This window comes from Urocitellus parryii, chromosome 2 (assembly GCF_045843805.1).
Source record: "Urocitellus parryii isolate mUroPar1 chromosome 2, mUroPar1.hap1, whole genome shotgun sequence".
Classification (NCBI taxonomy): domain Eukaryota; kingdom Metazoa; phylum Chordata; class Mammalia; order Rodentia; family Sciuridae; genus Urocitellus; species Urocitellus parryii.
This window is the reverse complement of record NC_135532.1, coordinates 363,207-488,287: the sequence shown is the minus strand read 5'-3', so window position 1 is coordinate 488,287 and position 125,081 is coordinate 363,207. Positions and strand designations below refer to the sequence as shown.

The window sequence follows — 125,081 nt, the reverse complement described above, 5'->3', positions numbered from 1 at the left end:
GCTCTGACACTTTGGCCAAGCCAGTTACCTGAGGCCAGGGCCAGCTGGGATGGGCCGCAAGGAGGGGACAGAGGGTCCTGTTTCTGTGGGGAGTCCCTCCCAATAAACGTGAATTCTTAAACGCCCCCCAGGCCCTCAGGTGGATTTTCTCAGGACACCGCTCCCTTGGGTCCCTCCCAAGCCTGACCTTGGTGGGGGTCTGTTCTTGCACACACACACACACACACACACACACACACACACACACACACACCTGCTTACCAGATGGTATCATCTGCATCCCTCCTTGGGTCTGGCCCCTGGTCTTCAGACTCTGAGAAGCAAGGACAGTGTTGGTCAGTGCCATTGGCACATGGGCCCTGGCTCCTGAGACCAGCCTGCCCCAGCCCAGGGCTTGCCACCTGCAGGCACGGTCCTGCTCCGAAGCTCCTCCTGGAGTGTGCTCAGGACCACCTGGCAGCAGGGGGCGTGGCCATCATGAGCTGCAGCACAGGCCTCTCCCAGCTCTGCCCTCTCTGTGGGACTCAGGCCCTCACAGTGAACGTCTGAGGCCCGAGGATGAGAAACCCCCGGTCCCAGCACAGTGACAGGACCAGGATGGGGGCCTCTGCTCCTGCTGGTCACCCCAGGCTCCCTTGGCAGGAAGACAGAGGAGGTGGGATGCCACCCGTTCTCTGGCCCCCGCCAGGGGCTCTTAGCACCCCTCTCCTAGGCAGGGCCCAGGAGCACCCTGAATCTGCCTGAGGTGAGGGACCCTGCGAGCTTCCTGGTGACTCTGGAGCGGATGGGCCTCCTCAGCCGGCCAGCTTCCTGACTCAGGCCCCTGGCACCTGCACATGGGTGTGCAAGCCCTTTAAGGAGAGGCAGGTTAGGGTCAGGGTTAGGTGCCTGGGCTCTCGGGTGCCGCCCCAGGCCTGGGTGCCGGGGGCCTCTCCTGTCCTGTGTGGCCCGGACTTGAGCCAGGTCCGAGTGCTGTGACTGTGCTCCCTGCTGCAGCCCCTTCTCCTGCAAACCACCAGGAGCCGATGTAGCCCAGGGAACTCATCATTTATGTATTTATTGTCTGGTCCCGGGGTTGAACGTAGTGATGCTCCACCAGTGAGCTCTGCCCCCAGCCCCTTTTAGTTTTTAATTTAGTCTGTTTCCCAAGCTGGCCTTGGACATGGGATGCTCCTGCCTGAGCCTTCTGGGTGACTGGGATAACGTGTCCGGGGAGTCCCAAAGCTTTCAACGATGGTTCTGATGGAAGAACAGCCAGGACACTGGGGACTGGGGATTGCCCTGTCCTGGAGGGCTTCCTGCAGGGACTGGCCAGCGGCCAGCCCTGAGCCCAGCCCAGTGGGCCAGGGAAGACCTGCAGATGGAGGAGCCTTCTGGCCAGCCGTCCCTTGCTGGATGCCACGTCCACTCTGCCCGTCCTCCAGGGTCATGCTCCATGGAGACCAGGCATCCTGCCACCTGCTCCTGCTGGGGGGCTCACCCCTCCTACCCACGGCATCAGCCTGAGGCTGGGTCCTTTGTCATCTGTCCCAGGGCTGCTGCTTGAGGTCACTGAGGACAAGACCTGGAGGCCATTCCTGCTGCTTCCTGACCAGCCTGTGAGTGGCCTGTCACAGTAGGTGAGGAAGGCCTGCCTGGGCGGAGGGAGTGCCACTGCTCTTGAGCTTACTGTGGGACTTTGAAGTTCCCGGGAGCATCTGGCAAGGAGTGGGGGGGGGGGTTCACAGCTCCAGGCAGTCTGGAACAGGAAGCACCCTGTTCTTGGGGACGCACCCGGTGGGTGTCCTCAGGATCCATCCCTTCCTGAGCTGCTGGCCCAGGGGGCCCTGGGCCCTCCAGCAGGAGACCCTCCTACCCTCCTACCTGGCTCCCTGCGCAGCTTCCTGATGCGGCTTGGGGGGTCTCCCTTCTGGTGCAAGCCACCCATGCTCCGGCTCCTCTGGAGCTCGGCCCCCTCACTGGCTGCCTTGAGATGTCCAGGGGCCACTCCTGAGGGCAGGGCCCCAGGGCCTGGCCGGTGCCTCCTGTGTGTGGCCGGATCCTTCTCCATTCTGCCCGCGGGAGGAGGGAGCTGTGGCCTGCACAGCCTCACACTGAGGGCATTGCTGCCCCTCTCTCCCTATCGTCCCTGCTCCAGGGAGTCGCCAGAATGGGGGTGGTTGTCGTGGAGCTGCTGTGACATCACTGCAGGTCAGGGTCAAGGGTCAGCAGGCCCAGCCCAGAGCAGCCTTCCCCGCCAGCTAGGGCTTGGAGCAGGGCTCGGCTGCCTGGGTTTCTCCTGCAGATGAGGGTAGGTGGTGGCCTGGGCCAGGAACGTGGGGCTGAGTCAGACTCAGGAAGATGAAGGGGAGGGCAAGGCCGAGGCTTCCTGCCCCAGAGAGTGAGGTGGAGGTGCTCTGCTGAGAGGAGGGCTTGGAGAGCCCTCTCTGTGGCAGACTGGAGCTGTGCTGGTGTGAAAACCACCTGTACAGGACAACAGCCAGTGGCTCATCCCGGAACGCACCTTCAGCTCTGCAGACTGTCCCTGGCAGGGTCGGGGCGGCGCCTCTGACCGAGGCCGCTCCTGTCAACTCACAGCTGCTGTGGTCTGTGTCTGCACGTGGCCATCCCTGTAGGTCTCTGTCCTGACTTCTTTTTTATTATTTTGTTTTAATTATTTACTTTTTGGTACTGGGGATTGAGCCCAGGGGCACTTAACTCTGAGCCACTCCCCCATCTCTTTTTCAAAAATATATATTTTATTTAGAGATGGGGTCTGGCTGAGTTGCTTAGGGGCTCACTAAGTTGCTGGGGCTGTTTTTGAACTTGTGATCCTCCTGCCTCAGCCTCTGGAGCTCTGGGATTACAGACATGCACCACCATTCTGGGCCTGACTCTTCTTATAGGAACCCAGCAGCAGGATGAGGCTCATTCCAACACTCATATTACCTCTGACCTCCGCCAAGGCCTGTTTCCACATAGAGCCTCACTCTGAGGTGCTGGGTGTGGGGTCTTCAACATGTGACTTGGGGCACATTCAGCCCAGTGCAGCCCCACAGGAGATCCCTGCTCCTCTGCTCCAGCTGGCCACACAGAGTGGGGGTAGGGAGGGAAACCACCCTGCACCTGGAGGGCTGGGTGGGTGAGGCTGTGGATCCCACCCAGGCAGGTCCTGGGGAGGAGTAGGCATTCAGCACACCTTGCCTGACACCAGGGGGCCCAGAGTTGGGGCTGTTCCCCGGGGTAAAGAGAGAGAGCTTGGTGTGTGTGTGGGGGGGGGCAGTGGGAAGACCAGGATCAGCTGGACCAGGTCTGTGTGGGAGCTGCTGTCCTCCAGAAACTGCTGCTGGGGCCTCATCTTCTCCTGGGAGCGGGAGGTCAGAGTACCTTCCTTGCTCTGCAGGTTTTTAAAGTGCCTTGGGCTCAAAATAACTCTTCTGCCCAAGGAGCTTACTTTGAGGGGCTTGTTCTGCACCCTCAGGGGACCCACTGATGCACATACCTCCTAACCACCAGCTTACCCAGGATGAGGCTCATGGGCACCTGGAGGAAGCAAGGGAGCCTCCACACACGGGTCCTCCTGGGGCAGCCTAGAGCCTCTTGTGTCCCAGAGGCCACAGGTCACTGGCCCAAGGCTAGTGAGCAAGAGGAATGAGCAGAATGACGGGTCTCCCAGGAGCCTCTGTACCCCTCCTGGGGAACACGGGGCCTTCAGGGCATCTCCTTCCTCCGGGGCCAGCCTCCTAGTTCCGTGTTCCTTCTCATCCTGACTCTGATTTCATACACCCCAGTGTGACCTGGGTCCTCTGGTCCTGGTGCTGCCCAGAGCCCAGCCCGGGATGCTCACCAGGGCTGAAAAGAGGGCCACCCCTGACCTCCTGTGGATGGCGGAGGCTAACCAGGGACAATCCAGCCTCCGCCTTTTGGGCACAGTCCTGAGCCACTTGATGACTCCCAAGAAATGTCTGACTTGAGTCCCAGAGGCAGACCCAAGACCTTCTTCCTGATGGAGCCGGCCGATGGGATTAGAAAGAGAGAGAGGGAAACCCAATGGAGAGAAGGAAGAAATAAAGAAATCAGAAGCAACTCGGCAAACTCTGTCTCTAAATAAAATACAAAATAGGGCTGGGGATGTGGCTCAGTGGTTGAGTGTCCCCGAATTCAATCCCCAGTAGCCCCCCAGCAAAAAAAAAAAAAAAAAAAGAAAGAAAAAGAAAAACAAAATGGAGAAAAGAATAAAGAAATTAGAAACCCATCAGCCATCCCTGGCCCCAGCGACGGGGTCTTCGCCTGTACTGCCCTTTGACCCTCTCCTGGCCTCAGGAGGGGCAGCAGAAGAGCAGACGGCAGCTCCCCCGTCCTGGGGTGCCCACCCCTCCACCCCCAGGGCCACGGCTCAGCTCCACGCATCTTCAGACTGCACAGCTGAGCTCCTGGTGCAGTCTGCCCTCCGCTCTCCTGGGGCAACACCTCTCCTGAAGTCACCGCGGGCCAAGTTCCCACCTAAAGCCCCACATGTCACCTGAATGTCACCTGCCAGAGGGATGCCACTTGTCATCAGACCCTCTCTTGTCACCTGCCACTCCCCACCTGGTGCCCCGACCCAACGAGCGCCGTGACCCATGGGCTCCTGTGGAAAACAGGCCAGTCCTCAGAAAGAATAAAACCTCTGTTTTAATCGGCCAGTAAAATACATTGCAAATTATTAGTATTTTATAAACAGAAACATTGTTACAAATCCCTGTTAAAAATCGCAGCCTGAGAGCATGTGTCCAGAGGTTCTTTACACTTTCCTCCCCTACTTCTGTGACAAGAAATAATGTGACTATCTGTCCCTAGATGAAAAGCCTGGACCAGGAAGTCCACATGTGCCTCAGTGCTTCCCCAGGACCCCTGCCACAGGCCAGGGGTGCTGGAGAGCAAGGTCTGCAACAGCAGTGTGCCTCAAGCTGGAGAGGCCTGCCCTCCTGCCCCGACCCTCCTGTCCCCAGACAGCAGCTCTGGCCATGGCCATGCCCTTCACCTCCTGGGGCTCCGGGGACGGGCTCGCAGCAGTCCCTGGGAGACCTTCGGGCAGCTGGAGACACAGTTCCTGGCTACCTGCCTCTCAGAGCCCTCTTGAGCAGGTAAAGGTTCCAATGTTCTAAGTTACCTTACATCAAAGAGCTAATTAAAAACACTCCTTTAAAAACATCAAGAAAGACGGCTTGAAAAATGCACTTTTCAAAAATCTTCCCCCAGCCTCCCCATGGGGTGGCAGGCAAGTGGACTACGGTTCCCCACACCCACCCGTAGTAGGACAGGCTGTGCTGGGGCTGGGGACTGACCCACAGTAGGACAGCTGTGCTGGGGCTGGGGCTGGCCAGTCAGCCAGAGGAGACTGAATCTTGCCTCTCCCTGCCTGGACTCTGCAGAAGGGACCAGGCCCCCAAAGCCCAGGACCCTCAGGGATTCCAGCCACAAAACGGGCCCTTCAGCCAGGAGCAGACAGGGAGGCCTCTGGGACAGCCATGGGGGCAGGAGGCTTGTGGGATGGAGTGACACTGTTCACACCTGGAGGGGTGCAGCAGAAGAGCCAGGGACAGGCCAGAGGAGGGACTGGATGACTCCTGGGCTTCCAGAGGAGGGACTGGATGCTTCCTGACCCTTCGTCTGAGCCCTGCACCTCCACAGAACACAGGGAATGAGAAGACCATGACCCCACACTCCAGAGGCCAGTCAGTCGGCACTGGCAGGTGAGGAAAGCAGGAGTTAGAGTTCTGGGTGGAGACGTGCGGTGCCCTGGCAGCCAGGACTGGTCCTGTGGGAGCTGCTGGGCTGTGGAGGCTCTGCTTCCCTCGCTGCTCAGGGTGGTGGGTGGCCTTGTGTAGCAGGTTGGTGCCACCCCAGAACACTGCACATACTTCAAATGGAATGGGTGGAGATCTCGGACTGTTGTCGGATGTAGTTCTGGAAACTCTTGTCTCCAATGGGGTGCTCCCTGGAAGACGGGGAGAGGATAAAGTTACAGGCAGAGCAGAGGCTCCCTCCCTCCTCGGGGTGCTCCCCGGAAGATGAGGGTGAAGAGGCTCTGCACTCTGTGTGTCCCTGGAAGAAGTGGGGATAGAATGCTTCATGAACAGGAGGTCCCCACTCTGGGTGCTCCCTGGAAGGGGAGAGGTGCTGTGTGTATGCCATATGCAGTGTGCACACACGTGCGCAGAATCCACACGCCAGGTGGTACACGCAGCATGCACACATGTTGGCGTGCCGTGTACCCCTGCTGCAGATCACATGTTGTGATGCGTGAGGTTCACGTGTGTAGGCTGGACTTGTGTGCACACGGAGTGTGGTACACTCTGGAGTGTGTGTGGTGAGCGTGGGAAGGCGGGCTCTGTCCACCTGTGGCTGAAGAATGCCCGGTGCTGGGTAGTGGGTGTCTGGGGTGGGTGGCTGCCTGCTCTGGGTGCAACACCTCCCCTAGAACAGGCTTCTGCTTCCTGGGCTGTGGTCAGCCCCCTGGCTTTGGGCTCCCTGCCAGGTGTGTCCAAGACCTGCCTCAAGGCCGGAGGCCCCAGAGGTGCTCGGGCTCCATCCAGCAGGACGTGGGGCGTGGTCACTCTCCCTGAGCCTCACTTGATCCTTCCCAGAACCCCGGCCTCTTCCCTGCAGGCTCACCCACCCGTTCTAGGCTGTGTGGTGGCTCTGTCATGGCGTCCCTTGGCACCTGCTGGATGGGCACAGTCAAGACGCCCACTCCCCCTGGCTCTGGGCTCTTCTAGCCCTCACCTCATCTCACTCCATCTCCCATGACCTCTGCTCCTGTGCAGAAGTGGGGGTGGAGGCCAGGCTACCTGCCAGCTATCGCTGGTGAAGGGTCGGTGCGGTCCACCCGACTCAGTCCTGAGCCTCCGCCTGCCCTACCCCCCTCCCTCCTGGGACAAGAATGTGGCCACTCCAGAGCCAGCCTGTGCCAGTGACCTGGGAGATGGCAGAGGGCGTGTGATGCAGAGGCAGATGGGGCCAGACCCTGGCCGAGACAGGCTGGGGAGGCCCGGCCTCCTCCCCAGGTGGGCCCCATCAGAGGCCTGAGGTGGACTGGCCCACCCTGCCCCCAGCCTCATCCCCGAGGCACTCACTGACTCCCGTATCTGGTCTTCTTGAACTTGTCCCTCCTGTACTGCGCGTGCTCCTGCTCCAGGGCCCCCACGCCTGCGATGACCTGCTTCAGTGTCTTGTAGGTCTCCTGGGGGTCGTCAATGAGGAACGTGGCGTACTCCTCCTGCTCGGGGCCGTCGTACACAGACTTGCTCCCACAGGCCTCTGTGGGGGCAGGGATGTCACTGTGGGTGTCCCTGTGGCCACCACCCCTTCGTGGGGTGTCTGCCAGGGCATGCATTTCCCACGGCAGTGCCCTCTGGGAGCGGCTGGCCCTGGGCCCGTGAGTGAGAGCATGGGTGTCCACCCTGCAGCCCCTGGGCCAGCCTGTCTCGGCCCAGCCACCCTCTCCTCACAGGTCCAGCTGGCTGACTGCACAGTCGAGTGAGAGGACGGCTGTGGAGGAAGGTGGCGGGCGCCAGAGCATGTCCCTGCCCTCCTGGGAGGGCTGGTGAGGGTGCAGCAGCCCAGGCTGTTCCGCAAGGCCTGACTAGGCGGGAGGACCGAGCAGGAGGCAGAGATGGCGGCGTCCCTGAGCCAATCTGTCTCACTAGGACACAAAATAACCACTAAAACCACCTTCTGCCTGGACCCTGGGCCTGGTGCCCTGTGAACAGTGTCCTTGAACTGATCAAGGTGAAATGGAGTCCTGGGACCAGGCCCTGCAGGAGACACTGGCTCCGTTTCACATGAGCAGCCTCCCCAAAGCCCTAACAGGCAGGTACCTGTGTCACTGCACGGATGGACACATGGCCTGTCCCCAGCACACCCGGCAAGCCTGCCATCCCCCACAGAGATGTCTCTACTCTCGCCACCATGGTGACAAGCCGTTCTGCACTGGCCAACCTTCCCAGCCCAGCACTAGCCCTCAGGACACAATGCCATGACCCTGCACTGAGTCTGCAGATGTGGGCCACAGAGACCTAGCCACAGGAGCGCCAGGAGGGGCCAGGGTCTGACCACGGCCTGTGGCCAAGGCCATGGCAACACAGCCCTCCAGCACCAAAGGCTAGGACTTGGGCAGAAGGGACTTGTGACACCAACGGGCACAGGCCCCATGGTCATGGGTCTGGGGAGAGTGTCTCGCAGCCATCGGAGCTGCCCAACTAGAAGGCTGTCAGGAAGCACCGCGATCTCGGGCAGAGGCTTGGAGGACGCAGGGACTCCATGCCCTGTAAGGTGCATGTGGGCAGAGTGAGCTGAGAGTCTGGCTGCGCTGACAGCCATGAGCCCTTGCTATCAAGACCGTTTGTTGGTTATTGGGAGGAAGGATGAGAGCATAATTGCTTCCATTTGTCTATCTGTCCATTTTTTATTCATCCATCCACTTACCTGTCTATCCATGCATCATGCATTCATCCACCCACCTATCCATCCATCCATCCATCTATATACCTGTCTGTTCCTCCCTCCTTCCTCCTTCTTTCCTTGCTCCCTCCCTCCCTCCTCTCTGGCAATCCATCCATCCATCCATCCATCTATACACCTTTCCTTCCTTCCTCTCTTCCTCCCTCCCTCCATCCCTTCCTTCCTCCCTCCATCCCTTCCTCCCTCCCTCCATCTCTTCCTCCCTCCCTCCATCCCTTCCTCCCTCCCTCCATCCCTCCCTCCCTCCCTCCTGTCTGGCCTTCCATCCATTCATCCATTCATTTATACACCTGTCCCTCCCTCCCTCCCTCCCTTCCTTCCTTCCTTCCTTCCTTCCTTCCTTCCTTCCTTCCCCGCCTCCCCCTCCCTCCCTCTCTCCCATCTGGCCAACCATCCATCCATCCATCTGTTTATACACCTGTCTCTTCCTTATTTCCTCCCTTCCCCCTCCCTCCCCCTCCCATCTGGCCATCCATCCATCCATCCATCTATCTATATACCCCTTCCTTCCTTCCTTCCTTCCTTCCTTCCTTCCTCTCTCCCTCCCTCCCGTCTGGCCATCATTCCTTCCTTCCATCCATCCATCCATCCATCCATCCATCCATCCATCCATCCAACAGGACAAGTACCCCCTTTGTGCCAAGTCCTGGGGTAAAAAGGATGTTTCCTTTGCTCTCAAAAGGCCCCAGATAACAACTAAAAGTGAACAGACCAGAGAGGGCTGCACTTGAGTGATGGGGTGAACCCAGGCTATGGGGCTGGAGAAAGCTCCCAGGAGGAACAGACTCACAGGAAGGGCAGGCACTGGCTGGACTGAAGTAGGAGGGCACTCCAGGTCGAGGGTAGAGGCCATGCACAGTGTGCAGCACTGTGGTGCAGGCAGGGCCAGGCCCTGCGCATGCTGTGCTTGCTGGGCACCATGCTACCGCTGGGTGTGCACAGGCATGTGAGCCTGTGTGAGCCTGGAGCCTGTTCTCACACACGGGCGGGACGTGATGCCCAGGACCCCGTGCATGGCCAGCCAAGGTGCAGCTGGCCTTCTGGGCTGGTCAGGAAAGCAGGGAGGAAGCAAGGCTAACGGGCTCGATTCCAGACTTTCTCCTGAGCGTATCTGAGTTCTCCCAGACCCCGCATGGAGAAGACACCCCTGCCTCCCTCCTTGGATCTGCCTGCCCCTGAGGAACAGACCAGGTCCCGTGCCACCTAACCTGTCCTGCCCAGACTGTTGAGCTTCTAGCTCTGTTAAGCTGTGAAATGTTACACACATCTCCCTCTAGAGTGCTGGCTAGCCAGCCAACAGCTTCCTATCACCAGGGCTGTAGCCTGCCCACGGACGCCCCACGGACCCTGCAGATGGCCCTGGGCCTGGGCCAGCTCCCTGGCCTGACACGGGCAGGGGCTGTGGTCACCTTGCATCTTCTCCAGCTTGCCCATGTACAGGTTGAACAAGGAGTAGATGCGCTCCGTCTCGCGGTCCCCGTCAATGTCCAGCTGGATGTTTGCTGGGAGGCCACTGCCCAGACAGGGAAAGGATAAAAAGGAAAAAACATGACTTAGACAATGCTTTTACTCATATTACTTTTAAGAAAATCAAGTAAGAAAGAAATTGGAGAGAAGATATTTAAAACCTGATCCTGACCTTGTGACAGGGTGGCCCCAGGCTGGCTTAGGACAGGTATAGAATGTGAGGGAAGAGTCCAGCCTCCACAGCTGGGGCCTCTGGGACCCACGGATCCAGACCAACCATGGTGGACAGGGCAGAAATGGCCTGGTGTAAGGCTCGGGCACATCCCCAGAGGGTCACCTGCCCAGAGGACAGGTCAGCTTTCCTTTCCCCCCAGGAGGCTGTGGGTCCTGTCCTGTCCTGGGTGAGGACAGGAGAGAGGTCTTGGGGACTGACAGGTGTGGCCCTGGCCTCTGCATCTATCACCCTCCACGGCTTTGGGGAGGAAATGGCCGGATGTGAAGGTTGTGTGACAAGTACACTTTGGGGGCTTGTCACATGAGGCTGTCATACTCCTCAGATGACAAGGCAGAGAGAGCTAATCAGGGGCCCTGCCGAGGGAGGCCGGGCACCCTGGCCACAGGAGGCCCAGCTGCCATGCTGGCCTCAGTGTCCACGCAGAGGTGCTGGTGGAGAGTCTGGGTGGGGCTCTGAGCGGAGATGGAGCACTTCCAGGCTCCCGGGAGAAATGGGCGCCTCGGCTTCAAGCCCTCCTTTGCCTGCCGACCACTTCCCCAAGGTCGGCTCTGCCACAGTAGGGGCTGGGGAGGAACCTCCACGGCCTGGAGCTCCCTGCAGGTACACGGCCTCCCAGAGGCCCACGCCCTGGTGCCCCCTCAGTGGGGACTCTGCAGAGGACATGAGATGTGCCTGGCTGGGCCCCCTGGCTGGGCCCCCTGGACAGCACACCAGCCAGGTGACTGTGCTTGGCTGAGTGGGGTGGTGGGTGCCGGGTGCTGCAGGGGCCCAGACCTACCCAGTGCAGGGGGTGCAGCCGGCGGCCGTGTCGGAGGAGGCCCTGCAGCACAGCCAGTGGCCGTTCAGGTAGGCGGACGGGTGGAAGACGGTGAGGCGTGCCTGGTTGCACTGGCTCACCTTGGTGAGGATGTCGATCCAGTCCTTGGCCTCCACACAGTTGCTGGCCTGGATGTACAGTGCACGCTCCGGCTGGATGACCTGGAACATCTGAGGACACAGTGTGGGCTCAGGAGGGCTACTAGAGGAGCTCTAAGAAAGCTCGGGAGCCACAGGCATTCAGACGCCATCCATGGCTTGAAAAGGGACTCTTGGCTGGATGGGCCCCAAGGGGCCAGGGCTAAGGCAAACCTGGATGGGCCCAGGGCCTTCCTGCAGCTCTGCCACAGGATGGGGCTGGGAACAGAAGAGGCAGAGCTGGGAGGCCGCTGCAACTTGGCCACCAGGGTGAGCCTACCAGGCACACTCTGCCCTGCGCCTCAGAAGCCTCAGCTGAAATCCCCCCCGCCACCTGCTTTCTCTCCTGGGACAGCAGGGCTGGCCACAGGTGTCATGAAGCTCCTCCTGTCCACCTGGCTGGCACATGGAGCCCTGCCTCAGGGCCTGGCAAGCTGTTCTTGCCCTCTGGTGCCCTGGTGCCCGCCTGACCACATGGACGGCTCCACTCAGGGGCTTCTTCCTCATGAGGCTGCCCAGGGCTGCCTTGGCCTCTCTCCACAACATTACTAAGTGCCAGCAACTGCCCTGGGTCCCAGGGACCTGCTACTTGCAGCCAGGGGGAAGGGTGAAAGCAAACAGCAAGTCAGGGCCAGAGCCTAACGGGTCAGGAGAGACTGAGCAGGCCTCGGCTGAGCTCTGGAGCAGGCTAGGTTAGCTAGGCAGAGCAGGGAGAGGGTCAAAGAGGTGGGGCGCAGAAAGGGGACAGATGGCTTCCCAGGCAGCAGACAGTGGGAACAAAGGTCCTGGAGCCAGAGGGGTCAGGTGACCCCAGGAGCACCGGCCAAGCTGCACCCAGATGGTGCTTGGAGAGGTGGGCAGACCAGAGCTTGGCAGGACTCCGGTGGCTATCCAAGGTGATAGCCCTTCTGGGCTGGGGGAGTTCCGGCTGCATATTCCTGGGTGAATAGCTGGGGCCTCACTAGGAGATGGGAACACCTGTGCCCCCGCCCCGTGTGTGTAAACCCCACCTCTGCAGGAGTGTGCTCATGGCTACGGTCCCCATGGACAGCAACCTGACCATCATTTTGGGCTGGGCACTCACAGGGGCCAGAAAGCCAAGCTGATGGACAACTAGAAAACAAGCTGCCTCTAGGCATGGAGAACACCAGGCCTGAGTCGCCCAGCAGGGCCGGGAAGGTCTGAGAGCAGGTGACAGCAGAAGCCCTCCGTGACCCGCCTGGGAAGGAGCAGGGTGGCCACTGTGAATCCGAGGGGGACGTGCTGGCCTGGCCAGAGTGAGATTTCTGATGTGGGCCACTGCAATGTGGTTCTGAAGAGAACTGTTTTTAGGAAGCATACACTGAAGTACTCGTGCAGTTCAGGAAAGATGCAGCCGTCACACACAGAGGAGCGAGGACACCAAGGATGACCCAGCACACAGGGTAAAGTGAAGCCAGATCAAGGGTGCCTGGGAGCCCTCGTTCTGTCCTTGTGCATCCTTCTCCAAGTTCAAAATTACACAGAGCAAAACCAGGTTTGAGAGGAAGTCCCAGCAGGCTCAGGACCTATTCCTGGCACCCTTGAAGGGGTCTTTCTTCCACGTAAAATCAACTTTCCTCCTCCAAGTTGTTGTCGTGGTATTTTGGTCACAACAGTGAAAAGGTTAGTAGCACTGAAGTTGGCACTGAGAGGTGAAGTGTGATGGCACCTCACCACGGGGTTCAGGAGCCTGGGAACTGATTTGCAGCAGGAGTTTGGAAAGTTTGGAGACGCAGGCTGGAGAAGCAGAGTTTGTTTAATGGGAGATTCTGGTGGAGTTTAGAAGACCAGGATGCCAATAGGAATGCGGACAGCAAAGACTGCTCCTGAGGTTTCAAGGGGGAATGAGGGCCGAGCCCTTCAATTTGTATTCTGACAAAGAACCGCCTACATTTTGCTCAAGTCCTGAGGCTTTCTGTCAGACCGAGTACAGAGGTAGGGAACTGATCAATCTGGCAACGGAAATTTCAAGGCAGCAGAGCATTCAGGTTCTGGCATGGGCATTGCTGGCTGCTTTTAACCAGATTTGCAGTGAGAAATAGAAAGAAAGAGCAGAACCGAAAGATCTGAAAAACTTGAAATTTGGGCAGAAAAATATGTGCACAACTGGGGCCCAGGAAGGAGTGATCCCTTAAGAAGTCAGTGACACTAAAGGTGTTGTAACTTGGCACGTGGATCATACGAGAGACGATGTGAGGGCATCTCACAAGCCCCACCCCTCACAGGCTCAGACTTTCATCTGAGGGGAGTGCCTCAGTACCAGCTCATCTGGGTCGGCCTGGGAACTGCCTCCCAGGTACTCAGAAGCCCCTGCAGCCATGCTCTAAGGGCCTCTGCCCCTGCTCCAGCCCCGGGAGGTCTCGGCATCACCGAGGGGTCTGGCTCTGCAGGCACACAGAATGCAAGGTCCTGGAGCAGCAGAGGCTTCCACTGATCCAAGGCAGGTCTGGGAGGCAGGCAGCAGGTGGCAGGGCAGCAGTCCCTGCAGGCAGCCCCGGAGGGCCACGTGTGGCACATGGGAGTAAAGCTGCAGCTTCAGCTGAGACCTGGGGATGAAGAGATTCCAGGAGCACGGAACATGGCCGTGGAAAGCTCAGACAGGGAGCAGAGCCAGCCAGGTGTGGCCACGGGGACCCTGGCTAGCAGGGCCACCAGGCAGGGCTGCCCAAGCCGAGTCCCAGATACCAGACATGGAGCCTCAGGATTTAATCTGTGCCCTGCTGGGTGTGGGTCTTGCTGCAGCCTGATCCTTCCTTGCTATGTCCCTAATTTCTCTTTTGGAATGGGAATGATTGCCCTGCACCATTATGTAAGTTTTTGGTTTTTTAAAGTTTTTCAGGGCTCAGAGCTGTTGGCCTGGTGTCTAAGAGAAGACTTTGGACTTGGCTTTGGAGCCATGCTGGAACTGGTGGGACGATGTGGACTCTTGGACAGGGACTGAACCCATGTAAGATGGACGTGGCCTGTGGGGACCAGGGGTGGAATGTCAGGGTTTGGATCTTAAGTGTAGAAGGCTCGGACTCTAGCTGATGGTGAAGGCTCAGACTCCAGCTGATGGTGAAGGCTCGGACTCCAGCTGATGGTGAAGGCTCAGACTCTAGCTGATGGTGAAGGCTCAGACTCCAGCTGATGGTAGGGCCTCAGGGGGGAAGTGAGGTCACTGCGGACACGCCCTCGAGGGAGCTGTTGGGATCCGACCCTTCCTGGTCAGCGCTGCCTCCAGCTGCCACGAGGCAGCTGCCTGCTGCACCACAGACTCCTGCTGTGTCACTCTGCCTCACCACAGGCCAAAGCCACAAGGCCAGGTGACCAGGGAAATTGTGAGGCCAAACAGGGCTTTCCTGCCTCCAGGTCGATCATCTCAGGTGCTGGCCACAGTTAGGGAAAGCTGACCGACACAGGCCAGGCCCGAGAAGCACCTGGCCCAGCTCAGCCCCCGGCTCCCCTCGGGTTCTTCCCTGGGCCTGGTGAGCCCAGGAGAAGGGAGATCCAGGCCTGGACCAGGTGGAGGGACGCCCCTGGGGGAGAGGTCTGCACTCACATTTTTCATCCGGAAGGACTCTTCCTCCAGCCTCTCCACGGCCAGGATGTTCTCGATAGGGATGCTGCAGAGGGGCTGGTCTCCTGTGGCAGAGAGGGCATGAGTGCTGGGCCTGGCCTGGAGGTGGTGTGCCCTCCTGGCTAGCCAGACAGTGGAGGACCCAGAGGCCACAGGCCTGCAGGGAGGAGCCAGGTGCTTCTCAGGACCTTGGTCAGCTCTCAGGCCTGCCTCCAGCCCAGGGCCACATCTTAGGAGAGGAAGTCATTTGCTAGAGTTTCCTCAGGTGAGCAGCTCAGACCCAGGAGAGACCAGCCCCGCGGCCAGGGGGAGGCGGCGAGGGACATCACGTACAGCCAGGAGGCCTCCCCAACCCGTGGGCCCTGCGCTCTGGTGGGGGGAGTGGGATTCCTGCCGAGGAGTCTTCCCCACCTTTGCCAGGGGCTACAGGACAAGGACCTGTGCTTGGGGACAAACCTGCCTGCCAGGCCCAGCAGGACCTGGAGAAGGCTCGGAGCCCTCCAGCAGAGTGGGAAGCCTGTAGAGGGGGCCGCTCTTGTTACCTTTGCTCTTCTGGTAGGTGAACTCGTGGTTGGTCAGGCGAAACCACCTCTTCTTGAAGTTCTTCATCCCAAAGCGTTTTCTCCCCTGTGCCCTCTTGATCATGAACCTGTCACAAAGGCACTTAGTGGTCACTGGGTGTCAGGCCCCCTTGTCGTGCCACGGTGCGCAGGCAGACGGGTGCACGGTGCTGCTCCCCTCTACTTCCCTCAACAGGTTAGAAGGGGGGGACGTGCCTCTGCCTTGAGCACCCCAACCTGCCAGGCCACACAGGGCTTCCGCAGACCCCAGCACCAGCCCCCACCCATCCAGCACCGACTGACCGGCTTCCTATCGCCTGGCCTTCTGCAGGAAGTGCAGCCGGGGTCACAGGGCCACACAGGCATGCTCTGGAGCCAGAGCTGCGGGAGGGGGAGCGGCCAGCCTGGGGGTGGGTGGGGAGCACACTACTTGCTGGGGTGCCTGCTGGGTGGGGAAGCCCATGGCCTTCCTGTGTCCAGGCCACCTCGTTCGGGCTGCTTCTGTCGGACCTCGGCCTCCCCCACCCAACACCCTCCTGGCGGCCCCTGGAGCCTCACGGGAGTGAGGGATTCCTGACCACAGCCAGCAGCCAACAGGAAGAGAAGGAAATACCCCTCGGTGGATGGAGGGCAGAGGCAGAAAAGAGCAGAGCGAGCTGCAGATGGCCAGGCCACTGGACCAGGAGATAGGTGTTCTGTTGGAGGAATGTGGAGCTGTGACTACCCTGAGGAGCGGAGCTGGGGATGCTGGGCAGCACAAGGCCTCACAGTGTGGGCCAGAGAACTGGGCACAGGTGCACGTGTGAGAGCCGGGGCGCTCCTGCCAACAGTCTGGAGGGAGCTAAGGGCAGGACTTTCTGCCATGGTCTGGGCAGAAACTGAGGCCAACTGGGTCCACAGCCAGCCACACAGCGTGCTGCTGTCCTCCCAAGACCGGGGAGGCCAGGAGGGCAGCTGAGACCCCAAGGGCCCCATGCAGCCTCCACACACACTGATCAGCTGGGCACCACTGTCCTTCAGGGTCAGAAAGTGCTTCTAAGAGATCCTCAGTCACAGGACAGATGAGCTGTGGGTAGCAGGTCTTACAAACAGGCTGCTACGGGATTTTGTGGGAACACTATTTTCTGAGGGCCCTGCATACATGGGGTTTATGCAAATTCTGTGCACATACACTCCTAGAAACCTCTAGCTGATTGGGCACAGAGGAGCAGGTGCATGCAGCCGGAGGCTGTCGGCAGTTTTCTGGAGAAAGGGTCTGTGAGGGTCACTCACTCCAGCTTTGGTCCAGACACCTCATTCACGAGTGACCATTTCTCACCACAACCAGGCACCCGTGGAACAGGGGAGGTAGGAGCCACTGGGAGCCAGGCTGCAAACAGGGTGTGCCACCCCACATGCGCACAGTGGGTTCAACACTAAGCCCCTGGAGCTGGCTCATGGCTCTGCATCTCGGCAGGTGACAACACGAGGAGGGTCACGCAGAGCAGGCGTATCAGCATACCTCGGCAGGGAGCGAACCTCAGTGAGCAGGGTTATCACCCTGAGTCTACAGTGTGCACAAGCACAGGACAAAATGACCACCCAGAGCAAGAAGACACTGCAGGTGACAATCAGTTGGGGAGCAGAAGGTGGCAGCTTAATTGGGGGTAGAAGCCTAAGGGTCTTAGTGGACCAAAACCTCAGTGAGTCTGTGCTGCAGCCACTGAAGAGCTGGAGGAACCTGGCTGCGCTGCAGAGGCCCCGGGAAGGTTCACAGCCCCTGCACCAGGAGGTCACTCTAGGATGGCCACACTCCACATGCAGTGTGCAAGCCAGGAAGGGTCACAGAGGCTGTGCCGCCTGGGTTGCAGGCTTGCTCAGTGTGCACTGTGTGAAACCACCTGTGCTACCATCGACACGTGGCTGCTTTAAAAGAAAAACAGCGACAGGGCCAGGGTCCAGGGGCAGCTCCTGGGCCTGGGGGCACGGTGAAGCTGAGAGCCTCAGAGCTGCAGCTTTGCAGGAACTGGGTGGATCTGCCCAAGTCCACGTGGATGAGGGGCAGATGTGTGGTGCCGCCCCTGAGCCCCAGAGCCCGGGTGAGGTCAAGGGAGGAAATGCCCTGCTGAGGCAGAGCCTCGAGAGGTCACAGCACTTCCACCTACAGGGCCTCCAAGATGCCGCAGGGAACCCCGCGGAAGGCCCTTGGGGCCAAGTGCCCATCTCATTTCCTGTGACCCTGGTTTCCTGACAGAAGACCCCCTCAGAAGCAAGAGTGGACACTCTGCCAAGCCCACAGAGAAGAGGCCCTGAGCAACCACAGTGGCTGTGCCTCCCCGGAGAGCCTGGTAGGAAAGGAAGAGGAGGCGGGACCCGCCCCACCCCAGGCCAGGGGCTAGGAGAGGTCCAGGTTGACCCTAACTCGCAAGCCATTGTCCACCTGGGCCAGACCCGAGCTCTGGGGCCTCGAGTCAAGGACAGGCAGCTGGGCAGCCTGGCTGGAGGCCCACCCACCTCCTCCCAGGTCCCACGGAGGCCTTACCCTTCCTTGAGCAGGATGGGCTGCTCCACACTCTTGGGGTCCCTTCTCCCAGAGGACGAAATCAGATCCAGAAACTAAAGCAGGGGGGAAATCAGGCCATGAGAAGGGGAGCCCTCTGCAGCCGACTCCCGACAGTGCCGGCTCCCTCCTGCAGCCCTCTCTCACACCCCGTCAAGGCTGGGGAAGAGAGCAGGAGCGTCCTGGGGCCTGTGGGAGTCTCCAGGCAGCGCCCTGCCCCCACCCTGCAGGCCTGTCCACGGGGCACTAGGCACGGGAAAGCTCTGCACCCTACAGGCGCCCAAGACACACGGCAGAGGCAGGCCCAGCTGGCCCCGCCGTTCTTCCTGGCCATGAGTGGTCCCACCTGGGGACCGGGTTTGGCATTGACTTCCCTCCCCATCCGAGGGCCTCTCAGGTCCCTCCCACCAACAGGCTGCTCTGAGCTCCAACCCCTTCTGCCCTCTGGTTTGAGAGGGTGGGGACGGCCAAGCTACAGGCTGCAGGACACTCTCCACAGTGTCCTCGACAGAGCTGGGACAGAGGCACCAGGGACTGTGGCCATGATGGGACAGGACTGTGCTGCAGGTCTGGACGTCAGCCAACAATCGGCTCAAGGGTGGCTGCAGGGAACCCAGGTGGCCCTGGACCTGCCCCACAGTGGACAGCCAGCAGGGCAGGCTCCGCCTGCATGCCTGCAGGCCACCATGTGGGAGGTCCCCGAGGGCGGGTTTCTGCACACAGGTGTACCTACGTTCTTCACCGCATCTGCGTACTTCTGCTCATTGAAGAACTCATAGAAGGTCGCCATGTACGACTCCTTGAAACTGGCCTGAAATGAAGCCGGGTGCAAGGTGACGCCTGGGGGTTGGGTGGGTGGCCCAGATCTGACTCAGGTGCCTGTGGTCAGCCCAGGTGGTGCCCGAGAGGACCAGTGTCTGCTCTGGCTGAAGTCCTGGCTCAGGCTCCGGGAGCTGTGAACAGCCCCCAGGTGCTCCAGTGCTAGGGCTGCCCTGCCCAGGGGCTGGGTCACAGCCTGGGGACCCAGGGAAACCTCTCTGGCCACCACTCGGGGGTTGGTGCAGATCAGTGCCCTTTCTGTGGGTCCCCTGGGGTAGGGATGCACACAGGAGGTGGGATCTGTGAGACCTGGGGTTCCCACACCCTGGGTGTGGATGAAGAGGCACGGCCTCTGGGCCTCCACAGAAGCCTCCTCGTCTGCAGGGACCCCACCTGAGGCCCGGAGGTCAGGGAGGGAGCTCCTGCAGACCCCTCACCTGGCCCTGGACAGTTCCTATACCCAGTCAGGACTTGGCAGCCAGCTCTGGCCCTAGAGCCTGCTTTTCAAGCTGTGGGTCAGGAGGCCTGCTGGCCTGGAAATAGGATGGGAGTCAAGGGGTAGAAGACCCTGAGGGACAGGGACCCTCTACACAGCACCTGCCTGAGGGAGTGATAATGACAGAGAGTGCAGGCTGTCACCAAGGCTGTGGCTGGACTCTGCTCCTCCTGCCAAGGAAGTCCCCCACCCACAGGTGCACCCACGTAGCATCCTGGGGCTCACGGTTGAGGTGACCTTCCCAGCTCTGCAACTAGGGACCAGGAGCAAAGTTGAGGTGGGACAATGGGTTAGGAGGCCTGGCTACCTTCCCAGGTGACTGAGAGAAGTCAGAGGAACTAGGCCCCTAGCACTGTGGGCACCCCCGAGGGCAGAGACACGGGAGGCCCTGGAAGGCTGGGGTGCCCCACTCCGTGTCCCTGGGGTTCCGCTCCTGAGTGTGAACCGCTTCGTCTACGCTGTCTAAAGAGAGAAACAAAGCAGAGCTCCTGGAAGCGTGGAAACAGACTCACAGACTTGGACTTGGACAAGCTGCCGAGAGTCTGGATGGTCTTGGAGATAAGTGTCAGGGTTCTTGACGTCTGTGGGTCCTGTCGGAGGCAGGAGAAGAGAAACCTGGCCTTGTTCCAGTTTTAGGACGCGCGGCGATCGATCCCAGAGTTACACAGAGGACAAAATGGGTGGCATTGTCCAGAAGCTGCCAGGGCCTCAGCAGGCACTGGGGTGACCTGGATCATTCCTGGTCTCGGGCTCCAGAAGGTCCCAGTCACCTGGGTCGGGGTCTCACCCCAGAGGGCCTGCATTTCAGCTGGGTGCTGGACCCTCCCTCCTCCAGCCCTCCCACCTGGATGCAGATGAGCCAGGGCCACTCTGCACAGGCAGAGGGATGCTGGCTTCGACCAAAGGGAAGCAGAAAGGGCCACCACGCAAAGTCTCTCCAGCCTCTCCCCCTGGGCACCCTCAACTGCCACTCAGCACCAGAGAGGGCCTGCCACATGTCTGACACAAAGAGAGGCATGAATGTGCGCAGAATTGGAAGCACACCAAGGTGTTCACAGGGCCCATGGTGACAGCCAAGGCCTCCGACAACACCCAACTGTGGATCCCTCCAGCAACACAGAGAAGTTGGGGCAGAAAGTCTGCTGAACGTCTCTGTGGACAGAGAAGAGGCAGCCCACCCACTTTCACACCTTCTCCCCTGCTGACGTGTGGGCAGGCTCAGGGGACTGGCCAGACTAGGGGAGGACAGTTAGCTCACGGGCTGACCTCTTACCGTGTGATGAGGTGTCAGCTGGAAGAGGTTGGGGGAGAGGATGGCAGGAGCAAAGAACCTCAGGAAAATGAAGCTGCTCACGGCTGTGTACCTCACATCCAGGTCATCTGGGGACAGAGGACGCCGCTTCAGTGGGGTGCCGCAGCACAGCCACCCCAAGATTCCTATCGTCCTGCCCTCCTAGGGCCTTGTGCCTGGCCCCAGTCTGGTCTGTCTGACGGTCACCATGGGCACCATCTGGAGTCACAACCCTGACCCACCAGCCTCGGGGGTCTCCCTGGTGGCTGGCTCTCACCTGGGGGGGAGGACAGTTCTGTTCATTGTTTTTACTTCCTATTTGTTCTTGGGAAATGCTCCTTGACCCTCCGAGAGTGGGGATGGCACCCTCTGGGGCTGGGAGGACACACTCCCCAGGATCAGATGCCCCAGGAAGAAAGACCTGGAAGCAGCTCGGATATGAGCTGTGACCTCAGTGGGACATCCTGCCATGACATGGGGGTCGGGAGGTGGTGACACGGCGGTGCAGGGAGGTGTGTGCAGGGCGGGGTTGGGGGACTGAGGGGTCCATGCAGGAGGGGACAAGGGGTACAGGGAGGTGTGTGCAGGGAGGGAGGTGGGGGACTGAGGGGTCCATGCAGGAGGGGACAAGGGGTACAGGGAGGTGTGTGCAGGGAGGGAGGGGGGGACTGAGGGGTCCATGCAGGAGGGGACAAGGGGTACAGGGAGGTGTGTGCAGGGAGGGAGGTGGGGGATTGAGGGGTCCATGCAGGAGGGGACAAGGGGTACAGGGAGGTGTGTGCAGGGAGGGAGGTGGGGGATGGAGGGGTCCGTGCAGGAGGGGACAAGGGGTACAGGAAGGTGTGTGCAGGGAGGGAGGTGGGGGATTGAGGGGTCCATGCAGGAGGGGACAAGGGGTACAGGGAGGTGTGTGCAGGGAGGGAGGTGGGGGATGGAGGGGTCCATGCAGGAGGGGACAAGGGGTACAGGGAGGTGTGTGCAGGGAGGGAGGTGGGGGATTGAGGGGTCCATGCTGGAGGGGACAAGGGGTACAGGGAGGTGTGTGCAGGGAGGGAGGTGGGGGACTGAGGGGTCCATGCTGGAGGGGACAAGGGATACAGGGAGATGTGTGCAGGGAGGGAGGTGGGGGACTGAGGAGTCCATGCAGGAGGGGACAAGGGGTGCAGGGAGGTGTGTGCAGGGAGGGAGGTGGGGGACTGAGGGGTCCATGCAGGAGGGGACAAGGGGTACAGGGAGGTGTGTGCAGGGAGGGAGGTGGGGGATGGAGGGGTCCATGCAGGAGGGGACAAGGGGTACAGGAAGGTGTGTGCAGGGAGGGAGGTGGGGGATGGAGGGGTCCATGCTGGAGGGGACAAGGGGTACAGGGAGGTGTGTGCAGGGAGGGAGGTGGGGGACTGAGGGGTCCATGCAGGAGGGGACAAGGGGTACAGGGAGGTGTGTGCAGGGAGGGAGGTGGGGGACTGAGGGGTCCATGCAGGAGGGGACAAGGGGTACAGGGAGGTGTGTGCAGGGGGGAGGTGGGGGACTGAGGGGTCCATGCAGGAGGGGACAAGGGGTACAGGGAGGTGTGTGCAGGGAGGGAGGGGGGGACTGAGGGGTCCATGCAGGAGGGGACAAGGGGTACAGGGAGGTGTGTGCAGGGAGGGAGGTGGGGGATGGAGGGGTCCATGCAGGAGGGGACAAGGGGTACAGGAAGGTGTGTGCAGGGAGGGAGGTGGGGGATTGAGGGGTCCATGCTGGAGGGGACAAGGGGTACAGGGAGGTGTGTGCAGGGAGGGAGGTGGGGGACTGAGGGGTCCATGCAGGAGGGGACAAGGGGTACAGGGAGGTGTGTGCAGGGAGGGAGGTGGGGGACTGAGGGGTCCATGCAGGAGGGGACAAGGGGTGCAGGGAGGTGTGTGCAGGGAGGGAGGTGGGGGACTGAGGGGTCCATGCAGGAGGGGACAAGGGGTACAGGGAGGTGTGTGCAGGGGGGAGGTGGGGGACTGAGGGGTCCATGCTGGAGGGGACAAGGGGTACAGGGAGGTGTGTGCAGGGAGGGAGGGGGGGACTGAGGGGTCCGTGCAGGAGGGGACAAGGGGTGCAGGGAGCTGTGAGGAGGGCTGGGAGGTGGGGATGTGAGGGGTCCATGCAGGAGGGACCAGTGGTGCAGGGAGGTGTGTGCAGGGAGGTGGGGACGTGAGGGTCTGTGCAGCAGGGACAAGGGGTGCAGGGAGGCGTGAGGAGGGCCGGGGTGGGGACGTGAGGGGTCCATGCAGCAGGGACAAGGGGTGCAGGGAGGCGTGAGGAGGGCCGGGGTGGGGACGTGAGGGGTCCATGCAGGAGGGGACAAGGGGTGCAGGGAGCTGTGAGGAGGGCAGGGAGATGGGGACTGAGGGGTCGGTGCAGGAGGGACCAGTGGTGCACGGAGGTGTGTGCAGGGAGGTGGGGACGTGAGGGTCTGTGCAGCAGGGACAAGGGGTGCAGGGAGGCGTGTGCAGGTTCGTGGTGAGGGCTCATGGGGCCTGGGGCGTAGGAGGGAATTATCCTCCTTCTCCAGGAGCCAGCGTGAGAAGACGCGTTTTATCTGATGATTGTTTTCTGTTCCTGGATTGGTCCCAGGTGAGCCTAACCTCTGAGCCGAGTCCCCAGAACTTTTTAGAACTTTTTATTTTGAGAGAGGTCTTACTAAGTTGCTTAGGGCCTCCCTAAGGTGCTGAGGTTCTGACCCTGTCATTCTCCCACCTTCGCCAAAGCCACTGGGATCACAGGTAGGTGCCAGCAGGCCTGGTGAGGAAGTGGTTTGAAAGGGGCCGGAATCTCGGGCAAACCCCCCTTGTCCAGTCCCCAAAGTGCTGCAGGTGCTTGGTGAGGGAAAGGGCCCACGAGGGGCATGAGTTAAAAGGCAGCACTGTGGGAAGGCAGGACGGCCAGGGGATGGAGGCCCCTCACACCCACTGGGGACACTGGCAGCTGGAGGGGCCCAGGGCAGCCGGCCGTTGGCCACCACCTGGGGCCTACAGGGCTCACCTTGGAAGCGCTTGGCGGCAGCCTCTCTCAGGGAGAAGAAGATGTCACACATGACGGTGGGGCAGCTGACCCCTGACTTGGTGATGACAGTGAAAACTCGGTCCACGTAGTGCCGCAGGCTCTCCTGCAGGGGACACAGTGTCAGGCATCGTTCCCCGAGGCCATGGGAGTGCCCGAGCCAGGCCGGGAGGGACGGGCTCAGAGTGGCCATACAGCAGACAAACTTCTGTTTAAAAAGTCTGCCCTTTAAAATACGCTGTGAACAGCTGCCGTAACTCGTGGTCAGTGGAGAGGTCACACCCGGCAGCCACACGGAATCCCTCTCCTCCCCTGTGGGTGAGGCACCCAGCACCAGGACGTGCCTCTAAAAGCGAGCAGCTGCACTCTTACTTAAAGGTTGACCCAGGTGGCACCTCACTGCCCTGAAGTCAGGGGAGGGGATTAACGTGCTGTGAAGGGCTGCCCTCCATTTCTGCTGTTCTGGAAAATGGGGCAGAGCCCTGGGAGCAGCTGGAGGTGTCCAGTTTGGGCACCTGTGTTTGTCACAAAGGGGGACAGGCAGGGCTGGCTGAGGGGGCCATGGCCCTCCAGGCAGCTGAGGGGAGAGGAGTTGGGGGTGACAACTTTCCACAGGCTGGTGCTTTCCCACAGGCTCATGGCCACGGTCAGGACCTAGGGCCGGGGAAGAGCTTCTATGCCCAGCTGGCGTCCCTTCCCTGCCCGGAACAGTGTCCCCGAGGCCCCAGGCAGAAGCCCCCGCCAGGAGGCGTTGGAAGAGTCCTGGGAACAGAGCGGCCCTCACCATGTTGCTCTCGAGGTTCTCGCCGTCCCTCAGCTTCACGGGGTCTATTTCACAGCACCTGTGGCTCTGGCATATCTGCAAGGACATTAAGAAGAGGGCACTGCCCGAGGCCAGGCCGAGCACTTGGGCCTGGAGAGAGGCCTCACCAGCCCTGGGAGCCAGCCGACTGCGGACCCTGCACCGGGCTGCGGGCCCGGCCTGGACTGCAGGGCCACCAGGAGCACACCCAGCCCCTGGCCAGGAGGCAGGGGCAGCCCTCAGTGGAGGCCAAGCCAGGAGTCTTCCAGACAGATTCCCATCTGTTCAGAGATGTTTGAGAAGGTTGTTACTCAAAGCACGGCCACGATTCTGCCCACGGACCCAGCCAGAGCACTGCTGAGGTCCCTAGATTTGAAAACTATTCTGAGGTCAGAATGTCTCAGCAGGACGTGCAGCAGGGGCCAGAGCAGGGACACAGAGGGACACAGAGGTGCTGGGGCAGCCGCTAGGGGTCAGGCAAGGGAATGGCCAGTGCCTGACAGGGGCTGCCACAGCTGCAGTGCTCAGGGGATGCAGGGACCCACAGCATGTGGGAAAGGTGGGTCCCAGGAAAAGTCGGGTTTTCTTACCAGTCCTGCTCTCTTTAACAGAATAAGGGGTTCTTAAAGTATTTTTTTCTTTGAGAAAGCCATGAAGACTTTGGAACATGCCGAGTACCCTCTTCCCGAAGCCAAGGACCTGCACCACCTGGGCTGCTGGGGCTGGCTCTGGTGGCACCTGGCCTCACCTCCTCTATGGTGGGCTTCAGGGTGACGTGCAGGTAGTGCATGCCCGCCAGCTTCATGGTCTCGTCTATGCACTTGGACGCCAGCGAGTTCCCCCGGAAGATGGTGTTGGGATCCCTGGAAAACGGGGGTGGGGTGGGGGTGGTGATTGTCATTTCCTGGAGGCAGAAGGAGCGGGACCCATCCCTCGGCATGAGTCATCGAGAGTGGACAGGAGTGCTCCAGGGTCTGCGTGAAGTCACAGGGTCTCCCATGCTGGCCTCTGCTGCCCTTGGTCAGCTTGGAGCTGGCCTCCGCCCTGTGAAGTGTTCTCAGAGAATCCAGGCGTCTCTGCATCAAAGCCTCAGGTGCTTCATGAGGCCAGGGGAGACAGAACTCAGTGGCCTGGACACTGTCACCTGCAGTGTCACTCCCTAGTTCTCCATCGACACGGTCCTGGGGAAGCAGCACCATCCTCCGGCCCTAGACTCCAGAGGGAGCTCTCCCAGGGACTGCAGCTCCCAGAGCAGGAAGACGGTCCCCAGGAGAGCATCCTGTCCCTCCTTCTGGACGCCCTCCTCAGTCCTCCCAGAGAAGTCAACACAGTGTGTGGCCCTGAACTCGCCTGGCTCCTGGGGAACCCCCACCTCACTGCCCTCAAACCCTGTGCTTGAGCCGGTTCTGGATGTGGGGTGGACAGAGGGCACTGGAGGGCACTGGGGCAGGGGCTGAGGCTGTAGGGTGGAGCCCTGGGACCGAGTCAGGGTGCAGCGACGGGATGGGGCGGGGCGGGGGGGCACCTGGCACTTACTGGGTCCTCTTCACCTCTGCGCTGGCGATGGCACTGATGAAGGGCACCACCCTGCCGTAGTGCAGCAGGAGCCGCACCAGCGGGATGGCTGCCTCCTGCTTTTCTCTGCACACCTCGCCCAGGATGTGGGCCGCCGACGCAGACACAGGCTGTGCAGAGACCTGGTGAGTGGCGAGCTCCCCAGCACAGCCCCCCCCATGGGGCACCCCACTCCCAGGAGCAGTGCCCGAGGGCCCCAGACCCACCACTCAGGGGAGGGTGGGTCAGGCATGAACAGCTCTTGGCCCACATCAAGACCCCCAGTGTGCACAGGCCGAGCTGTAGGAGCGGGGTGGGGGCCCGGCCAGCCAGCAGACTGGGGTCTGGGCCGACCAGACTCGGGTCACAGTCCTAGGCAGAAAGTCTGCCCAGCCAGGCTCTGTGGCCACAGCGGCAGAGGGGCTGGGTGAGAGGCCTGGGCTGGGCCTGGCGGGGTGGGAGGCAGGCTGGGGTGCTGGGGGAGACCCCACACCAGAGTTCTGCCCTGAGGCTGGAGAGCGGGCTGCCACACACCTCCACGTCCGCAGACTTCAGCAGTAAGTCCCGCAGGGGCCTGTAGTAGTCAGAAGAAAAGACGTGGTCCTCCGTGTAGACCACGTTCAGCCTCAGTGACCCCAGGTCGTCTGGCTTCAGGCTCTTGCTGCCATTGTCTCGAGGCTGGAGGAAGTACCTGGGAGGGAGGCAGGTGCAGGTGAGGTGGGGTCTCCTACGGAGCTCCCGGCCCTTCTGCAGGACACCTGAGGGCGTGGTCTCTTGGGGCACCCACAGGGCCACAGACAGAAGGTAGAGTCCCTAGGAGCAGGAGGGGAGAGAGGAGGGCGAGAAGGGGAGGGCGAGAAGGGGAGGCAGAGCACGTTCTGGAAGGAAGAGTGGGTGAGGGCGGGGAGCTTTGTGGTCGGGCATCGCCCTGAAGATCAACACTGCCACACGAGGCACGCTGGAGCCCTTCCACGAGGTGGTGTGGCTTCTGTGTCAGAGGGAGGCTTGGCCTGGGCGGTGGCCACGTTGCTCTGGTGGTTTCTGAGTGGAACCCTTCCCTCCATTCTATCCAGTCTGGTCACCTCTCTCCACCTAGACTTCCCTGGTCAGGCTGCTGGAGATCCGTCGGCTGCAGGTCCTATATGAAGTCCCTTGACCTTGGGTGGGTTTCGGTGGCTACCTTGGATGGGGCTGGGACCTGCTCTGCAGAAGCAGGGGCCTAGCTCTAGCTGGCCATGTTGTGCTGGCACTGCTCCTGAGGGAGCAGCAGGCGGCCCCCTGGGCAGAGGGCTGCCTCAAGCACCGCTAGCCTGGTTTGCGCTGACGGTGCAGCCACCTACCATGCCTCGTGGGGGCTGGACTGACGCAGCACTTTGAGTGGGATCCTCAGTTCCCCCAGAAACTCGTCTCCAAACTTGAGGTTGCTGGCGTTCCAGAGGTCGACGCTGAGAGAGAGGAGTGGCACTCAGCCCTCACCCGAGCCGGGCAGCCCTGGGCAGAGCCTGGTGGCTACCTCCCAGGGGGGCTGCGTCAAGGCCTCCAGTCCTGAAGTCATTCAGCAAAGACCGACACTGACCACAGCAAACCAGGGGTGGCTGAGGGCAGAGGCCTGCGGCTCCAGGGCAGCTGGAATCAAAGGCAGGCACTTCCCGAGCTGGGGCCTGGGGGCAGCAGACCCCAGGACTCAGCTTCTCCTGGCTGGCAGCAGAGGGCACCTTCGGGCATTGCTGCGTGCAGTGGAGCGGAGCCACTGCTCAGTGTCTGTGCCCAACCCAGGAAGGAGCAGCCCACAGCCCATGCTTTCACAGGCCCCCGCAGGGCCTCAGATCCACCCCAGGCCTGGCCTGGGGTTAACCTGTGGGACCTGCCTGGCAGGTGTGGAAGTGGCGCCACAGGACCCTGAACTCAGATTCCACCTCTGCAAGCTGCTTACACCTGCTAGGGGAGTCACAGAGAGGCTGGCCCCCCGCCCCAGGGAGGGGCTGTGGCCAGGTCTGCATGGAGCTGGCACTCAGACAAGCCCACACTGTGTTCCGAGGAGTCCAGCCTAGCACAGCAGAGGGCTCTCGGCCAGTCTCACAGGTGCCTGCTGGAGAGACTCTAGGAGACCCAGTGTGGTTCCCTTGCCCTTACCACTGCCAGTGAGTAGGTTCACCAAGAGGGTCAAGGTATTCCGCCAGACACAGGTGAGCTTGTGGGGAGTGGAAGGCCCTGCTGGAGTCCTTGTACCCCACTGTGCTGGGCCCAGTGGGAGTCCTGACCAAACAACTTAGATGGCAGCAGGAGCATCCCAGGCAGCCACAGCCCCCTACCTCCCCTCCCCCTCCCCCTGCAGCTGCCTCTTCACAGTGGGTGGGAGGCTCCAGACGGGAGCAGAGCAGTCCCCATACCACTGTCCTGAAGCCTCCAGGAGTATCCGTGCCCTGGAGGAAGGCTGCCCAGGAGAGCACTCACAGAAGGCCAGCTGCCATGATGTGTGCACGGGCAGAGCAGGGAGACCCACACAGGCCCCACAGGGGTGTCCAGCCCACGGACGCAGAGCCCCGAGGAGGTGTGAGGGACCGGCTCAGAGAGGAGCTGCATAGCACAGATCTGCACCCAGCAGGATTCCCAAGGCCAGTGCTACTGGGGGGACGGCCCTGGTGCTTTCTAAAACTGACCTGGTCTCTGACAAGCACAGGTTGTGCCCTAAGGGCTTGAGAACAAGATCCCAAACAGAAGTGGCCACTTCGTTCCCACACATGGCCTTGGGTGGTCTTGGTGAACGAATCCGACCTTCACCCAGACACTGCCTAGGAGCCAGGAAGCGCAGCCGGCTGGCTGCAGAGCAGGTGTTGCTCACCCTCCCCCAAATGTCTACAAGGTTGGATGCAGGGTCTTTGGTCAGCACTCCTATAACCCTGGTGCTAAATTACCACCAAGTGGCATTCATTTCTATCCTTGCCCCTTCTTTGAGACACTAAATAAACAACCAAGGAGCCGAGTTCAGACTGAACTGCCCAGTGGGAAGCGCGACCTGACTTTCCACTCACCGAATTTCAAGTTTGTCCACGTCTTCCTCCTCAAAATCAAAGTGAGATTTTTTGCTGTAGCTGCAGGGTCTGGTGACCTGGTGTCAGGTGGAGAAGCAGGACTTGAGACCCACAGCCCAGCCACCAGGAGTCTGTGGCACTGTACCCTGCAGCCCAGAAAGGACAGCCCCCTGTTCTGGGACCAGCCAGACCAGGAAGGGCTGGGGCCTGATTCAGGCTTCAAGTGCCATCTCCTGACCTGGGAATTGTCCCCACAGCCCTGAGGCCACTGAGCGCCACAGCAGAGGCTGCACTCTGCCAGGAGGGGCAAAAAGTGTGCAGTGGGCAGCTTTAGGCCCTCTCTGGTCAGCTCCCCTGCTCCTGCAGTTTCCTGTCCAGCCCTGGCTGGTTACGAGGACACCTACTCCAGGAGCTGCACTCAACCCTGTGACCAGGGGCAGCCTGCTCTATGGTCGGTCCTGTAACCTCATGAGCAGCTCCACAAGTCTGCACCCAGTGAGCGTCAGAAAACTGAAAGGTCAAGCATTTGGCCTCCCAATGTGGTAGGGGTTGGCAGTTCTCAAAACACAGGAGGGAGCAGAGGAACTGGAGGCCAGGTGCCGTGGTGGAGGCCCAGTGGAGGCCCAGCACACACCAGCAGCCCCACAGAGCTGGCAGTACCTGCTGCAGCCCATCATGGTCCTTCACAGGGGCACTGCCCCTCCAGGCTGGCTGTGCCTCCACTTCGTATCAGCAGGCTGATGCAAATCTAGAAGCTTTGGGAGCTGAATGGCAATCCAGAACTTGACCAGGTCATGTTGTTTAAATCCCCGAGCCTCCAAGTTTAATTGGCACCTGTAAAGCTAGCAGTGCCCTGAGAGTGCTCCATGTCTCCTCCTGTCTGCATGCTGCCACCTGCTCCAGAGGTCACGTGACCTCCCGCCGGGGTCTCTGGAATGCCACTTCCCCAGGAAGCCCCTGCCCTGTCAGAGGCTCCCCTGCTAAGCAGGCTTCTGGTGCTGCTGTCAGTGTATCTGCTCGCTCTGCCCACACTGGCCTGACCTCCGCCTGCTGCCCACGGAGTGCCACTGCCACTGCACCGGAGCTTGCTGCTCTCAGGTGAAGGCGGCTCTGTGCAGTTCAAACTGGCTTTAGATGTGTCCTCGGGTTGATATGGAAAAACATGGACTGGGGGCTGTGGCCACTGCACCCCGTTCTGCCCTGGGGGAGCTGCACAGCCCTGGTCATGGGCCCCTTTCCTGGAGGCTTCTGCACTGGCCCAACCAGGAGGCAGGGGGCAATGAGGAGGCCCTGGTACCTGAGGCTCCAAGCCAGATAGAGTCACTGAGGTGAGGGCAGAAGGGCTGGTCCAGCAGCATGCTGCCCTCGGGCCTGGGGCTCAGGGGAGCAGGGACCCTGCCTGAACAGCAACCCACCAGGTTGGCTCTCAGGGAGGTGCAGGTGGCTAGGTCACCACAGGAGTTAACCCAGTGGGTGGAGACCATGTTTTTAGCAGATGGAACCTGCTTTCTGCACATTGGAGACAGGCAGACCCAGCTGGGAAGGTGATTTGTACTGGGAAAGCTTTCCCACGTCTTCTGACCACGGTGCACCTGCCTCGGGACCCTGAGGCTGCAGTCAACCTGCCTTCCTGCCCACCCTCCCCTGTGAATGCCCCTCTCTGCCAGAGCCTGGTGTGTGTGTGAAACACGCTGGGAAGGACACCGCCACATGCCGCTCACGCCCAGGGCGGTGGCCACCCGTGCCCGCCTGCGCAACCTCAGCCTCACCCTCCTCTAATTCTGCCACATGCTCTAAGAAGCTGCCAGCAGACCTCTGGGTCTGAATCATTTCCCCTTTTGCTTCAAACCCTCATGTTTCCGGTGAAACAAGCCTCACCCTGAGGAGGGAAACTGCGGTGGAACAGCCAGAAAAATAAAAAGCCCCAAAACCAAACGGCCGTCAAAGCCCCCGTCCCGAGGACTGGGCAGGGGTGGCTGTCACTGCCCCGGCTCTGGGCCAGGCCGGAGAGAACAAGCAGCTTTCTTCCCAGGGAGGGAGGGGAGGCCTGGGCCGGGGGGGCAGCCCTCCAGGTGATGGGAGCATCCCACCGGAATGCTGGGTGGGCTTCTGGCTCACCCTGCCCCAGTACCAACCTCAAAGTAAAACACTTCGTCAAACTGGGGGTTGTTGGTCTTCTTTCTCACTTTCGTCTTCTTGGCTTCTGATCTGCAGTCAAGAGAGGAAGGTTAGGACCAGAAACGACATTGTTGGCTGCAGATCTGCCTTGAAACGGAGCTATCCTGCAGTAGCTTCTGCCTTGGTTTATCTCATAAACATCCCTGTTTGTCCCACCTCCAGGTGGCATGCAAATCAGGAGCTTTCGCTGAGCCAGAAACACCAGTGAAGGTCATCCTTCACAGACTCATGTTAGAGCAACAAACAGAACAAAAAGGAGTCAAATTGACAGATCCCACCCAAACTGCAACCGCCTCGCTCTCTAGAGGAGGTGCTGGCTTTCTGGTTCCAGAGCTGGACCTGCAGCCCCTCCGCAGCCCCCCAGGACCAGAAGGAAACAGGGGCAGGACAGGAAAGCCACTTGCCTGAAGGGTCCGGCCAGTGTCACGGTGGCATAGGGGTCGCACTGCCCGTTCACTATGGGCAGGCCTTGGCACTCGAGGATGCTGAGAGAGACAGGACAGTGGTCAGGGGAGGGGACCTGCAGCTGCAGGCAGACCTGGTCAGCCTCCTTCCAGGTCTGGAGGGCTCAGAGGCTGTCTCCTCACCGTCCAGTGGTGGAGGTTAATAGCCAGGACGGGTCTGCACGTCACGTCTCTGGAAACTGCTTGGCTGAGGCCACAGGCTCGCAGCAGGGCCCAGCCCTGCTCCCCACTGCCCATCAGCCTGCAGTCCATGCCACAGCCACACAGAGCCTCCGTGGAAGAGCAGAGCACCAGCTCTTCACCTGGGCCCTCAGGCCGATGGGGACCAAGAGCATCTGACCTGGCGTCTTCACCTTCATTCTGCACCTGTCTCCTTTATCACCTTAAACGGGGGTCAGATTCCTGCCCAGGTATTTAGGGAGTGTCCATCCAATGCCAGTTACCCCCTCGTCAAGGCCAAAGACAGAACATTTGAGATGAGCAGGGTGGCCCACTGTTAGAGCATCCTGTTCGGACTCCTGGGTAGTGGCCATCGCCCGACTCCTTCCAGGAGGACTGAACCTTTTGGGCAGTCACCCACGGGAACGGAACGCCCTTCCCGGCCCAGGCCTCCTGGGCCAGCATCTTGCAGAGCAGGTGGGGCCTGCCCCCGCGCAGCCAGGGCTCCTCCCGAGCAGCACCGAGTCCTGGCAAGTGTCCGCCAGCCCGAGCCCACCAAGGCTCCTGCTGTGAGGACTCAACCCAGAGTCCTGTGGCCCTGGGCGTGCCGGCCGTTCCCAGCCTGGCGGTGTCACACCGTCCCTTTCCTCTGGTCACCACACTTGTCCATTTGTTTTCCTGCGAGGGGCCAGACTGGACTCGTTGGGCCCCCAGAGTAGGCTTCTGGCCTAGGACTTGGGTGGCGGCCACACCACAGGCCTCTCTGCAGCACCTGGGATGGGTCCTGGATCACCACATTTGCTGCCGGAGCAGTGCCCTCTGGCTTACAGCCCCTCTGTCTCCTGGCCTCCTCTGCTGGCCCCCCAGCTCTGCGGCTCCTTTCCAGGCTGGCCTCACATTTTTCACCTCGTGGGGTTTTTGAGCAGATGCTGGACCTTGTGATTCTTAGTGTGCAGAATTTTCCAACCCCACCCTGTGAGGAGCAGGGCTGCAGCTCAGCTCTGGGCAGGAGCCATGTCCACTCTCTGGGCTGTCATGGAATTTGCTTCTAGGGAGGCTCTACCCTAAAGTCCCTGCCATCCTCTGGGGCCCTGGGCTGGGAGGTTGGAGAGCGCCAACCCAACTCTGCTGGCCTCTCACACCCACCTGGGCCCCAGGACCCCTCCCCGACTTGCCTGCCCTGCAGGGACTAGCGCTGGGCCCCAGCCCTCCTGTTCATGCTGGAGGTGGGTCTGTCCACTGTCCACGCACACGACGTGCGGGCCGTGTGGGTGACGGGGACCCAGTCCGGTGGCCCATCAGGTCAGGAGCCGGCATCCTACCCTGGTCCTGAGTTGACTGGCTTTCTGACCTTGGTGTCCCTGTACCTCCCCTCCATCAGGAGAGAAGACACTGCTCCACCAGCTGCCGCCAGAGTGCCTGCTGCCCTCCAGGGCTTCCTGTTTGACCTGCATATCCCCTTTCCTCTTCCTGGCACCGTGGGCCTGGAGGGCTGCCCCAGGGCTTCCTGGCCCTCCGCACCTGTGGGCTGACTGCGTCCCTCTTATCCTGCCCTGCTCTCCTGCTCTGCTGCTTTCTGGACAGTCTGCTTCCCTGGTTTGCTCAGATGGTCCTTGGTTACCTTCCTCTGACCATCAACTCATCCACTAAGTAAATACTTGCTGGTCCACTGATTCACCCACCAAAGACCCCTACCACCTCTTGGGCACTGTTCCAGGAAGAGGAGCAGGTCGCCAGCTGGGCAGAGGTGTCCAAGAGACTCACTGCTGTTTGGCTGGCAGGGCAGCCAAGGGGGAGATGGGAAGTAAGAATCTAAGGGCTGTCTACCTGTCTCCTGCCTGCCTAACTACCTCCTCCGCACCCACCTGCTGATCTCCCTGTTTGTCTGTCTACCTCTCCACCTACTACCTACCTGTCTACCTGTCTACCTACCTCTCTATCTAGAACTCTGTGTGGTAGGCACGGGCTCTGTTCAACAGCAGAGCTGAGTTGACGAGGCAGATCCCGTAGGCAGCAGGGGCCCCTAGGGGTGAGCATGGGGCAGCCGGTGGGAGAGCAGCTCACCCAGCATCAGAGGAGTCTCAGGCCCTCCCCATCAGTGGGTCTGCATCCTCTGCAAACATGACTTCTGTGGGGTCGGGCTTGGAGTGAGGCCCAGAGGTTGAGGGAGGGCATGGAAAGTGCACAGCAGCCCCTCTCACTTCTTCAGAGACCAGCATGAGGAACGCCTGCTCTGGGGCTCAAGGCAAAGATGGCCCCAGCAGTGTGCAGACATTTCAGAGCGAAAGCAGAAACAGGCTCCTACCAGGCACACGCCGAAAGCACCCACATTAGCACCCTCAGCCCTGGCCCAACTGCGCAACACAGGCTCTGTGCTGGGCTGCCTAAGACAGCAGAAAAGCAGATCTGTTTTATTTGAGAGCAGGGATGTTCCCGTACTATACATCATCTAGGATCGACTACACAGAATCATCTCTGTGAACCTGGAAGCATCTTGGGCACAAATGAGGACAGGAGGACAATATCACTGAGTGTCCCACCCTGGTGCTCTGGGGCGCCTTGTGCTGGACCCGCCGGCCTTTCTGGGTCTGAAGAACAAGGACACCATTTTGCAGCTGACATCACAGGTTTTGATATGCAGCCTATCTCAAAACATGCACCAGCGGCCGTGTGGAGCTGATGTGGGCCTCCGCCTTCCGGCACCTGGGAAGCTGGTGGCTTCCAGCTCTGCCTGCCCTGCACTCAGGGATGCAGGGCTGCCCTCAGCCAGGGCCACCCCCTGCACCACCTGCACTCAGCCCCATGCTCTGACCCAGGGCTAGGTTCTGGGGGTTTCCTGAGCCTCCAAAGAGCTGCAAACCTATAGCCTGCAGCGCTTTCCTTTTTGTAATCTCCAATCATGGAAAACGAGGTCTTCACTGGGCTTAAGGTTCTACTGGAAGCTTGAAAAGGAGTGTTCCCCGGCAGATGCCCCTCCGAAACTACTTCACCTGACAGTCGGTGGCCTGGCCAGGAGGGTGGCTTAGTGAGTCCACCAGACTCTGGTCTGTGAGCTTGGAAGTGGAAATGCACATGGGACCCTTGCCCAGGGCCCTGGGCAGGACAGCAGAGAAGGGGAACAGAAAGGGTAGAGAAAGCAGGGAAGAGGGTAAATGGAGGAGGGAGCAGGGAGGAGGGTGAATGGAGCAAGGAGGAGGTGAGTGGAGGAGGGAACAGGGAGGAGGGTGAATGGAGGAGGGAGGAGGGGGGATGGAGGAGGGAGGGGGTGAATGGAGGAGGGAGGAGGATTAATAGAGGAGGGAGGGGGTGAATGGAGGAGGGATTGGGGAGGAGGGTGAATGGGGCAGGGAGGAGGGTGGATGGAGCAGGGAGGAGGATGAATGGAGGAGGGAGGAGGGCGAATGGAGGAGGGAGGGGGTTGAATGGAGGAGGGATTGGGGAGGAGGGTGAATGGGGCAGGGAGGAGGATGAATGGAGGAGGGAGGAGGGTGAATGGAGGAGGGAGGGGGGTGAATGGAGGAGGGATTGGGGAGGAGGGTGAATGGGGCAGGGAGGAGGGTGAATGGAGCAGGGAGGGGGTGAATGGAGGAGGGAACAGAGAGGAGGGTGAATGGAGGAGGGAGCAGGGAGGAGGGTGATGGAGCAGGGAGAAGGGTGAATGGAGGAGGGGTTGGGGAAGAGGGTGAATGGAGCAAGGAGGAGGTGAGTGGAGGAGGGAACAGAGAGGAGGGTGAATGGAGGAGGGATTGGGGAGGAGGGTGAATGGGGCAGGGAGGAGGGTGAATGGAGGAGGGAGGAGGATGAATGAAGGAGGGATTGGGGAGGAGGGTGAATGGGGCAGGGAGGAGGGTGAATGGAGCAGGGAGGAGGGTGAATGGAGCAGGGAGCAGGGAGGAGGGTGAATGGAGCAGGGAGGAGGGTGAATGAAGGAGGGAGCAGGGAGGAGGGTGAATGGGGCAGGGAGGAGGGTGAATGGAGCAGGGAGGAGGGTGAATGGGGCAGGGAGGAGGGTGAATGGAGCAGGGAGGAGGGTGAATGGAGCAGGGAGCAGGGAGGAGGGTGAATGGAGCAGGGAGGAGGGTGAATGGAGCAGGGAGCAGGGAGGAGGGTGAATGGAGCAGGGAGGAGGGTGAATGGAGCAGGGAGCAGGGAGCAGGAGAATAGCATGATTTTCACCAGGAGGCTATGCTGGGGTGGGAGAGGAGGGTGGAGAGAGTGCCGTCCTTGCTGGTGAGGACATGGCAGGAGGGACAGAGTGGACATAGAGTCCCTGGGGTCCTCACTCTCTCCTGAGAGATGTCATGAGTGTGTCCCCGAGGCTCCTGGGTTGGACCTTGATCCCCAAAGTCACCTATGGGGGGGCCCAGGGGAGGAAGAGGCCACAGCAGCACACTGGCTGTCTGGCCACAGGATGTCCACTTGTGAGGACGCAGCACGGGGCCTCACTAGAACTGCAGCCATGTGAACTTCTGCTCAGGGGTTCGTTAGAGCTCCCGGAAACTGAGACAGGCCCTGTTGTCAGCACACCTGGGCCCCTTCCGTGAGGGACAGGCTCCCCAGCAGCCCTCGCCCACCCTAGGCTCTCCGAGATCTGGGAGGGCGGGGACAGGAGACACGCTGGCCACTCTTGGGCAGCAAGAGGAGGGACATGAGGGCCTGGCCAGCTAGAGGCCAGGCTTGCCCAGAGGACAGCTCTCAGCCGGTGTGTGCACCCATGGCTGGGGTGGGCTGCACAGCACCTATGCAGAATGGAGTCGGCACCTTGAAGCCCCCTCTGGGCCCTTGGCTTCCCACAGTCACTGCAGGCCACCACCCTGAAGGGCCCAGAGCCCAACTTTAGACGGGTGTCTGCCCCCAAGCGTCCCCGCACAAACCAAGCACACGGTCAGGCGGCTCCAGACCTGGAAGGAGGCTGATTCCAACTGCGGATCCCTTCCTCCCTTCCGATGCCGGGGGCAACGCCACAACTTTGCCCAAGGCCTGCGCCCACCCTGCAGAGGTCTCGGCTGGCCGAGGACGGAAGGACTGGCACCAGGTCCCCAGGGAGCTGGTCGGGACCTGCCCCGCCCGTGGTGCGTCTTACCGTGCGGCGAGCTTGTGGCAGACAACGCCCGTGTCGGTGATGACCTCGCTCAGCCTCAGCTCCAGGTGGACCTTCCCCTGCCAGGCACAAGGCAGGAGGTCACAGAGGAGAAGCGACTGCGGGAAAGCCACCTGCCCCCAGGAGGACACCCAGTGGCCAGGCTCCAGACCCAGGACTCGGACCCTGGGACAAGGCCTCTCTGGGACAGCCAGAGTCCCCGTTGTGTCCACGCGCTGTTTCTGAAGAGAAGGTCCAGAGGCGTTAGGACAGACTCTCAGCAAAGCAGTTCCAGATTGCTGCTGTCCACCCCCCGGGGCTGGGCGAGCCACAACCTGTGGGCCACATGGCAAAGCCGGGAGGTTCCCCTGGCGTCCCCTGAGCCCTGCCCCCACATGCTCCTGGAGAAGCCAGGGAACCCAGCCAGCACCCTTGGAGGGTGCTGGAGAAGACCGCAGAGTGGCTGGAAGCTGAGAGCGTCCCGCTGTGCGTCCCTGTGATGACCCACACCCTCTCCTCAGGCAGGGTCGGGGCCTGCCTCTCTTGGCTTTTCCCCCAGTTGTACGAGGATCTGAGCGATGGGCAGGCAGCGTGTCCAGTGTTCAGAAGTGGACGAGAGCACCGGACAGCAGCTGCACACCCGGAGAAGGAGGACGCCCAGGCCCCAGTGGAAAGCCAGTACCTGGAGAGCTCCTGGGTGTCCCTGCTTTGGGGCATGATGATGACCATGTTGCCCTGAGCCTGTGGACCTTGCTGGGTCCCCCCCGTGGCACCTGACCACTTATGGCTCACCTCCTGAGGAATGAATGGCCAGTTTTGCACAGGTACCTTCAGCACCTCTGACCATCACCTGCCAGGACCTGGGTGCCCTGTGATGTCCCCACCACTTCGTCAGGTCTGAATTCTGGGCACCAAGCAACAGGGCCTCTGCTGCCCACCTGCCCTGGGCTCGCAGCCTCTCTGCGGGTTCACTGCTCTGAGGCTCACGTGACTGGGTCTGGCCTGAGAGCAAAGCCTGAGGGTGGTGCCAGCGGGAGCCAGGAAGGTGGGCATCATGACCACCAGGACTGTTTCTGCAGAGCCCTTTGATGGAGCGCTGGCCCGGCCTGGAGCTATGAGCTGACACCTAGTTCCCTCCATCTGTAAAGTGGGCACTGTGTCCTCGTCCTAGGGCTTAAGAGGGTACAGGGCCAGCACTTAGGACCAAAGGCGGGTCTTCCACCGGGAGGCCGTCTCTTCAAGTCTGGCCCCTCCACTCAAAGACCAACTCTTCTAAGACCTGATTTTGGGGGTGTCCAAGGCTGCTTGGAAGGACCAAGCTTGAATTTGTTCCAGTGGCCTCTGGAAGGTTCAGGAACGTGCTGGGTGAGATTAGCCATCCTGTGGCCAACAGCGCCAGGCAGCTTCCTTCCTGCTTCCTGTTTTCCCCAGCAGCCCCCAGTGCTGCTTGCAAGGGTGGCCGCTGGACAGCTGCTTGGCCTTCCTTTCAGGAGGCTTGGGAGAGGCGGGGCAGGGCAAAGGCAGTAAAGCTGCACACCCTGGCCCTCCTGCCTGGGAGCCACCAGATCCAGCTCTCCACTCGTCAGCACATGTGGCCTCCTTCCTGTGCGGGCAGTGCCTTCCAGGGGGCTGTGAGATCCTGGCACAAATAACCCCGACCCTCCAGGGTCACGCCCGACTGGTTGATGGCAGCTTCCTGGAGCACATCTGTGCACGGCGGCTTTCATGGCCAGGGCAGGGGACTCAGGACTGCAGCTTCCTTGACCTGTCAGCCCTGGCTGGGCCTGATGGGTGGGCAGGTGTCCTGTGGGCAGCTGTTCTCTCCAAGAGAACAGTGGCCTTGGGGCTGCCTGGCCACTTGCCCTTCCTTCTTATTAAGTTGAACACTGATGTGGAGAAGCTAGGAAAGTGCTGGAAGTGACCAGTGTCCTCAGCCAAGCCAGGTGGGCAGCTCTGCTGTGGCTGCTTCCCAGTGCTGCTCCCTCCAAACCACAGGGAGGAGACGACCAGAGTCCCCTGGACACACCTGCAAGTCCCATCAGTCACGTGGGAGTTCAACTAGAAATCAGTGACAAAGACAGCTGGACCCCACTCACCCAGAGATCACACCACACACCTCAACAAGTCATGCATGTCAGAGAGGAAACGCAAGAGAAATCTCAAAATATTTTGAAATGAATAAAAAAAAAGAAACTAAAACTTACAAGAATTTGTGGATGCTGCAAAAGCACTATTGGGAGGAAAACTCAGAGCCCTGGCCGCGCTTCCTGGAAGCGGGGTGGACCCTGAATCAGTGACCTCATGTAGACGAGGAGAGCAGATTAGATCAGAAGGCAGACAAAGGAGGTGATAGGAATTAGACCAGAAAGGGGTGAAACTGAAAAGAGGAAATCAACAGGGGAACAAAAGCCAACGTCCGCTGGATGAAAAAGACAATAGACCTTAGCCAGGCTGACCACGAACAAAAGAGAGACAGCACAACTCCCGAGACCAAAAACAGCACCACCAAGGGCGACCTCAGGGTGACCACAGGGTGACCACAGGCGCACAGGTAGCAGGTGCATATGGGTAGCAGGTGTGCACAGAGACGGCCTTAGCCCTGGCACAAGCCTGACCCCAGGGTGAACCCAGGTGTCCAGTAGCAATAAGACCCCAGCACTGGGTCAGGCAGGGCACATGGGACTCTGTTCTGCTCAATTTCCCTATAGTTTACAACTGCACCAAAATACACAATGCTTATTAATTTTTTAAAAGCCCCCAGGGCTCCCTGTACACTTCCTCAGCAAGGCCTGCCCTGCAGAGCTGGTCCCAGGCTGTCCTGCACCTGGCCCAGTGAGACTGTGAGGAGAGAAGACATCACAGAGGTCCCAAGGAAACAGAGGGACAGAAGAGAAGCAGAGGAAGGAAGGCCTGGCCCACCTCACCATCCTGCCCCCTCGGGCCCGCTGTGAGAGCCAAGCTGGTCCTTGGCCATCCTCCGATTGTCTGACACACACCAGGCAAAATTCCCCGACGTCCGTGGAGCCACGGAGTCCCCCCCTCTCTCTGGGGCCTGGATGACTCTAGGTCGGTTCTCCGCCCTGTGCAGGGTGTACTGGAGCCGGGGTGGAGGGCTGGCAGCTGCCCCCTCTCCTTCGGTGCCCTAGGACCCTGAGCACTGCAGGGCACTGGGCCCTGCTCTTGCCCTCTCCGCGTGGGGGTGAGGACAGAGGTGACGAGGCCTGTGTCGTGACGTGTTTGTCCAAGACCTCTAAAGCCGGCCATTCCAGAGGGAGGCGAGAGGCTGCTGGCCTGCCTTTCCCCCTCTGCCTTGTGCGCCAGGTACTGCCCACACCATGGCCCTCTTTCACCAGCCGGCTTCCTGTGAGTTACAGGGAAGTGGACCCAGGAAGCCATAGGCTGCCCTCTGCCCTTCTAAAACTGTGGCTGACATTTTGAAATGAGAGCAAAGATGGGTCCTGCAACTTAAAGGTCAGGTTGAGGCAGAGAAGCCGCCTCCCCATCTCAGCCACTTTGTGGGTGAGAAACGTCCAGAGCCAGGCCTAGCAGAGAAGCGTGAGCACAGCGTCCACTGCACCTGTCGGGGTTGTCCGCACGTCCTCCTCTGGCCCTTCAAGGAGCTTTGCTTGCCTTTTGCTGTCCAAGTTCCCAGGAGACTAACAGGGAGGGGGCGGAATCTGCATTCAGAGGCAGCAGCCTCCTCAGGGTGGAGGGACCTGCCCCACCCAGCTGCCTCCTGCAGCAGCTAGGAGCTGTCCTGCCCACCACAGGCTGGCATGTGTACCGTATTTATAGCTTTGTTGTGACAAAGCTGTTCTGAATCTTGACTGTGGCGGTGACACAAGTCTACACGCCAGATAGTTTCCCAGAATACCCACCAGTCAACGGAGGGAGCCAACCCACGGGCCGCCCCCGTGAGCAAGCGCGTCCCTCCGCGCCCGGGAGTGCTGCCAGCCTGGGGAGGAAGGGAGTCCCAGCCCGCAGGCGGGAAAGCCCAGGACACCAGGCCCAGGGGAGGGAGAGAGAGCAGCAGGTGCTGGAGGCTGGCAGCTGGTGACATGGGGAAGATGAGAGTTCTGGAGACGGACGGGGTGGGGGCTCGGGGGGACCTGCACAGTGGTCTGCCCTTGCCCACACCAAACCCCCTGGGGTGGGGCTGCGCAGGACAGAGCCACAGGTGTAAATGGTGTGATCTGAACGCAGCCGGCAGGCGGCACAGCCGTGGCAGCTCTTGTCCTAGCCACGCGAGGCAGGGCCATGCTCTGCTGTGCCACCTCCAGGCACAAGGAGAAGGCACCAGCCTGATGATCCTCACTCCTGGGTGCTCTTTTCAGCAACTTTCCATAAATCTCTAACCTTTTCAAACTTATGTCAATAAAAAGAATAGAAAAAGGCAAGAAATGGGAAAGCCTCACCTGCCAGTAAAACCCAGCAGTCTGGAGAGGCTGCCGGGTCTCTGCAGGCTGCCCATCGGCAGCCAGACCTGCCGCTCTGAGTCAGCCTGAGGAGCAGGTCGCAGCTCCCGCTCACAGCTGCCTTCTGAGCCCCTGCCGGGCAGGCTTTGAAGCCAGAGCTGGCGCGGGGGCAGGTGCCGCTCTGCGGTAACTACCAGTTCTGCAGTGATGAGTGTCTTTGGTTCCTGCACACTTGGGCTCTGGCCAAGGCTTTCCCAGGAGGCAGAGTTAATTAAGTAGGAAGTATGTCCCCCAGGGTGGGAAGTTCACACCCCCTCTCCCCCTAGGCCTGGCTCACCATCAACTTGGTGGACCCACCTCCATTGGCCACAGGGTCTGAGTGGCCTGTGACCTCAGCAGACTGCCACCTTGAATCTCTGCACTTGGCCCAGACGGCCCAGCTGAGGAAGAGGTTCCCTGAGGTGAGGCAGGCAGGCCAGCACGGTGGCACTCAGCTTCACCAGCTGACCACAGTAGCTTCCAGTGAAGTCTCAGGATGAGTTCTCATGGGACACGGACGTGAGGGACTTTGTTCATGATGCCACTCCCCAGGTATGAAAACAGCAGAAATGGCCACAGCCCACGTCACCCCAGCAACCGGCACTGCTGAGCCACAGGCCTGCACCCAGCCTGCGTGACCCGCCTCCAGACCAGGAGGCCTTGCAGAGACACCAGGCAGGGCACATCACTCCTGGGTGTGGGAGCTGGGCTCCGAGCAAGACTGGCTGGCCTGCACCAGGCTTGGCCATACATGGTGGCCACAGCAATGCAGGCTGACCAAACACCCCTGCAACTCAGGATCAGGCTGCTGGTGGTGGTGGGCCTTTGTGCTACTCCTGGTCCAGAGCTCAGGATGGCCCTCAGGGATCTGACCCCAGTGGCATGGCCCTCGTACATACCACCTGCCACCTTCCTTGTGTGAGAGCAGCTGTGCTGCCCAGGGAAGGGCCGGGCAGCTGGTGCCCAGCTACTTTATGATTTTTAGAGCATTTCAATCTGCCCGACAAGTGTGATGATAACCAAAGGAACTGGCAGAGTCAGCCTCTGCTCAGAACCTGCATGTGAACAGGGGACACGGTGTCTGCTGCTCACTCCTCCCTGGGAAGGCCTGGAGCTGCGTCTCTTCTCACCACCTGGCACCTGGCCGGGTTCTTGGCCACTTCCCCACCTCACCTGCACTTCCGAGTCAGCATCCACATGCTGCAGCTGGAACCAGGTGTCCCTGTTGTGGTACTTCTGCAGGTCCTCTTTCTGGATGGCCACCTTCCCTGGAATACACAGCAGAAGAGGCACTTGGCCACCCAGCCCTCGGCAGGGCTTGGGTGTGGCACCTGCCTGTCAGAGCACACAGCCCTGGAAATACCTAAAATGCCTGGTCCAGAAGGTGCCAACCAGTGTGGGAAGCTTTCCAGGTGCCAGAGGAAGGGCACTGGGGCACCCACCTGCCTGGTGCCTACTGCTGACTCCACTCACAAGCTCAGAGGAGGCCGCTGCCTCGCACCCCACTCCAGGCACAGCCTCGGGACACCTTGGAGCAGCTGCCACCTGTCACTCACGCAGCCAGTACTCTGTCCTCCTGGAAGTCCACTTGCGGGCAGGGCTGTACGACTGGCCGTGGTGTTGATCCACCAGGGAAGCACTCTCCTGCCTCTACAGTGGCCACAGGGCCCTTGCAAGAATTGTCTCTGTCCTCCGTGGGATATGATGTGGTCTCACAGGAATAAGGAAAAATTCAGGCTCTGGGGTCCATTGGCTGCTCAGGAGTGTGCCCCTGGAATCTGACATCCCGGGGTGTTTGTTCCTTTTTAGGAGCTGAGACAGGCTGGGGACATGGTCACGTGTTTAACACGCCTGTGTGTTCTGTAACTTACACAGCAGTGCCCACCTTCGCTATGAAAGAGCCCGAGAGCCTCTCTCCCTGTGGCCTGGCCTCCAGGACGGCCCCTCCTGCAGGAATGGCCGTTCTTCCCAGGACCCTCCACATGCTGGGTCTCCTGTGCTCAGCGTCTCCTTTCCAGCGTTGTGATGTCACAGGGGCCACAGGGCCTCTGGCCTCAGAATTGTGAGCAGGACTTGCCTCTTGGTCCACAAAGTTCCAGGCTGGAGCACACTGGGACACGGGCCACCAGTGCCTCTGGGCTGGCCTGCAGGGGCAACTCAGCCCCACCCTGCACTGCAGCGGCCCAGCAGACTGGGCGCCAGCGGGGAACCACCCACGCGCAGGCCATTTGGCACGCCTTTTCTTGCTTGCACCCTGAACACCAAGTCAGGCTCAAAGCACACAGTGCAGACAGTGCCTGCAGGTCGGTGTGTTGGCCCAGGCACCAGGGGTCCAGGATCTGTGCTGACGCAGGTGGGAACTGCACACTGAGTGCTTACACTCGGCACCCAGTGTGGAAGGGTGTGCTGCTGGGGGTGACGAGGTCCTGTTCTGCAGGCTGCCTTTTGGGCCCCTCCAACCTCATCTCTCAGCCCTGGAGTCTACACCGCAGGGCCATGGCATGACCAGGCCCTGGCCCTTCCCACCAGGCCCCACAAGGGCACCCCAGAGCCCTCAGAGAGCACCCTGTAGCCCAAGTCCCTATCCTCAGGACAGACATCCGGCCCAGAGACACACTTGAGAACACCTGCACCAGGGGCATCTCACCATCTCTGGGAGCTTCCCAGTCCCTGGGGAGAGCAGCCCCTTGTGGTGGGGGGTGAGGGCTGGGCCCTGGCCGTCTGGTCTGCCCATGCCACTGGCTGTTAGAAGGTGCTGGGGCGCTGGGTGACAAGGCCTACACCCCAGAGGTGGGCTCCCCTGCTGCCCACTGGCCTGGGATCTGAGCCAGAGGTGGGGTGGAAGCCCTGTCAGGGAAGGGCAGACCTGCAGACGCACAGCCCACTCGGCTCACCCAGGACCTGGGTACAGGGAGGCCAAACCAGGCCCGAGAGCCACAGGCCATTCCCCTCCCTCCGGCCACCCAGCTCCACCAGGAAGGCTCCAGACCAGACCTGCCCACCTCCACCAGATGAGACCCTCAGCAGCAGGGCAGAGAAAGTGAAGGGACACCGCCCAGGCACCTACCTATGATGGAATCCCTCCGGAAAACATCTCTATCAAAAATGTAGAATGACAGATGACGGAAACTTCGAGGAATTTCACAGTAAAAGTCTTCTCCATAAAAGGGGCTGGACAAACAGAGGAAATACACAGGGTCAGGGTCATGCTGTGGCGTCCATGCTGGTGCGGGACAGGCCAACTGGCTGTCAGTAGGAGCCTGACTGCCATCTGCTGTGACAGCCACAGGAACAACTGCACTGGGTGTCCCACGAGACATGAAGCAGCCTCACAGGGGACCCGCTGGGGGCACTTTGCCCAGCATCTTGGAGGAATGGCCAGCCACTCTGCAGGGCCACCCGGAGCCAAGCATGGACTTCCACAGTTGGCGAGTGAGAGTTCAGGAAAAGGGAGAGCTGGTGTGGGCTATGCCTCATGCTGCTCCACAGAGCCAGGAGGCGGCGCCTGCTGCTAAGGTGCGGCTCTCACTCCCCACGAAGGGGACGAAGGGGACGCGGTGCTTGTCTCAGAGTTCAGTGCACAGTCCTGGGTGCGCTGAGCGGAGGTTCTCACTTCTCACAGGAGAGGTCCTGCTGTGCCGCCACCCTGCAGCTCCGTGACTCTGCAGCCCCAACCGAGTCACCCACAGCTGTAGCAGCCCTCAGACGAGCAGGGCCTCTAATGGAGGGACAGAGGGCCAGGGCCTTCTCACTGGACAGACCTCCTGCCGTTCTGGGCTGGGGGGTGCTGGCTGATGGCAGCACGTATGACCAGGAACCTGGGGGCGGTGTGGGGCAGGTGGCTGCTGCAGCCAGACACAAGGCCTCACCTGAGATGAGGAGTGACCCCAGAGTCAGGCACGTCTAGGACTCAGGCCCCGACCAGAGGACCCAGCTCTGCGGGCCTTGGCCAGCCGCCCGAGGAGCTCGCAGGGGACCAGTGCCCAAGTGGTTACGAGGACTGAGCACCAGCCTCAGCACCCTCTCGGTCTTTCTGTCCCTGCTGGCTAGCTCTCGGCAGGCCCTCAGAGCCTCTGAGAAGGACCCCCAGCCAGAGTGACAGATGTGAGGCCCCCTCTCCGCCAAGTGACTCAGGCCATGTCCCAGGCCCCTGCCATAACGGCCCAGGGCAGCTGTGTGTCAGCTTTGCTTAACAGACACCTGAGACAGTCCCCTGAGAGGAGAAAGGGGCCGTCTAAAGTTCCCACGCCTCCCAGATCCCCACCCTGGGGACCGAGCCCTTAGCATACGGCCTCTGGGAGATGCCCAGATCCACACTTTAGCAGCTGGAATCTGGACAGCTGTGGCCACCCTGGCTGACCTGGCGGGCAACTCAAGCAGGCAGCCCTAACAGTGCCCACAGGGCTGCTGCGGGCCTTGCTGAGACACCCGGGCCTGGGCCCAACTTGGCTGTCCCTGTAGGAACGCTCCTTCCTATCCACAGCCCAAGGAGACGCTGAGGGCCCACAGGAGCATTGACGTGCCCTGCACACCTCTGCTCCTGCCAGGCTCTGCCCAGGACTGAGCCCACTTCTGTCCCTCCATGGGGCTTCCTGTGAGGTGGCCATGGGCCACTTGCAGCTCTGGTTTGGATGATGTCCCAGTGTCACCAGGGCTCCAAGTGATGGAGCTCAATCCCCACTGAAGGGTTCAGAGATGGAAATGGAACCCACCTGTGATGTCCGAGGGGCCTGGGAAGGAAGGTAGGATCTGGAATGTGAGCCGTGAGCATGATGGCTCGTACCGTCATACCACCCCCTCAGGAGGCTGAGGCAGAAGGACTGAAAATCAGAGGGCAGCGTGGGTGACTTAGCCAGATCCTGTCTCAAATAAACACTGGAGGAGGTTCAGGGTGGACCCCCAGGAGTGAGTGCTGCTACAGGGAAAGCCCTGAAGACGCACACACACACCCTGGCTCTGGTGTCCTGCCAGGCACATGCTCTGCCTCTGTTGGCCTCCAGACACAGCCCTGGGCCTCGGACCTCCAAAACCCTGAGCTCAAAGAAACCTCCCTCCTTTATGAATACGTCCAACTCCAGAATTTCACACCGTGACAAGGCAGCCCACTGGAGACCACCCCAGCACCATGCTAAGGGCCACCCCAGCACCATGCTAAGGGCCACCCAGCACCACACTGTGGGCCACACCAGCACCACGCTGGAGGCCACACCAGCACCATGCTGTGGGCCACCTAGTACCACACTATCGGCCACACATCACCACACTGGAGACCACCATAGCACCACATTGAGGGCCACCCAGCACCACATTGAGGGCCACCCAGCACCTCGCTGTCAGCCACACAGCACTACGCTCAGTGCCACACAGCACTACACTTGAGACCACCCCAGCACCATGCTGTGGGCCACCCCAGCACCACGCTGAGGGCCACCCAGAACCACGCTGAGGGCCACCCAGCACCACACTGAGGGCCACCCAGCACCACACTGGAAGCCACCCAGAACCACGCTGAGGGCCACCCAGAACCATGCTGGAAGCCACCCAGAACCACGCTGAGGGCCACCCAGCACCATACTGAGGGCCACTCAGCACCACACTGAGGGCCACCCAGAACCACGCTGAGGGCCACCCAGCACCATACTGAGGGCCACTCAGCACCACACTGAGGGCCACCCAGCACCACGCTGAGGGCCACCCAGCACCATGCTGAGGGCCACCCAGCACCACGCTGTGGGCCACCCAGCACCATGCTGGAGGCCACCCAGCACCACACTGAGGGCCACCCAGCACCACACTGAGGGCCACCTAACACCACACTGAGGGCCACCTAACACCATACTGAGGGCCACTCAGCACCACACTGAGGGCCACCTAACACCACACTGAGGGCCACCTAACACCATACTGAGGGCCACCCAGCACCACACTGAGGGCCACCCAGCACCACACTGTGGGCCACCCAGCACCACACTGTGGGCCACCCAGAACCACGCTGAGGGCCACCCAGCACCACGCTGTGGGCCACCCAGCACCACGCTGAGGGCCACCCAGCACCCCACTGAGGGCCACCCAGCACCACACTGAGGGCCACCCAGCACCACACTGTGGGCCACCCAGCACCACGCTGAGGGCCACCCAGCACCATGCTGGAGGCCACACCAGCACCACACTGAGGGCCACCTAACACCATACTGAGGGCCACCCAGCACCACACTGTGGGCCACCCAGCACCACACTGAGGGCCACCCAGCACCACACTGTGGGCCACCTAACACCATACTGAGGGCCACCCAGCACCACGCTGAGGGCCACCCAGCACCACACTGAGGGCCACCCAGCACCACACTGAGGGCCACCCAGCACCACACTGTGGGCCACCTAACACCACACTGAGGGCCACCCAGCACCACGCTGAGGGCCACCCAGCACCACACTGAGGGCCACCCAGCACCACACTGTGGGCCACCCAGAACCACGCTGAGGGCCACCCAGCACCACACTGTGGGCCACCCAGCACCACACTGAGGGCCACCCAGCACCACGCTGAGGGCCACCCAGCACCACACTGAGGGCCACCCAGCACCACACTGAGGGCCACCCAGCACCCCACTGAGGGCCACCCAGCACCACACTGAGGGCCACCCAGCACCACACTGAGGGCCACACAGCACCACACTGTGGGCCACCCAGCACCACACTGAGGGCCACCCAGCACCACACTGAGGGCCACCCGGCACCACGCTGAGGGCCACCCGGCACCACGCTGAGGGCCACCCGGCACCACGCTGAGGGCCACCCGGCACCACGCTGAGGGCCACCCGGCACCACGCTGAGGGCCACCCGGCACCACACTGAGGGCCACCCAGCACCACACTGTGGGCCACCCAGCACCACACTGAGGGCCACCCAGCACCACATTGAGGGCCACCCAGCACCACACTGTGGGCCACCCAGCACCACGCTGTGGGCCACCCAGCACCACACTGAGGGCCACCCAGCACCCCACTGAGGGCCACCCAGCACCACACTGAGGGCCACCCAGCACCCCACTGAGGGCCACCCAGAACCACGCTGAGGGCCACCCAGCACCACGCTGAGGGCCACCCAGCACCACGCTGAGGGCCACCCAGCACCCCGCTGAGGGCCACCCAGCACCACACTGAGGGCCACCCAGCACCCCACTGAGGGCCACCCAGAACCACGCTGAGGGCCACCCAGCACCACACTGAGGGCCACCCAGCACCACACTGAGAGCCACCCAGCACCACACTGAGGGCCACCCAGCACCACACTGAGGGCCACCCAGAACCACGCTGAGGGCCACCCAGCACCACGCTGTGGGCCACCCAGCACCACACTGAGGGCCACCCAGAACCACGCTGAGGGCCACCCAGCACCACACTGTGGGCCACCCAGCACCACACTGAGGGCCACCCAGCACCCCACTGAGGGCCACCCAGCACCACACTGAGGGCCACCCAGCACCACGCTGAGGGCCACCCAGCACCATGCTGGAGGCCACACCAGCACCACACTGTGGGCCACCTAACACCATACTGAGGGCCACCCAGCACCACACTGAGGGCCACCCAGCACCATGGTGGAGGCTACAGGAATCAGAGCCCATAGCACTTGGAACTGACTTCCTCTGTGGCCACCAGGCTGGACGGAACAGATGGAGACCATGTCTGGGCTTGCGGGAAGTCCCATCCACACGCAGGCCCTGAGCCAGGGGCTGTCCCTCTGTGGCCTGTGCCCCACTCTGCCCACAGTGGGCCAGTGGCTCCTTTGCCTTCAGAATGATGTCCAGCCAAGCTTTGTGGAAATTGGCAGGAGGGACAGGCAGACCAAGACCCTTCCAGTGATTTCTTTAAGCCCTGCTGAGCCAGAGTCCCAGCTCCTGTGTACCAGGAGGTTCCTCCTGCCCCGTCCAGCCCCCAGGTTACTGGAATGCAAGCAGTGGGGCCACCCGTCCCGGAACTGCCCAGGCAGAATGCAGTTGTCCACCCAGGCCTTCCTGTGAGTGCAGTGAGATTCCGGGTGGAAACTCGGAGAACGAGCCTCCGTTCCTCGCCATCCAGTGGTGGTGGTGGGCAGGTGTGCTGGTCTCTCCAGCGGGGGCCGCAGGAACACCACCCTCCCCGGGGAGGTGGGAGCTCTTGGGGGCGGAGCAGCTGCCCTATCTGGTCACCCATGCTGGGCCCTCCACTATGGCAGCAGCACCAGAAGCCCCTGCCAAAGACCAAGTGGGGACAGATCTCCTGAAAGCGTTCTCGCTGCCAGGTCCTGCCCTGCCCTGGAGCTCTGAGCGGGGAGACGCACAGGCCACACAGAAAGGTCAAGGCACGGCCTCCCAGGGCTGGTCACAGCCAGGAGCAGAGCAGCAGGCAGAGAGGGTCCTTGAACATCAGCGGCAGCTGCTCGGCCCACTGGGGGGCCTAGTCCCGGGGCCTGGGGACTCAACATCACTTACAGCCCCACATGGAGTCTTGGGGACCTGCTTCGACCTTGCCAAGCTGGTGCAGGACAGAAGGAAAGCCATTATCTTGAAATGCTTTAGCCCAGGTGAAGCTGAGGGCCCGGGCACTCTGTAAGATCTCCTTTCCTCTTTCCATGCCCTTCCCACTGGGCCTGCTCATGCTCAGGAGATTAACCCACTGGGACTTTCAGCTGGTGTTGAAGACAAAACCACTAATTCACAGCAGGAGGAGTCTCTTTTTTTGACTAAAACACCACAGACTTGTTAACAACAATGTTGTCATAGGTGGGCGAGGACACATGTGCCGCGGCCTGCCCTGAGAGCAGCCTCCTCCCGCTCCATCTCCTGCTCCGTGGTGGGGAGGTCTGAGCAGCCACAGCACCACCTCTGCAGGCTGGGCGGACACTAGGTGTGCGACTGTGTCCCCTGCTCAGGGAGGACAAGCCACAGGGGAGGGACCTGGCCACCGTGCTCCCAGCTGCACAGCCCAGGACCCGGACAGGGCGGAGGTGACAGGCTCCACCATTCTCTCCTCCATGGGAAACCCTGCCCATCTCTTCCCACTGCAGAATTTAAAGCCTGCCTTCAAAAAGAGAAAGGAAATGGCTGAGCACCAGGGCATCCCCACCCGGTCCTCCCCAGGCTGCCCTGCAGACAAGGGATCCTTTCTGACAGCCTCCAAGGGTCCCAGCCAGCCTGGGGGCGTCTCCTGCACAGGCCTGGCTTTGTCCCTCCAGATCAACCCAGTCAAATGCATGATTCAGGAGCCACAGGCTGGGCCTGTGGCCTGAGGGCTCCAGAGCCTTCTTTTCAAATAAAGGAAGCGTCCACTGGAACCCGGGCCTGTCTTAGGTGCCTGTGTGAGGTGATCACCGAGGGCAGCAGCGTTCCCCTGGCTGCCAGGGTGTGAGCCGTCCTTTCCGTAGGTCAGAGGGAGAAGCGGAAGGAGCTGGCACAGTTAGTGAACAAACTTCCACAGAGAAAGAGACTTGCAGGGAGCAGTGGGCCTCCCAGCTGGGTCTTGCCGGGAGCCGACTCCCTCCTCCCTTATCCCCAGCCCAGCAGGGCTTGGCCGGGGGGTCACACAGGGCCTCACAGAGAAACCACCAACTTCTCCTTGAGTCATTTCCCGACATCTGTGCGAGGCCACCGCTGCCCCACCCCACCATGGCTGCCTGAGCCTCGTGACAAGTGACACTTGGTCATGAGAAAAGAACAAGTCTGAGTCCCCAGGGTCTTGTTCTGCCGCAAGCTCCTGCATTCATTTCCCAACATCTGGGCCTGAGGGCTTGGGCCAAGGGGAGGGCTGGGTCTCCCCTGAGTGTCTCTGTGCCCCCCGGGACCCTGCTTGACCCCCGCCCAGGGCAGTGGGCATGAGGGTCCCTCTGGCTCCGGGCAGCTGGCTAGGGCGAGTCAGAGGACGCCAGCCTATTTCTCAAGGGCTCGGCGTCCAGCTAATGAAACCTGCATGTGGCCAAGCCAGGAACTGAAAGCTGAACTTAAATTTCATTCAAGCAAATGCTGTATCCAAACGTCCCCCGAGATGGGCTGGGGGGAAGGAAGTGCTGGGCACAGCGGAGTCCTGAGAGGCTGTGCACCAGGGAGCCTGGCACCTACCCGAGGGACCCTGCAAGTCGGCTTCCCAGTCCCTCAGTGAGGTCCCAGCGCTCCTGGAGCTCCCAGGCTGCAAGGCACCTGTACCTGTGAGCTTGCCCTTCAGCCTGTCCAGGATGCCCATCCTCAGCCCTGGCCCAGCCTGAGCCCCACTCACTGCCTGTCGGTCCCCAGCCAGGGAAGTTTCTCAGTCTTCCAAAAGGAAGGTGGCGAGCTGCAGGGGTCGCTGTCCCACCTAGCAAACCTGAGCAAGAGGGGGAGGGAGTCGCCCTCTCTGGGCCTGGGGTGGGGGCAAGAGGCCAGTTGGCTGAGTGGCGGGCGGGCGGCGCGGGGCGTCTCCCACCTGGGCCAGAGCTCACCAGAAGCCGCAGGGCCCCTGGGTGGAGTCCCAGACAGGGGTGGGGTGGTTGATCCTGAAGTGCACAAGGCTGTGAACTTCAGACTAGAGAAGAGCAGGCTGGTGGTGCAGAGTGTGGCCACAGGCACAGCAGCCCCAGCAGCTGCTGGTGGGGTGGTCCTGCCCGACCTCTAGGTCCTAGAGGCACCTGCCACTGACCCAGGAGGCCGAGGTGTCAGGACTGGTAGCAGCAGGGCCCAGAAGTCCTGGCTCAGGACAAAACTAAAACTGATCTGGATCCTTTAAGCATGACACTCAAAGTGGCTGAAGCCAGGGTTCCTGGGGGAGCCAGAGTCTGACACTGGCCCCACAGGCTACGGCCATGCCCTGAACTGCAGAACCCCGCAAGGCCCTGGGGAAGACATGGCTCGGGAGCAGCCCAGAGCTGGAGGGACTAGCGAGGCTCCCGCAAGGGAAGGGAACCTGCAGCATCCCAGCCACATCCAGGAGGGGCCCGCAGGCCACACAGCATGGTGACCCCTGGGCAGCAGGCACTCCCTGCTGGTGGAATTCCAGCAGGCTCATGTGGGGAGCTAGAGAAAAGTCAACCTCAGGAGGGAGAACGGACCTGGAGCGGCCGGCAGTGTCAGAGTTGGCCGTTTTAAGTCAACAGTCTGTCTCCCAAACCACCGACTCCTGTCCCTTTAACTTCTGACCCAGATGACTCTGCCCTGCCTAAAACTCGGAGCTGCAGAGATCTTCCCACCACACCAAAGCGTCTTTCCCAAGTGAGGGCATGTTCTGGTCTGGGGACCCCACAAGAGGTGCACCCCAGGGCTGAGGGACACTCGGGCCACTTCCCGGCAGACTCCGCAGGCTCGGGTTCCCAGCACCCACACACCCGGCACCAACCAGCCCAACCTCGTGGGCACTACAGGGCCGTCTAGTGTGTTTCCTAACTGCCAATGTGATGTAGAACATACAGAGGAGAGAAAGAATGAGGACTTCCCGGTCTCCACTGCTGAGCCCAGCTGCCGGCTGACGTCTGTGTCTAGATCTCCAGATGGATTCTGGAGAAGTCCCAGCCTGGGAGGAGGCTCTGGGGCCTGCCACTCCAGACAGGACCACGAAGGGCGCAGGTGCAGAGCTCAGGGAGCCAGGGTCTCCGCACAGCCCCGGACGGCTCTGCGGGGCCACAGAACACCGTGGAGAGGCAGCAGTGTCGGCGCCACACGGGACAACAAGCCCCGAGTACAGACCGCCTCCCCATCCCGACCCGGACACTCGTGGAACGTTCCTGCAAGGACTGAGGGACCCACAGTAGAGGCTCACTTGCTTGTGTGACTTGCTCTGCCCTGCAGCTGTCCCTCTAGGCCCTGGGGGCAGCACCCTGGGGTGGAAGCCAGGTGTCCCCCGGGGCCCTATGAGCTTTCAGCAGACTCCCGTTCATGTCACAGAGTCCCTGGTGTATCAGGGGATGGTGACAGGCTGCCAGAGGAGGGCTGGGCACCCAGCTTTGCCATGTGACCAAGTTCACATTCTAAACTTCCCAAAGTCACTTTCCTGGAGACAGGACAAGGTGGGAAGAGGGGCTGGTTCTCCTGGGGGAGCCAGCTCCAGCAGTTCTTAGCTCAGACTTTGAGGGGCAGCTGGCAGCCTCTGGCCCGCACTGGAAAAGGAGAAGGGACGCTTCCTAGGACCGCCTGGTGGCCACTGACAGGGCCATGCACCCAGGCGGCACCAGGCAGCCCATCCCCGGGGGAAGGCCTGGCGCACGTGGACCCGGAAGCAGCTTCTGTGAGTGAGGAAGGGCGGGGGCTGCCCTTCTCCCTTGCCTGTGGAGAGTCTGTGGCACATCTTTGTAGAAGAATCTACTCTCGCCAGAGCAGGCGCGCAGTATGGGCTCCTGGGCTTCCTACAGTGACTTTGCCAACGGAGTATCGGGAGCATCGGCTCTTCAAGGAAAGGCTGACCTGGGAGAGCTTGTGGCTCACAGGAGGGGCAGCCCTGGCTTCCTGAGCGTTGTGCTGGAGGAGTGGGGTGTCCAGTGCCCTTCAAGGGCCAGGCCCCCAGCCCTGCTCCTCAGCCACCCACAGGTCTGGCCTCCTCCTCTCACCTAAACCCCAGCAGGCACCTCCACAGAGACCCACTCCCTGGGGCCCCATCCCCAAGCGAGGCCACAGGGACCCTGAGCTGGCCCTAGTGTGCTCTTCCTGGGATGCCCAGGCCAGGGGGCTGCCACCGCCCTGTCCTCCACCTTCCACGTCCCTGGGCCTCCTGCTGCTTCTGAGCAAGGTTCCAAATGACCTCCCATCTCCCTTGACCTCCTGAGGTCAGCTGGACACCAAAGGAGCTAGACGCTGTCCTTCACGTCGAGGAACTCTACTCTTCAGATGGGCCTTGACCTGACCTGTGTGATGGAAAGAGGGGCTGGAGGTGCTCAACCACAGGAGACACTAACTGGCTTCTGGCCAGGGCCCAGGTGGAGTGGGGCTGCAGAACCACAGCCCTCCCAGGCTGCAAACTCGTGAGGAGCAAATGCCCGGCCGGTGGGGCAGGGGCCCTTCTGCCGACTCCTCTCTGTGCCTGGGGCCTGGGCCCCTGTGCCTGTCTGTCTGAGCTCCGTGAAGCACTTGCCCAGCCAAAAGCGAAGAAGTGGGAACGTGGATCCCTGTGAGGAGCTCTGCCCGCGGACTGCTTGCTCCTGGCCGCGGGCACGCCTCCTTTCCTGTGCCAAAGGCAGCTGCTGGGGCCCCCAAGCCAGAAACCTTGATTTCTGCGAAATGTTGGAAGACAGTGGGCCCTGCCTCTCCACCTCACCTGAGAGTAGACCCCGATGGAGAGGATGGAGGCGAGTCCCCCGACCCCAGTCAGCAGTCTGGAGAGGAGCCGGCCTTGCCAGGACCCAGGCAGGTCCCAGGTGCACCCTCCTCGGGCCTCTGGCACACCAGGTGCAGGCAGCAGGAGTCTCCTGCATGAACCTGCTGCAGCTCCGGGCGGGGCTCATCGCCCTCCTGCCTCTCCAGCTAGAGACTCGGCCACTGCACCGCCAGTCCCAGGCTCCCCCTGGACTGACTCCAGACCCCACCAGCCCAAGGGTCCCAGTCAAAACAATGGAAGGGGTGGGCCTACACAGATGGAGGGGCCAGGCCTCGGCCGCTGCCCAGCACTGGACAGCCTGCAGCCCACGAGAAGGTGCTGCCACTCGGAAGGCAACAGCAAGAAAACCTTCAGCGGCTGAAAGTGTTCTCAGAAGGAAAAGAGCTGTTTTGAGACCCCGAGCCTTGAACTCGGGCTGAGGGGGAGTCTCTGGTTCCAGACGGCTCCTCTGGTCCAGCGGCTCCCTCCATCAGAGTGCCCACTCCGTGACACCGAGGACAGACAGGCCGCCCAGGTCTCCTGCTGGGGCTCTGAGCCCCCGCACAGCCCCGCTGGCCTCCCTGTTGCCACTTTCTGTCCCCACCTGCTCCCGCCACAGGCACAGGCCTCTTCAGAAGAAGGCTGGCTCCCCTGGCCCAGGACCTGCCATCCTGACCAGTCCCCAGACCCCATCGCCAGGGAGGCTCAGAGCCAGGCAGGCCAGTTCTCCTCACCCACGCCTTCCTCTAACCGATGGACAGATGGTTTCTAGGACTCTTAGCATCAAGTCACCTCGGTGCCCACATCACACACTCTCCTGAGGAAAATGCAAAAGGAGATGCTGAAAAGAAAACTTCTAGAATGTTCTCCCCTCTCAGAACCCCTTGACCCTTTCCTGGCAGTGGTGTCTACTGAACGGGGCCACTGGTGTTGGTGGGAAGGGGTGGTGGCCAGCTAGGAGCATGCCGCGGACATCAGGGCCCAGGTCAGAAGCTCAGAAGTGACCGCCGCCCGCAGAGCGCCCCACCTGGGCCTAGGGCCAAGAACACGGGACACGGCAGGTGCTCAGGCTGCGGGCACTGCCCAGAGGGGACCCGGTGGCTGACGAGCACAGGGACAGTGGACTCACCAGAGCGACTTCTCCACGATCTTGGTCCTGAAGACCTCCTCCTGGTCCAGGTTCACCGTGCAGTAGCAGTCCCGCATCTTGTTGGGCCCAGGGTAGGAGGGCAGGTTCTTGGCTTCACCTAGAGAGAGGAGACGACAGGTGTCATCACTTGGCACACCGACGCTCAGCACCTCCCAGTCACAGGCACATTCCCAATAACAGATTCACTTCAAGCAAGGCGTGTGATTCGACCTCTGTGCCTCCACTCACTCTCCTTATTCATCGTTGTTTTCAGATCTACACGACAGCAGCGGGCATTTTGATGTATTATACATGCACAGGGACCCCATTCTGTGGTTGTACATGGTATGGAGTTACACTGGCCGTGTATTCATATGAGCATAGGAAAGTTATTTCTGATCCATTCTACTGTCTTCCTATTCCCATGCCCCCTCCCTTCCCTTCATTGCCCTTCATCTCATCCAGTGAACTTCTAGACTTCTCCTCCCTTTCCTCCCTTGTTGTAGGTTAGCATCCACATATCAGAGAAAACATATAACCTTTGGTTTGGGGGACTGGCTTATTTTATTTAGCATGATATTATCCAGTTCCATCCATTCACCAGCAAATGCCATAGTTTCATTCTTCTTTAAGGCTGAGTAATATTCCATTGTGTCTAGGTACCACATTTTCTTTATCCATTCTTCTGTTGAAGGACACTTAGGTTGGTTCCACAGCTTGGCTATGGTGAATTGAGCTGTTATAAACATTGATTTGGCTGCATCACTGTAGTATGCTGATTTTAAGTCCTTTGGTTATAGACCGAGGATTGGGATAGCTGGGTCAAATGGTGGTTCCGATCCTAGTTTTCTGAGGCATCTCCATACTGCTTTCCAGAGTGGTGACCCCAATTTGCGATTCCAGCAGCGATGTATGAGTGGAACTTTTCCCCACATCCTCAGCAACATGAATTGTCTGGGTCCCTGTGCACCTCCACTGGTCCTTCCTGTTCAGAGCACCTCCCAGAAACATCGGAACATGTTTGGAGAAAACAGAGGGTGCCTCGGGGCACCAGCGCCCAGTGGCCCTGCAGAAGGCTCTGCCCTGGCTCTGCCTCAGGGGTTGCAGGCCCAAACAGCAGGTCTGACGCTGAGCGCGCTGGAAGGATCGTCCAGGACCTGGGCTCACCTGAAGGGCCGCGTCTGCCTCTGAGCCACTCTGACACTAGCAGCACCTGGCACCGGGCTCCACTTGCATCAGGCACAGGTTGGGAAAGACAGATGCTGGACACCCCTGGCCAGTGGCACGGGGGGCACACACTGATGCTGCCAGCACTGCTCAGGGACCAGAGAGTTGTCTCCTGTCAACCTGAAAACAAAAGGAACCCAACCAATCCAGACGGAAGCCCCCCAGCACCCCGTCTTCAGAGTGGAGAGCACCACACCAGGCCGTGTCGCCTCGCACGCACACTGGGGCGTGGGAACTGCAGCTCCACTGGGCCTCTGCACACCAAGGCCCGGTGCTGCCACTGGGAGCGGGGACAGGAGGCCTGTCACTGCACAAGCGCCAACTTGAAAGTGGAGCCCAAAGGCCGGACAGATGCGACTTGTGGCTTCTCTTAGCTTTTCATGGATGCAGTCTGCACGCTGAGTGAAGGTGCGAGTTCACAGAAGTCTAACGGGTGAGGTTTTCGGTGTCAATGAACCCTATCTGCAATGCACTGGCATGCTTGGGGGGGGGGTGTGACCACACCAGCTGTGACCTCGAGAGCTGCCTGGGGTCTCACCCTCATGGACCTTTGCCGTGCCCTCTGTGTCTGGGACCTCAGGATCCTCCCTGTGAAAGCAGAACCCAGCTCTGCCCCTCTGCTCCAAGACGCATCTCGACCAAAAGGCCTTGGGATTCATATCTGGGCGTCATAGAGGAAGATCGATGGAGCTGCTGCCCGTGGGGGCTGCCCTGGCGGCTCTCCGGACGGCCTCTTGTTGGGGGGTCATGAAGACACCCGCGAGCTCCAACAGGTCAGAGGCAGACCTTCTGCAGCACCTTTGGCTGATGGAACCCCAGGCCAGGAGGAGAACCAGGCCCAGAATGGGAGGGGAGATGGGGAGACTGCTGATGTCCAGGCAGCCCCGTGACCTCCCAGCTCTGCATGGGGACTGATGGCTCTGACAAAGTCCAGAAATCGGAACCCGAAGCTGGCGCCACTCTGCTAACCTTCAGCCCCAGCCATCGAAGTGGGTTCTGACACCTTTGCCTTCTCACTTGCTTTCCGTTTTGGGTTTTCTGGGCTTTTTGTTTTGGTTGGTTTGTGTCTTGTTGTTGCAACGAGTGTGGATGTTGTAAGTTCCTCTGTTTCTCAGGGGAAAACTTTGGAAGTCCTGTGGGAAATGGTCTTCAGTGAAAAACAGAGTTGAGATTTTTTTCCTGTTTATTATGCAAAGAACCTCCAGACACCAGCAGCGGGAGTGACACTTTCCGGCAAGGTGCCTTTGGCGGAGAAAGCAGGGTGCATCCTCTGAACAGCTGGTGAGACAGGCACCAACTGGCCTCGAGTCTGGACCAGCCAGAAGCATGCTGGTTGCTATGGTAACAGCAACACCAGAGAGTAACTGGTCAGCTGGAGCCAGGTCAAGCAGGCCCCTCGGACCAGGAGGACCAGAGCAGCTGCCATGCCCACTCCAGGCGTGTCCCCTGGCAGGTTCCCCACGGCTGGGGCTCCACCTGGCCCAGCAGAGCAGACCCAGGAGCAGTGAGCCATCCAAGAGGAGCCGTGGAGGAGTGCAGCCAGCTCCCGGGGGCTGAGCCCTGGCTGCACGCCCAAGGCCAAGCCTTCCCTCCTGACCAGGCATCATGGCCTCCTCTGTCTGCTCAGAGGAAGAGCATGTTGCTCCTCCCTCTAGGCACACGGCTGCCCACAGGAGGGAGAGCCGCCCTGGCACCCAGCAGATGCTGAACTGCTAGGGAGTGCACACACAGGTGAAGGAAAGCAACTTGGGCTCATCCCAGAGCTGCCTGCTGCATCCCTGCAGCTCCACCCCACACAGCTGTGGACGCCCATACCTGCTCACCAGCCCTCTCCACTCTCAGTGAACAACAGAAGCCAAAGCAGCACTTGAAGAATGATCACACAGACGTAGACCGTGAAGCAGCACAACCCAATCCCCAGCACCAGGACTGCCAGCTCTGTTCTTGCCCACTTAGCACACGGTGCTCCTTTACTCAACAGCGATTGACCACTCTTGAAACAATGCATGAACAGTTCTGTGCCCAGAGCCCTGGCCGCCTCCCTCACGGGCCCACCAACAGCACCCACCGCTCCGGCCTTGGGCAAGCCTGCGCCATCCAACCTGAGCACCTGTGTCCTAGCTCCGACACTTGGCAAGACATGGCAACAGCCGTGTTCTCAACAAGAATGGCGCTGTGCCCCAAACCCCTGCTGTTGCAGTGCCCACGACCACCTTGCCCTGCAGCCCTTGGTGCCCAACTGAGCAGAACTCCACCAGCAGGCCAGACAGAATGGCTTTCTTCTCTGTTTCTCCTAGTTTTTAAAATTTATTCTAATTTGTTATACATGATGGCAGAATGCAACTCATTTCACATTTCACATATAGACACTGATTGTACACAAAGTATTTTCACACCATTTGTGTCTTGTACGTGTACTTAGGTGATGATGTCTGATTCCTTCCATTGTCTTTCCTGCCCCCATGCCTCCTCCTCCCCCTCCCTCCACTTTGCCCTATCTAAAGTTCCTCCATTCCTCCCATACTCCCCCAGTTCTCATTATGAGTCAAGATCCTCATATCAAAGAAAATATTCGGCCTTTGGTTTTTTGGGATGGACTTGCTTCACATATCATTATATTCTCCTACAAATGCCATCATTTTATTCTCTTTTAATGATGAGTAATGTTCCATTTCGTATATATACCGAAGTTTCCCTATTCATTCACCTACTGAAGGGCATCTAGGTTGGTTCCATAATTTAGCTATTGTGAATTATGCTGCTGTAAACATTAATATGGTTATGTCCCTGTAGTGTGCTGTTTTTAGACCTTTGGGTATAAACTGAGGAGTGGAATAGTTGGGTCAAATTGAAGTTTCATTCCAAGTTTTCCAAGGAATCTCCATACTGCTTTCCAGGTTGGCTGCACCAATTTGCAGTCCCACCAGCAATGTATGAATTGCTCTTTCCCCACATTCTCGCCAACACTTATTATTGTCTGTATTCTTGATAACTGCATTCTGACTGGAGTGAGATGAAATCTTAGAGTAGTTTTGATTTGCATTTCTCTAATTGCTAGAGAAGTTGAACATTTTTTTCATATGTTTGTTGATTGATTGTATATCTTCTTCCAAGAAGTACCTGTTCAGTTCCTTCGCCTATTTATTGATTGGGTTATTTGGGGGGTTTTTTGGGTTTTTTTGTTTTGGTGTTAAGGTTTTTGAATACTTTATATATCCTAGAGATAAGTGCTCTGATTTGCTTGTGGTAAAGATTTGCTCCTATTCTCTAGGCTCTCTATTCACATCACTGATTGTTTCTTTCTCAGAGAAGAAGCTTTTTAGCTTGAAGCCATCCTGTTTGTTGGTTCTTGGTTTTAATTCTTGCACTATAGGAGTTTTATTAAGAAAGTTGGGGCCTATACCAACATGATGGAGATTTGGGCCTACTTTTTCTTCTATTAGGTGCAAGGTCTCTGGTTTAATTCCTAGGTCCTGGATCCACTTTGAGTTTTGTGCATGGTGAGAGATAGAGGTTTAATTTCATTTTGTTACATGTGGATTTCCAGTTTTCCCAGCATTTTTTAAAAATAGGCTATCTTTTCTCCAATGTATGTTTTTGGTGTCTTTGTCTAATATAAGATAACTAAAGTTATGTGGGTTAGACTCTGTGTCCTGTATTCTGTACCATTGGTCTACAGGTCTATTTTGATGCCAATAACATGCTGTTTTTGTTACTATTGCTCTGTAGTATAGTTTAAGGTCTGGAATAGTGATGCTACCAGCTTTACTCTTCTTGCTAAGGATTGCTTTGGCTATTCTGGGTCTCTTATTTTTACAGATGAATTTCATGATTGCTTTTTCTATTTCTATAAGGAATGCCATTAGGATTTTGATTGGGATTGCATTGAATCTGTATAGTGCTTTTGGCAGTATGGTCATTTTGATAATATTAATTCTGCCTATCCAAGAACAGGGTAGATCTTTCCATCTTCTAAGGTCTGCTTTTATTTCTTTCTTTAGCATGTTGTAGTTTTCATTGTAGACGTCTTTCACCTCTTTCATTAAATTTATTCCCAAATATTTATTGTAAATGGGGTGGTTTTCCTAGTTTCACTTTCAGCGGATTTGTCACTGATGTACAGAAATGCCTTTGATTTATGGGTATTGATTATATATCCAGCTGCTCTGATGAATTCATTTATTAGTTCTAGGAGATTTCTCATGGAATATTTTGGATCTTCTAGGTATAGAATCATATCATCTGCAAACAGTGATAATTTGAGTTCTTCTTTTCCAATCCATATTCCTTTGATTTCTTTCATCTGTCTGATTGCTCTGAGTTTCAAGAACTATGTTGAATAGAAGTGGTGGCAGAGGGCATCCCTAGGTCCTGGATCCACTTGTTCCGGTTTAGAGGGATGCTTCCAATTTTTCTCCATTTAGAATGATGTTGGCCTGGGGTTAGCATAGAGAGCCTTTACAAGGTTGAGGTGTGTTCCTGTCATACCTAGTTTTTCTAGTGTTTTGAACATGAAGGGTGCTGTATTTTATCAAATGCTTTCTCAGCATCTATTGAGATGATCATATGGTTTTTATCTTTGAGTCTACTGATGTGATGAATTACATTTATTGATTTCCATATGTTGAACTAACCTTGCATCCCTGGGATGAACCCTACTTGGTCATGATGCACTGTCTTTTTGATTTGTTTTTGTATTTGATTTGCCAGAATCTTATCGAGAAATTTTGCATCTATATTCATTAGAGATATCAGTCTGAAGTTTTCTTTCTTTGATGTGTCTTTGTCTGGTTTTGAAACCAGGGTGATGTTGGCCTCATAGAATTGTTTGGAAGTGCTCCCTCTTTTTCATTTCATGAAATAGTTTGAGAAGTATTGGTGTTAGTTCTTCTTTAAAGGTCTTATAGAACTCAGTCATGTATCCGTCCAGTCCTGGGATTTTCTTGGTTGGTAGGCTTCTAATGGTGTCCTCTATTTCCTTGCTTGAAATTGACCTGTTTAAACTGTATCTATTGTCTTGATTTTGTTTAGGCATATCATGTGCCTCTGGAAATTTGTCGATGCCTTCGATATTTTTCTATTTTATTGGAGTACAAATTTTCAAAATAATTTCTAATTATTTTCTATATTTCTGTAGGGTCCATCGTAATATTTCCTTTTTCATCATGGATGTTAGTAATTTGAGTTTCTCTCTCCTTCTCTTCATTAGCATGACTAATGGTTTATTAATTTTATTTATTTTTCAAAGAAACAACTTTTTGTTTTGCCAATTTTTTCCATTGTTTCTTTTGTTTCAATCTCATTGATTTCAGCTCTGATTTTAATTATTTCCTGTTTCCTACTGCTTTGGGGGTTGATTTGTTCTTCTCTTCCTAGGGCTCTGAGATGTGATGTGAGGTCCTTCATTTGTTGACTTTTTCTTCTTTGAAGGAATGAACTCCATGCAGTGAACTTCCCTCTTAGCACTGCCTTCACAGAGTCCCAGAGATCTGATCTGTGGTATGGGTGTTCTCATTTACCTCTTTTAATCCCCCCTTGAAATCTTTTGCAATCCAGTGTTCATTTGATAGCATATTATTTAATCTCCAGGTGTTGGAGTAGCTTTTAATTTTTGTTTTATCATTGGTTTCTAATTTCATTCCATCATGGTCTGATAGAATGAAGGGTAGTATCTCTACTTTTTTTTGTTTAGTAAGATTTGCTTTGTGGCATAACATGGTGTATTTTAGAGAAGGAACCACGTGCTGCTGAGAAGAAAGTGTACTTGCTTGTTGATGGATAATATACTCTCTATATGTCAGTTATGTCTAAGTTTTTGATTGTATTATTGAGTTCTATAGTTCCTTTGTTTTGCTTTTGTTTGATAGATCTATCAAGAGGTGTGTTAAAGAGGTGAAAGAGGTGTGTTAAAGTCACCCAGAATTATTGTGTTGTGATCTATTTGACTCTTGAACTTGAGAAGAGTTTGATTGATGAATGTAGATGCTCCATTGTTTGGGGCATATATGTCTTGCTGTTATGTCTTGTTGATGAATGATTCTATTAAGCAATATGAAATGTCCATCTTTATCCCTGTTGACTTTATAACTTTATTTGATATGAGGATGGAAACCTCTGCTTGCTTAGGTAGGCCATGTGAATGGTATATTTTATCCTAACCTTTCACCTTCAGTCTGTGGGCATCTTTTCCTATGAGATGAGTCTCTTAAGGCAGCATATTATTGGGCCTTCTTTTTTTTTAATCCAATCTACCAGCCTATGTCTTTTGATTGTTGAGTCTAGGCCATTAACATTTAGGCTTATTATTGAGACATGATTTGTATTACCAGTCATTTTGTTTATTTTTGGTATTTAGCTTGACTTGGTTTCTCCTTTGGTTGGTTTTTCCTTTACTGTAGTTCTTTCCTTTGCAAATTTTCATTATTGTTTTTCATTTCCTCCTCCTGGAATATTTTGCCAAGAATGTTCTGAAGTGCAGAGTTTCTTGCTGTAAATTCTTTTAGCTTTTGTTTATCATGGAAGGTTTTTATTTCATCATCAAATTTGAAACTTAATTTTGTTGGATATAAGATTCATGGTTGGCATCCATTATCTTTTAGAGCTTGGTGTATGTGGTTCCAGGATCTCCTGGCTTTGAGAGCCTGGGTTGAAAAATCTGCTGAGATCTGAATTGGTCTTCCCTTATAGGTAATGTGATTTTTCTCTCTTGCAGCCTTTAAAATTCTATCCTTATTCTGTGTGTCAGGCATTTTCATTATAATGTGCCTTGGTGTAGATCTGTTGTAATTTTGTACATTTGGTGTCCTATAGGCCTCTTGTATTTGATTTTCCAATTCATTATTCATGCTGGGGAAATTTTCTGTTATTATTTCATTGAAAAGATTGTGTATTCCTTTGGTTTGAATCTCTGAACCTTCCTCTATCCCAGTAAATCTTAAATTTGGTCTTTTGATGGTATCCCATAATTCTTGGATGTTCTGTTTATGGTTTCTTACCATCTTTACTGTGAGGTCAACTTTATTTTCAAGATTGTATATTTTGTCTTCATTATTTGAGGTTCTGTCTTCCAAGTGATCTAGTCTGTGGTGATGCTATCTATTGAATTTTTTAATTGGCTTACTGTTTCTTTCATTTTGAGGATTTCTGTTTGGGTTTTTTCAGTATCTCTATCTCTTTCTTGAAGTAATCTCTTGCAACATGCAGTTGCTCTCTTATCTCTTTGTTGGAGTGATTGATTTTTGCCTGTATCTGCTCACTTAGGTCATTCTTTAATTCCCAAATCATTTTAATTATGTAAATTCTGAAGCTCCTTCTCTGACATTTCACCCACTGCACTACCTATGGATTCTATTGTAGTGATCTGGTTTGTTGGGGCACTTTCCTCCCTTGTTTTTTCGTGATATCTCTGTGTATCCTCTCTTGCAGTGTAGATCTGAGGTATGACAGCTTCTTCCCTGTTGTCCTATAGTGCCCCTACAGGTCACCAATTCCTCACTTTTAAGGGAGAGTCCTATATTACAGCACTCAATAGATCAGTTAGCTCCTATTTTACCTTTACAAGTTTTGTCACTATCAACAGAAATGATGAATCTGATTATTTTCTACCATGTAGTCAATAGGTCTGCATAAAGGTTTACAGTTTCTGATGGTGAAGCGGGGACTGGAGGTTTGGTTGAGATGTTGATGAGGTAGGATGTGGAATATGGAGGTATTAGGTTATATGACTAGGGAGAGGGTGATGTTAGTAGATGAAACAAGAGATTGGCAACTCCACGCAAGACCCCCTGTCACCTCAGCAATGGGGTAACTGTTAGCACCCCTTGTAGAGAGACCTCTGGTGCAGCCAGGCCACAGGGGCCTTGGTGACGTCTTCCAGGTCCTGATGGTTGTCCCTTGATAGAAGCAGCAATAACTCAGCTTCATGGTGGTGGCAGCCTCAAGCCTGTATGTTTCCTGATGTGGGCTGTGGAGCCTCACTTTGGTGAATAAGGAACCCCAGCGCGGGTGGCTGTCTGCCTGGGCGCAGGGTGGCTCTCCCATGGAACTCCAGGCAGGCTCTGCCTCTGGAACTCTCTCTATTTTTTTGTTGTTGTTGTTCTCTGTAGCTATATGTGAGAGTAGAGTGTATTTGATGTATCCTATGTACATGGGGTACAATTCCCATTCTTGAGGTTGTACGTGATGTGGAGTTCACTGGTCGTAGGTTCATATATGAGCATAGGAAAGTGATGTCTGATTCATTCTACTGTCTTTCCCACCCCATTCTCCTTTCCAACCAGGTGAACTTCCACACCTGCCTCCCCACAGCCTACTGTGAGTCAGCATCCGCATATCAGGAAGAGAATTCATCCTTTGGTTCTCTGGGATAGATTGTTTCACTTAGCATGATAGTCTGCAGTTCCACCAGAGGGGATTTCTAAGCCACATCTCTGACCGAGTACACCACCAACCGCTGCACAGACCTGGCGCCACCGGCTAACCTCCAGCTCCCTCGGATCCCATGAAGGTCAGGATGAACAGTACAAGATGAGAGGCGAGCACAAAGCATGGCCACGAGCATGGAAATCAAAATTCCAACTGGTAAGAGGAAGCCAAAGGACAGCACATGAATCAGCACTCAACAGAGCTGAGCTCCCCAGTAGCTGAGATGAAAATGGAAAGATGGTGGAATGCACAGTTGTTGTGGCCTATTTAAAAGTGAAGCACATCAGTCCTCCAGGAGAGAAGTTCTTCTCCACCGCTGGGGCCTGGGCAAGGGGGACGATGGGCTATGCGGTCCCCCATGGGCCTCTGCCAAGAGAGCAGAGTGCTCCTGCTGCATGTGGATAGAAGCAGCCTACTACAGGAATGCCCAGAGGTATGATGTGTGGCAGAGGGGCACAAGCCAAGGGGTGCAACCTTCTGTTGCTCTTTCTGGCTCAGGCTGAACCTGAGGGGTTCAGAGGAGATTCTGAGGAGCATTCTGCTCCTGGCTGTCTCACAGCTGGGCTCCTGTGGACACCAGCAGTCCAGAGTCCCTGGCCAGTGCTCTGCTAAGAGGGCCTCAGCCCTGGCTGTCCATCTCCTTGCCCTCTGCTCAGGCCTCCCTCCTGAGCTGGCCTCTGCTTTGCAGTCCAGTATGGGAACATCCCACTTCTGCTCCCCCCATCAGGACAGAAGCCGGGGCCCGGCTGAGTGGACAGCAGCCAAGCAGTCCCCTCACACCATGGCTCTCTCTCAGGCAGCTTCACCAGGAAGGGATGACCTCACAGTGCTGTGCACAGCAAGTCCCTGGAGCTGGGCCGCTCTGCCTATGGGAGAACACTCTGCCTGTGAAGACTGCGGCCAGACTCTGCCCAGCGCCTGCTCCACAGGCCCAGCCACCATCTCTGGATGAGCCACACTGGTGGTCTCTGGCCGGATTGTTTTACTGAAGAGCTGCAGAGCCCCTTCCCTCTCATGGCTGGACAGCTGTGCAGAGTCCACATGTGGCAGGCTGATGGCCCTGGGTGTCCCACCTCTCAGCTGCTGTATGGTGCTCTGTACGTGGCCACAGACGTCATCCCTGAGTGCGCTCCCAGTGGTCCTGCGTGTGCCCAGGAGCTGTGTCTTCCGGGGACTCAGGTTCACAAACTGGAGCAACTACACCCACATTTCCACCAGCAGCGTACAGGCACATGCGTGAGCAGGGCTTCCTTCCGCTAAACTCACAGCCTGGCCCAGAGGAGAGCGAGTTCCTTCTTTGGGGGAGGAGGTGGTGGCCCTGGGCCTGACCTGCAGCCCAGGGCAGGGCCTCGAGGTGAGGCTGGGGTGGAGACCTGCCACTCCCCCTCCTGAGAGGCCCTACTTACTTACCAGGAGCTGCTGTTGCTATTTCTGGGCAGGAACCCAAAATGCATGAAGAAGCTCTCTGCCAAGGCCAAGAGCCAGCTCTACAGCCCATGCCTGCCCCTCTCAGGAGCCACCAGGACACGGGTTTCTGCCTCCTGATCCTTCAGGTCAGCACCACAGCTCTTAGCAACGTCACTGTCGTCCCCTAGCATCATCTCTGTCCCTTGCTACACAGGAGAAGGGACTGAGGCCACTCCTAACTCCAGTTCGGCCAGGTGGCAGCCCCTGGATGCCCCCTGCTGCCTCCACCACAGCCCCCACTGAGCCCCCTCTGCACTTCCACGGGAGCTCAGGCTCCCCCTGATACTCACACACAAGCAGTCGGGGGTTTGTTTGAAACTCAAAAGCTTTTTGAGTCCAAGTTCATTTATTTGTTTATTTAAGTACTAGGGATGGAACCCAGGGGCGCTTAACCACCTAGCCACATCCCCAGGCCTTTTTATTTTTCATTTTGTCTTGCTAAGTTGCTTAGGGCCTCACTAAATGGTGCAGGCTGGCCTCAAACTGAGGCTTCTCCTGCCTCAGCCTCCTGATCGGAGATTCTTCCTGGGGTGACAGGCGTGCACCACCATGCCTGGCCCAAACTTATTTTAGCACCCACACTGGTCTGACACAACTGTGTGCACTGGAAGGGCCACAGGCCACTGGGGACAGAGACCAGATGGGTTCACCTAACACAGGGTGTCAGAATTCACTGGGATAAGGAGGGAAGTAAAAAAGCTGATCAAAGGAGCTGCAGGACTCTCAACTGATTGGACCTCCCATGTAGACCATCTCCTGTAAGGAAGATACACCTCCTCCTGCACCGAGCCCTCTCCTCTCCTCCAGGCCTCCGTGAGCACCCCAGGGCACCCTCAGTCTTCTGGGCCTGACTCAGTGGCGTCCACGAGGTTGGGAGGAGCCAGAATTGGGATTTCCGTCTGTTGGGTGTAGACAGGCACCTGCTTACTCTGCCAACCAGCAGGTCAGTGAGCTGAGAGGAAGCAGGTGAGGAAGACCTTCCGAAACCCAAGCATCCATGAGAAGAGACAGATAAGAGAGATAGAGAAATAGGAAGACAGAGACACACAGAAAAGAGAGAGACACAGAGACGGAGAGAGATAGGGAGACAGCACCAGGCAGAGTGCCCAGCCTCTGTTGACAGAAGCTCACTTGAAAATAGGGGCACAGGCTGTGGCCTCCCAGGTGTGTGCAAGCCTAAGGGACGGCCACAGCCACCTCCCCCTAGGCTCCCAGAGCCCCAGCCCCACCCTGGTGGTATCCAGGGCTGCTCCACAGCGTCCAGGACCTCTGTGGATGTTTGAAATTAAGTCTTATCAAGAAACTACCTTTCCTCTCTTGAAGACATCTTAATGACAAAATACCAGCTGTAGCCAGTTAACTCTCCGCTGGTGTGCAGACGTAGGAGGGGCCCCGTCCCTGGGCCAGCCCACAGCCAGGGACTCAGAGCAGGCCGAGCAGCTCTCCAGCCTCAGTTTTCCCACCAGTTTATGGGGATGGTCCTGCCTGCCTGCTGGGACGCAGCTGCTCTTCAAAGGGTCCTCTGAGTCCCTCAGGGATTACCGGGGCCACAGCACAGCCCCGTGGCGGGCCTAGCCCTCCTGCAAGCTTCGGCACCACCGGGCCACACAGAGCACACGCATGTCAGGGTGCAGGGCAGAGCCCGCAGCAGGGCGGCAGCACCACTCAACCTGACGAGGCAGGCTAAAAGCTGACCTGGGCATGCATGGGCGGCCAAGGCAGGCCCACTCTGGACACAGCAGTCTCGCATGGCTGCTTCTCATGTGACCCGGGCCACCTCCACCACAGCGAGACCCTGGAGCAGGTGGAATCCCCAGGGCTTCCCCAGGAGCGAGCGTCCTGCTCAAGTGCAGACTCGGGCAGAGGCCCCAGCTGGTGAATGGTCCCCAGGTAGTTATGACCTTAGCCTGGTCACAGGAACAGGCCTGCTGAGTAGCCCGCACCTCCACCATGGACTCACCCAGGGCAATGCAGGCTGGGCCCACTCAAGGCCCTGGTCCGGGGTAAAGTGTGACATACAGCAGGTGCTCTCTGATGCACGGACCACTCTGCTTGGCCTTCCGTGTCCAGCTGATGCCCTCCCATCACGCCTGTCTCCAGCCTCTGTCGTCACTCACAGTGGCAATCTGCATCCAGCCGTCAAACAATGTGGGGAAAGTCAACCAACACGCCCCAGGCACAGAAGACCTGCTTCTCCTCTTTCCCAGGAGGTGAGAGCCACAGGATGCAGAGATGGGGCTGACCAGGCGAGGCACCAGGGCCGGCTGTCAGAGCGCACACCACACAGGCTAGAGCAGGGCAGGACCCAGCTGGTCCTCTCTCCACGAACAGAGCCTGGACATCCACTGAGGCAGGAATGCGCCCGGACCTCTGACGGCACTGGCAGGCTCCTTCCGACGGTCCTTCTGGGACCCAGGCCTTGAGACGCAGCAGCTCCAGGCTGCTGGGAGGGCAGGTGCTCTTTGACGAGAGCACTCCCAGCTGACAGCACGGCACAGCCCAGCTGTGACTCACCTGGAGCACCCTCGGAGCACCATCCCCGCTTCTCCGACCACAGGTGCCACCTGGTGCAGGCTGGCACACCTGCAGTGCTCAACGCCCACCCGCCTCCACGAAGCACAACACGCCAGACTTTCCCAGGGACACGTCTGCCTTGAGGCACAGGTTCCAGATCCAGAGGGCAGGGGTTCTGGGCCCTTTGCACCCGGATGCCCACCCCACCTGCACTTGAAACCAGAGGCTGGTTTCAGCTCCGAAGACCAGGAAGACCCACTGGCTCCTGGAGGAAGATGCCCTGTGACTAGCAGCAACAGGACCAGGCTCTTCTGCCCACGAAGCAGACAGGCCCACCCGTGGTTCTGAAGCTCCTGTCTCCTTCAGGGGCTGAGCTCAGCTGGCTCAGAGGGCCTGTGTGTGCAGAAGGGCAGAGGAGCCACCCCATCTGTCCCTGAAGGCGTGGATACCACCAGAGCCACCTAAGTGAGAGTCCGAAGGCAGACCTGAAAGGCATGTCCTTCCTGCATGCCACAGAGCTGAGAGGCCACTCCTGGAAAGGGAAAGAGCACTGCTACTGAAACCAGAAAGAGGATGAGTCAGGACAAAGAGGACTGGTCAGGATCAACTGAAAAACGAAGGTGGGGGCTGGGGATGTGGCTCAGGCGGCAGCGAGCTCGCCTGGCCTGCTGCGGCCCGGGTTCCATCCTCAGCACCACATACAAACAAAGATGTTGTGTCCGCCGAAAACTAAAAAATAAATATTTAAAAAGTTCTCTCTTCTCTCTCTCTCTCTCTAAAAAAAAAAAAAAAAATGAAGGTGGGACAGAGTGGAGACCCATGGACCAGTGGCCTGGGACTGGGCCCAATCTGGGCCCACAGCTGCAATGCCCTGGACCCGGGAGAGACAGACCACAGTCCCTGAAATGTCTTTGTAATACCTGCAAACAGGCTTTCACACTTCTATACAATTTCAAATTATCAAAAGGACATTTTATGGCACAGGAAGATTATGTGCAGCTTCAATGTCAGTGTCCATAACTAAGACGGGACAGAGAGGCAACCTGTCCCCACCGCTGCTCCATCTATGGCTGCGGCAGGACAGGGCAGCCGAGTGGCTGCCAGTCCAGCTGTTCCTGACGGCCTGCTCTGGCTTGCACGGGCTGGGCTCCCAGGCTTCCTCGGTCCTGTGAAGATCTGCATGGAGCACACACACCACAAGTTCCTGCAAGTCCACATACTCGTGGTGCTTGCTGGGGAGTGGGAAGCCCCCTTAAAGACCCCCATGTGGCAGGGCAACGGGCATGAGCAGACCCACCCTCCAGGTGCCATCCACTGGGCTGAGCGACAGCATGGGCAGGGAGTGGAAGCCAGCAGGAGCCCACCACGCTCTGCGCTCCACCAGGAGAGAAGGAAGGCCCTCCTGCTGCCCTGCACAGAACTGCCTGGCAGCACCACACAAAGCCGTCTCCACTGCAGGCTGCAGGACCTTCTTATCCCAGCCTCGGGTCATACCGCTCTTCCCACACCTGCAAATGCAGGGGCAGGGTTAGGACTTATTCCCGGTCGGCAGTGAGGTCTCCTGGGGACTGTAAACCCATCTTGGTGGACAACACCAGCGGCAGCTCAGAGAAGAGAGCCCCCCTGCCCGGGTGCTGCTGGGGAGGAACAGGCGCCTCCTCGGCCTTGGTTCCCAGGACCAAGTAGAAGCAAGTGTTTTAAGTTCCGCAGCGCCAGAGCCGCCAGCACCTAAAGTGGCAGCCAGGCTCTGACAAGACCCAGCTGGTGACAGCAAGGACGGATGAGGGGAGCAAGCAGCCTGAAGGGGCTTGACAGCCATGCATCCTGCCCAGCACTCAGAGCTGCCTGTCGCTGCAGTGAGGCTGATGGTGGACCAAAGGACACTGCAGGTTCTCCCTGGACATGGTAGGTCAGTGGGCAGTGCTGTGCAGACCCGTTGCCCTGACAAACCTCCACAGAGAGCAGGGCCGGCAGGAAGCCTGTCTGGTATGCTGCCACCAGAACCCAGGCTGTGGCCCAGGAGGCTCCAGGTCAGGCACTCGGCCCACACTCTTCGGTCTCCACTGCCATAAGCCATACTTCTAAGTCCCAAGCAGACATGAGCTCAGTGCCAGGGACCCTAACCAAGCAAGGCAGTCCACACTCCTCTGTTAGACTGCAAACTCATCTGTGAGCTTAAAATGAATTTCCTCTGGTCCTGAGCTTTCTATTCTGGATTTCCTGAGGTTTCCTTTATTAGACTAGAGTCCAAAGCTATCTTGAAACAGGCTCTGGGGCCTCTCTTCCTTGCAGGTCTGTGGGGGAGCAGGGACTGAGGACAGGTGGTCACTTAATCAGCGTCTGTCAGCCCTGATGGCCAGCGCAAGCTGCAGTTCACTGGGTGCACGTGCACCGTGGCCCATGCCTCTTTTGAGGCTTTGCTCATGGCACAGTCCCAGAGGGGTCTACCTCACTGTGCACTTAGTTTAGTTGTCACAGTAAGTTGTCTCTCTTCTTTACCAACCTTTGTTCACTCTTAACCCTTAGAGAAGTTTAGACCAGAATCTAGTGTCCACCTGGGGGCCAGGAGACAGCCTCACTGCAGCCTGCTCTGGCAGTCACTTCTTGGCATTCCTGTTTCCAGACCCATCAACAGAGAGGAAGGGGGCGAGGCAGGGAGATTCCGGTATTTCGAGTGTCCATGCTGCAAGCAGTGGCAGGCTGAACAGGAGAGGAGATTCCCCTAGACAAGCCAGAGTCAGAAAACACCTCAGATCCCCGATGCTTCACTTGCAGGGTCTGAATCACGACTTCCATGCCCACCTAGCATGGAGGGCGACTGTCCCAGACCCCTGCAAGAGCAAGCATCCGTGGTGTTTCCCTGACTCTGGCTTGTCCTTGGGGAATCTCTCTGTCAGTCACTGCGCAGCATGGACACCTGAAATACAGGAATCTCCCCTGGAGGCTGCACCAGCTCTCCATGGGCAATAGGTGGCCCTGGCTCTGAGCTGGGGCAGCATGGGAATACTTCCTACGGGTTACAAAACTGCCCATGGAATCACTCATGCCCATGAGTCAGCTTTCTGCTGCTGTGACAGATGCCTAGATGACGTAGAGAAAGGTTTATCTTGGCTCACAGTCTGGAGGTCCCAGCCCGCGATCAGCTGGCCCCTGCTTCTGGCCTGTGGGGGCACAGCACAGTGGGAGTATGTGGTAGAGCTGGTCCCCAGCTGGTGCCTGCTTGGCCCAGCCCATATGCTCTGCTACGCTCATTGAGAAAGCAAGCCCACATTCCCACAGAGTCTTTTCAACAGTCATGAACCCAGTCCGTGGCTCCCCCAAAGAAGCCTTGACCTTGAGCACGTCCTGGTGCTCCCCAAGCCTCACTGAGCTCCTACAAAGAGAGCAGCAGGATCCAGGTGAGACAGGTCTGTGCCAACAGGGACAAGTAGGTCACACGTATTAAGCCACCCTCCTTACCATCCTAGAAAGGGACTATTGTCACCAGCCTTGTTTTATGGCACTAAAACTAAGGCAGAGAGGTCAAGTGAGTTAGCAGAGGACATGCAGTTAGTAAACTGCAGAGCTGAGTCCACCCAGGCCTCCTGGCCCCCAGTGTACCACTGCCCCTTGACCCTAGGGCCTTGATGTTGGGTCCACAGAATGCTGGACAGCACAATGCAGTCCACGCCACTCATCTTCACCAGCAGATGTGCAGAGATCCACTTGCTCTCTGCCCCTAAAATGTGGAACAGCTCTTCAAGATCACAGTCCTGGAGTCAGACACACCTTGATACCTGCAGGTATCCAAAATGGTCCACACCTCTTCTCTCCCTGCCACGTGCCATTCAGGAATACACAAGGGCTTCCTGCCCACTGCTCCACTCACATCCTGCGTTGCTTATTTTTGGGGACCCTGTGCACTGTGGGTGCTGGACAGCACCCTGCATCACCTGAGTGTGTGCCAATGGCACCCCTCAATCACTGGAAAAAATCTCCAATCCCTACCAAATGTCATCAGGGGACAATACTGCCTGGTTCCCACCTCTGCATCACAGAAGTGTGCTCATCTGCACATGCTCCCCTGGACCAGCTAGTGCAGCACACCAAGGCAAGCCACCCTGCAGCCACCCTGCCACCAGGAAGCCCCTGCTTTCAGACCCAGGTGAGGCTCACTAGGCACCTGACAACAGAAGCCTGCAAGACACCCAGGGCCTCGCCTCCTGGTTTCTGAAGTTCTTGAGAGAAAAGTGACTTCCCAGAGATGTGCAGCAATGCCAGGAAGCTGGGAGTGAGGGGTTCTGTGGCTACAGCTGACCCTGGTGGGTAGCTGAGGCCCTTGGACCTCAGGAGGACCCCAGGGGGCCCAGGCATGAGGAGGACCCTTGGGAGGCCCAGACATCAGGAGGACCCTTGGGAGGCCCAGACATCAGGAGGACCCTCAGGGGCCCACGCACGAGGATGACCTTGGGAGTTCAGACATCAGGAGGACCCTTGGGGGCCCGGACATCAGGAGGACCCTCGGTAGGGGTGAGCATCTCCCAGGTGTCCTGCTATTCTCTGAGCTTCTCCCTATGCCTGCTCTGAGGACCACCATCCTGTGTGACCCTGCACTTGCTCTTGAGATCATGAGGACTCTATAACCTGAGCAGCACCTTGGAAGCGGGAAGACTGAGACCCAGGCACAGGTGTGTGTTCCTGGCCCAGGGTGATGCCTGGGGCCCCCTGAGCCAAGCCTGCCCCTGCTCAGCCTCTGGTGGGCTGTGAGACTGACATGCAGAGAACATGAAGCAGGGTCCTGTGGTGCCACCATCAGCCTGCAGTCCTGTCCCCAGCCCTCCTGCTTCTGCTTTCCAAGGGAAATATTGCAACTGAGACAGATCCCCCATGCCACTGGCACCCTTTCCTCAGAGCCACTGCAGCGAGGGAGAATCGCACCTCAGGTGGACAGAGTCTTGGAAGACGTGAAACAGAGACTAGTGTTTATTTTAATGATAAAGTGTGTTCTTCATCAGAGGTGGCCACTTTATAAAATTAAAAATTAATTCCCAAGATACAGTTCTCATTACCTGTGGAAAGTTTTCAGATTTGGAAAACTTCACATTGGTGTGTTTGCACATGTATATGCATCCAGGCAGGTACCCATGAGCATGCAGGTCACATGTGCAGGTACAGGCGAGCAGCCGTGTGTTACGTACACCCCGACCCCTCCCCAGGGGCCTGAACACACCCAGCCCCACCCCATGAACATGTGGCCATGTGGAAGGGCTTTTCTCCCCTCCATGGTCTGTGTAGTCTGGGACCATGAGGCCTACCTCCCTCACAGCTGTGGCCCCCAGCTCAGGGCAGCCTGAGGCCAGCAGGAAGCTGTTCTGAAAGGCTCCAAGGAGCAGACGCCCAGACCCCCACGGCACCCAGTGCCCACTCAAAGGGAAGACTTTAAAACAATAACTTCACCCCCACCCAAGATCTGTGATTAACACGTCCAGTAAAGTTAAAGACCCTCACCCCCAATTCCAAGCTTCGTCCCCTTCTCCCACTCCAGCCTGGCAGCTCCGATTAGCAGGCACACCCACTCTACCTCACATCATTCCCCACCTCACAGCAAGCAGGTTTCCAGACAGTTCTGGAGTATGGCGGCTATAAGCAGGCCACTCCCACCCAGGGCCTCTGCAGCACGAGCCAGCTCTGGGGCTTTGGGAGAGGGTACAGGGTGACTGACAGACCAGCTTCCAGCAGCCCAGCCTCCCACTGAAGTCAGCGGTACGCCCTTAAAAACAGGCTTCAGGGCAGTTGCCAGGGAGTGCCAGCCTGGTGGGCAGCAGGGCCCGGGCCTGGGAGTGGGCCGAACTGCCTGGTGGGCAGCAGGGCCTGCGACCTGGGAGTGGGGAGAACTGCCTGGTGGGCAGCAGGGCCTGCGACCTGGGAGTGGGGAGAACTGCCTGGTGGGCAGCAGGGCCTGCGACCTGGGAGTGGGCCGAACTGCCTGGTGGGCAGCAGGGCCTGCGACCTGGGAGTGGGGAGAACTGCCTGGTGGGCAGCAGGGCCTGCGACCTGGGAGTGGGGAGAACTGCAGGGCTGAGAACAGCAGTGAACGGGGCTGGGAGAAGGGAGAGCCAGGCGTCCGCCGTGCGTCCGCCCCTCCCAGCTGCCTCCAGCTCTTGGGAGGACACGATTTTCTGGGGCTGGGAAGGAGGCCAAGAAGGGAAAAGAAGCTTCCCTGGAGAAAACACAGAAATACACTCATGAAACAGGACAATTTTAAAATCCAGCCCCTGGCAGAACACAGTGAAAGTGGCTGATCTTCCACGGGACCCTTTATTTCTGGGAAACTCTCCACATGCTGCAGGCAGAACTGCGTGGGGCAGGAAATGACAAAGAGTCAAAGGAATGCCACAGCTTCCAGACAGACGGGGCCAGCTGGGGGTCAGGCCCCATGAGGCCCCGGCACTGCCCACAGCCCCTCGAGGGAGCCATGGCACATCACGGCGGCACCTAGCACCCCCGGGTGTGTACCGACACTCAGAGAGCCCGTGGCCTGGCGGGGCCTCTGTCCTTCCCTCCAGTAGCCATCCACATGGTCAGGAGTTCTGCACCCACAAGCTCCCAACCCGCCTTCCCTGAAGGCACCAAGGGAGGGCTTTTGGTACCAGAACCCAAGGGTCACAAGTGGCCAGTCACCCACCTGCCACTCCTGACCACTCGGCCACAGTTTGTACCTGCTGGGGTCAGTTCCGGTCATTTCTTACTCGGTACAGCTCTAACACCAAAGTCTGCACAGAGCTCAGAAGACTCAGGCTACCCTGCAATGAATTCCTCTCACCTGAACTCCGTGTGGTTTCCCCAGCACACAGACCAGCATGCTGGAGCTGGACGTGGGCACCTTCCAGTTTATGGCCATCTGAGAGGACAGGTCAGAAACCAGTGGAAGAGAAAAGACACAAGAAAAGCCCAACCTGTGAGCCTCAAACCAAAATGTGTTACACAAACACGAAACACTTAAATACTTAAAACTCAGAAGCAACTGTGGGCACAGTCCTCAGGTCCTGGAAGGTGGAAGGGATGGCGCCCCCAGCACAGAGGCCCGGAGCAGGGCTGAGCACTCACAGGGTTCTCTGGCCCAAGTGCCCCCCATACACAATGGGAGCCTGGGGTGTCAGGCTGGGCGATCAGAGAACGTTTATAACCCCAGCTCTGTCGGGAAGAAGACAGGGGCCATTCTAAACTCTGCAATCATAAGCAGCACTACCGACTCCTTCCTGTGCCACGGATCTCAGAAAAGGGGGAGGCAGTGGGAGCTGCAGGGAGCCTTCCTTACGCCCCAGCCCAGCTGCAACGTGTGCAGTGGAGACGTGCACCTCTGCCCGCCAGGGCCCCAGGTTGTGCACACACATGCACATGCATGTGTGTGTGTTCCTGTGTGTGCATGTGCACATGCTCATATGTGCACTGTACTGTGTACACATGATGTGCTACCCTTGCATGTGCACTGTGTGTGCACGTGTGTACACCTGTGTGCACATGAGTGTATATACTGCACTGTATACATCTGTGAATGCAGATGTGGCTTTGTGTGCATGCATGGGTGTGTATGCATGCGTATGCGTCTGAGTGTGCTTGCAGCAACCTCACAGGAGGACACCTCCCAAGAAAGGAAAGCCAGCCAACCCTGCCCTCCTGGCTCCTCTGTGATGCCCAAGATTGTGGGCATCCAGGGCCATTCCTGGGTGCACATGTTGGCAGCAGGCACCCTACGAGCCTGGGGCAGAGTTCCTGCTCCTAGCATTCAGCCCCTTCACCACACCCTGTGGTGTGATCCCGGGTTAAGAACTGACTGCAGCTATGAATGTTACCACTGCAACTGGAGCACACTGATGGTCCTGGAACCCACAAGCAGGCATCTTTGTGTCCCTTTGCCTCCAGGTGGTAGTCTGCTTCCCTCCCTGTGCCCTCAGGGCTAGGCTTGTGGACTGGGCACAGAGCCACAACCTCTCTGCAGAGATAGCTGAGATGTGCTGGGCCAGGGTCCACCTTCAGCACCACAAAGACCCAGTGGTGCTAGTGGATCTAGCAGGGGGGTCTGGGAGGTTAGGTCAGGAAGAGAGGCAGCGCTTTCCCAGGACTCTGGCCCTGCAGTGGTCAGCCACATGCCAGCCCTGCAGTCCTCCTGAGAAGGGGGTCTGGAATTCCCCAGCTCAGCCTCATCCCAAAGGCCCCTGGAAACCGACATTCCCACCCAGACTCTGAACAAGAATCTGGCCTGGCCAGCGGCCCTGGGGTCTCTACAGTGAGCTTTCCGGAATAAGCCCCTGTTCCCAGTTCTCTCTGACAACACTGTGTCCCAGTCTGACCCCTGTCTTGGGGAACCCCAGTCCAGCCAGAGTCAAAATAAAGCAGATGCCCAGAGGCTTGGGGCTCACCCCCTAAATGCCTGAGTTGACTGTCCCCCACTCTTCCTGCCCCTGCCCACCACAGAACTGTGACCTCCTCTCCTGGGGCACCTGGCCTCCAACAGGAGAAAGACACCAGAAGGTGGGAGCCGGCATCAAATTCAAAGAGAGCTATGCCCTATGACCCTGGCCTACAGGCATCCACACAGACAGCCCTGCGTGCCCTCAGGGGATGTGGCTGAGGCGGTCCAGGAGATTTGAGACCCACAGTCAGGACAGGGCAGGCAGGGTGTCACCCGGATGCCAAGCCCTGGCCTCTCTGCACTCCGGCCGCCCACAGACAGGAGCACTGGTCAGTGCAAAGCTCTCCTGACTAGGCCAGTCGGCTGCCTTTAAGGTGTGGAGAAGAAAAGGGGCTCTCAGAAGCCAGATGCTCCTGTCCCAGGGGCGACTCGGGGGCACACCTGGAGAGCCACTACTTGGGAACACCAAGATGCCTGGGTCTAGGAATCAGAAGTTCTCACAGGAGGCGCAGTCGCGTGGCACTGGGTCCCTGGCCCAACCCTGGCTTTCTGTGAGTGTCACACTGGGAAGGCCACCTCACTCCTCCAAGCCTCAGACGAGCAGAGGGAAAATATGAGTCCTTACGTATCATAGCCAGAGTCCACAGCTGTCCACAGGGCCCAGCTCAGGCCTGGGCTCTGTGTGCAGGGCGGACGCTGGGCAGGAGAAAGGCAGAGAGGCAGATGAAGTCAAAGCAGACCCTCCAGGAGTGACCCAACCAGAGGGGAAACCACAAGAGCTGTAAACCAAAATCTTCCTCAAAGGAATCGAAAAAGAAGAGGACCTCAGACTCAGCCAAAGAGGGGGCTCGGGGACAGGGGTGAGGGCCTTGGGTCGGGAGGGACTTGACAGTTAGGGAATTCTCTTAACAGGGAATAAAAACTGAAGTGGGACTTACAGGGAAGCCAAAGCTGGCCTAGGACAGCTCACACCCAGTGCCGACCAGCGGCCCTCACCTGTGTGGCCTGGCCCAGCCTGGCTGTGGCTCCACAGTTCTCAGAGGCCCACGGCAGGCCCAGAGCAGGCCCCTTGCTTCGTGTTCATCCAGTTGCTGCTCAGATACTGCTGCAGGAGACACTGCTGTGCATCATCTCCCACATATGATCAAAGGACGACTATCTGGCTCACCCAGCCCCTCGCCACACTGAGACCAGCTGACCCCAAAGGTCCCTCCAGGTCCAGCAGCCGACCAGCACCTGCGGGACAGACACCAAAGTCCTTTGTCCCTCATGACCCACCTGTGTGCCCACCTGCCCCTCCCCCAGGCCTGAACTTTCACCACAGGGTAACTCCTGACAAACTCCACCCCAAACACAGCACAGCGGCTCCTCACCCAGCAGGCCTGGGTCTCCATCTGCCCCGCAGCAGGTCCCAGGCCCTTCCCGGCAGCTTTCCCGGTCTCAGAGTCCCTTACTAAAGCACTTGACTTTGCACTTGCTTGAGTGGAGCTCCACTTTGTCACAGAATTAACACCACAAGTCGCTTCGACTTATGCTAGAAACAGCAACTTCTGTTAATGAAGATCAGAGTCGTCATTAAAATCTCTCCAGACAGGTGCTCTGCCACTCTGATACACGAAGAAACCAAGGGCAGCAGGGACTAGGAGAGTCTTCTAAAATTGCAGAATTATGGAGAAGCATACGAGGCACCCTATCCTGGGTCTCTGCCTCCAAATTGGTTATTGGCTCCAGAGCTTCCACCCCATGAGCCACCTCGCACCTCTAAGGACACTCTACACCTGTGAACCCAAGCAGCACCTCCCACTGCATTCAGGCAGTGTGCAGCCAACACTCGCGTCTCCTTTCTGACACATTAGGTCTGCTTAGAGCACTACCTGCTGCCCTAATACATGATGTTCGACAGCTCTGATGCAGTGCATTCCCATGTGTGGTTTCAAATGCCTCACCAGCTCCAGAGACCCTAATCAAATTGTCCCCTGCAAATGCTCTACTCCAGTTACATGAGCATGTCCACAGATCACCTCAGGCCTCCACCTGAACCTACCTGTCTGAGGGCTGGCTGGCTGGGTGGCCAGTGGCCCTACTCAAGAATCACCTCTCCCTCCAGCTCCCTGCACAGGTTGGTCTGAGGCTGTCCCAGATCTCACAGCCAGCACTCCACCTGCTATCCACATTCAAGGACCAGCGGCCCCCTGGCCCTCCAACTGCTGTCTGTCTTGATTCTGCAGTCACCACTTCTCCTTTCCCACCCTTTCCTGCCCCCTGTTCAAATCCAAGATCACACACAAAGTAAACAGCCCACTATACTGATGCTGTCAAGAGGAGGACTCCAAGACACACAGACCTGGTCTCAGCTCCCAAGGGCCAGCATCTTTGGGCAGGTTATTTCAATGTTGTGAAGTTTTGAGGACCTCAACAAATGAGATGATATATACAAGTTACTTTAAATCTCTACCACCACCCTGAAACACACAGTAAACCCAACCTCTTCCCAGGCAAAACCTGCAGCCACAGGCCAAAGACACCCTGGCCCTGAGCCTCTGCAGCTTCCGCAGGTACAGCTCAATTATACACAACCCTTGGCAGTTAAAAATAGCATGGGCAGCTTAGTTGAGCTCGGTTAATGGAATATCCAAGTTAATTTTAGCTTCAGAGAGCTCAAGAGAATCTAAAATCCCTGACACCAGGGACCAGGTGGCTAGCATGATACCACCTTACATTCAGACACTCGGGGAACCTCCAGTATTACTATTATTATTACAAAATACCTCTCCTTGAGCCCAGCCTGGCTGCATGAAGATGCTGCTACAAAACCTATCCCAGCATACCTGGTCCCTCCCTCGGGGCCATGGGCAGTTCTAACCCCCACGAGGACCCTGGGATGGTGTGTTTGCCCCGGTCGGGGAGCCAGTCTGATTCAGTATGCCATCTGCCTTACTTCAGGCAGAGCTGGATCTAGGAGCCCTGAGCGTCCAGCCAATGGCTTGGGGCACCACCTGCAGCTCGGAGGCCAGGGCAAGGACTCCCTGCCCCCACTTGTCATTCTGCCTGACCACCCCCATGCAGTTCTCCTCTCACTCGGTCCCTCCTGCTTCTGGTGAGATCTGGTTTGTCGCCAGGCAAGGGAGAGTGCCAGTTGGAGGCAAACCAGCCCTGACCACAGCTCCTGCCACAGCACCAGCTGTCTGCCATGGCCACATTTAGTTGAACGGGTGGAGCTGTGGGGTCTGAGTCAGATTGCCTGTGCCCTGCTTCCAGTCTTCCAGCAAAGAGCAGGAGAACCCTTGGAGCACCGAGGTCTAGGGAGAAAGACATGAGTGGCCAGAGACTCAAGGAAGCCCAGCAGCAAAGACCAAGGCAGAGCCCAGCTTCCCAGGACCCAAGTGCCCCACACAGACCTGGCTCTACCTGTACCTCTGTGAAGGGAGAGGGATTTCTCATCCTGGAATGGCTAGGATTTTAAATTTTTATTTATGGCTCAATGGAAACACGTTTGTGTATTGCTTTTCACTGAATGTTTATCAAAACAAGATGGCACTTTTTAAAACAAGTAGCAAATATTATGTAAAAGGAAGGTTTTGGGCAGCGAAGCTACCATACAAAGCCAGGGAGCACTGGGCCCAGTCATCACTGCCCAGCAGAGAAGCTGTCCCTGTAGCTGTCACCATTGACCAGTCCCAACTCTGGAGAGCTCAGCTACACACTTCAACATAGTGACCTCAAGGAAGTGGCAGAGGCACTGCCGTAACAAAGCAGGAATTGTGATCAGAGACACGGGTGCTTAACATTCTAAGTGCACCGAATCCTCATTGAAATGGAAAGAGATTCTCCAAGACAAGAACAAAATGGCTACAATAAAATACTTAACTTCCATTTGGCTCTTCCTTCTACATCATCCCTCTGCAAGATGCAGAAGGAACAAGAAAGAGGAAGGGGACAGGAGAGTCTTTCCATTTTCCCCAACATTAGCCTCTGAATGAGACCAAGTACTGTCACATGCTCCAAAACTAAGACCCACAGAGACCAAGGTCCATGCCAAAAAAAAAAAGCTCGCCACCCTTCAGAAATGTTCTGCCTTTTTGTCTTAGCAACAGTCGTGGTAATCGTGTATATTTGTGCAATTTTAGAAACAATTTTCTTCTGTCCTTTTTGGGGGTGGAGGTGGGGAGTGTTAGGAGGCCTGACAAACACTGCCTTGTGAATTCCCACCGGATGCAGCAGACAACTGCCCGCCTCCTGCAGAAGGGAAATGAGGCTACTAAGGGGAAGACGCTTGCCCTTGGTCATCCCACAAGTCACAGGCAGGAAGCCAGCTTGCCTGGAGAGGGAGTGATGTGTGAGAGACAGAGACAGAGAAAGACAGGGAGACAGAGAAATGGAGAGAGAGGCAGGGAGAGATGAGTGCAGCTGCAGTGTCACGACCCCACACGTTTGGTCTGGGCAAGCCAGGGAGTGGCCACAGTGGAGGTTGTACAAAGAAGCCCAGGAGCTCAGCACCCCCAGGGCATGTCGAGGGTCCTCTTTGCTCCTGTTCCACTAAGAGCTTTCCCCAGGACCTGGCAGCATTCGGCTAGCAGGACAGCTGGACACCACTAAACTCCAACCTAGCTCACCCACAGTCGCTGTAGGCTTCAGCCAGCCTCTTTAACTGGGCAACACCCCTTCACCTATGCACACAAAGGGGGCCCAAGTGCCTCTCCTGTGTGCACAGAGGGGGCCCAGGTGCCTCTCCTGCACCAGCACTGTAGTTGAGGGCCCTTAAGAATGAGGAGACAGACTTGGGCCTCTTGGAGCCAGAGCACACTGGCAGGGAGCAGCTGGAGCCCGGGCACCTCTGTCCATCCTCATTACCATCTCCCCAGAAGTTCAGCACTGCCCATCTCCCAATTAAAGACAAGAGCTCCAGCCACTGGCGTTTCACTTGCGCATTCAACGTGGGACACCAAAGAGGAGGAGAACAACCTTCTGGGGCAGCTTCCTCAAAGCTGCTTCCTCCCAGGTGGGCTTCTCACTGAGGGACAGACCCTTCCCAACACCAAGTATGGTCTGCAGTTTCTGGCAGGCAGACCAGCGAAGCTCTGTCTTTGACATTCAGGGACTTCCTTGACCTCCTGTCTTTGCCATTCTGCAAAGAAATGAATCCTCTTTAATTCACCAACAAACACTTCCTTCTGTGCATAGTGGCTAGGGCTGGGCTAGACCGGGGTGCTGAGCACCCAGTCTCAGGGCCTGGCTCCTTCTCAGCCTTACCGATTCCAAGGCCCCTCCTGCATCCCTGCCTTCACAGACTGGAACCTGGGCTGAAGGGAACCACAGCAAGCCCACCCTTAAGGCAGAGGCACCTCCGGTAGAGAACAGTTGAAACTGAAAGCATATTCCAACCACATGAGTGGACACTGCTCAAAGCTCTGCAGTACTTCTGAGCCAGAGACAAAACTGTCTCAGCCATGATTCAAAAACCAAAATAAAGCTGACAGGAAACAACACGCTGACTGGGTCGCTGGAATCCCTGGGGCAGCATCAAATGTCATCAACAGCTGACACCCCATCAGCTGCTGGGTGCTGCAGGGCCTGGGCCCTTCTCACAGGGGAGCAGGCTAGGATGTGGAGTGGGTTCAGTGGGGGAGAAAGGCCATGGCCCTGGAAGTCCCAGAACTCCTCTCCCAGGGCCTTGATACACAGGTCATGGTCTCCAGAAAAAGACCCTAATCTCGGGGCAAACTCCCATTTCACCTGGAAAGCAAAACACTGGGAAAAGCAAACCCTTCCTGATAAAACCAGGAAATCCCATCCCTTTTCCCTGAAAACGCTTTCCCCAGCCCACTTCAGAGTCTGCTTCCCTTCCCTTCCCCCAGCTCTGATGGCCCAGAGTCAGGCCTCATGGGGGTGGGGTAAGCGCCTGAATGGCCGGCCTGCTGGCCAAAGCTCCCACGGTCAGTTCTCAATGGAAGGAGGAGGTGCTGGTGGCTCCTGTGACTCCCGCCTGGCAACCCTCTGCCAGAGGCTCCAAACGGCACACGGAGCACACAGACACACACACCAGCCTGCCACCCTTCCTGCCAGCAACCCCTGGGGAAAGGGTGGAGGAGTGTTCACACCCCACTGCAAGGAAGTCTCTGTGAACAGCCGCTGTGGTGAGATGCGGAGATTCTGATATCGGCAGATTTGACCCCTAACAGGGAAGCGCCAGGACAGACCCACAGGCGTGTACACAAGCCAGCAAACAGAGACGCACACACAACCCCGCGCGCGCGCATTCTGCTGAACGGACGGACAAACGACAAAGGTTGTCAGACTCTGCGCGCACTCCTGCACACACAGGTACACGCCAGCAGACCCCACGCACACCCCAGACACACGCAGGCAGGCCCCTCATGCAGGCACACTCCAGCACATCCAGACAGATGCGCGGTGTCTTCCGTCAGCGGCTTCGGAGACCCAGGACCACTAGGGCGCAGAACAGCACCGGGAGCTGGTCCCGCGGAGCCGTGGGCCCAACTTGGTCTGGCCCAGCCTGGCCCCGGGCTAGAAGGGCGGCTTTGAGGAGACGGCCGCCTGGGTCTCCGGTAGCGCCCCGAGGGCGCGGGGCCGGGAGGACACTTCTGGCTGGCCAGCGGGATCCCGCCCCGCGCCGGCCGCGCGGGCACTCACCGATCTTGATCCTCACGCTCTGGAAGACCCGGAGCCCCTCTTCCTCCACCGCCATGCCGCGTGCCCGCGCCCGTCACACGCGGGAGCCCGCAGAGCCTCTCCCGAAGCGCGCGCCAGGCCCAGGGCAGTGCTGCCGCAGCGGGCAGGGGCAGCCAGAGTTCGAACCGCAGATCCAGGCGGCGGAGCCTGAGAGGTCGGAACCCGGGCGGTGGAGCCTGAGAGACCCGAGGACCCGAGGGCCCAGCCCAGGCGGAGGATCTAGGCGGCTGTGCCCCCGTGGGGCTGCGGTCCGCGCTCTCTGCCTGCCACGCCCTTCCCGTCCGGCCCCGCCCACGATCCCGCCCATTGGCCGAGGGAGGGGGCGGGGGCGAGGGGCTCCGCCCTCTGTCCTGCCCCCTCTTCTCATTGGTCGGAGCCCCAAACGGATGGAGACGAAGGCTCCACCCACCACCCAGACGGATTTTTCCACTGGCGGAGCCTCGACGAGGGGCGGGGTCGGCCTCAGAGGCGGGATCTGGGGGGACAGACTGCGCGGCGTTCTGGGTGATGGAGACTGGCCTGGCTCGGAACCTGGACCGCGACTCCAGGAGCGGCCTCGGCCCAGACCCGAGCCCCGCGGGTCGGCCCCAGCATCCGGACGCGCTTCCGAGGTCCGATGTCTACCAAGCCAGGGTCCCCGCTCGTCGGGCTCCTCCAGGCTCGGGAGACAAAGGGAAGGTCGCCTGTGCCAGTCTCTGTACAACGCTAGGTTCCGTGGGACTAAGTCGTTTTTCAGATTTAAAAAGCGAAATTCAAGGACTGGGGTTGTGGCTCAGCAGTAGAGCGCTTGTCTAGCACCTGCAAGGCCCTCAGTTCGATCCTCAGCACCACATAAAAATAAATAAATAAAATAAAGGTCTTGTTTCCAACTAGAAATAAAAAATATTTTAAAAAGCAAAATTCAAACATAAAAATATAAAGGAAAAGATTTCATCTGGCCCAACCTCGAGTACTAAAACTTCATCCAGAAATGACCACCTAGAGATCACGAGGTACAAGCCGATGACTGGCTCTGGTAGAAGAAAGGTGGGGTCCAAGTGGACCTCCGCACCCTGCAGGACCGCCTGACTTGCCCCTCTGTGGTCTACCCACGACCTCTCCTCACTGGCTTGTCTGAAGAGTCATGGCAAGACCTTCAAACAGGACGTGTACCCCTAGTTTAACTTGGAAGTTGAGAGAAGTGTCCTCTTGGCCGCTGCTCCAGCGCTTAGGCATCTCACTCAGGGCCTGGGTAGTTTCTACGACTGATGCTGCGGTGTCCATCCACACCTCTTCCTCTAGGACAGAGGCTGCACCATTTACTCCTGAGCTGAGGTGTGAGTGCAGCCACTCCCCTGCCCTCTAGCTTACAGAAATGTTCTCAAAGGTTCTGCACACGGATCTCTGCTTCAGAGGCTGTGTGCAGGGGAGCACATCCTGAGGTAGGAAGCCTGGGGAACAGCCACTGTTGTGGGCTAGGCTGCAGGGTGGCCTGCTGCCCCACCAGCCACGAGGACCACCCTTCAACAGGCATGCTGGGCATGCGTGACCACCCCACGCAGGCAGGCTGCAGTGCTGTGAGCTGGATCCTTGTGGAAGAAACAGCAGAGGCTGGGGAAAAAGTGCTCATCTGGACTGTGGCGTTGTGGCTTCACATAAAGGGGCCTCCTGGTCCATGTGAAGACACTGGTCTCCTGCAGCCTGAGAACTGAAACACTGAGAATCACAGAGACAGCTGACCAGAAAGGATTGATATTCAGCCCACCAAAGTCAGGACCCTGGGTGGGAAGAAGGTAGACCCTGAGGTTTGGGGTGGGGTCATCCAAACTAATCACTCAAAAATCTGGCCTCCCAGATTCCTCCAAAGTGGCTAGGCCTGAAGAGATCTTACCACTCCCTGTTAAAAGCAAGTTGTGGCTCTGTGCCAGCAGACCCCTTGAAACCTCTTCAAGTATGGACATGCCTGCAGTCCACCTGTCTCCCCTCTACCAGGTCAGCATCACCTGTCAGCTGGAGAAGTGCTGATGAGGGACCCTGACAGGCTCTGCCAGAACACTGCAGCAGGAGCTTGAGGCCGAAACAGAACAAGGTCTGAAGGACCACTGCCCGGGGGCAGTCAGGCTGGGGTTCATTGCCACGGAGCATTTGCTCAGGATGGGGGACCCAGTGTCCTCATAGGCACCCCCAGTCTGCTGGACGGCCTCTTGCAGTTGTTAAAAAGCAATGTGCCAGGCTGTCCAGAAGACAGCAGAGGCAGGGTCCACAGTGCTTGGAGAGGCCGCACATTAGAGTAAGCACTCTCCACAAGATCAGAACCCAGGGCTGACCAGGTTTCCAGGGAAGTCCAGAGGACACTAGTGAGACGCTCAGGGTGCTGTCCCCTCCGAGATTCCCTCGCAGAACTGGGCTTCCTGACGCGGTGGGGTTGGTCGGACAGGGAACTGACAGAGGCCCAGTGGTGAAGAACTGCCACCAGAGGTGGTTGCAGTTACTGTCATGAGCGCTGAGGCTGGAGGGTGGCTTAGGCCCCAGTTGCAAAGAGCTGCAGAGACAGTGATCCAAACAGAGTGCAGGATGGGGAGTCAGCCAGGAAGAGACTTCATTCTAGTTCATAAAGCCAAAAGAAATCAAGTCTTGAAATCAGGAGACTAAAGAAAGTCATCCCTGTCCAACTGCCAGAGCCCACCAAATGGAGGAGAGACTGTGTCCCAAGACAGTACCTGACACAAATGTGTATGGGAGATGTTCAAAGGACCTGTGGCTACTTACCAGGGAAAGGAGACACAGCTCTGTGGAGGACAACATCACTACTAAGGACCCAGAGACTGTGCCTCAAAGCGGGAACATGTGAGACTCAGGAATCAAGTTAGCCTGGCCAGGACTGGCTCATAGTGAGGCCACAGATCCAGTGGACCCACCACGGGATCACTCCCTTTGCACTGAATGTACAGTTTGTGTGGATGTATTTGGTGGTTTTCAGAACACCCCCGTGGGGCCTTGGCCTATGGGCTAAGAGCCATCCCAGTTGGGAAATCCAGGTGGGGTGGCAACATGGAAAACAAAAAGCCATATTGCATGCTGGAGGACAGAGCTCAATATTATCATGAAAAGCCCAAGGGATTCCTTAAGTCACCTGTCCACTCCTGACAACCCAAACAGATGTTGAAGGGTGACAGCAGGTTGCCATAAACTGAATCAAGTAGCAAGCCCATGGCAGCTGAGGTGCCACAACAGAACCCCTGGGCAGGAGCCCGGCTGCCCATGCCTGCCACAGAGCTGCCAGGTGCAGCCCCAGCCCTGGAAGACGAAGTCGAAGCACCTGTGGTCTCATTGCGTCCTCTTCAGCACCCTCAGTCTTGCCCTCTGCTCTATCCATGGAGGGCTGGCCATCTCAGCTTGGCTCCTGCGTGGCTGCCAGGGTTTGATCACACCAACTGAGGGGGCTGTTCCCTGGAGTCTTTGGTTAGGCTGGCTGTTGGAGGGTGGAGAGGAAACTTAGGGAGATTCTGAGGCTCTGCACCTGGGGACCCTGCCAGTGACAGCTGTGCCAGGACACTCCCTGCAGACAGACGACTGCACGGCACACTCCAGCCATGGGACAGCAGCGGGATCCCTGGCAGGTGCCTTTGCTGCTGGAAGCAGCAGATGGCAGACCTGGACTCCCTTCTCTGTCTCTCTCCAGGGGGAGGTAAAAGGCTGACAGTTTGGGAAGTGTGCCCCAAACAGAACAGGGCTCTCTGGTGGTTCTGGCTCTGGGGTAAGTAGCCCTGCTGTGTGATGCACAACCCACACTCACTGCCGGGTGGCTGTGGCTGGTGCTTGTGCAACAGTGAGAGGAAAGGGGGGAAGCTCAGAGGTAGCGACAGGAAGTCCCAAGAAGCCTAAAGCCCATCTTCCTGCGAGGGGTGACTTTGGGGAGATGAAGTCATCTACCCTCAGCTCTCTCACACTCAGGACCCTCGCTGGAGCTGGGGCTCCACCTTGGCAGAGGAGGGTGGACAGGCAGAGGAGCACACCCCCCACTGGGCACCTTCTGGCAGTGAGCTGGTGGAGAGTGCCCCGCACTGGGAGCCCAGGTGCCCCAGGCGAGCAGCCATGGCAGATGTAGCGCTGGACGCTGGCAACCCACAAACAGGAGCACTGGGTGGAGAGCCCATTCATCCATGGATGCAGCAACCACCACATGGCCCTCATTCTCTTAAGCAAAGCCATGGGAATGTAGCTGTTCTTCATAGATTATCCCCAAACTTGCCTGTCTGCTACCCTCAGCTGGGGGACTGCGGCACCAATCCAGATCTCCCGAGGAGGCCAGAGTCCACTGTGCCTGCAGGGCTGGGGTTATACTTCCTGAGATCCAGGGCTACATTTGTTTCCTTCCATCCTTCTTAAAGTGCACATGGCCCTGCCCCCAAGCTGCGCCTGAAGGCCTCAAAAAGACCCTGGGGAGGAGCTGAGCACTGGGGGGGGGGGGGCCTGAAGGCCTCCACAGGCCCTGGGCAGAGTCTGACAGAGTGCGATGCTGAGCTCCTGATGAACCCAAAGGCCTCGCGTAGGACCAGGGGAAGAGCTAGAGCGATGCAGAGCTCCTGGTGAAACTGAAGGCCTCCCACAGAACCATGGGGAGAGGCTGGGGAGGTGCTGAGTACCGGGAGGAACTAAGGCCTCCCACAGAACCATGGGTAGAGGTTGGGGAGGTGGTGAGTACCTGGTGGACCTGAAGACCTCACACTAGAACATGGGGAGAGGTTGGGGAGGTGCTGAGTACCTGGTGGACATAAAGGCCTCACACTGGAACATGGGGAGAGGTTGGGGAGGTGCTGAGTACCTGGTGGACATAAGGCCTCACACTGGAACATGAGGAGAGGTTGGGGAGGTGCTGAGCACCTGGTGGACATAAAGGCCTCACACTGGAACATGAGGACAGGTTGGGGAGGTACTGAGTACCTGGTGGACATAAAGGCCTCACACTGGAACATGAGGACAGGTTGGGGAGGTGCTGAGCACCTGGTGGACATGAAGGCCTCACACTGGAACATGAGGAGAGGTTGGGGAGGTGCTGAGTACCTCGTGGACATAAAGGCCTCACACTGGAACATGGGGAGAGGTTGGGGAGGTGCTGAGTACCTGGTGGACATAAAGGCCTCACACTGGAACATGAGGAGAGGTTGGGGAGGTGCTGAGTACCTGGTGGACATAAAGGCCTCACACTGGAACATGGGGAGAGGTTGGGGAGGTGCTGAGTACCTGGTGGACATAAAGGCTTCACACTGGAACATTAGGAGAGGTTGGGGAGGTGCTGAGTACCTGGTGGACATAAGGCCTCACACTGGAACATGAGGAGAGGTTGGGGAGGTGCTGAGTACCTGGTGGACATAAAGACCTCACACTGGAACATGGGGAGAGGTTGGGGAGGTGCTGAGCACCTGGTGGACATAAAGCCCTCACACTGGAACATGAGGAGAGGTTGGGGAGGTGCTGAGTACCTGGTGGACATAAAGGCCTCACACTGGAACATGCGGAGAGGTTGGGGAGGTGCTGAGCACCTGGTGGATATAAAGGCCTCACACTGGAACATGGGGAGAGGTTGGGGAGGTGCTGAGCACCTGGTGGACATGAAGGCCTCACACTGGAACATGGGGAGAGGTTGGGGAGGTGCTGAGCACCTGGTGGATATAAAGGCCTCACACTGGAACATGGGGAGAGGTTGGGGAGGTGCTGAGTACCTGGTGGACATAAAGGCCTCACACTGGAACATGAGGAGAGGTTGGGGAGGTGCTGAGCACCTGGTGGACATGAAGGCCTCACACTGGAACATGAGGAGAGGTTGGGGAGGTACTGAGTACCTGGTGGACATGAAGGCCTCACACTGGAACATGAGGAGAGCTTGGGGAGGTACTGAGCACCTGGTGGACATGAAGGCCTCACACTGGAACATGAGTAGAGGTTAGGGAGGTACTGAGTACCTGGTGGACATAAAGACCTCACACTGGAACATTAGGAGAGGTTGGGGAGGTGCTGATTACCTGGTGGACATAAGGCCTCACACTGGAACATGAGGAGAGGTTGGGGAGGTGCTGAGTACCTGGTGGACATAAAGGCCTCACACTGGAACATGCGGAGAGGTTGGGGAGGTGCTGAGCACCTGGTGGATATAAAGGCCTCACACTGGAACATGGGGAGAGGTTGGGGAGGTGCTGAGTACCTGGTGGACATAAAGGCCTCACACTGGAACATGGGGAGAGGTTGGGGAGGTGCTGAGCACCTGGTGGATATGAAGGCCTCACACTGGAACATGTTGAGAGGTTGGGGAGGTACTGAGTACCTGGTGGACATAAAGACCTCACACTTGAACATTAGGAGAGTTTGGGGAGGTGCTGAGTACCTGGTGGACATGAAGGCCTCACACTGGAACATGAGGAGAGGTTGGGGAGGTGATGAGCACCTGGTGGACATAAAAGCCTCACACTGGAACATGAGGAGATGTTGGGGAGGTGCTGAGCACCTGGTGGACATGAAGGCCTCACACTGGAACATGAGTAGAGGTTAGGGAGGTACTGAGTACCTGGTGGACATAAAGACCTCACACTGGAACATTAGGAGAGGTTGGGGAGGTGCTGAGCACCTGGTGGACATAAAGGCCTCACACTGGAACATGAGGAGAGGTTGGGGAGGTGCTGAGTACCTGGTGGACATAAAGGCCTCACACTGGAACATGCGGAGAGGTTGGGGAGGTGCTGAGCACCTGGTGGATATAAAGGCCTCACACTGGAACATGGGGAGAGGTTGGGGAGGTGCTGAGTACCTGGTGGACATTAAGGCCTCACACTGGAACATGGGGAGAGGTTGGGGAGGTGCTGAGCACCTGGTGGATATGAAGGCCTCACACTGGAACATGTTGAGAGGTTGGGGAGGTACTGAGTACCTGGTGGACATAAAGACCTCACACTTGAACATTAGGAGAGTTTGGGGAGGTGCTGAGTACCTGGTGGACATGAAGGCCTCACACTGGAACATGAGGAGAGCTTGGGGAGGTGCTGAGTACCTGGTGGACATGAAGGCCTCACACTGGAACATGAGGAGAGGTTGGGGACGTGTTGAGCACCTGGTGGACATGAAGGCCTCACACTGGAACATGGGGAGAGGTTGGGGATGTGCTGAGTACCTGGTGGACATAAGGGCCTCACAGTGGAACATGGGGAGAGGTTGGGGAGGTGCTGAGCACCTGGTGGACATAAAGGCCTCACACTGGAACATGAGGAGAGGTTGGGGAGGTGCTGAGCACGTGGTGGACAAGAAGGCCTCACACTGGAACATGAGGAGAGGTTGGGGAGGTGCTGAGTACCTGGTGGACATGAAGCCCTCACACTGGAACATGAGGAGAGGTTGGGGAGGTGCTGAGCACCTGGTGGACATAAAGACCTCACACTGGAACATGAGGAGAGGTTGGGGAGGTGCTGAGTACCTGGTGGACATGAAGGCCTCACACTGGAACATGGGGAGAGGTTGGGGAGGTGCTGAGCACCTGGTGGATATAAAGGCCTCACACTGGAACATGAGGAGTGTTTGGGGAGGTGCTGAGCACGTGGTGGACAAGAAGGCCTCACACTGGAACATGAGGAGAGGTTGGGGAGGTGCTGAGTACCTGGTGGACATAAAGCCCTCACACTGGAACATGAGGAGAGGTTGGGGAGGTGCTGAGCACCTGGTGGACATAAAGACCTCACACTGGAACATGAGGAGAGTTTGGGGAGGTGCTGAGTACCTGGTGGACATGAAGGCCTCACACTGGAACATGGGGAGAGGTTGGGGAGGTGCTGAGTACCTGGTGGACATAAAGGCCTCACACTGGAACATGAGGAGAGGTTGGGGAGGTGCTGAGTACCTGGTGGACATGAAGGCCTCACACTGGAACATGAGGAGAGGTTGGGGAGGTGCTGAGCATGTGGTGGACAAGAAGGCCTCACACTGGAACATGAGGAGAGGTTGGGGAGGTGCTGAGTACCTGGTGGACATAAAGGCCTCACACTGGAACATGAGGAGAGTTTGGGGAGGTACTCAGCACCTGGTGGACATAAAGGCCTCACACTGGAACATGAGGAGAGGTTGGGGAGGTGCTGAGCACCTGGTGGACATAAAGGCCTCACACTGGAACATGAGGAGAGGTTGGGGAGGTGCTGCACACCTAGTGGACATGAAGACCTCACAGTGGAACATGAGGAGAGGTTGGGGAGGTACTAAGTACCTGGTGGACATAAAGGCCTCACATGGAACATGGGGAGAGGTTGGGGAGGTGCTGAGCACCTGGTGGACATAAAGACCTCTCACTGGAACATGAGGAGAGGTTGGGGAGGTGTTGAGTACCTGGTGGACATAAAGGCCTCACACTGGAACATGAGGAGAGGTTGGGGAGGTGCTGAGTACCTGGTGGACATAAAGGCCTCACACTGGAACACGTTGAGAGGTTGGGGAGGTTCTGAGTACCTGGTGGACATAAAGGCCTCACACTGGAACATGGGGCGAGGTTGGGGAGGTGCTGAGTACCTGGTGGACATAAAGGCCTCACACTGGAACATGGGGAGAGGTTGGGGAGGTGCTGAGTACCTGGTGGACATAAAGGCCTCACACTGGAACATGGGGAGAGGTTGGGGAGGTGCTGAGCACCTGGTGGACATAAAGGCCTCACACTGGAACATGGGGAGAGGTTGGGGAGGTGCTGAGCACCTGGTCGACATGAAGACCTCACACTGGAATATGTTGAGAGGTTGGGGAGGTACTGAGTACCTGGTGGACATAAAGACCTCACACTGGAACATGAGGAGAGGTTGGGGAGGTGCTGAGCACCTGGTGGACATGAAGGCCTCACACTGGAACATGAGGAGAGGTTGGGGAGGTGCTGAGTACCTGGTGGACATGAAGGCCTCACACTGGAACATGAGGAGAGGTTGGGGACGTGTTGAGCACCTGGTGGACATAAAGGCGTCACACTGTAACATGAGGAGAGGTTGGGGAGGTGCTGAGCACCTGGTGGACATAAAGCCCTCACACTGGAACATGGGGAGAGGTTGGGGAGGTGCTGAGTACCTGGTGGACATGAAGGCCTCACACTGGAACATGAGGAGAGGTTGGGGAGGTGCTGAGCATGTGGTGGACAAGAAGGCCTCACCCTGGAACATGAGGAGAGGTTGGGGAGGTGCTGAGTACCTGGTGGACATGAAGGCCTCACACTGGAACATGAGGAGAGGTTGGGGAGGTGCTGAGTACCTGGTGGACATGAAGGCCTCACACTGGAACATGAGGAGAGGTTGGGGAGGTGCTGAGTACCTGGTGGACATGAAGGCCTCACACTGGAACATGAGGAGAGGTTGGGGACGTGTTGAGCACCTGGTGGACATGAAGGCCTCACACTGGAACATGGGGAGAGGTTGGGGATGTGCTGAGTATCTGGTGGACATAAGGGCCTCCCAGTGGAACATGGGGAGAGGTTGGGGAGGTGCTGAGCACCTGGTGGACATAAAGGCCTCACACTGGAACATGAGGAGAGGTTGGGGAGGTGCTGAGCATGTGGTGGACAAGAAGGCCTCACACTGGAACATGAGGAGAGGTTGGGGAGGTGCTGAGTACCTGGTGGACATAAAGGCCTCACACTGGAACATGAGGAGAGGTTGGGGAGGTACTGAGCACCTGGTGGACATAAAGGCCTCACACTGGAACATGAGGAGAGGTTGGGGAGGTGCTGACCACCTGGTGGACATAAAGGCCTCACACTGGAACATGAGGAGAGGTTGGGGAGGTGCTGCACACCTAGTGGACATGAAGACCTCACAGTGGAACATGAGGAGAGTTTGGGGAGGTACTAAGTACCTGGTGGACATAAAGGCCTCACATGGAACATGGGGAGAGGTTGGGGAGGTGCTGAGCACCTGGTGGACATAAAGACCTCACACTGGAACATGGTGATAGGTTTGGGAGGTTCTGAGCACCTGGTGGACATAAAGGCCTCACACTGGAACATGTTGAGAGGTTGGGGAGGTGCTGAGTACCTCGTGGACATAAAGGCCTCACACTGGAACATGGGGAGAGTTTGGGGAGGTGCTGAGCACCTGGTGGACATGAAGGCTCACAGAGGTTCTGCACAGGAGCCATGGACGTCCTGCAATCAACTTGTTTTCCTGTGAACTAGGCCATCCCCAGGAGCTGGTGTGTTCTCCAGGTTCAACCTCCTCTTAAGCACAGGGGAGGTCTGGCTGGGAAGTCTGGTTCCCTCCCTTTGCTCAGGACCAGTTCAGAGGGGGCCTGACTAGGACCTGTCTTCACATTTTCACGATCTGTCTCTCCCATCGGGAGATGTCCTCCTAAGAATACGCACACCCAGCTGTGTTCATGCTCTGGCTGGTCCAAATCTCCAGCAGCCTTCTGCCTGTCCTCCAGCAGATATGTGGCTAACAGACACTGCTGGACCCGGATGGAGCATGGCAAGATGGAGGAGGGATGCAGAAGTTTGAGGGGAATTGGCAGAGAGAGGAGAGGCAGTCACCAAAGGTCCCCGCTGTGTGATCCTTGGGCACCACACTCTTCAGTGACAACCTGATAGAGAGGGAGGCTGTCAGCATGAGGAACAGGAAGGAGATGGCTGTGGTTCTGAAAGGAGTGCAATGCCGTGTTTGTCGTAAATGCACACGTGTGACAGAAGTGCACAGTCTAGCTGCACACATGCATTCACATGCCCACGTGCACACCTCCCCTCACAGGCCTGTGTCACCTCAAGAGGCCAGTGCAGTGTGTCAGAGTCGACTCCTGTGTCGTGGTTCTGCAAGATGTCACCCTTGGGGAGGAATAGGTGAGGGTCCACACCATCTGTCTCCTAGGCCTGACACAGACATGTGAATAAGGATGTTTAAGGCGAAGGACATGAGGTGGGTACCGGCTCCCGAGTGGCTCCTTTCTCTTGCAGCCTCAGAGGCTGAGTCCTTTGGGTGGGAAACCGAAACCTGCCCTGGCACAGGAAGGGTGGAGTCGTCTGTTTACTCACCTTGCAGGGCAGAGCACTTTGTGGGCGCGGCCTCCTGTCAAGGGAGGAGGCTGAGGTCAGAATCAACCGCAGGAACTCTGCGCGACCTGTGGCAGTTCCACGGCAGGAACCCTCCCTGCAGATGGCAAGCTGTCAATTTGGGCCTGAAGCTTTAGAGGGAGCGCCGGAGCCAGGCTCTACCTGGCTGCTGTCTGGTCCCCTCTGCTGGCTCTGTCTCAAGTCTCCCCTTCCACAACGTTTCTGATCACCGGGCCTGGGCCACAAGCAGGCTTTCCACGGACCCATGGCCTTCAGCTGTCTGAGAATTGGGCCACAGCCATCCTAGGGGTGGCCTTCCTGCCACGGCCGTGAGAGGAAAGGAGCCCAGGCTTCGAGTGTCAATTCCAGAATGGCTCAAACCGCTCATGGAAAGACCCACGGAACGGACACACTTCAGGTCCTGGCACCACACCTACCACACAGAAAAGGCCCCAGGCAGTCCTCATGGCGCAGCTATGATGGTCTGACATCTCACACTCTCCTGAAGCTTCACTTAACTAAGTCTGGTTCATCTAATTTCTAAAAATTGATTTTAGAACTCTCAACTAGAGCGTGAGCTGCTCTCGAGCTGGAGGTGCCAGAGCAGCAGACCCCAAGACTGAATAGCCGGAATCTGTGAGCCGATGTAAAATGCCCTTCTCTACAATCAGATCTCATGAGCTTACAGAGCTCACAGTGAGACGAGCCCCCGCACGCTAGTCCACTGGTGCCTACCAGGAGGCGGGAATGCTGCCTGCAGAAGGCTGAGAGTCTGCTTCCACTGCTACGCCCTGCCCGGGGTCAGGTCTGGGGAGATGGCTTCTTAAATTCCTGAGGGGGTTAAGGCACGAAGAGAGGAAGGAAGAACTCAGAGGTGCTTGCTGCCCTGTGAGAGTCCAGAACTGGAGTCTCCTTCCTGCCTCTGCTCTGCTTCCTGGAAGAACTTCCATGCCTCCAGCTCTGCCCAACAGCTCCTTCCACACCCGGCTTTCCCGTGGGGCCCTGGAACTGACCGGCAAGGCAGTCTCAGGGCTGCTGTGCCCGCCTTCTCCACCCCCTGCTAGATGGGATACGAGCGGCCAGGCTAGGTGCTCCATGCCACCGTTCCCACTTACTGTCCTTCTAGGTCGCAGGGAGAGAAGGGACAGCGGCTTCTGGTGCGGCCCAGTGGCTCAGCCGTGGCAAGTGCGTGGAGTGGCCTTTTCTATGGGTCAATGCTTAGGGGATCTGCAGGGTCCACCACAGGCCAGACAGCTGCTGTGGCCACTGTTCTCTTGGTGGGCACCCAACTCTGCCCATGGCGGTAGCAGCAAAAGTGGCCCCAGATCATCAGCTCCCTGCTGTTGGTTCAAGACGCTGATCCCAGGCCCCAGAGCTGCAGTTGGAAGTCATCATTAGGCCACCACCATGGGCAATTCCGAAAACCAACTCACCTAGAACACATGGGTTTATTTAAGGCAGCTGTGAAATAATAGGGAAACCACACATATTTGGAGAGCCACTGTCTCTTCTTTGTCTTAAATTTCCCCTTAAGAAATGAAAAGAGACCACTCGGCCACTCCATTCAGCCACCCAGCCATCCCGCCTCCTTTCCTGTCTGGCAGACCAGCACCATGGCCCATCACTACCCAACACCGATCCTAAACTGTGGCTGAGTGAAGTGGTCTTCGGTTTCAGGGCACCTTCCTTTCTGTTTCCTAACAATGTGTGCTGGTGACCTGAGCCTGGGTACTGGTCTCCCACCTCCCTCCCCAGGTACCATGAGCTTCCCCACTGTCCCACCACCTTCTCTACCAACCATCAGCCTCTGGGCTCTGTGCAGTTGCCTACCGCTGGGTTGGACCTGCCAGTCACACAGTCTGTGTCTACGCAGGCACCAGGGGCTCGGGCTCCGAGTTTGGTGTCCTAATCCACTAGCTTCCAGAGCAGCTGGGGATCGGGGCTCTGGTGGCAAGAATGGCCAGAGGTCTGGCAGAAATGGTGGCATCCAGAAAAAGAAGGTGACCATGCCAGATTTGAACAACCACCTAGCCTCCTATCTGAACAGAGCGAGGAGTCTGGTGACTAAGGATCAGAGGCTAGAGAGCAAAATCCAGGAACATCTGGAGAAGAAGGGCCCCAGGTCAGAGAGGCCAACATTGCTTCTAGACCACTGAGCCAGAGAAGAGCCATGGGCAAATCTGCAAATTCTGTGGACAGTGCTGGCTTCATTCTTCAGGATGACAATATCTGTCTGGTGGCTGAAGATATTAGAGTCAGGTGTGAGACCGAGGCGTCGTGTGCCAGTCGGGGAGAGCACCATCAGTCCCACTCAGCTGAAGCTAAGATGGGAACCAGGCTCTCAAGAAGAAGCTCATGTCCATGAATTGCCAAGAGGAAGAAGCCCTGGCCTTCAAGCTCGGCTGGCCACTTCCAGGAGACCATGGAGGTGGACACCTGAAATCTCAGGACCTTAGCAAGATCATGGCAGACATCCAGGCCCACCACGATGAGACGGCTCAGAAGAAGAGAGAAGTACTGGTCCCAGCAGATGGAAGAGAGCACTGCAGTGTCACCTCATAACCACAGAGATGAGTGCTGCACAGTGAGGCTCACAGAAATGGGATTCACTCCTGTCCTTGAGATCGACCTGGCTCAGAAGACATCTCAAGGCCAAGTTAGAGAGCAATCGAAGGGATGTGGAGACTCACGACAGCATGCGGCTGGAGCAGCCAACAGGGTCAGAGCTGCAGAGACACAGGCAGCGCCCAGCCTAGGACAGGAGGCCTGCGGAGCATGAGATCAAGCTGGAAGCTGAGATCGCCACCTGCCGCCACATTCTGGAAGACAGGGTGCACCTCAATCTCCACAGTGCAGCAGCTCCCTGCAAACCATCTGAAGACCAACACTGCAGGGTCTCGCATGCAAAAACACAGAACTGCTAAGGCACGGAGAGACAACAGGAACAGGGGATGATTTGATGAGTTTTGCAAAGGAGGAAAAGATTAGGTACTTTTATTGCACATAGAATTGTAAGACAGCAGTCACGATTCACAGCATTGCCCAGAGCCATCAACAGGGTTTTTAGAATTCTGAATAACATGTATCACTCATCATTGTAAAACAGCATTTCCATCCTTGGACCAGCTGCCATACTTGTCCACTCAAACACAGGAAGTTCTCCCTGCAAGTGGCAAGTCCCAGCCCCCAAGTCCCTGAGGTAGAGTGACAGCAGGAAAAGAGCCTGGCAAAACTGAAATCCTGAGCAGGTTGCAAACGTTTGTGAAGGATGAATCTCAGGAAGGAAGAGCTACGTGTGTCCAGGTTGTGGTCATTGGAAACATCATTTCCAGGGCTTTCTAAAATTCACTTCAGTGCACTGACAAAGCCAGAATCCCATTCTTCATATTTCAGCAATAGACTTCTCAGAATATTGATCTGTTTTTATCAATTCACTAGACCTGGCCCAGAAATAGACTTTGTCCTATTGAGGTAATTTCTTGTGTTTTCTACTATTGTTAATAGGATTGGTTACTTAGGAAAACTGTCTTTAAAGAATTAAGTTCTTTTTGTTGGTTTTTAAAATTTATTTTCTTTTATTTTTTGTTACCGGGGAAACATTCAACCACTGAGCCACATCCCCAGCCCTATTTAGTATTTTATTTAGAGACAGGATCTTACTGAGTTGTTTAGCTCTGGCTTTTGCTGAAGCAGGCTTTGAACTCACTATCCTCCTGCCTGAGCCTCCCAAGATGCTGGGTTTACAAGTGTGCATCACCACACCCAGCTAGAATCAAGTTTTTTTAAAAAAGACCTGTTTGTTTTAAAGTGATCCATTTGTAACTCTGGTTAAATGAGCGAATATTATTTTACAATGAAGAGTGAAACTGATTTTTCAATTCTGGGGATGGAAGGCCGGCTCTCCACCACTGAGCGACACCAGCCTGACAGGAGTTTGGACCGTGGTTATTCTAACAGCCTGGTGGGGGTCTCCTCCTTTCCCACAAAGAGCCTAAAGCTTGATGCCCAGAACAGCCAGAGGTGACCTCGGAGTGGCTTTAGAGCCAAAACTCAGAAAGTCATCTCCACACACTCCTTCCTTAAGGCAAAATATATGCATCTGGCTAAAAAGGCACAGGATGGGGACACATCACTTCTTCAGTCAGCTCCTCTGGTTAAATGCCTGGAGCCCCAGATGGGTGGTAGAGACCTGGTTGCAAAGTGAAATTATAAGAACATTATGATAAAGAACCAGTGCCTGGGGGAAGTGTTCATCCACCTGCTTCCCCACCCCTTCAGGGAACCTAAGTAACCATGGGACCCTAAATAGCTGTCTCTAGGAGACTGACCATCTCTCTTGATATGTAAACATGTCCGTGGCGGGCTTTCAAGGACAGAGATGCAATAGACACCTGTGAATTTTCTTCTTATATTTTGTAAACTTTTTAGGAATGTAGGTGCATGTAATGACCTAAAACTTATACTAGCAATTAAGTGATGTCACTTAATTAAGTTAGGTCACTTTTCCAATTAACTGCTGTCTACACTATAACCTCATAGGCTGAGTTCTTAGAACTGTCGCTCTTAGGGAGATAAACTCAGTCATCTTGAGTTACTGCTGCCTGTGAAAAGGCCATTTCACGATAACACTCACAGGTGTTTCATTGTTTTGGTTCTGCACCTATGAACTACTTATAAAATTTCTGTGCATGGTCCTTGGTCATGAAGGTCAAGAATTCTTACCCACCAGTGTTGTGATGGTTAAGAAGTGTTGCCAAATTTCCTATCAAAAGCCCCCTGCCACCCCAGCCAGGGCCTAGGACTTCAGAGCACTACTCATCTATGTCCACTGGTGTAAATAGACCTGGGTTCTCCAGCCCTCCCATGGTGCTCGGTCTCTTGCTGAGGGTGATTTTCTTATGATTTTCTTATGATTTTCTTATGCCACTGTTTATTGACTTACTCGTCCGACCAGGACCTACACAGGCTTTTCACCTGCAGAGGTGGGTTGGCTACTCTTCTCCAGATGTGTACCGCTGGAGGACAGAGGCCTGTGTCCCACAGGGCAGGGGTCCCCAGGCCAGAGTAGAAGCTTCCTTGGGATGAAGCACTCGTGACTCACAACTTGGTCCTGAGCTGCTCCTTGTTGGCACAGGGTTCTCCATGCACCTCCCCCCACAGAAGATCCCCCTCTCCCTGGGTCCCCAGATGCAGTGTGAATGCATGGTGGGACGGGGTCTCCACCGGCTCTCCCAGTCTGAAGACATGCCCTGCACGTGGGGACACATGGCATTACCCCCTGGTGGTCCCTTGGTGTGGCTCTGTCAGGTGGTTTGCCCTGAACCCCAGCCTGGCCTTCTCCCCATCACAGCATTTCTGAGGATCATCGTCTCTACCTTTTGTCTTCTTGGCCTCGCTAAGGTCCTCTGTGAATCTGACCGTCAAAAGGCCCACCTGTACAGGTGGCCCTGGAGATGCCCACTGGAGTGGGGTTGCATGGTCAGCATTCCTGAGTTCCTTGGGCAGTTGCTTCTGGGGATCTGTGGCCCTGGGCATCTCGTGCCTTGTGCCCCAAATGACCGTTGTTCCTTCATCTGCTCTGCTGGGACTCCCATCTACAGGTGGCCTCCATCCTGTTCCTGGCCCTGGCTTGGCACATATTGAATTCTCTTCCATCACTTTTATGAGGGCATCAGGAGGAGGAGGCTGGAGAACCCTGAGCCACAGCCTCCTTTTGGCTCTTCTCTCTCGCTTGGCTCCTTTTTGGTACCAGTGACTCACTTTTAAACAGGTCATGCAGACACCTGGTACAGACTTCAATGGTGCCAGGGAAGGTGGCACATGGAGGCCCCATTCTGTGCCCAGCTCAAGAGTGCCCTGGAACAGTAGAAAGTTCCTGTGTGTGCAGGCAGCGGGCCAGCACTGGGGACAGTGCTGCTCCCGCCCAGCACCTAGGGTGGCAGCGAGGCAGGCTTGGGTGTGCACTTCAAGATTCTCCCCAGGAACGATCTGAATTTCTTCACTGTGTGAACCCTCCATGACCAGAAAGACTTCTGCACTCACTTTCTGTGGCTATTAAAGAACACCGAACTGGGTATCGATGAAGAATTAAGGTCTATGAGTGACATCCAGGTGGGAGGCACACCAGAGACCCCTCCATCATGACCGCCACTCTGGGGACGGATCAGTCAAAGAGCAGTGATGACCCTCTCACCCATCAGGTCACCCCTGAAAGGGCCTGACCTTCCTAGTCCTGCCACACTGGTGTTGAACTCCAGGGTGTGCACCGAGGAGACAAACCACACTCGGGCCATGTGGAGAGCTGTGCTCTTTCTCCAGATGACCCTTCTCCTCTATGGCTCACTCTTCTGAGGCCTGCAGTGTCTGTGTTGAGTTGGTGGTACCCCTTGCGACATGAGTAAGCTGTCATCAGCACGGACAGTGCACCCTTGTGACTTCCCACAGAGTAGGAGTGCATCGAGTAACAGATCCACAGGCTATACCACGTTCAGCCACCACAGCCATGGAACATGTGGGTCCTCGGAAGTCATAATCTGGGAGAGCACAGGTACTTTTACTCCAATCTCAATCACAAGGTGTGTGTCTGTATGGAGAAAGAGAGAGAGAGAGAGAGAGAGAGAGAGAGAGAGAGAGAGCAGTGCAGAGTCAAAGAGACCAAAGAGACATTGTAGGGGAAGAGATAAGAATTTAACAACAGTTCTGCAGAGTTGTCAAAACAGAGGATCTAGAATGTCAGCATTTTCAGCTTCAAGTGTCAGCTTGAGGTGTCAGATTGAGGACCAAACATTGTCATCTCGGGCAGGAAAACTCTACTCTTCTCAAGCCCAAAGGAATAAGGAATCTGCGGTTCATCACTATGGTGATTTTCCTAGGCAAGACTTGTGACCTGTGACCTGAAGACAGGGTCTGGGAGCACAGTGTCCGGCTCAGGTGGCTCCTCCTTTTATGTATGTTATGTGGGGGCGAGGAGGGGGGTTTGTAGGTGGTAATGCTGAGGAGCTCCCAAAATTGGTGTTACTACTATCATTTGATAAGTTGGCTTCTACAAGATATTTATCAATGTGTGCCTTATAGTTATGCCAGGCAGATGGTGGCTGTTTCCTTGTAAAACAAGATGTACACTAATTCTACCTTGGCCCCTGCAATTGAAATAGACGTGCTCATGGCTAATTACTGCTTTGCAGAATAGAATAGAATGAGATTAGGCACAGATAGTGAACTACTGTTCTAAACATGATGAAGTCATTAGGGCAGGCACAGCCTAAGGACTGCTGTTCTACACACCATGGAGTCACTAGGGCAGGCACAGCCTGAGGACTGCGGTTCTACACACCATGGAGTCACCAGGACAGGTGCAGCCTGAGGACTGCGGTTCCACACACCATGGAGTCACTCAGGGCAGGCACAGCCTGAAGAATGCTGTTCTACACACCATGGAGTCACTAGGGCAGGCACAGCCTGAGGACTGCTGTTCCACACACCACGGTGTCACTGGAGCAGGCACAGCCTGAGGACTGCTGTTCTACACACCATGGAGTCACTAGGGCAGGCACAGCCTGAGGACTGCTGTCCTACACACCATGGAGTCACCAGGGCAGGTGCAGCCTGAGGAACACTGTCCTACACACCATGGAGTCACTAGGGCAGGCACAGCCTGAGGAATGCTGTTCTACACACCATGGAGTCACTAGGGCAGGCACAGCCTGAGGACTGCTGTTCCACACACCATGGAGTCACTAGGGCAGGCACAGCCTGAGGACTGCTGTTCTACACACCATGGAGTCACCCAGGGCAGGCACAGCCTGAGGAATGCTGTTCTACACACCATGGAGTCACTAGGGCAGGCACAGCCTGAGGACTGCTGTTCCACACACCATGGAGTCACTAGGGCAGGCACAGCCTGAGGACTGCTGTTCTACACACCATGGAGTCACTAGGGAAGGCACAGCCTGAGGACTCCTATTCTGCACACCATGGAGTAACTAGGGCAGGCACAGCCTGAGGACTGCTGTTCTACACCATGGAGTCACTAGGGCAGGCACAGCCTGAGGACTGCTGTTCTACACACCATGGAGTCACTAGGGCAGGCACAGCATGAGGACTGCTGTTCTACACACCATGGAGTCACTAGGGCAGACAGCCTGAGGACTGCTGTTCCACACACCATGGAGTCACTAGGGCAGGTGCAGCCTGAGGACTGCTGTTCCACACACCATGGTGTCACTAGAGCAGGCACAGGCTGAGGACTGCTGTTCTACACACCATGGAGGCACTAGGGCAGGCACAGCCTGATGACTGCTGTTCTACACACCATGGAGTCACTCAGGGCAGGCACAGCCTGAGGACTGCTGTTCTACACACCATGGAGTCACTAGGGAAGGCACAGCCTGAGGACTGCTGTTCTGCACACCATGGAGTCACTAGGGCAGGCACAGCCTGAGGACTGCTGTTCTACACCATGGAGTCACTAGGGCAGGCACAGCCTGAGGACTGCTGTTCAGCACACCATGGAGTCACCAGGGCAGGCACAGCCTGAGGACTGCTGTTCCACAAACCATGGAGTCACTAGGGCAGGCACAGCCTGAGGACTGCTGTTCCACACACCATGGAGTCACTAGGGCAGGCACAGCCTGAGGACTGCTGTTCTACACACCATGGAGTCACTAGGGCAGGCGCAGCCTGAGGAATGCTGTTCTACACACCATGGAGTCACTAGGGCAGGCACAGCCTGAGGACTGCTGTTCTACACCATGGAGTCACTAGGGGAGGCACAGCCTGAGGACTGCTGTTCTACACCATGGAGTCACTAGGGCAGGCGCAGCCTGAGGAATGCTGTTCTACACACCATGGAGTCACTGGGGCAGGCGCAGCCTGAGGACTGCTGTTCTAAACACCATGGAGTCACTAGGGCAGGCACAGACTGAGGACTGCTGTTCTACACACCGTGGAGTCACTAGGGCAGGCACAGACTGAGGACTGCTGTTCTACACACCATGGAGTCACTAGGGCAGGCGCAGCCTGAGGTGTGCTGTTCCACACACCATGGAGTCACCAGGGCAGGCACAGCCTGAGGACTGCTGTTCTACACACCATGGAGTCACTAGGGCAGGCACAGCCTGAGGACTGCTGTTCTACACACCATGGAGTCACTAGGGCAGGCACAGCCTGAGGACTACTGTTCTACACACCATGGAGTCACTAGGGCAGGCACAGCCTGAGGACTGCTGTCCTACACACCATGGAGTCAGTAGGGCAGGCACAGCCTGAGGACTGCTGTTCTACACACTAGGGCAGGCGCAGCCTGAGGAATGCTGTTCTACACACCATGGAGTCACTGGGGCAGGCGCAGCCTGAGGACTGCTGTTCTAAACACCATGGAGTCACTAGGGCAGGCACAGACTGAGGACTGCTGTTCTACACACCATGGAGTCACTAGTGCAGGCGCAGCCTGAGGTGTGCTGTTCCACACACCATGGAGTCACCAGGGCAGGCACAGCCTGAGGACTGCTGTTCTACACACCATGGAGTCACTAGGGCAGGCACAGCCTGAGGACTGCTGTTCTACACACCATGGAGTCACTAGGGCAGGCACAGCCTGAGGACTGCTGTTCTACACACCATGGAGTCACTAGGGCAGGCACAGCCTGAGGACTGCTGTTCTACACACCATGGAGTCACTAGGGCAGGCGCAGCCTGAGGAATGCTGTTCTACACACCATGGAGTCACTAGGGCAGGCACAGCCTGAGGACTGCTGTTCTACACCATGGAGTCACTAGGGGAGGCACAGCCTGAGGACTGCTGTTCTACACCATGGAGTCACTAGGGCAGGCGCAGCCTGAGGAATGCTGTTCTACACACCATGGAGTCACTGGGGCAGGCGCAGCCTGAGGACTGCTGTTCTAAACACCATGGAGTCACTAGGGCAGGCACAGACTGAGGACTGCTGTTCTACACACCATGGAGTCACTAGGGCAGGCGCAGCCTGAGGTGTGCTGTTCCACACACCATGGAGTCACCAGGGCAGGCACAGCCTGAGGACTGCTGTTCTACACACCATGGAGTCACTAGGGCAGGCACAGCCTGAGGACTGCTGTTCTACACACCATGGAGTCACTAGGGCAGGCACAGCCTGAGGACTGCTGTTCTACACACCATGGAGTCACTAGGGCAGGCACAGCCTGAGGACTGCTGTCCTACACACCATGGAGTCACCAGGGCAGGCACAGCCTGAGGACTGCTGTTCTACACACCATGGAGTCACTCAGGGCAGGTGCAGCCTGAGGACTGCTGTTCTACACACGATGGAGTCACTAGGGGAGGCACAGCCTGAGGACTGCTGTTGTACACACCATGGAGTCACTGGGGCAGGCACAGTCTGAGGACTGCTGTTCTACACACCATGGAGTCACTAGGGCAGGCACAGCTTGAGGACTGCTGTCCTACATACCATGGAGTCACTCAGGGCAGACACAGCCTGAGGATTGCTGTTCTACACACCATGGAGTCACTCAGGGCAGGTACAGCCTGAGGACTGCTATTCTACACACCATGGAGTCACTAGGGCAGGCACAGCCTGAGGACTGCTGTTCTATACACCATGGAGTCACTCAGGGCAGGCACAGCCTGAGGACTGCTGTTCTACACACCATGGAGTCACTAGGGCAGACAGCCTGAGGACTGCTGTTCCACACACCATGGAGTCACTAGGGCAGGTGCAGCCTGAGGAATGCTGTTCTACACACCATGGAGTCACTAGGGCAGGCGCAGCCTGAGGAATGCTGTTCTACACACCATGGAGTCACTAGGGCAGGCACAGCCTGAGGACTGCTGTTCTACACCATGGAGTCACTAGGGGAGGCACAGCCTGAGGACTGCTGTTCTGTACACCATGGAGTCACTCAGGGCAGGCACAGCCTGAGGACTGCTGTTCTACACACCATGGAGTCACTAGGGCAGGCGCAGCCTGAGGTATGCTTTCTACACACCATGGAGTCACTCAGGGCAGGCACAGCCTGAGGACTGCTGTTCTACACACCATGGAGTCACTAGGGCAGGCACAGCCTGAGGACTGCTGTTCTACACACCATGGAGTCACTAGGGCAGGCGCAGCCTGAGGACTGCTGTTCTACACACCATGGAGTCACTAGGGCAGGCACAGCCTGAGGACTGCTGTTCCACACACCATGGAGTCACCAGGGCAGGCACAGCCTGAGGACTGCTGTTCTACACACCATGGAGTCACTCAGGGCAGGTGCAGCCTGAGGACTGCTGTTCTACACACCATGGAGTCACTAGGGGAGGCACAGCCTGAGGAATGCTGTTGTACACACCATGGAGTCACTGGGGCAGGCACAGTCTGAGGACTTCTGTTCTACACACCATGGAGTCACTCAGGGCAGGCACAGCCTGAGGACTGCTGTCCTACACAACATGGAGCCACTAGGGCAGGCACAGCCTGAGGACTGCTGTTGTACACACCATGGAGTCACTGGGGCAGGCAAAGCCTAAGGACTGCTGTTCCATACACCGTGGAGTCACTAGGGGAGGCACAGCCTGAGGACTGCTGTTGTACACACCATGGAGTCACTGGGGCAGGCACAGCCTGAGGACTGCTGTTCTACACACCATGGAGTCACCAGGGCAGGCACAGCCTGAGGACTGCTGTTCTACACACCATGGAGTCACTCAGGGCAGGTGCAGCCTGAGGACTGCTATTCTACACATCATGGAGTCACTAGGGGAGGCACAGCCTGATGACTGCTGTTCTACACACCATGGAGTCACTAGGGCAGGCACAGCCTGAGGACTGCTGTCCTACATACCATGGAGTCACTCAGGGCAGGCACAGCCTGAGGACTGCTGTTCCATACACCGTGGAGTCACTAGGGGAGGCACAGCCTGAGGACTGCTGTTCTACACACCATGGAGTCACTAGGGGAGGCACAGCCTGAGGACTGGTGTTCTACACACCATGGAGTCACTCAGGTCAGGTGCAGCCTGAGGACTGCTGTTCTACACACCATGGAGTCACTCAGGGCAGGCATAGCCTGAGGACTGCTGTTCTGCACACCATGGAGTCACTAGGGGAGGCACAGCCTGAGGACTGCTATTCTACACACCATGGAGTCACTAGGGCAGGCACAGCCTGAGGACTGCTGTTCTACACACCATGGAGTCACTCAGGGCAGGCACAGCCTGAGGACTGCTGTTCTACACACCATGGAGTCACTAGGGCAGACAGCCTGAGGACTGCTGTTCCACACACCATGGAGTCACTAGGGCAGGTGCAGCCTGAGGACTGCTGTTCCACACCCCATGGTGTCACTAGAGCAGGCGCAGCCTGAGGACTGCTGTTCCACACACCATGGAGTCACGAGGGCAGGCACAGCCTGATGACTTCTGTTCTACACACCATGGAGTCACTCAGGGCAGGCACAGCCTGAGGACTGCTGTTCTACACACCATGGAGTCACTAGGGAAGGCACAGCCTGAGGACTGCTGTTCTACACACCATGGAGTCACTAGGGGAGGCACAGCCTGAGGACTGGTGTTCTACACACCATGGAGTCACTCAGGGCAGGTGCAGCCTGAGGACTGCTGTTCTACACACCATGGAGTCACCAGGGCAGGTACAGCCTGAGGACTGCTGTTCTACACACCATGGAGTCACTCATGGCAGGTGCAGCCTGAGGACTGCTGTTCTACACACCATGGAGTCACCAGGGCAGGTACAGCCTGAGGACTGCTGTTCCACACACCATGTAGTCACTAGGGGAGGCACAGCCTGAGGACTGCTGTTGTACACACCATGGAGTCACTGGGGCAGGCACAGCCTGAGGACTGCTGTTCTGCACACCATGGAGTCACCAGGGCAGGCACAGCCTGAGGACTGCTGTTCTACACACCATGGAGTCACTCAGGGCAGGCCCAGCCTGAGGACTGCTGTTCTACACACCATGGAGTCACTAGGGCAGGCACAGCCTGAGGACTGCTGTTCCATACACCGTGGAGTCACTAGGGGAGGCACAGCCTGAGGACTGCTGTTCTACACACCATGGAGTCACTCAGGGCAGGCCCAGCCTGAGGACTGCTGTTCTACACACCATGGAGTCACTAGGGCAGGCACAGCCTGAGGACTGCTGTTCTACACACCATGGAGTCACTCAGGGCAGGCGCAGCCTGAGGACTCTGTCCTACACACCATGGAGTCACTAGGGCAGGCACAGCCTGAGGACTGCTGTTCTATACACCATGGAGTCACCATGGCAGGCGCAGCCTGAGGACTGCTATTCTACACACCATGGAGTCACTCATGGCAGGCACAGCCTGAGGACTCTGTCCTACACACCATGGAGTCACTAGGGCAGGCACAGCCTGAGGACTGCTGTCCTACACACCATGGAGTCACCAGGGCAGGCACAGCCTGAGGACTGCTGTTCCACACACCATGGAGTCACTCAGGGCAGGCCCAGCCTGAGGACTGCTGTTGTACACACCATGGAGTCACTCAGGGCAGTTGCAGCCTGAGGACTGCTGTTCTACACACCATGGAGTCACTCAGGGCAGGCACAGCCTGAGGACTGCTGTTGTGCACATCATGGAGTCACTCAGGGCAGGTGCAGCCTGAGGACTTCTGTTCTACACACCATGGAGTCACCAGGGCAGGCACAGCCTGAGGACTGCTGTTCTACACACCATGGAGTCACTAGGGCAGGCACAGCCTGAGGACTGCTGTCCTGCACACCATGGAGTCACTAGGGCAGGCACAGCCTGAGGACTGCTGTTCTGCACACCATGGAGTCACTCAGGGCAGGCACAGCCTGAGGACTGCTGTTCTACACACCATGGAGTCACTAGGGCAGGCACAGCCTGAGGAATGCTGTTCTACACACCATGGAGTCACTAGGGCAGGCACAGACTGAGGACTGCTGTTCCACACACCATGGAGTCACTAGGGCAGGCACAGCCTGAGGACTGCTGTTCTACACACCATGGAGTCACTAGGGCAGGCCCAGCCTGAGGACTGCTGTTCTACACACCATGGAGTCACTAGGGCAGGCACAGCCTGAGGACTGCTGTTCTACACACCAAGGAGTCACTAGGGCAGGCACAGCCTGAGGACTGGTGTTCTACACACCATGGAGTCACTCAGGGCAGGCACAGCCTGAGGATTGCTGTTCTGTACACCATGGAGTCACTAGGGCAGGCACAGCCTGAGGACTGCTGTTCTACACACCATGGAGTCACTAGGGCAGGCACAGACTGAGGACTGCTGTTCCACACACCATGGAGTCACTAGGGCAGGCACAGCCTGAGGACTGCTGTTCTACACACCATGGAGTCACTAGGGCAGGCATAGCCTGAGGACTGCTGTCCTGCACACCATGGAGTCACTAGGGCAGGCACAGCCTGAGGACTGCTGTTCTGCACACCATGGAGTCACTCAGGGCAGGCACAGCCTGAGGACTGCTGTTCTACACACCATGGAGTCACTAGGGCAGGAACAGCCTGAGGACTGCTGTTCTACACACCATGGAGTCACTAGGGCAGGCACAGACTGAGGACTGCTGTCCCACACACCATGGAGTCACTAGGGCAGGCACAGCCTGAGGACTGCTGTTCTACACACCATGGAGTCACTAGGGCAGGCACAGCCTGAGGACTGCTGTTCTACACACCAAGGAGTCACTAGGGCAGGCACAGCCTGAGGACTGCTGTTCTACACACCATGGAGTCACTAGGGCAGGCACAGCCTGAGGACTGCTGTTCTACACACCATGGAGGCTTTCATGGCATGTGCAGCCTGCTCTCTACACCTTTCTGATTATTAAGCATCTTTTTTATAATTACAAGTTGCAGATGCTTCCCCCTATTTGGTTTTTGTCTCGTTTTATTGATGACATATTATAATTTCATGTAACCTTACTTATTAATCTTACTCTATAGTTTCTGGATCATTTTGAAAGTACTTTGTATCATATTATATTTTAAATCTTTTATGTGTTTATTTATTACTTTCTTTTTCTTCCACTAATTTTTTGTTTAACTAGGATTTACTTTGGTATAATATGGGGGTGTGTTCCTACATTAATTTTCCCACTTGATATGCACTGGTTTCATGACCATTTGAGGTCATGTTTTCCTTAAGATTTGCAATGCCCTTTACCCCCAGATTCTTGCATGAACCTGAGTGTGACTGGGCTTCCTAATTTGTCCACTGGTTCATGCATTTATGAACCAGCACTAGCCTCACCACCTATTAGTCCTCTTCAGATACTTCTGGGCCAATTTTGATTCTTTACCTTGTCTGGTTGGAAACAATCCAGGAGAGCGGGCATTCTCCCAGGTCCTGCACACGTGGCCCCAAACCCTATCTGTGGCAAGCTCTCCAAATTTCTGCCCTAGGTGTTCTTGTGCACACCGGGTAGTCTTGCTGCCAGAGTCCTTGAGTGTCCTTCACTGTGACAGGAAGTGCATTCCCTGGGGACTTGCTGGTTGGGTGGGTGCTGCTGCCTGGTTGTCATGGCGCCTCTAAGGAAGCTGGCAGATCCTCCTGTTCCTGAGGGCAGTGGCTGCCTCTGGAGCGAACCTGTGGCCCAGCAGGCAAGGTCGGCTCTCCCCACCCCTGCAGGTCTCTCCCCTCCCTGTGCACTGTCCTCTGGCCTCCTCTCTGATTCTCACTCCATCTGTGCACAACCCCCTGCCGGTTCCTCCGTGAAGTGACTGTACCTCACTGGGGTGACAGCCCTCCCTGGATGCACTATTTGTGGAGGTTCCCTGGGGCCTGTCAGCGCCATGTCACAAAGGCAGGAAGCCCTTGTGAGTCAGGCTGGGTGTGTGCAGTGACAGTGACGGCCACGGCAGGGTGGGCTGTTCACAGCACTGGGTCCCCAGCACCACCCTTACTGTCAACCTGTCTCCTTGGACGACAGGCTGCCTCCCAGGAGGACTGAGGGCTCTGGGGCCTGCCTGCCCCTCCTGGCACTTGTCCTGGCCCACTGTTGGTTAGACTCAAGGCTTCTGTTGGCACTGGGGTGCGTTTCTCCTTCGATTCTACTTTTCCCTAGAAGTTAAGCATCTCTGCACTGTTCTCTGGTGTCACTGCTTTGTAACTGCCTGGGGCCTTCCATCAGGTCCCCAGCGGTCACCAGACAGCCCTTCTTTTGGGGATTCCAGGGGACTCTTGCTCTGGGTGCTCTGAGAGCCCCTTACTGTGAGCCCTGCCCACTCAGTCTCTGGGCTTTAGTCGATGAGTTGCATCTTTCTGCTCCGGGAAAGTCTCCTGTTGTGTTTGAGTGGCTCACTCCTCATCTGTCCTCTGAAACCCCGTCAGTCGGGCATTAAGCTCTTCTGCTATCACCGACCTGGTCTCTCCTGCTGCAGGCTTCTCCCTCTCTCGTGTCAGATGTGTTCTGAAAGGCTCCTTTGACCCTGACCTTCTCGGTGGAGCTTTGAGCTCAGTGATCCTATTTCCAGGGCCTCTCCTGTTATCTGGGTTCAGGGGATTGAACTCAGGGGCACTAGACCACCAAGCCACATCACCAGTGCGCAAGTATATACATAGATATAATTTTTTTTTTGTCTCACTGAGTTGCTTAGTGCCTTGCCATTGCTGAAGCTGGCTTTGAACTCATGATCCTCTTGCCTCAGCCTCCCAGACCACTGGGATTATAGGCATGCACCACTTTGCCCAGGCCCGCACCTGCACTTCATTTATTTATTTTTTTTAAAGAGAGAGAGAGAGAGAGAGAGAGAGAGAGAAGAGAATTTTAATCTTAATTTTTTAGTTTTTGGCGGACACAGCATCTTTGTTGGTATGTGGTGCTGAGGATCGAACCCGGGCCGCAGGCAGGCCAGGTGAGTGCGCTACCGCTTGAGCCACATCCCCAGCCCTGCACCTGCACTTTAGATGCTGAGGACAAAGGTGATTTTTTTTTCTTAATATTTAGTTTTAGGCGGAAACAATATCTTTATTTTATTTTTATGTGGTGCTGGGGATGGAACCCAGTGCCTCACGTGGGCTAGACGAGCGTGCCGCGACTGAGCTACAGCCCCAGCCCTGCCTTGCTGTCTGTTGACTTCTATCTCTACTCTTTCCTCTAGGGTCAGCTCCATCTTCGTGGACCCCGTTCTGTATTCTGCTATTTGCTTCTGTGAAGAATATAAAGTTGGCGGTCCATTTTCAAAATAGCCTTGATTGGGAGGCAAGATCCAATCATACCCATTTTAGCTCCAGCTCTTCCCTTTCCCCGCCCCAATTTTAGCATTATCCAGTGATAATGACCCTGAGCTCCTCCTAGCAGGGCCAGGAGCAGTGCCGTCTTGGGATCAAAGAGGATGGCCGCCCAGGCTGCTTGCTCACCAGGTTCAGTGGTGCACCCATGGGCAGAAGTGAAGTCTGCCTTTCCGAGCTGCTTCAAAACATGTTTGAATCCCTGCAACAACAGGAATTTCTAATACTTCTGAAAGCCTTGGATGTAATGGCACCCCCTTCTCCACAGAAAATCTTACTAAGCTTCTCCAGAAATCTTCACCATAGTTGATTTTAGGACTATCAGCAAAAGAGTCTCTACAAAAGAGTTCCATGTAATTAAACTATTTTTCTGTTGCTCCATTTTACTTGGCCACTGGCCTGGAAGAGATCAGCCCTTAACAAGGCCTCTGGCCTTGAGCTGGGCTTCACATAGATATCTACATTTTTAAGATAAGAGAAGTTACCTATTGGGCTCCATGGTAACAGCTGGCAGGGGAGGAGAGGAAGGGGAGAAGAAGCTCTCCCCTTCTCAGGAGCTGTCCTTGAAGGGTTAACTTGCCCAGAACAGTGAAAAGAAAAAGCTGCTTTTATGAGAACTTCTGCAGGCTGTGAACTTCTGAGCCCCTCGCCTCACCACGCTGGGTATAAAGTTCTGCAACTACCTGAACTTGAGGTTCAGGGGATTGATTGATTGCAGCGAAAGCTCTGCCCTCTGAACCTGGCTATAGCTAAATAAACCTACTTCCTGATCCTGTTTGGTGTTTTGCCTCGTCTGTCCCCTACAACAGGGGACCTGGACACTGTGTTTCAGAGTCCATCCCCAGGAGCTGCCATGGTTTCCCTGTGGACTTCTCCTGAGTGGAAAGAAGATGGGGTCCAGAGGCAGGGTGTGCTGCTGTGTGATTTAGGGTGGACAGATGAAGGCTTGGCCATAGGCAGACAGACCACCCCCCTCCGCCAGACCTCAAGCCAAGCTAGAATGAAGCTGTCACTCTGGGGTCCCAGGCTGCTGCAGGGAGCTGTGGCCTGACCTGGTGGTCACTGTGAAGTCTTTGGATGGCAGCCCCTGTGTCTGTCCCCTGGGACCTGCTTGGTGTGGGGCAGCATCAGGTCTGCCCCCAGTAGCTGTTAACTGGCAATAGGAGTCTCTGCCCCACACCCAGCTCTGAGCTCTCTGGGATCCACAGCATGGTTCCCAGGCCTCCACTGCTGACCTCTGACACTCGCTGTCTCGTTGCCTTGGCCGCAACCGCGACCTGCTCACCTTCAGTGTCCCTCCCCTGCCCAGGCCCTCTTCCCAGTCTCTGCTGCAGGCTGCACCTCATTCTCATTTTCTTCTGATCCAGGGCTGGATGGGGGCGGCCAGGCAGGTGCTTGGGGTTCCCAGCGCCAGCTCCATGCCACAGTTGTCACTCGGGCTGTGCCTGACAGGCTGAAGACCCAGTGTAGCATTCCCAACATCCTCCAACATCGGAGCAAGACACAGGACCCCAGGTCCCAGTACACTGTGTGCTGCTCTTGAGCGTCACCTGGTGGAGCCTCTCAGGACAGGAGAAGACCGCCATCCAGCCCTAGCGCCTGCCGCCCTGCGTCTCCACAGGTTCTTCTCCAGTCAGCAGCACTTGTTTTTTTTCTCATTTAAAAAATTTGTTCTAATTAGTTCTGCACAACAGTGAAATGCACTTTAACACATCCTACATAAATGGAGTATGACTTCTCATCCTTCTGGTTGTACATGATGTAGGATCACACTGGTCCTGCAGTCATATATCACTTAGGGTAGTAATGTCCAATTCATTCTGCTATCCTTCCTGCCCCAAACCCCTCCTCTTCCTTCACTCCCCTCTGTTTAATCCAAAGTAACTCTGTTCTTCCCTAGATTAGCATCTGCATATCAGAGAAAACATTCAGCCTTTGGTTCTTTGGAATTGGCTTATTTGGCTTAGCATGATATTCCAGCTCCAATCATTTACCAGCAAATGCCATAATTTCATTCTTCTTTAAGGCTGAGTCATATTCCATTGTGTATATGTACCACATTTTCTTTATCCATTCATCTGTTGAAGGGCACCCAGGTTGGTTCCATAGTTTAGCTATTTTGAATTGAAGCAGCACCTTTTTAAAAAGTAGATCTGACCAGCAGATTACTTCCCTGTGTTCACAGGCAAAGTGCCACATGCCTCAGCATGGCATCTGTGTGACAGCCAATTCTTCAGGCTTTGTGGGCTCTGGACATTTTCCTTAACTGTGCACAGCACCAGTGTACTTAATGTGCTCCAGAAGAGCTGCCCTGGCAGGTGGAACATGTGAGACCCACTCCCAGCCTCCTATCCTGCGTATTCGGTGACAACTCGGGGTACCTGGTGATAGAGAAGGTGCTCAGCCTGGGGGCCTGCACTGGCTCTGGCCAACCTTCCTCAGCTTGTGGTCAGCCTGCACATTTTTCCTGGAGAGGGGCCAGTGTGTCAGGAGTGGGTTGGAGAGCACAGGCTTGGACAGAAGCAAGGAGAAGGAACAGGAAACTCTGGATTTGGCAAAGAACAAGGAAATGTTGGGAAATCCTCACTGGCAGGGTCTCCACGAAGGTCAGAGGTCAGGACTAAGATGGGAGCGGGTCCAGGGGGAGTCAGGAAGCTTGTGCAGCAGAGCTGGGAACTGTGGAGCCCACAGCTACAGGGCTGGTGTCACCCCAGGGACAGCCCCACCTGGAACACAGAATTGCCCCCATGACAGCCCCCCCTGGGACAAGGAACTGTTCCAGTGACAGCCCCCACCTGGGACATAGCACCATCCTGGGACACGGAAGCATCTGGGGCACAGCACCGTCCCTGCAGTCTCCCGTTTGGGATGACCACCCTTGCAGGAGGCCAAGGCAGATGAACACTGTACCCCGCCCGCCTCAACCCTGCATTTCGCTTTCCTTGTCAACTGGACAAAGGGTGAGTTTTTGAGTTGCATTTTCTCCTTTTTCTGAGGGAAGGGTATGTTGCCAGAAATCCCCTGCACTGCTCCTTGGGACTGTGCTCGACGTGGTTATTGCTGTGCAGCTGCATCCCACTGATCCGGCCACAGGGAAGGCTCCACGTGCCCCTTTGGGCTGTGCACCAGGAAGTCCTCCAGGCACAGCCCTGGGCTCAGAATCACATAGGGAGGGAGAGGGGAGAGGGAGAGAAGGGAGGGTAGAGAATGAGTCGGTCAGGATGGGGAGCCTGGGCCCACAGCATGGGAGCCAGGCCCTGTCCTGGCCAGGGGTCCAGCTGCAGCCTCTCTGCAGGTGAGCTCAGGTGGGTCCAGCTTCCCAGCAAAAGAGAACTGGAGATTCAAGCCTGGAGTTTCCCTCACTGGTCACAGCTAGGGGCTGTGTCAGGGCCTCCCACCCAAGTGCTCTCTCTTGCAGGCCAGGAGCTCCGCAGACACCCTGGGACACCCTCTGCAGGCACCCTGGAGACAGGTACCCAGCCCCAGGAGACCCCCTGGCCACATGAGGATGGTGGGGTCCAGAAGCCAAGGGCTCTGTGCTTCAGGAGGAGATCTGTTAGTGAAGGAGGCAGGTGGCTTCGCATTATCTGGATTCTCTAAGCCCAGGGCTAAGAGAAGTGGGGTCAGGGAGGAGGGGCCCTCTCCAAGCCCCCCAAATGGACTGAGAGCCACAGAAACAGCAAAAAGCCGGGGTCTTGCAAGACTGGGTGCCTAGTGATCAGGGACCCCCAGATTGGGCACAACCAGGGTTTAGCTGAGTACTTTGGGGTGCACAATGCCTCGGTTTTACTGTCTCCCACAGGGTTATTTAAAGAAATATGTCTTTAGTTGTCTCTGCCTCCCTTTTTTCTCTTGTGGTGGGAAAGTCCCTTGGACTGAGTGCCTTTTGCACCTACACAGTTTATCTGTTGGTCAGAGGGGCCCTTCCTTCTCCCCTTATGTCTGTCAATGGGCTCCGAATTTTCACACTCCCATGTTACCTGCTCGTAAATTTCCAACCTGCTGTGCCCCCTTCCTAAATCCCAAGTCACTTTACATTGAATGCTAAATACTGTGTTTTGAAAATGGACCACTGGATATTCTCTCTCTCACGATATAAAAGCCATAAAGTGCAAAGTGGATCAGGGATTGGACCCTGGCACAGAAGTGTGTTGTTGGGAGCCAGCCTTCACACGGGGCACTGAGTTACAGCCTGTGCAGCTTCCCAGGTGTGAGGGATTGCTCCAGGCCTCTCTGTCTCCCTCAGCCTTGGGGTCTGCCTGCAGGAGGGACTGCAGGAGCTGCTTGAGAACTGCCTCGTCTGCGCCTGGGGTGCTGGGGCCAGGGCTTCTGCACGCCTGATTTTTCCAGGCCCACCATCAGGCCCTGGAGAGCAGCATTGAGAGCAGTGTGGGTGGTCTGTGAAGAGTGGATGGAGGAATTCCTGAGGCCCAGGTGGGAGGGAGGAAGTTCCCACGTCTCTGAGCATGGCAGTGCACATGTCTGAACGTGAGGAAGGCAGAAAGACTCTAGTGTCCATCCACTTGGTCCTGAGTCAGCAAGCACCAGGGGCAGGACAGTCTCCACCCTCAGAAGATCTCACAGAGCATATGAGAACCCTCTCTGCTGTGAGGCTGAGGCAGGAGGCTGGAGGTCCAGGAGCAAGCCCCCATCTGATCCAATCCTGGGCCACCAGGCTGGTGTCTGCCGGGCGTCTCCTGGTCACGGCGCTTCTCTATTTCTCACCAACAACAGGTCAAGGAAATCAATTATTATAATGGAATGCTTCTGAATATGACATGTAGATTTTCTCAGACAGGAAATCTTAATTAAGCCTTGTGTCTTAAGGTACTGGATGTATTTTTAGGTGATAATTCTCACATTCATGTCCTACCGTTCAGGCCCAGTTTCAATACTTGTCAACAATTCTGGGTTAAAATAAATCACCTTTCAAAATCTCAGAAAACTTTGTAACTTCCGACAATCTTATCAGCCTTCACAGACGCAGACTGTCCACCCCAGGCACCCCACAGGGCGGCCCCTCACTCTCTTCTCACCAGCCCTGCACCCCTACCCCTCCAGTCAGTCAGCCTGGCTCACAGCCAGTGGTTCACGTGAAATGAGGAGCATTCCTGATAAAACACCCATCCTAGTCTTAATTCATACAAAAGTGAACGAGGGCTGGGGATGTGGCTCAGCGGTAGTGCGCTCGCCTGGCATGCGTGCGGCCCGGGTTCGATCCCCAGCACCACATACCAACAAAGATGTTGTGTCCGCCGAGAACTAAAAAATAAATATTAAAAATTCTCTCTCTCTCTCCTCTCTCTCTCTCTCTAAAAAAAAAAAAAAAAAAAAAAAAAAAAAAAAAAAAAAGTGAACGAGTCTCCCATCCTTAATCTGACCACAGCCTTGGGTATGAAAGTGCAATATTTTGAATGCCATTCCACCTTACCCAATTCTCTAATCATGGTATATGCAAAATCCTGTCTGTAGGGTCACGGGATGGACCACCAGCCGCTGCCCTGGACATTCTTGCCCTCTGTCTCAGAAGAAGCTTATTTTGGCCAGATGAAGCAGTTGAGGGGGAAAGCTTTGAATGACTACAACTTTCCATGACTGATCCTAGAACCAATTGAAAAAATATTAATGGAAATCTGCTACCTAAGCAACACTTTAAAATATTTTGGAGCTGTCTAGTTAAAAAAAAAAAAAAACACGATTCAAGGATTGGACAGCCAGGGATGAGGAGAGCCTAAAGGAAGGCAGGAGTTAAAAGGGGAGAGGACTGAAGGGAGGGAGGGAGGAGGGAGAAAGAAGGAGGAGGGGGAGGGAGAGGAGGAGGGAACAGCAGGGGAACCAGCAGGAGGAGGAGGGGAGAAGGGGCAAGAGGTGGGGGAGGGACAAGGGAGTAGGGGAGGGAAGAGGAGGAGGCAGGCAGCAGGCACCAAGGAGGACTCTGGGCAGAGGCTCTTCCCCCCCTTCCTTCACCTCTTCTTCCTTGGTAGCTGGGACCCAGCAGCTCACGAAGCTATTGATGATCTGGAAGCCATGGCCCACGGTGTGGGAGGAGGTTGTGACTTCTTTGTTACCCGGTCCTTTGTCTAGAGCTCTCCACAGGCTCTCCAGGGCTCTTCCCTGCCTAGGCACCATAGCAACTGTCACATGACTCCACAACAGTCCAGCAGGGCTGCTGGCCAAGCCGCTCCTTTCTGAAGGCAGCAGGCCTCCCCCTGTGCCTGGGAGAAAGCCCATCAGGATCCCAGGAGCCAGGCAGGCAGCGGCCCAGCCACAAGGGCAGGCTGTGGCAGACCCAGAGGAGACTCAGCGCAGGGGGGGGGGGGTCTGGAGCGCCACTGCCCCCCAGTGCTTGTCATCTAGGTGGCCCGGCCTGACGGTCACCTCCATGAAATACAGTTTTCACGCGCCGCCCGCCCGCCACCCGTTAGGAGCCTCCAAACTCCTGCTGCGCCTTGTTTCTGAAGTGCCTGATCTTCCCCCAGGACTGAAGCATCTCAGGACAGAAACGCCCTGGGTTCCCTCCTCATTGAACCCCATGTGCAGAGGGGACTAACAGCCGGCTTGTGCCATTCACTGGGTGCAGATGTGGAGGCTGTTTGGGAATGCTGCCCCCAGGGGCAGTTGCAGGCCACATGTCCCCAGGGGGAGTCACTTCCTAGCTCCAAGTTCCACTGATCCATCCCACCCTACAACTGACAGGCATGTTCCTGATCTGAACCCCTGCTTCTCCCACTCCAGGGGTGCTGGCCCCATTCTGCTTGCTGCCATGTTCTCAGCCTCTAGGGACCACAGAGTAAAGAGCTGTCACCAGGGGACGTGAGAAGGTGGAGGTGGCAATAATGTGCCAGTCAGCATGGCTTCTCTGAATATCTTCAAGTCTATACCTGTGGTTGGGCTGGGATGAAGCTCAGTGGTGGAGGTCTTGTCCAGCACAAGTAAGGACCTGGATCTGAACCTCAGTCCAGAAAGGAAGAAAGGAAAGGAGGGAGGGAGGGAGAAAGAAAGAAAGATGTTCCTGTGGCTGTTTCATGGTTCTTTTGTGTCCCTGGGAATTGCTTGAGATAGCCCTGCTTGCATTGAGAGCCTAGAGTTGCACCTGAGATTCTGCAGAACAGAGAAGGCTGGACATGACCATGATGGAGGCTGGTGGTAGGGAGGAGCCCTGGTGGCCAGAGCTCTGGCTCACAGCACTGGCCCATGTCTGATTCCTGGAGACTGTGATTGCTGGGGCCAAACCCGGCTTCTGGAGTAGTGCGGTGGCTTCTGGCTAGTGACCGAGCACACGGCTAGGGAATCATAAGCTCAAATGCAGGAGTGAAGAGCACACCATGCACCTTGCTGGAGAGAAAAAGTGAGGACAGAGTGGGTCAAGACAAGAATGAGAAGTCACAGGGTGAGGAACCAGTCTTGGCACCAGGAAGCTGGAGAGGGGACAGTTGTGGGTGAGGACCACAGTGGATGCAGGACCAAAGAGGGCCTGTGGAGGTGGGAGCTGGCAGGACTGCCCCCCCAGGCCTAGGAAAAGGGGTGGGGGCAGCACATGATCATGGACTGCCACTTTTGTCCCGGCAACAGAAACACTCAAACCTTTTGCCCACCCAGGGACAGCATTTGCCGGTTGCTTGTAACTAAAACACTCAGGGGTCACTCGAGGGGAACCAGACTAATTGGTCTGCATGAAATAACCCCACAAGAGACAGAGATACCTTTTTATTTGGGGGTGCTGTGATGGCTCCTCTGACCTTAAGGGCTGCAGAGAGAGAGAGAGAGAGAGAGAGAGAGAGAGAGAGCACATGCAGGGCACTTTTATCAAGGAGAAGCCATTCAAATGAGGCAAGAGGTCAGGTTTCCAGGGGCTGATCTAGCTTCATGATGTCTGCTGTCAGCAGGTTCACTGACATCTAGGTAGGCCACACCCCAGGGCACTTCCATGGAACATTCTATCCCAAACAGGGCCAGGGGTAATATCACAAAGGAACGGGTGAGTGGGGCTGTAGGAAGGACGCCCATGCACAAGACACAGTCACTTGAACCCTAGAAGACGGCGCTATCAAGCAGCATGACCCCTGGATGCCACTTGCCCGGCAGGGGAGTCAGACTCAGTCACGTGCTCGTCAGCCTCCCACAGTGGACCAGATGCCAAAGGTGCCACTGAGTGAGGGGAAACATGGGTAGGCGGGGAAGGGTGAGGAACATGGGCCTGGAAGCAGAGCAAGAGAGCTCTCTGCCACCCAGATAACCAGTGGGGTGAAAACACATCCCCTTCTGATCTGTGAAGAGCAGGGATGGCAGCTATGTAGCTTGATATCTTGCTGCCGGCTGAGAGTCCCTGGACACACAAGGGATTTGATGCAACAAAAAGGACACAGTGCCCAGCTCCTAGTAAGATCGCCAGAGCCATCCCTACGGCCATGCCTCTGTCCCTATCTTGCATCCCAGCAGGCCTAGGTCCTGGAGTCTGGGCTGCTCTTCCTATTTTCTCAACCTGGCAATCAGGTGGACTTGCACCCAGGTGTCACCTTTGTCCTCCTCCCCCTGCATGGTGCTCCCTGGCCTTCCCCCTCTGAGGGCTTGCTAACACACTACACACTGCTCAGGGAAGAACTCTACACCTGAGGATGTATCAGTAGAAGCCTGTGTCAGTTCATTCCTGCTGCTATAACAGGACACCTCAGCCTGGGTAACTGATCCGTATCAGAAATCGGTTGCTCACTGTTCTGGAGACTGGAAATTCAAACTCCAGGTGCCTGCAGAGTCCACATTGGTGAGGGTTGCTTCCAAGATGGTACCCTACTCCTCATGCAGTGGAGGAGCTGGAGGGCAGGCAGCTCTGAGGCCTCAGGCCTAAGGTCCTGAACCCCTTTTGTGACTCAGCCACTTCCCCAAAGGCCTCCATCTTGACACTATAGGAGGATTAAGTTCAGCATGAACCACAATGACCTTCAAAACTAAAACAAAGAGGAGAGATACAGAAGAAGAAAAACCAGATCAGAATATCCAAGGACTGGCACAAATATAAAAGGTGCAGTGTGTTTGTGAGGACAACTCGAGAAGGAAAAGGAGACAGAAAGGAGCAGGAGAAATACTGGAGCCAAAGAGAGTAAGAGTCTTCCCCACGCCAATGTCAAACACTGAAGCTCAGACCCAGGGAGCTCAGGGAAGGGGCGAGGGCAAACTGTCCAAACGACACCTGAGTGAGGACTTCCATCCACAGAGAATGAAGGGTACAGAAAAAGATGCCAAAAGGATCCAGAGGGCTGTTAAAACAAACAAACAAAACAACAAAACAGAAAAACAAACCTTACCTGTCAAGGAACAAAGGAAAGAGTTAATCTAAAGAACATTCAATCCAGAAGAGAATGGAGTGAAGTCAAAGTGTGAAAAGGGGGGAAAACCCTTAGAATTCTGTACCCTGTAAAATTATTCTTCAAAAATAAAAATGAAATCAGACATTCTCAGACAAAATTTGAAGGAGCTTGATATTAACAGACCTGCCTTGCAAAAAAGGTTAAAAGCATTTCTTCAGAGAGAAAGATTGTGTTTGTCAGAAGCTTGGTCTATATAAAAAGGAAGAGCATCAGGGAAGAAATCAATGAAGGTGAGATAAAACCTTCCATTTATCTTATTCTTAATATAACAGATGAAACTGTTCAAAATAATAGCAGAAATAATGGATTGGATTATTTATCAACATCAAGGATCTAAATGCTCCAGTTAAAAGACAGATTGTCAAGAGAAACCCATCTTAACTATAAAAATACATAGATTAGAAGTAAACAGAGAAAAATATATAATGTTAACACTAATCAAAAGAAAGAAAGAGTGGGTATTAATTTTTGGCAGAGCAGACTTCAAAGAAAGGAAAGTTATCAAGGATAAAGAAGGAAAGTACACAAAGATAAAGGATTAATTCTCTGATCTTTGACATGTATACACTAAAAATGGAGGCAAAGACTGGTAAAAATCACAAGAAGAAATAGAGGAATCCACTATCATTGTTGTAGGCTTCAACACCCTGTCAGAAGGACAATTGCAGGAGGTTGAAAATCAGTAAGAACATATTTGAATTCAATAATATCATCAGTCAACTGGATTGACCTCTATAGACTACTCCATTTAACAGTGGTGTAACACTGACCTTCTCAAGTGCGTGCGAAACATTCACCAAGATGGACCACATGCTAGGCCACAAAACACATCACAACACATGATCAGAACAAAAATTAAGCAAAGTCTGCTCCTAGTCCACAGGGGTAGAAAACAAGTACAGAAAGATAACTGGAAAGTCCCAAACACTGAACACGAAAAATTATACTTCTAAACAACACATGGATTAAGAAAGAAATATCCAGAAAAATTTTAAAATATTTTGAGAAAAAAAAAAACGCAACTTCTTAAAACCTGTGGGATGCCACGAAAACAGTGCTTAGAAGGAAATTTAGAACACTGAAGGCATACATTAGAAAAGAAGAGAGACCTAAAATAAATAATCTGAGTTTTCACCTTAGGAAACTAGGAAAAGAAGAACACATTAAATCCAAAGTTAGAAGAAGTGAAGGAATAATAAAAGTAAATTAACAAATCTGAAAACAGGAAATCAACTTTTTTAAAAAAGTGAGAGAACTTGGCTCTTTGAAAACTAGTTCTCTGAAAATATCTCTAGGCAGGTTAAGAAAAAAGCCAGAGGACACAAATTACTAATATCAGAAACAGGAGACATCACTACAGATCTCATGGACATGAAAGGATAGTAAAGGAACACTGATGCATATGAACTCTATGCATGCGAGTTTGATAACCTAGATGAAATGAACCAATTCCTTTAAGAGTAACTATCAAAAATCACATGCCTGTAATCCCAGTGGCTCAGGAGGCTGAGGCAGGAGGATTGTGAGTTCAAAGCCAGCCTCAGCAAAAAGCAAGTCACTAAGCAACTCAGTGAGACCTAGTCTCTGAATAAAATACAAATAGGGGGCTGGGGTTGTGGCTCAGTGGTAGAGTGCTTGCCTAGCATATGTGAGGCCTTAAGTTTGATTGTCAGCACCACATATAAATAAATAAAATAAAGGTCTATTGACAACTAAAAAAATATTTTTCAAAGATACAAAATAGGGCTGGGGATATGGTTCAGAGGTCGAGTGCTCTGAGTTCAAATTCCTAGTACAAAAAAAAAAAAAGCTCAAAAATTTAGACACTCTGAATGGACCTGTATCTATTAAAGAAATCGAGTCAATAATTAATAACATTCCCAAACAGAAAGCTCTGGGCCCTGAAGTTTTGCTGATAAATTCCATCAGATATTTAAGGAAGAAATTATCCAATTATTGACAATCTGTTTCAGAGGATAGAAGCAAAGGGAATGCTTTTTATTTCATTCTATGGGACCAGAATTACTTTATAACCCAAATCAGACAAAGACATTACAAGAAAACTACTCTCATGAATATAGATGCATACTAACATCTCTAATTAGTATAGGTACAAAAATTTTCCAAAAATGTTAGCAAATTGAGTATTGTATCATATAAAAACAATTATACAGTATCACCAAGTGGAACTTATTCCAGGTAAGCAAGGCTTCATTCAAAAATCAATTAATGTAATATATCAATCGGCTAGAAAAACAGAAAGGTCACATGAGCACATCAAGAGACACGGTGAGGACTGTGGCTATGGCTCAGTGGCAGAGTGCTCACTTAGCACATGAGAGGCCCTGGGTTCGATCCTCAGCACCACGTTAAATAAATAAAAATAAAGTACTGTGTCCAACTATAACTAAAATAAATAAATATTTTTAAAAAGAGATATAGTGATTATTTAACACAATCTAATACCCATTTATGATAAAAACTCTCAATAAACAGAAGAGAACCTCCTCAACTTGATAATGAATGTTTACAAAAAACTTACAGCTAACATCATACTTGGTAGCGAGAAATAGGAGCAAGACAAGGCACTGGAAATTCTGACTAACACAATAAGTCAAGAAAAGGAAATAAAAGGTATATTAATTGAAAGGAGGAAATAAAACTGACTTTGTTTGAGATAACTTGATTGTCTATTTTGAAAATCCCAAAGAATCAACAAAAAATTTCTAGAACCAATAAGCAATTATAGCAATGATGAAGTATACGTGTCAATGGAGAAAAGTCAATTCTTTTTCTGTATTCCATCAGTGAACAAGTGTAACTTGAAATTTAAAACAAAATAACCATTTATATTAGCACTCAAAAAAATAAAATAAAATACTTAGGTGTAAGTCCAACAATAGATGCACAAGATCCATGAAGAAAACTCTAAAACTGATTAATCAGACAACTACATGAATACAAAGATGTTCTATGTAGCTGGAGGAGGTGGGTTCTGTTTCTTATAATCTCTAAACCATATTGCAGTTATTAGCCAACGCAATTGAACAAACAAATTTTTATAGGCATGAAAATGGAAAAAATGGGTACTGGACTTTTTTTCTATTTATAAACAAAATTATTAAATATCTAGAAAAATCCAAAAGAGT

At 56.4% G+C, this 125,081-nt stretch overlaps 1 protein-coding gene across 3 annotated transcripts; it reads right to left on the bottom strand.

Annotated features, from left to right (window-relative positions):
• Positions 1-4,630: 4,630 nt before the first annotated feature.
• On the bottom strand, positions 4,631-84,556 carry Rasa3 (RAS p21 protein activator 3). 3 transcript variants are annotated; one of them, XM_026381530.2, is made up of 24 exons: positions 84,269-84,556; positions 55,594-55,711; positions 44,243-44,346; positions 42,349-42,443; positions 36,725-36,801; positions 31,423-31,503; positions 30,976-31,048; positions 28,841-28,917; positions 27,149-27,253; positions 26,343-26,499; positions 25,791-25,939; positions 25,003-25,117; positions 24,237-24,311; positions 23,435-23,558; positions 20,408-20,514; positions 19,647-19,724; positions 18,553-18,630; positions 17,802-17,875; positions 15,263-15,369; positions 14,703-14,785; positions 10,965-11,173; positions 9,894-9,997; positions 7,098-7,281; positions 4,631-5,959 (listed from the first exon to the last, which is right to left on the bottom strand). In XM_026381530.2, the coding sequence occupies exons 1-24, from the start codon at positions 84,321-84,323 to the stop codon at positions 5,884-5,886; spliced, it is 2,505 nt and encodes an 834-aa protein (XP_026237315.1). In that variant the 5' UTR covers positions 84,324-84,556; the 3' UTR covers positions 4,631-5,883. The 3 variants fall into 3 exon arrangements, 2 of the variants coding, with proteins under 2 accessions (XP_026237315.1, XP_026237316.1); XR_003300102.2 differs by lacking the exon at positions 4,631-5,959 and having other exon boundaries at positions 7,195-7,281; positions 18,549-18,630; XM_026381531.2 differs by lacking the exons at positions 42,349-42,443; positions 44,243-44,346; positions 55,594-55,711; positions 84,269-84,556 and adding an exon at positions 40,299-40,457.
• Between the last annotated feature and the right edge of the window lie 40,525 nt (positions 84,557-125,081).

What these genes read in the sequence shown, in the direction of transcription:
- Rasa3 (XM_026381530.2), bottom strand. Translation starts at nt 84,323, where the DNA reads ATGGCGGTGGAGGAAGAGGGGCTCCGGGTCTTCCAGAGCGTGAGGATC. An exon ending in TGCCACAAGCTCGCCGCACG is followed by an intron (nt 31,504 to 36,724) that starts GTAAGACGCACC and finishes TGTCTCTCTCAG; the next exon opens with CATCCTCGAGTGCCAAGGCC. An exon ending in AAGACCAGATACGGGAGTCA is followed by an intron (nt 5,960 to 7,097) that starts GTGAGTGCCTCG and finishes CCCGTCTTCCAG; the next exon opens with GGAGCACCCCATTGGAGACA.